At 34.7% G+C, this 144179-nt stretch overlaps 3 protein-coding genes and 3 long non-coding RNA genes across 9 annotated transcripts in view; 4 read left to right on the forward strand and 2 right to left on the reverse strand.

Annotated features, from left to right (window-relative positions):
• The window catches only part of LOC127840813 (uncharacterized), a 5063-nt gene extending 678 nt beyond the window's left edge, over positions 1 to 4385 (reverse strand). The window contains exons 1-3 of the long non-coding RNA XR_008030559.1: positions 4287 to 4385; positions 2130 to 2600; positions 1 to 6 (exon numbers count right to left, since the gene is read on the reverse strand). The exon at positions 1 to 6 is cut by the window's left edge and continues 678 nt beyond it. This is a non-coding gene — a long non-coding RNA (uncharacterized LOC127840813). The remainder of the gene's footprint in view (positions 7 to 2129; positions 2601 to 4286) is intronic.
• Positions 1 to 23174, reverse strand: part of LOC127840808 (uncharacterized) — a 251389-nt gene extending 228215 nt beyond the window's left edge. The window contains exons 1-11 of the mRNA XM_052369227.1: positions 23039 to 23174; positions 20054 to 20383; positions 19728 to 19781; positions 14500 to 14802; positions 14057 to 14374; positions 13484 to 13606; positions 12415 to 12624; positions 12094 to 12118; positions 11608 to 11702; positions 10120 to 10179; positions 9564 to 9594 (exon numbers count right to left, since the gene is read on the reverse strand). Coding sequence (XP_052225187.1) covers positions 9564 to 9594; positions 10120 to 10179; positions 11608 to 11702; positions 12094 to 12118; positions 12415 to 12624; positions 13484 to 13606; positions 14057 to 14374; positions 14500 to 14802; positions 19728 to 19781; positions 20054 to 20383; positions 23039 to 23093 — 1604 coding nt within the window. The 5' untranslated portion in view covers positions 23094 to 23174. The remainder of the gene's footprint in view (positions 1 to 9563; positions 9595 to 10119; positions 10180 to 11607; positions 11703 to 12093; positions 12119 to 12414; positions 12625 to 13483; positions 13607 to 14056; positions 14375 to 14499; positions 14803 to 19727; positions 19782 to 20053; positions 20384 to 23038) is intronic.
• Positions 23175 to 44541: 21367 nt separating this feature from the next.
• On the forward strand, positions 44542 to 110904 carry LOC127841630 (uncharacterized). Of its 4 annotated transcripts, none has more exons than XM_052370609.1 (11): positions 44542 to 44911; positions 45354 to 45681; positions 73968 to 74022; positions 80130 to 80471; positions 89927 to 90031; positions 93538 to 93642; positions 97810 to 97962; positions 101619 to 101696; positions 102917 to 102940; positions 107337 to 107377; positions 109672 to 110904. In XM_052370609.1, the coding sequence occupies exons 2-10, from the start codon at positions 45550 to 45552 to the stop codon at positions 107357 to 107359; spliced, it is 1017 nt and encodes a 338-aa protein (XP_052226569.1). In that variant the 5' UTR covers positions 44542 to 44911; positions 45354 to 45549; the 3' UTR covers positions 107360 to 107377; positions 109672 to 110904. The 4 variants fall into 4 exon arrangements, with proteins under 4 accessions (XP_052226569.1, XP_052226570.1, XP_052226572.1 ...); XM_052370610.1 differs by having other exon boundaries at positions 44542 to 44696; XM_052370612.1 differs by lacking the exon at positions 80130 to 80471.
• Positions 83847 to 87093, forward strand: LOC127841631 (uncharacterized). The gene is made up of 3 exons (XR_008031187.1): positions 83847 to 84149; positions 85201 to 85301; positions 85674 to 87093. It is a non-coding gene; the product is annotated as an uncharacterized LOC127841631 (long non-coding RNA).
• A 15264-nt stretch (positions 110905 to 126168) lies between the features above and the next one.
• On the forward strand, positions 126169 to 129511 carry LOC127842959 (uncharacterized). The gene is made up of 4 exons (XR_008032008.1): positions 126169 to 126530; positions 127243 to 127355; positions 127658 to 127751; positions 128127 to 129511. It is a non-coding gene; the product is annotated as an uncharacterized LOC127842959 (long non-coding RNA).
• An 11011-nt stretch (positions 129512 to 140522) lies between these two features.
• The window catches only part of LOC127843070 (uncharacterized), a 10547-nt gene continuing 6890 nt past the window's right edge, over positions 140523 to 144179 (forward strand). Inside the window, exons 1-4 of the mRNA XM_052372875.1 lie at positions 140523 to 141125; positions 141964 to 142020; positions 142940 to 143563; positions 143995 to 144045. Of these exons, the coding sequence (XP_052228835.1) occupies positions 141113 to 141125; positions 141964 to 142020; positions 142940 to 143563; positions 143995 to 144045 (745 nt within the window). The 5' untranslated portion in view covers positions 140523 to 141112. The remainder of the gene's footprint in view (positions 141126 to 141963; positions 142021 to 142939; positions 143564 to 143994; positions 144046 to 144179) is intronic.

A 144179-nucleotide genomic window follows, 5' to 3' on the forward strand; every position in this document is an offset into this window, starting at 1 on the left:
CTTCAGCTACAAACAAGGATAGTCGATAAGTAGTGCAATCGTAAACCTGTTAAATATTTATTTGTGCTGAAATTATATACTTAAAGAACATGAAAACAAGGTAAATTCAAAAATCAAATTTATTTCTTTTTAGCGTGTCGTTATTTTTTGTCTGTTACGAAACACCAAGAGAGATTCCCGATTTATCAAACTTGTCCGTTGATTTCAACATGATACAAAGAATCCTGAAAAAATGTGTATATTAGGTTAGTTCGCGATTATATATAATAATTTGAAGATGTCCGTCATGTTACGCGGAATGACAAATCAAATCAACTTTTGTGGTAAAAACTTATCAGATTACACACAAAGATCTTCACACTTAGACCATATCTATCTATATAGGACTTTCTAGGCCTTATCAGCAATGATTTTGAATAAGTGACAGTGGTATATGAACATCAAACGTTAATTAATAAAGTAAATATAAGATTCATATAAATTACTTTGTCTTGCCAATTTATTTCTAATTCATTCATAGGGAATAAATGTGTGTTCCAATTTACAAATCCATTTCATGTGACTTACAAATTAATGCATATGTAAACCGAAAAACTGACACTTTGTCGCCGTAAAATTATTGTATGTATACACAAGTCAAAAGTATTTAATCAAAAACACCTCGAATGTGGTTTGAAGTGACACCTACACAAATCCTATAAACGCTTTTATCCTTATGAAAACAAATATTTGACTAAGCGGTTAACAAATTAATACAATTGTTTTACGTTATAATTATTATTTCAAAGGTATAATACGTTGAAAGGAACTGATGAATGTTGTTTAAGATCACATTTATAGTTATTGACATAGTAATTACACTAAAGTGAGATCTGGTTAAAATCGATGAAATGTATTTCTTGAACAGTTTAATATCAATTAACATTCAAATAGAGTATTGGCGCGTGTTATAAATAAAGTATCGATGCGTGTTATCAATTTATTATAAAAACGTTTAACATATATATTAACAAACTTTATTTACCACTGAAACAAAAAAAATGAAATAGAGCGAAAATGGCAAGAGATTTGAACATTTTGGTTTTTCGTACAAATTCTTTGCTCACTCATTAAACATGCGTGGCTCTCATATTACTTTTATATTCCATGTTTACAATAACAACAGTGACCTATTTTATGAACGCTTAACACATTTATTAAAAGCCGTAGTACAGTGCTCCCCACACGGCCTATGCACTTTATCCCCTTCCAATGGCCTTTAGGTCCCTTGGATGATAGACTTTGGTTCAAATATTTTTGATCAAATCATATAACGTGTTTTTTGAGTTCGGAGGGGTAAAGCGATAGTGTCCGAGGAAAAACCTTTACGATACTGCTACCACTTTCCCGCCGACCTACAACATTTCTGATCGGACAGCCGTGTAGAAAGTCAACACATTTTCATGGCTTTCTAGCTGAAAAACATTACGATAAACAATTTGACCGTCGAATTGTGTAATACCTAGATATCACCATCTTACTGATAAGCTTTACCAACTTACGAATCTGCTCACTAGATGTCTGATTAATATGCATAAATACTGGGTTATTCAGAATGTAGATAAGCGTGTCTATGAAATTGTTCATTTCATCATCGGTCATACTCAAGGTAGGGATATGCCTTAACCCTCTGCAAGGATCCCTGACCTAAAAAACGACATAATAGTTGATAACGTTTTGTTGCACCATGCTTATTGCATAATACGGTGGTGCAGACGTATATCGTATGCTTGGGAATCTGTTAGTACCACTAGGAACAGCAGAGAGAAATTTCATGCAAATGTATAATACCGGAACAAAGAATTATTTATGTTAAAATCGAAAGATCTTCTGATTAATTTTATTTTGGTCGTTAAGAAATAAAATTAGTTTCGATTAAACCGAGTATATATATATACAAGATTATAACGATTTAAATATTATACGGAAATAAGTCATTGTGTGGTTAAGTTCTTTAAAAAAAATGACCTCCGTATTTACATGCAGCAAAAATAATGTATGTGCCTTCGTGCATGTATTACTACGCTGCGATAAATCTACTTTGAAATGACGTTGAAATCTCACGCAGTTTATAATAAAATTTATTAAACCATTAAAATCCGTTTCAGCAGCTGAGGTTGCGTTAGTATAACCATCTGTCGGCATAAAACACTTTGCAATCGTCCATGCAAAGGTACACCATTTTTAGAGTCCGTGCTTTTCCAGTACGATCCCCGAAAACGATGTGTATCAATTATAATCACAGAGACCATGTGTAGGGCATGGTCGACGTTGCAGGCTTGGTCCATTGTGGAATGAACATATTTTGTGGTGTAAATGACACAGTTTTTAAGTGGGACATGGAAGAAGATTATGAGTTTGACATTGATTGCAGGTTGTGCTTGATGCTAGCCTCTTTGAATACTGAATACTTTGCGGTATGTCCTTCTGAAAAGCATCCATCTCTGATTCCACCACCTTCTTAGAATGATGCGAACACTATTTTGTGCTAAGGAGCATTTCATCTAATTGCCATATCCGTTGTTAGCTAATAAATCTTTAAAATCTGCCATTTTGTTTGTCTGTAATAAAAATAGGTAAACAATAGCATATAAATTAGTGCCTATTGCAAATTAATTATCTCCTACAAACTTTGTATTTTACTATTATCTCTGAAACGAATGTGTATTCAACTAAAATAGTAATCATTTTAAGATACTACAAACAAATTTTATTAACCAGGTTTTCCGAAGGACAAAACTGGTTATTAGATTGGTGAATGTCGGCGGGAGGGCGGGCGGAACAAGCTTGTCCGGACCATAAATACGTCGTTCATTGTGAGATTTTAAAATCTTTTTTCCAATTCGTTCACCATCATTGGACGGTGTGAGATGCGAAAGAATTACGTCGATTTATGCAACGTCAATGTCACTCTTTGAGTTCAAAGGTAAAAAATGGTCAAAAATGATCTTGTCCGGGCCGTTACTATGTCATTCATTGTGAGATTTTAAAATTACTCGGTACATATGTTCACAATAATTTGTCGGTGTGCCATGCGAAAGAATTACTTCAATATCTCCAAGGTCAAGGTCGCCACGACTTAAAATAGATGGTATTTGACACAAGGGGGTAACCAGAAACAATCAGTATCAATGCACATGTTGAATTGTCTCCCTTTTTCAGACTTTAAAAAAAATTGAAATCAAGGTCGCCACGACTTAAATAGATTGAATTTGACACAAGGGGGGGAGATAGGAACAATTAGTAACAATGCACATTTTGAATTGTTTCCCTTTATCAGACTTTTTTTTTCAAATTGAAAACTTGTTGACAATTGTGTCCCTTGTTTTAATGTTTGGCATTCACTCCGTTCATACAGACCACTATAATTGAATGAAATAAATACGTTAATAAAACAATGATAAACACTTTAGCACTCTACATGTTCACAGAGTCCAAAAATGAACACACATTCGACTTTATACTGGCACAGCTACAAGAATCATCACGGACCAATGAAATCATGTTTTGACCATGAGGATATGTAACTTATTTATTTTGTGAACATCATGCAAAATAAAGCAGTGTTGCACACACATTTAGAACGCACGTCAACTGCAAAAAAATTAAGGCCACTTTGTAAGTGCTTCAGATATAATCAAGGACAATATATAGATTGATCGGTGTTTAAGTCGTTATTTTGGTGTTTTGCGTTCAATATCACAAATGCAGCTTCGTGTAATTTGTGTTGGGTTTGCCTTTTTTGGACATTTGAGTGCGTTCCAAACAGTGCCGGGCGAAATTAACCTAAAATGTTCTGAATATTTAACAGCCAATTGAACAGTGTTTGTTTTTAAAGATAATCCATATTATTTATTTATAAACTATAATCTTCAATTACATACACTACGGTACAAACAATATTTCTGCTGTTTTCCATATTAAATAGATTAAAAAAGTCATGTGGAGCAGAGCCCTTAAAATACATTTTATTTAAAGATACGGCGATGATGTTGATAATTGTAATTTTGTTAAAAGTCTTCTTTTTCTAATCAGTCTGAGCTATAATTACATCTGAACAGGTGCGTTTTGCAATTATACATTATATATCATAATAATATATCTTTAAAAGAGTTAGCGTGTCAACATTTGGTTTATTTCTAAGTCTAATCGATATATTTACGTCTTGCATGCATTTAATGTTCGCACACAATATTAAACATGTTATCCTTTAATATAATTCGATTTAATATTAGTAAGTCACGTACCTAAGAGATGACACACACGGACATCCGATTGTATAACAAATGCTCGTCTACCATCAAATGACACTTGGTAAGCTGCACAATCTACGGTTTCAAAACTTGCTTGCATATTTGTGATATCGTTTTCACAATCTGCCGGGTAAACTTTATCGCACAGGTGTGATTAAGTATTAAGGTAGACAATATTTCTGGGTTAAGCCTACTTTAGGGTGCGTTAAATGCAGTTAATTTAACAAAAAGTGTTTTTAAATTCAGTATATTTTGTTTTTTAAATTATTTCCAATTTTGAACAACAAAATGAATTTCATCTTTATCGTAACAAATGCGAAATTCCTAGACATAGTTAATTATAACGTCAACATTGACCAGAACTATGTTTGAGGACTTTTAGTGGGGTTTAAGAAACGAGGTGCATTTCTGTTTCTTAAATGACGGAAAACGTATCAATAAAATGTGATGCTTGCGTAAGAGTTGAGAATTAAATCATGTACTTCTGACGGTGAAAATGGGATTAATGGTATGCAGAATTTGTGTCAAGAAATGATGTAATGATACGTTCTTTTGTTGCTTATACCCATGTATTGCGCCAACCTACTATATTGCACAATACTTGCGTATCTAAAGAATGGCTTTTCTAGTATTCTAAAGAAGTACAGGTTTGCATTGGTACACTTTACCAGGCCACGTAATCCATTTCATGGAAAAAATAAAATCTTACCATTGATCTCTTGCTTTTATTTATCAAACGGGATAACAATCCGTAAAGGCACATACTTTGTGTACAATTGTATTATTTAAAAAAACAGTTCGACTTCAGAACGGTAAAGGATAAATAGTTTAATTAAATAGGAATAGTTATGCATTTTTATTTTGAATATGAAAGTATATAATAATATAACAAAATTTAATAATACATCTTTTAGATACGGCAAGCCTTTCGACTGATTATGAATGAAGCTAGCTACAGACAATAATCAACACTCCGAGTATGTTTTAACATGTATTTTAATACATGTAAGTATTAGAGAGATCAAAATGTTACATTGTACGCCCAAGAAAAATACGAATGAATCACCATCACTTCTTTTGTAATGACGGAAGAGAAGTGAACATGCATTTAATAAATCGTTACAAGGCGATTACAACAGTTAAACGAATGGTTTGCGGAGTTTCATGTTGTAGAATCTTTTGTTCAGTAGTGCAGATGTAAAAATGTATCTTGGCATCAATAAAATGATCAGATGCTATCAAACGTTCATATCCTTCAAATACTTTTTTAACAACATATGTTACGTTAAAGACGCCAGATTCTTGAGTTATATAATAAAAAAATAACTATAAATGTTACACATGGCATACATATACGGATGTATTAATGTTGCATTAATGATAAATTTAATAAATAACTCATGGTAAATAAATAACTACTATGCTTCTGTTGAAAATAAACGGAGGCCATACATTTTCAGGTTGTTGATCAGGTCAAATTTTACAATTAAAACGCTATTATTTCTATTATTCAAAAAATGTCCGAGACAACTTGGCGAAAACCCAGAGCAAACTGATCAGGTTATCTTTCACTGGTATTATCTACTTGATAATCTCTAACGTATCTCTTTGTATCTAACGTCCAGTTGTGTGTTTATTTTCTGCTTTTTTTCAAATGCATATTGCAAATAGTTAATTATACATAATGCATTAACCGTTTGGTGATCAATATCCATTGCAATTGAACAATAAAACAATTATAACATTTGAAAGTTAAGGAATAATACATTAAAACAAAGCGAGGCACATATGCCTTGCTCACAATTCGTTGACAGAATGAAATTGAGATTTTCATACGCTATTTGCGAAGTTACGCATTTGCCCCAAATGAACTTAACCTTCAAGAACATATGAATTGTGTGCGATGTATTTTCCAAATTAACCTGAAGTATATCACATTATCGTCTTTGTTATGCAATAACAGGTACAATAACCACGGGTGGACAATTTATTCGATAGTTATGTATAAAAAGTGTTAAAACATACCAGAACCATTGCATTAACTTTTCTACATACAATAAGGGTTCTGCATATACTTAACAAACGTAATACCTCTGGCCGTTTAATAATTTATATCCATAAACAAGTAAATGGACAGATATCAAAGTTTTGTTTTTCTATTTCAATAATTTGAACTGAATTCGATCCAAATAGATTCTCTAAAGTTCGTTTCAATGCCCTCTCTGTATACATTATACAAAGCTACTCCGTCGGTCTCATGTAGTGGTCTGTCAGTAGGTCACCTGAATGTGATTGAAATACTTTAAGAACGTCATCAATCTATTAAAAATTAATACACACATAACAAACAACCTTACCCCAACCCCTCCTCCCAAGGAGGAGAAAAGCTACAGACAACATTTAAGCACGTTTACAAAGGGCAATTACCATGCAATTATGGTAGATACAATTATGTTTCTTGTTCATTGCACCGACCTTCAAATACAATATGCACCTACGAAGTTTAATGTTGATACCTCAGAAGTTTTCTATGCCCTGAACAAGGAACTCAAGGGCCGCACGAACGGCGACTCAAACAATGTTATTCCAACGTATACCCTTTTATATGGTATTGTGATGGAATATAATAACTATGTGATTTGTATGTAGTCATCATCACAGTTTTTAGCGATGGCCAGTTCCAGCATTGCGATCGAACTGAGATGTTCCGATGAAACGGTGTCAATCATATCAATATCAGCCATTACCTTCACATGAAATAACTTTATTTTGTTCTTAAAACGTACTGTTTATCAAAACTTTAGAATGAAATCAGAACAGATTATATTGTTGTCATGTTTTGTGTCTAGAGTTTAAATGACAAAACGTTATATGTCCTAAGATTTTTTCATAGTATAAATGTATATTCATGTTCATACAACTTGCGCTTAATCTGTTTCCGAAAAAAGAGATAGTAAGCATGTGTGAACAATGTCAAAGTAATTGCCATGTAATCTTGAATAACGTTTTAAGTTTTTAATACCTCTTCGCTTTAAGTTAGATCGGTTCATACACTACATGAACGATACGGAAATAAAAGAAAATAATGTATTGTCACAAATGTCAGACAAAAATGTTGATAAACCGTAATATGACCTCTTAAGTCATAAACATAGAATGGTAATTCGCCGCCTGAATAGTTAAGAAAAACGATTATAAATCCTTTATTATTCGCAACGTACTATTTCAATAGAGAAAGTTTTATTTCATATGACGCAAACCTTAATTCATTCAGCACATTGATTTCAAAATTACTGATTTAATTTGCTATTTTAATCTGCATTTAAAGAGTAACATGCATTCGTTTGAGAGTTGAATTCTATTAATTAAACGAGAGATTAAATATATTAACTTAAAATCCAGAAATAAACATAGAAACAAACAAACTATTATGTATGCATTTTTTCATAATCTATTATGGTGCTATTGCAGCCATCACAGAATGTCGATTGCAGTGGTATGCCACAACTTCATTTGCATGTCCATACAAGTTCTATTATATCTGCGGTAGATAAATCAAAATTTATGCATGATACTTTTAAAAAAGATAATGAAATAAAAATCTTTTATTAATTATGTTCGAATAATGTAAAATACGATAAAGCAAATATCAATAACCAGTAGTTAAATTTGCATTAAGTATTCATTGTCAATGATTTAAACAAAGAAATAATATGAATATATATTAACAGAACACATATTTTATTCACTTAAGCATTTTACAGCTCTTTGTGATTAATATTATAATACATTCATACATGCGTTAAAAAGGTATTAAGGATAATAATGCATAATGCGTGAGGGTATTGTATGTTTATATACACAGTGAATTGAGAATGTAAACCATATGCTAACAAAAATCAGTGGAAAAAGGGCACACAAAATCACATTTATTGAATAATAGACTGCACTTGTAAGCAAAAATCAGCGTTAACAGGCAAATACACAGTACATTCATTTCATATAAACGGTTCATAAATTACAATAATAAGCGTTAATTTAAAGAAAGATACAATTATCTCTTTTATTAAAAAAATGTTATACAGTAAATTGCTAAGTTCATAAGGGTCCATTTATTTAAACGTTTCAAACATGTATGCATACTTGGTCTTATTGAGAAGTGTTTCGACATGTATTTGGATTTTTCTTCTAAATAAAATGGACATTTAAGTATAAAGTTATATTCGTCTTTTAAATCGTTCAGACAACATGAAATACAAATTTTTAAAATTTCTGATAATGTTATAATGTCTACCAGTTTCCATTAACAAATTATGTGACGATATACGTATTTTAGCAATCATGTTTCTATGAATTTAATGTCCATGACATCTAAATGCACAGATATTTCAAAAAGAGGTTTTAGTTTTTTATATAATAGTAATGAAGTTGATGAATCAACATTAACTCTCAACTCAGATACATACTGATCACTGTGTCTAGTCTATAAGGAATAAATGAAGCTCTCAATAATACCTGCCTCAGGAAACCACCATACATAAGATAAAACAGTTTACGAAACGAATTAAGAGAATACGTGGAATACAGTGTAGACTGCGCGATGATGGTAAGCATCATCATACTTATGGTAACATCATTGTAAAACAATATAACGGGTATCCACTAACGTTGAATCATAAGAATAAAAGTACAATTTACACAACATTTGTTAAGTCTTTCGTTTTCGCGAACTTCTCAAGACGAAAAGAACCGTTTCCTGAAACAGTACGATTTTAACACACTTTTTATACAAATACCTTCAACGGAGTTAATTAGGGTAGCATGACCACTTAATCGATAATTCAACACATTGTGATTTGCAATATATCCAATATTTAAATAATAATATACTCGTAAAAAATAGCATACCCATGTTCTATATAGCGCCACGTATGTTATATGTGTGCGCTTCTCGATGCATTCGCAACATCATCATATGTACTGGCTAGGACACTGCTAACAAAATAGGTAACATCAGTTTGCTAAGATCAATAAGAGCAAAACTTTTCAATAATGCATAAGGTTGACTTAAAAAAAAAGTTTTCAAACACATGTGGTATTCCTTATGTTTGGAAAGATCCGCAGTTCTAAATAATAACAGTCGCATTTTCTATCATAGTTATGTCTAATTAATCCCGTCCATAATGTTTGATATCCCAAAACACAATTATCTGCATTGCCAGCTCGTGATGTATTATTTAACTTAATAGTTAGAAGTTAACTACAAATTACCTTTCCGATGGAATAGGTTCGATGTCAATCACTGAAAAAAATATTTTTGATGTAGTTCATGTTATTTGTTTTCTCTTTTCTTTCTACAAATGTATTAATTATGTGTGCCATAACAACAAATTTGATGTTGCCTCCGCCTTTAGGTCGAGGGTTCTGGTAGCCATACCCACGAAGATATCTTACAAAAAATACAAAAACTGGTTATTCCAAGGTTACGTACTCGATATTGTCTTTTAATGCTAAATACGTATAGGCAATTGACCAATACAGAGCGTTTACCTAATTATGAAACCAATCAATTTCAAACTTATAACATACACAGTTATATGTACTTAAAACAAGCGCTTGACGTACGACAACATTGTTGAATTACATAATGTGAGTGACTGTTAACTGTTAATACTGTTAACAATAATATAATACTATCATAACACACTTGAATATAATATATTCAAGTGTGTTATGATAGTATTATATTATTGTTAACATTATATTTTATGAAGGTGATCGAACAAGAATAGTCCCTTTAATGAAAATCTTGACTTAATTATCTGACCTGTTAGATACTGTAAACATTTGTCGGAGATAGTAGAATCTGTGATTGAACTACCGCTATCTGTAAAAAAAGATGAGATATAATTAAATTTTCAGAATCATCATGTCAAAAACCCGTTAATAGTACCACTACTACTACTTAAACAACAGCAATAAGTAAATGTCCATGTAAACAAAAACTACTATTACTACTTCTATTACTTCTTCTTCTCCTACAACTTCTACTACTGCTGCTACTACTACTACTACTACTACTACTACTTCTACTACTACTACTACTACTACTACTACTACTACTACTACTACTACTACTACTACTACTACTACTACTACTACTACTACTATACTACTACTACGACTACTACTACTACTACTACAACTACTACTTCTACTACTACTACTACTACTTCTACTACTACTACTACTACTACTACTACTACTACTACTACTACTACTACTACTACTACTACTACTACTTCTACTACTACTACTACTACTACTACTACCACTACTATTACTACTACTACTACTACTACTACTACTACTACTACTACTACTTCTACTACTACTACTACTACTACTACTACTACTACTACTACTACTACTACTACTACTACTACTACTACAACTACTACTACTACTACTACTACTACTGCAACTACTACTACTACTACTACTACTACTACAACAACTACTGCTACTACTACTACTACTACTACTACTACTACTACTACTACTACTACTACTACTACTACTACTACTACTACTACTACTACTACTACTACTACAACTACTACTACTACTACTACTTCTACTACTACTACTACTACTACTACTATTACTACTACTACTTACTACTGCTATAACGTCTACTACCACTAGTAGTACTCCTATAACTATTGCAACTTCTACTACTACTACTACTACTTCAACACCAACAACAACAACCACCACATCCACAACCACCACCCACCAACCATCCACCCACCCTTTCACTCAAACTCACCCAAAAAACCACCCACCCAAACCCATCCATCGAATCACCCACCCAACCATCCATCCATCGAACCAACCCACCCACCCAACCTTCAAAAAAACACCCACCCAATGCCCACCCACCCACAAACACCCAACCCACCAGCACCAGCACCGCCACCACCACCACAACCACCACCACCAACACTACTACTTCTTCCACTACTACTGCTACTACTACTACTTCTACTTCTTAAAATACAACTGTTGCAACTTCTATTGCTACTGCCGCTGCTTTCTATGTGTGCTGCACCTGCTACTCCTGCTTCTTATGCTAATAATACAAACACTTTTAATATAACTATTACTTCTGATGCATATAAAATGTTGCTGACGCTTCTACTTAAACAACCAAAAATAAAGCTGTACACTTGTGAGATTAATAATTTGATATAAATGTAGGTTTACATTTATAACGTATGGCAGTTTTTTTTATGAAGCTCAACATATATACCAGAAATGTATTCTGCAGCGTCGCCAATTGAATGGTACTGCTCCATAGCCGGTTTCCCAGTGCGATTCAGGAACTCGTAATTGATTTGATGTCCCCTATGCATTTACCATCACGTGAATAGTAAAACCAGTGGAAGTACTTGTGTATTATATGCATAATCAGAATATATAATCTAGTTACTCAAAGAACTATTGGCGTATACACCGACATGTGTTCAAATTAATACATTGTAACCATTATAATGAATTCGTGCTACTAAAATAAATACTAGAATGTTCATGTATTTACCTTTGAAAAACAAAACACACAACTACGAAGATAAAATTTCCATTTAAAATGTTCTGTAGTTGTTTACATGTGTTTGATCTTTAAACAATTTAACATAATCATTATAAAAGGAGATTGACGTAAAGCGATTATTAAACCGCAATTAAGCGTCAACATAGAGTTGCTCAACAATCCAACCCAAATAATTGAATTACATACGTTTGTGCTTGCAAACCTATTTCATCTGAAAAACAACACACATAATAACATGCGTTAAAATACAAATGTAACGTACTTCTACTTTATAGGAAGACAGACAAATATAAATGATTACTTAAAACATTATTGAAAATGCGTCACTATAAACAAAACAACAATGTGACTGAGAACATGAAGAAAACGAAACGACACGCTTGATTTCAATTAGCTCTACGATATGTTTTCATGTTTCCATAAGATATGGAAGTAATTCCATGTTGATGTCGTAAATAATATTTATTAGATAAAGTGTTCTAAATCATCTGTGTACTTGTTACATACCATGTTGATTTGTTCCATCAAAAGTCAGAAAAGGTAGTGAATCAGTATGCGAATCTTGCGTGCCTTTTGGGCTAATGCATGAAATTGTTCTGTTGCTATCAATGAAGTCGTAGTGGTCTTCGTCTTGTAGTGGAATTATTTGGCGTGTATTTTCTTCCGCTCGCATTATATTCAAAGATATTGGTTCTTGCCTACTTAAGTTGTCTATCACTGCAAGTAAATTTTATATTGATGCTTTGTTTGCTGGATTTTTGTTAAATATTTACAGTTATTGGTATCTAATTGCACAAAAGGGGTACCTGTGAAAACAACACCAGTTAACGTTTTCTGAAGTTCTAAAAGTACATCTGCTCAACGATTTATAAGATAATTTCGTTTTTTGAGTACACGCAATTCTGCTTTGAGAATGTAAATATGGTGCATATAGACTTGCATATACACCAAATGCATTTATTGTACATATGCAATGAATTTCCACCTTCAACCGTGCGTTAGGATTCAGTCGATAAATTGTTTTATCATACCACCGCATTGATATCTGCTTGATATAACGTTGCCTGATATATTTTTATATCATGGTCAACAGGAAGTTCTTATATCAGTCCTGTGTGGAGGATGGTAATATTACTCGGATTCAACTATAAAGTAATGAGTCTTAGTAAAATCGAATCAGAATCAATAAAACAAACAATTTGATACCAAGATGTAATATATATTAAACACAAAATGCAACACAAACAGCAAAAAAAAAATTACAAATATTAAGCGCGCGTGCTCATAACGTCATTATTAACACGTCAAACGACAAAAGTCATTTTCTTTCCCGCTTAAAGTGCAGTTTTATAGTGATTTTTTTACTATTTCTTTAAAATCGGAGACGTAGATGTATGATAAACAAAAAACAAACAGGTTACTGCCTGATATTTTTGTAATATATCAGGCTCGGTACGAATAAAATAACGGCTCGGCAAGCTTCGACGTTATATTATTATAAGCCTTGCCTGATATATTTCAAAAAGATTAGGCAGTAACCTGTTATTCTCTATATATCATGCACATTGGTTCTTACCTGCTCGCTCCCGACCACGCATTGACCTGTTCATACACAGTCGCAGCAGTATGCCAAGGCATATTAGAAAAATCGAACAGGCGATAGGCGCAACAATAATGTCTATTCCCGTCACGTTTGAAACTAATACATACATAAACGGTTAAAGACTATAATAAATATGTAATAAATATACAATATATATCGACACATTTGAACTTTATAAATAAATATATATATATATATATATATATATATATTGCTTAAAACCTTATACATGGTATACACTTAATTAAGACCCCTACAGCAATATACGTGAAAAACGAACAAATGGCTTCATATTCGCCTTTCGAAAGATAAAACATCTCCGTACTCCTTAATTCTTTATTTATCGATTTTATCATTCTTTAATATGTTTTTAATTAAATGCGTGTATTTTTCGATTTTAACATGAACGTTTACAATAAGAAGGTCCTTATTATATTGCATCAAACACTTAGCTGTGACATGTTTAATAGCATTTATCATTAGAAAATGATGTAAAAAGTCAATAGTCAATTAACCTATACACACGAACACTAACGCCATACTTACACGACAATGTCTTGAACATTACGATTGGTGCGATTGCGTAATTGGCGGACGGTAACTGTGCGATCAGTTGAACTTCATACTGCGTATGAGGACGCAGGTTGTTCAGTTGGAGATCCAGAATTAATGTCGTCTGCGTAACCGTCTTGTTGAGCTCTTTGATAATATTGGTCCATTCTGTTTCTCCCTTAGTCTTGTAAACTACATAGCAAGTGCTGTTGTCCACTAAGTGCATCAACGTATTGTCATGGAGAGTCCATTGTAAGCGAACTGCTGTTTCAGTGGGTGTTACCGAAGACCATTGCATTATATTACCAATATCTAAAAGAAATAATGTGTATAGTAAATACATTATTAATATTATAAAGAAGTATGTTTTCCTATATTTGATATCCCTTTTATACCATATGCATATGTTTTTATACAATTTATGACAGTTTAAATACCTTCTAACGTTTTAATAATTAAATGTATTGTTCTATAATCTTTTCCATAACGGTTGGAAGATACGCAAGTATATTGCCCAGAATGCTGGCTGCCAAGTGAAGTATTGTAACGCAGATGAGTGCTATTGACGGTGTATAACGTCGTGTTGTGTTCGTCTTCTGCAGAATGTTTTATCAATGCAAGCGTTGGTTTGGGTTTTCCATCGCCAACGCAATTAATACTTCCATTGCCACTTTCTATGAGTGTCACCTTAAATTCCTCTTGCATTTCGTTTATGTAAAAACTTGTGACTGTCGCCGGATCTACGAACAACATTTAACCCTATAATTATATCATTAAACATGCAAAGCATAGTTAGATATTTTTGACACGAGCAAAAATCTTCAAAACACAAAAAACGAATCCATGGTTAAAACCAATGTGAGTTTGCCCGATGTGTTTAGCCCAGCACGATCATATTGTAACGCGGAACATTCATATTTAATTTAAATTATTTGTATCTTAGGTTGTCGAAAAAGCAATATGTATATCAATCAAGAACTATATTATTTCGACCGGGAACCATCTTGATGTGCCGGGCACAACTCTACAGTATCTTCCCAAAACGAACACATTTTGGACATACCTTTTGTTTCAGACAGACACTGGTTACGAAATATGTCGACTGACATATCTGCTGTATATTAATTCTTTGATAATTATCCCAAACTGATACCAACAAACACTAGAGATGTTCAGTAATAGTGAAAAACCAAGCGTGTATGAAATGCCCGTGTGAGTAATTATATACTGGTTAGGCAAATAAAATAAAATGCCAAAATGTTCAAGTTGTCTAACAATAGATATTTTGTATCGAGTTTACTTTCGACTCTTTCTGTTTTTAAAGTGATGTATCGGGTATTTAATCGTATTAGGTACAAAGGTACATGGGTAAACATTCGTTTATATTTGTGTTGCTGTTGTTTTACATAATAATATTATGATTTATTCTAACAGTGTCTCATTTAAAGTGAAACAGAAAATGATATTTATACAAATTCGCTCCGCAGCGATTCATTACGCACATGCTTAACAAATAATACTGTAAAACCATTAAATTTCGTGTGGTACGAATTTTCGTGGATTTCGTTGTTCTACTGAACCACGAATTCAAGTACCAACGATTATTTATACATTCTTTTAGCCGAAATCGGTCATTTCCGAACGTCATTTCCGACATTTTGTTTTGTTTTCGGTTATCCGAGATATTTGTTTTTTGTAATAATTACTTCACTTCAGTAGGTCACATAACACAATTTCTTGATTAATTAAAATATTTCCGAATTGAAAATGTTTTCTTCCACTGAATCGTTAGCGACCTGTGTCAATAATGCTTTAGTCATAGACTGAGCCTTTGCAAGGTCGGGCAATCCTGCTATAGTAGGGGAACGTGTCTGAACTGTTTCCGTTTTCAACCAATTTGAAAGATATATTGTTTGATTGAGATATGCTAGTTAATACAATATGTTGTTTTCTTGATAAGTGTCTGGGTAATAATACTTTTTTACGTGACGTCGTCAAATTAACAGTTTGCAGATTTATCACATATGTTAATTAGTGCAAATTAAAGTTAAAAGAGATATAACGGTTTTTACACGTGTATTTTGGGGACCTAATTACTTAATTGTTACTACTAAGAGACCGATTGCGATGAGATTTTCACATATTGTCAAAACAACATTGATGGCAATTGATATGACGCCGCCTGTCAATCAAGTTCTTAACTAAGAACTGATCTACCAATCAGCGATCGATTAATCGGGCGCGTTAGTTAGCAACGAACTGTCCGCCATTTTCTAGACAAGCTATGTATAGGTTCACTTTTACTTTAGCGAGTTTTTTTTGTTTTCCGCTTAAAAAAAGTAGATTAAAAATGGTTAAACGGTGTCGATGGGGATTATGTTACTCGGAAAACGGATATCGTGAAAGATCAGTTGGTGACATTTAATTTATATCGTTTCCAAAGCCGAAAAGAGATCTTGAGAAGTGTAAGAGATGTATAAATGCATGCGGTCGTCACCACGAACAACTGAACGTCAACAATGTCAAAGACAATTATAATATATTATTTATCGGATATACTAGCAGATTTAAATAGTTTATGTTATCGATCTGATTATCACATAATATTTCACGTCTTTTAAAAATAGTTTTATCAGTTACTAGGTCATTAATATACAGAAGCGAGGTTCATCTGCATTACTTAAAGAGAAATAAAACCCAGCATGAAGACTAATTTGTGCTGTGTTTTATTACTCTGATAGTAATGCACTTTATTGCCATTATACATGTTATTAGAAGGTGACACGTAATATATTATATTAATAACGGTATCTACACATGTGCAGACATGTGATGTCACCAATGAACGCTTTTAATCACGTTTACGTTTCGTTTCGTTTTTCCACCTTTGAGATCGAATGCCTAGTTCTCATTTTTTCAACGAGTTTCTTTTGATTGTTCGAAAAAAAAAGCGGAAATGAAATAAGGCAAAAACGGTATGAATAGGTTTATGTATCCATAAGTTAGATTAATTAAATATATACCATTTCAAACGCGGAAATGTGGTCTTGACAAGAGCAGGTGGAAGCTTCAATGTGTAGAATTACCGAGATCACACTTATGGAGCATTTATTTATTTAAAAACCTGGAAATGCTATGTTAGAAATAACTACGCATTATTAAGTATGAATTATATCACGTGTGCTTGTAGAATAATAGAGAAGATTGGTACCAACTTTGCGTAACTTAACGAAATCCCCGTTATAAATCGAGTTTTGTGTGTGTCAGAAACAAGTGAAAACGATTATATTTTTCTATTTTAATAGAATCGAATCGATAAATGCCACTTAATAAGATTTATTATTACTGATATAACCAATAAATGCCGAACTTGGGAGAAGTCGGTACCTGCGCAAGCGTCTGATACAGGTAGCTTTACTGATTTCCCCTTCATACAGCGCTACTTTATATATGACAATGACCAAACTTATTATGCTGTCTTGCACTTTCAATTATAGTGATTGATAAATGTCCCATAAGCAATGTTTAATATTATTAATATCACTTTTATACGTAACAACGTGTGGGATTTTGGTACACTCGGTGTCAGAAAGCGTGTAAAACTTCACCGAAATCCCAGTTAAAAGCGCTATTTCGTGTCAAATACACGAGTGGAAATGTTTCGTAAATAACATGGGTAAATGCCGTTGAAGAAGTGTTAATTTATTGCTAATACCAACATCACACGTAATAACAGGTTCGATTTCGGTCAGCGCGCAAGCGTTTGAGAGCGTTATTCGTGTACCGAAAAACCCGTTATAATTAGCTGATGTTCTCTATAAACGTATATTTTTTGCATTCGCAGAATAACTAAATGACACAAACCCCTTATACAACCGCATATGGTGTCAAAAAGTCCATAAACATAATCCGGAATATCGCGTTAATCTACATGCAGTATATAGGCAATGAAGCCATTTTGGTGTTAGCTTGTCTAGGTTTGCTACCCGCTGAGCCACGTGATTAAGTGGGCGGAGCGATCATAGATAAGGCGTCATGTCAATTAGCGAGCAGGGACCCACATGTGCGCCGCTTTATCGATCTTTTCGACAATCATTGGCATTCGGCAACGCTTTCATGCTTCAGTGCACATTAACCCCAAGTCTTGCTGTCAACACAGATTAGCAGATTATGCTTCGTTATTACTCTGGTTGTTTTGATGAAAGTTTAATTATTATGACGGTCAGTATTCCCCAAAAAATTGAAATCCACGAAATTACGTGTCAACGAATTTGTTGATTTTTATTAAACCACGAAATTTCATACCGACGAATTTCTATACGTTTACAGTACGTCGCTTATCCGTGTTACCTAGAGCGCAGAACATAATTCCGTGCAATTTAAGAGCATATGTTAAAATGGCGCAATATACATTTACAAGGTATCAATTGCTTAAGAAATGCATATTATCCTAAATAATACAATATAAGAAAACTCTGGGTTTCGCATGCCTACCAAGGTTTACCCGACTACCCCATGACGGACTTTTGTTTCGGTCACTATGTGATGAAACGTTGTTTTTAATCCATCTTTGATGAGAGCAAATAAAATCATTCAATATGATTATATGATCTACCGTGTTAAATCGGATTCTTCATGCATACTAACTGTAACGGCAGCCATTTTGATCTTAGAGGAACAATTAATGATCACTAAAATGTGTGTTTTCTACTTGATTTTTTATAATGTTTCATCCTTATTAAAATTAAATTGATGCAAATGTTTGTTTTTTTTTGTCTTGGTCTACGTTTGTTTGGAATTATTCAGAAATATTTCGAGTGGCGTTCCTGTTAAAGTTCACAAAAATAATCGACATTACGACGCATAATTAATTTATGTTTGTTTGATTGTAGCTCTGCTATTTTGTTACAATTGAGCGTCGTTTGTTTTTGTTTTGTTTTTAAAAACAAACAACCTTAAGACAATATTGTGCGATGGATAGAATATACTGTTAGTGCCGGTGCGTACTTCGATTCATCCGACCCGTCTCAGAAAGACTATATTCTCTATTGTAAGTTCTAAGAACACGCCTCTCGAATGCAATATATATCAAGGTACGAATGGATTACTCCGTTGTTCCATAGCCATCACAATGCAACTAGCACTGTATTTTTACATAAGCAATCTAAGTAAAAAGAATATCAAAAATTAAGATATGATTATATCTGTGTTTCTCCGATTGCTAAGATCACGTAATACATGCTTTTCGTAAATATACTTATTTCTAAAGAATGTTTGGGGTTAGGCTAAAACATATCTAGGCTTACTCTTTCACTAAAACCGTATTTATGCAACAAAGTATAGATCATATATAACACAAGCATACACGCAACGTAAGTCTGAGCTATCATTGTGTTTAATATCCATGTGAGAGTTATTTATAATTGATCTTTTCACATACCAGTTTACATTATTCTTAATGTTCGTTTGCATAAAACCCTAACAGTTTAACATAACTATATGTAGTAAAGCTGTATACACGGATCCTTAATTCGGTCAAATTCGATTTTCGAAAAAAATCATATATGAAAACCACAAATACTATACATTTTATTACTTACATGTATACAGTTGAAATTATATTATTAAAAGAAAATACCCAATTTAAAAAAAAGCTTTGGCTCACGTGTTTTAGTTGTTGTCCCGTGGTCATTTGCTTGCATCAACGACGTACGGAGTTCTTTGAAAAAAAAACGAAAAGCCAAATCTTAGCAAGAATATTACTGCTAATAGTATGTGTTGCATAGTAACATTTATTTCGTAACATGTACATTTGTTTGATACTTCATTCGTCGATTGTTTAGCAGTGGTAGTAGCAATAAACTTTGTTGTAATAAGATTTGTTTAGAAACAGTAGCATTGGTCGTTTTAGTAATCGTAAAAGTAGGAGTATTATTAATAGGAAAAGCAGCACCAACATTGATTGCAGCTGCTAAGAATAAATCTGTTTACCTGTATAAATTATAGGGATAACATTGCTATTTTGTTTTCGTCCTTGGTAAGGAACTACACACATCCACTCCTCAACATTATCACTGTCCAACGTCTGTGTAATATTGCATCGCGCCAAAGTCGAGTTTATGCAGCCACACGTCATGCCATTTGGAAAAGTCGATGGTATAAACGTGCAGTCATTTGATATAAATACGATATCTTTGAAAGTCTCCAACTGATTCTTTCTGAATATGGCAAAGTCGGTGGGCTCAAAGAGCCAGGAACACAACAGCTCATGTCGTATTGGATCTGTCCCTAATAACGTTTTCTCTAACGTAACGTTTGATGCTTTAATAAAATGATCAAACCGATTACATATTTGCAATATACAACATATGGATAACAAAAAGGCCCATATTCTCACGGAAACACATTTTGACACAAAAAGCAATTAATACGAAAATGAATATGTACAAAATCAGAATAATGCGAGTTTAACTTGCATGTACGATGTGTTTGCCCTGAACGAAACTCCTACCTCTTGCAACTTATCTATTTTCCGAAAAGGCGAACACAAATTCAAATAGGTTAGTATAAAACAAGAAAACACTGGTGCTTGCTCTATGCCTTAACTATGGCTTCATTGTGTTTTAATCAATAGGATTCATGCTCCACAAGACAATTTTAGAAAACATGGAAATACTTTTAATCAAATAGGGTTTAAAGTTATTGTTGAAAGTGCAAATAGTTGAAATATTTTTTATGAAATACTAACCATGCATTTAATTGTGTGTTGTCCATATTTGAATTGCTTTCACAACTAAGAATAATTCTGAATACAAACTCTTTAGCAGTTGCCAAAAATGATCGCGATATTTGTATGTGTGTATATGTCTATGATGTAAACTTGTATAATCTACATTAAAAAAATAATGTACTTAAAACAAATCAACGACTCTAAAAAATTCTCCTGGAAGTCGTAAAAAGGTAGAAACGCATCACGCAGAAAAACATATACATAAATCGATAAATGACAAAACATCAATAAAGGACACCGGCTTTGTTGTTTCTGACGTTAATTTAAACACTGACTGACGCTTTAACCCTCGGTCTGATGACAATAAATATCGATCAATCAATTTTTGTTTCAAGAGACAAGAAAGCCTTTGATGTATTAAAGTAAAATGAGCTCACATGAATCTACTAATGATGGCTCAGCACATTTGAAAGCTTGCGCAGCTTATAAAAAATACATTGAAACAGTATTTCGGACTTTCTCCCTTTTATACATTTCACAATCCTTTTAGAATAATGACACACGTGGTATTGAGGAATCATTTCGATCTCTTGAAGACTATTTGTCATCACTCAGACACACCGTCTTTATATGTGGGTAACAGTAGTGTGTAACAGCTCTACTACGTACTTAAGTTACTAGACTCAAGAACATGAAGTCAAATTTGTTAATTACTGTTCCAATAGCCAGTAACAAATTTGGAAATGAAAGAATTTCATTATTAAAGGTATTGTGGTATTGGGGCCGAAAGAAACCCCACATGTCCGGGGTCCATTAACCGAATCCACATGCTTCCGGGAACGGGCATTGAACCCAAGTCGCCTAGATGACAAGCGCGTATACCAACAGCTGTTCTATCGGGACAGCGGATAAAACGCATCACAACATTTTCAAAATATAAAGGCTTCTTTAAACAAGTGCATTTCTAAAAACAATCAGGTCATGCCTTAAACCACATTAATACTCTGGCGTTTGCTTATCTAACCATTGGTATCAAGGAAACTTCAGCATACGTTCGTGCTGCATTATTAAACTCTGTTTTGAGATCATGAAGCATATAAGCACGGTGCGGCGACTTGAAGTTGATGTAAGGCATATTTATCAATCAGGACTGAACAATTGCGCTGAACGGAAGATACAGTGATGTTTGCTTCAGACAATCACAAAGGATCGTTGAAACACATAAATAGCTTCCTTATCAATATAACACAATGCACGTGCATAACAAAATTGAGGGCGAGAGACATACTAGCAGAACAATGACCGACAGAACGTATTCTATCATTTTTTATTTGTAATAAACGTCATTTGAAGCATAGCTACAACAGCACAGAAAGTTCGACAGAAACACAACACACAAGTCACTGGTTGTATGTATCCGATTTCGATAATTTAAGCTTTTCGATAAAATTCCCGCATTCTGGGATGCTCAAACCTAACCCTAAACTTTGAATGTCTCGTGTGTTATATAAGCGGATGTGTTCCAGATATTAATACAGACGTTATTCTACATATAGACAGTATGGATGGAAAAGGACAGTACTTTGACCTTAACAGACGTCTTTTTTTCAGCAAATGTTTGTGAGTCTGAATATCCTCGGGTTTATGTCCGATAAGAAGACAACAAGCACAATCGAGTCCCGATACTGCTGGCATAACGCCATCGATGCACGCGCCTTGTGACATTTGGCAAGAAAACAGATAACCACAAGTACGGGCGTGATTACAATCAGATGATCGAACGAGTTACGTATGTTACAAGGGAACAACCCTTCTGGAGATTGCAAATAAGAAATGACAAAAAAAGTCAAATGAATAAACGACAAAAATGTTAAAACAATAATATTTACAAGTATCAGAATACATTTTTTACTCTGCCTTGGACGCAGTAACATTCGTTTCTTCATTTATGTTGATAAAATAAAGTACACAATACGCAGTTAAAAAATAGTGATTCAAATAGTTAACTTAAAGGACGCAGCGCAACCAGTAAATCCATTTACCCATGCACATGTAACTTGGAAATTTATTTGTATGTATATTGTAGTAATCGATTGCTTTCAATTTGTTATGTATTAAATTATAACCAGAATTGATCCTTATATCATAAACAGATACTCATATACTAATAAACTTATTAATTGAAGACAGCTATATCTGATTATAAGTTAGGGAACTGTTATACATATACTAAATAAAACACCTACCGCCTAGACATAAAGCCTGAATACACAGCAATACACTGTATGTTAAACAATCCATGGCATGGCATGCAACCACTGACTTTCTTTATACTAATATAAGTATAAATTAGATATTTATACTAATATAAGTATAAATTAGATATCAACGCTGACAAATAATGATTTAATACACGTAACAAGACTCATTTTATTCCTTTTTAAATACAGCGTAAGGAAATTAAAATTGAACAATCGGATAATATCACCGCAACTTCCGTCGTTTGTGCGAGGAACGCACTTTATGCTCGTAATTAATTAATTAACACATCAGGATAAAATGATTTTTTAAGGGAATAAATATTTCCACATCTTTCGTTGTTTGACATTAAAACAATAGCACATTACAAATATTAAATTGATTGTTTTGTAGATTAAACATGTTTTCAAATTTCCCCATCTATTTGAAAACAAGTTAATACGAGGAATGCAACATATTGAATGGAGAAACCCCATAACATTGTGACACATAGCAACATATTTTGAACAGTTGCACCCATATCGTTTATACTCACATGAGAAACTAAATGGTTTAATATCAGGTAACGTGTTTCATTCCTTACCCGATTTAATCCAAATACGAGATTACTTTATGATCGCTATCGAACTATGTAGGGTGTCCCCGTATATGATGGTATAACTGAACATTGTATATAGAGGGGTATATCACGTTACAAACAAGATGGCGAAATTTATAAGCGGGTAACAAAATTACAGCATCCGCTAAGAAAATTCGCAGCGAGTAAAGTCGAGATAAAGAGTGACTGTATTGCTGATATGGCTGGAAAGTGATCGGCATTGAAACAATCAATGCAGTAAAGTAAGTAAGTAAGTAAATATTGTATTAAAGTGACATGTGAAAACATATATAGAAATACCAACAGACAATTACAAAAAGGCATGCACCCGGCCCAAACGGGCCTATAAGTCACATAATACATGATAAAAAAATAAGTAAGCGATTCAATGGTCAGTAACAGTATATCAAGAATTATTGACATGTTTATATCACAAATTCAGACGTCAATCAAAATAGTCTTCATTGTAATTAGGCGAAATATCTGTGCTAAATTGTCATTAAGTAAAGTAAATGAGTATATTCCTGCTTAATCACATTCCATGATATTTCATATAGAGCCAATAATAGCGGCATGTAAGTTCTGAATTCAATCAAGTTATATTTGTATACATAATTTGACTTAAATCAAAACTCATACTTCAAAGTATATGTAGTGATCAAAATAATCAACCTTGTACGAAAATTCAAACTACAAGAATGAAACATGAAAACAATCTAATATTTATTGTAATATTCAAATAAAAGTGTATTCTTAATAGAGCCGAATGATCACGATTTACACTTCAAGAAAATAAACAATATCACGGTTTTAAGTATGAGACCGATGAATTCAGAACATACAACAGTAACAAAACGTCACTTGTATACTATACTAATGTGTTATACATATACTTTACATGAATGAAGTGTAACAGCAGCATGCAAGTAACGTTCAACGTATCTTATCAATGATTTAATTAACAATTATCGCATCGACATTGCTTACGATATGATTTTATAAATAGAGTCATCATTCACAACAAAAATGGCTTATATTAACGGATAAACATTATAATTGCTTCATATATGGAATAAATTGCCCATACGTTTCAAATATGAGGCTACTAAATACTTTGCTAATCTCCTGGTGTGATATTTTGCAAGGCTTACACATTAATCACAGTCTCTCATGTTCATGCATTCATCACTTGTAATAATTTCACTAAGATAACATAGTCTTTTATCTTGACTCAACTCAAATACAAAGTGCATTTCATCTTCAACTGAAGCAGTGTTACATAGTTAACAGAGTCTCTGTTCTGGCGCCTCACCAACATACCGCCCGGTTTCTATGCGGAGTGGCAGAATACCACATCTAAGCTTTGCGAGAAGAGACCGCTCATTTCGCTTTAAATTAAGATTAAGATACGATTTATTTTCAAAGTCAGTCTTAAATTGGATGTATGTTCGTAATTTGGAAACATGGGTTACTTGTAAACGCCAATCAGTATTATGTAGTTCATTGATGGATTGTTTGGCTACTTCTAGATTGATTGGCTGGCGCGTGAACCTGTCCGTTAACTTGTGATTGACGCGGACACTAGCAGTCGAATGTTGGTAAATGTTTTTAATTGACGTATATACTTTGCCACCAATGCCGTTTAGTAGCAGTTTGTAAAGAAGCTTGGCAATGTCGATTAAGTCGAAGCATTTACGCAAGTCAATGAACGCCTTAAATACCATCGTATTTTTACCTATGATGCCGTTAAGTTAAAAAACGTGGTCTTCGCATGAACGATTACGCCGGAACGTCGTTCTTTTCGTCTTCAAGGATTTTTCGTTCTCGTCCATATGCCGTGTCAAACGTTTATTAATGAATCCGGTATAAAGATTGCTCTCACAGGGTAGCAGACTTACTCCTCGGTAGTACAAAGGAATCCGCGGATCAGATAAAGGGTCCTTAAGGATAGATAGGACAAATAAGTGACTTTCGCCAAATCGATGGTATGATGCCAGTGTCAAAAATAAGTTGAAACAGTTCTTTCAGCGTAGCGATGATGCGTATCGGGGTTTCGTAATTCATGTTTGGGTAATGTTCTGTTCATTTCGTCGGTTATTGTTTCACATAGGTTGCTTTATGTATGATATCCATATCGTTTTGTGTTTCTCGGTAAGTTTCAATTCTTGAGATACGGTCAATAATTGCCAATCTCGCGTTAACGCTATCCATGAAATTATCTGGAACGGTTCTCACTTTGTACCGTTGTCGTCTGACCTCCTGACTAGCAGACGACTGATGACCATCATTGTTTGTATTCACTGTGTGGAATTCTGTTATAATTGCTTAGTGATCAGGTAATCGTGATCTTTCGCCCAGTAGCCCTTGTTATCCGCAATTTATACAATATCTTGCATTGGTATAACTTTAAATGAAATGCACTTTGTGAATTGGTCGTTTGGAACACAGATGTAATCTACTTCCGCTCTACCTCGCCGGGAAATTGATGTCCAGTTATTATTATGATATCTACCATTTAAAACACAAAATTTAGCATCGTTTAAAAATTCAAGTATATGCTGGTTTATCGACTTATCCAGCACGTCCCTAGGTGGGATACTTTCGAAATCACCGATTATATCCGACCCTATTAGAGCATTGAAATCTGCTGCTAGGAATATTCCGTCACTTTCTCGATTTATGTAAATTTGCGAGAGCGAGTGAACGTAAACATTTTGGGCATCACGACCACGGGTTGACTTTTCTGGTGGAAAATAACATGCAAATACATTGAAATCGTAATCTGTACTTTTATGAACAAATGTAACGCCCAGTATTCCATCCAGTGATTTGTCCACGATAGAAATTTCATATTCTTTATACAGCCATGATTTCACTAACAGACCTACACCGCCCGACGGTTTTGGTGCATTAACATGTATATATTGTATATTTTAACCAATCCACGTGTAACCTGGTAAGTTTAATCCAATGTTTCCGCCTAGATGCGTTTCACATATTGATAAAATATCACTATTCAGATTATTCACTAGATGAATGCGTAAATCAGTATTGCATGGCGTCCAGCCAAATACTTCGTACGTTATGATGGGCAAGACTTAAAGATTTGGGTCGGGGTGCATCCTAGAGACCAGCGTCCTGTACCTGGCCTATATCAATCTGTATTGGCTCCTGGGTTGCCTGTTGTTGTACGCATTGTTTAATGCGTCCACTGGCGTCAACGCGCAATGAATGCCCATGAGGAAGATTTCAAGATACGTTCTATTCTAGATTTACTGCTGCGAACCTGTACATGTTTATACTGTTGTATGAATCTTAATTGGGGTTTGTTTCTTAGAAACAACACTTTTTTCAATTGAACCTATACTGAATTTCAAAATCGGTGGTCTGTCATTAAATCTTGCAGGTAAACGGATAGCATCTGTAGCGGTAACCTGTGACTTGACCTCCGCTCCTAGCGAATTTACAAGTTCCTGTGCTGTTTGGATCAAATTTTCATTGACATGGATTCCGCTAGCTGTCAAGGTGCGATTTGGGTCATGTAAAGGATTACCATGATTAGCGGTGGATTGGTCAGGTAATTCGTAATCTTGTAGGGTTGATCTTTGTTGCTCCAGGGTGTCCAATCAAGACTGCATGAGCTGAATTGTTGTCAATTCCCCATTGACCCGGCGGGTTTCTTCTGAAATGCTCTCGGTCAATTCTAATTTTAGTTTGTACTTTAGAGTATATATTTGTAATTAACTCTGATTTCAAATAGTCCACTTTAGCCTCAAATAAAGCTTGCATAGAGTCCTGGCCTTCTTTTGTCTTATTCACAGTGCTAACAATAAATGATAAATGTTCCTTTTCTGTCATGACAGGTGGTTGCTGAGAAATTTTACCTGGAGATATAGAATGAACTCCCGCCATATTTGTACCGTTGGCGTCTTCCGTTGGCTACTTGTTACCGAGTGGTTGCACTGTTGATGCAATACTATCGAAAACTGTATATCCTCACACTCACTACATTCCGAATCACTGTCAATGTAACTCTCAAGGTAACTCTCATATAGAACACTATGAACTTCACCAAGAATGTCGCTTGTCAATGGTCCGCAATATTTGAATTGTTTCGATGACATGTTCTCACTATCGGATTCGCAGCTCTTTTTACGTTTTTGTCGGCATGGTCGTCGCCATATTGTTTGTCACGTGATTACCCCCTCTGGTATATGTCCTCAAAATTGAATATAAATGTATGGTAAAACAGAGAATTGTTTCATGATCGTGACCGCACGATAATGGTTTAACTTTTACATAGCTTCTTCCTGTAAAACAAGCCACTGCCGCGCTTTCGTCATTAAATACAATCCCAAGAGAAAGTAGACAATTTGCAATTGTATGTATTTCCTGTGATTTTGCTTTGGTGTATCAAATTATACCAAAAGTTTAATTATTGATCATGGTTTTATTGCATCACACATAACGTATTACATTTTCTTATAAACTAATCTAAACTGCTCTTTTAAAATTACAGGGATTTAACAGATTAATTAATTTAATAAACACAATTTAGAAATATTTTTTTTAACTCCGTTTCATTGTTGAAAGATTAATTAAGCGATCGCCCTGATTCTTTCAGTGATTTTGCAGGTTTGCTATCCATCCATATAACCGAATTATACTTTAACCCGACCTTTTCAATAGTTATTTAGAGTAAATATAACTAACGGTTTTGTGAGAAAAAATGATTTGTCCTTGGAAAAGAAGGTGTGATTTTCTCGTATTGTACAGCACAAGGTGCCTGTACCACATGACTTTTTCGGCTATGTGTGGGACAATCGGATGTCAACAAACCATCGCTTCAGGTAACGTTTTTGATAATTTCTTCATTAATTCAAATCCATTTTCAAAAAACAAAGACGAGAGCCTGGTCATTGTCAAAATACACAACTGTGTTAAGTTTGCGCAAAATTAATTAAGTATTTTTTCCAAAAAGTGCAACCGCGTGTTTGAAAACACACAAAGTGAAATGCTATGTGTGGTATATTTGTTATTCAATCAACAAAAACGTTCATTATAATATTATTTAAGGTTTAAAAATATAGGGCAGACATTGTAATTCTTCATAGAGAAGCTACATCCATTGTATGTTTGCGCATATACATCTGATTCAGAGTCTGTGTATAAAAATGCAATAATGCTATGTGTGGGACACGTTTTTGAAATGCTATGTGTGGTATGCAAGAATTTTCCCGTCAGTTCTGCATTTAATCTGAACACAGTTTTGTAAGAATCTAAAACATATACTTCAGTCTGTACTGAAAATATATCAAATTAACCAAATGTTACTTGATGGAATACTGAAGTAATTGTGTAATGTTTAAACAATTTAAGTTTAATTGAACATAAATTTTAAATAGAATACACTGCGTAATTGTTATCCAACCAATGGTCTTTTTTAACAAACACGTTATGTTGAACTATAATTTTTTTTTAATTATTGTCTTGAAAAAAATATCATGATTGATATTTCTGCCTGATTATTAAATTCGGTCCTTTTTTTATAAATGTATGACAAAGAAAGTAAAAGCTCTTGCTTTAAAATGGGTTTTACTTCTGTTGTTTTTTCAGACTTGACAAGGATTAGTCGAAGGATTTGTAACGCTTTAAGGCGCTAAGCTGTGTTAGAATTAGATGAACACCATCAAACCACACGGAAGGTGTTATGCGGCAAGTTAATTATCAAAACCACAGTGACAGAGACGGACCCAGCTTCATTCTGTGATGGTTACGGAAAGCTTTTTCAACTAACTATGCAAACATACCATTTAATATGTATTTTGGCATAATTAAAACAAAGTGTATGTATTGATATTTGTGTATATTTATGTGCTTTGTATCTATGTTATTAATGAAATTGAGTAGATGAATATACAATCTGAGTATATATGTTAATAAAACAAATGTTTCATAACAAATAACAATATAAATCCAATGATAATTGTTTGTGGTCTATTAAGTTCATTTAGTTTCTAATATCATCTCCATATGAATATCTTAAGTATATCAAAACAAACACTTCATTAATAATAACATTGCTTTAAAACCAGCATGCACATGTTACAATAGAAATTAAAGCACCAAGTCCATAAAGAAGTACATCGGTATTCGCAAAGTAACAAATCTTGCTATACAAACATATAAATGATCTAATTAACACGTAACAAAAGATCATCGCAAAAAAGTATTGGCTTTGGGGGTTTATTATACCAACAAACATATTTAATTGTATTAATACTTCATGAACTCAATTTCAAATGAAATCTGATTAACTGAAAATAGTGTAAGATGTTTAATGAAAATACTCATTCGACCTGGTCATGAAAGGGGCTGCAAGATCTTGTAACCACCGCACCAAGTAATAAACAATACATGTTGTTCAATTTGTTGAATTGTCAAATGTGTATTTAATATTTACTTTGATAGTTTACTTTCACTGCAATAATTTTACCATCTGGTAACAAAACAAAGTCTTTTAAACTTTTGAACATTTACTATATATGACAACTTTTCATTGATCAAGATACCAGTACGTCTCTTGAAGGTGCTGCCAAAATACTTTAATCTCCCTGAAAAGAACAAAATACACATGAAATAAATTGTAAAACTTATAAAAAAATTAATTGTCATGCGTGATATATAAGATAGTTCAATAGGTTTTAGATATGAATACATGATTTTACAGAAAAATAAGTTATTGATCCTTTTGTCTATTTGTTTAAATAATACTGTATTATCTCGTTATGCTTATTTAAGAACTTTCGTTACGGTCTTATTTGTTCACACATTCCTGATAAAAAGCACACAATCATAAGTTCAATAACACTTTTTGTAATTTTGTTACAATTATATTCACATGACACCTTGCACAAACAATCCTTACGATTTTGTGTATTAAACAAGTGCCTTAGTTTGAAGTAACAATTCACTGAAAATTTAACATTTTGTAACAATCAATTTTATAGAAACTCACAAGAAAAGGTTTGCCGCAACATAAATGTTTTCCTTCTCGTGCGTGGGTGGCTATGTGTTTGGAGATTCCCGACTGTGTTTTGACCTCTGTACCACACTGTTCCCAAACAAATGGCATTCTACAAGTAAAACATATGAATATAAATAATCGACAATCATGATAATTTTGAGTAACATGAACGTCGTGATTATCATATTGTAAGCACGCAAAACAGTACCAACAATTTTTTATTGGCCAACTTTTGTTATTTAGACAGACTTAAAATATTATTGATGTTTATGTCAATCTTTCGATTCTCTAGTTTAGTTTGTATACCACACATAGCATTTCAAAAACGTGTCCCACACATAGCATTATTGCATTTTTAAGCACACACTCCGAATCAGAAGTATTTGTGCAAACATACAATGTATGTAGCTTCTTTATGAAGAATTACAATGTCCGCCCTATTTGTTTAAACCTTCGACAATATTATAATGAACGTTTTTGTTGATTGAATAAAAAATATACCACACATAGCATTTCAATTCGTGTCTTTTCAAACGCGCGGTTGCACTTTTTGGGGAAAAAAAACTAAATTAATTTTGCGAAAACTTAATACAGTTGTGTATTTTGACAATGACCGGGCTCTCGTCTTTGTTTTTTTTTAAAATGGTTTTGATTTAATGAAGAAATAATCAAAAACGTTACCTGAAGCGATGGTTTGTTGACATCCGATTGTCCCACATAGCCGAAAAAGTCACGTGGTACAGGCACCTTGACAGCAACTGCGCGTGTATATACAAACATAAGTTTGACCAATTACCCACATAAAGCTACGGTTTTTATTGGAAATATTAGCGATACTACAAATAATAATAATAATAATAAATGCGATTATGACTCGCTATACGTTAAAAGTCGTATTTATTCAGAGGCGTATTTAGATGGGGGCTAGGGGGCTAAAGCCCCTCCCCCCCCCCCAGCTGGCTGGCTAGATACGATTTAAACAAAAATGAGCCCCTTACTACGGCGGCATAAAGGGGACATAGGAAATATTTTATTTTACTATTTCTATGACTTCATAGTTACGACGTGCGCATGTCACAGAGACTGCCAGATAAAATATTGCCTATGCCCCCTTTACGCCACCGTACCTTACAGTTTCAATCAACTTGTGTATTTCCTGTCATATGCCTCTATTTAAGCCATAAAAAGCTGTCGATTGTGTGATTGGCATGCGTACAGACGATATAACCTTCGCCAGCTAAACTGCACGCTTCATTGACTGTTAATTAAGTGATAAACTGCGCTATTTGATTGGCTAAAGGAGATACATTCAACTAATGAATGTCATCGGTACATTTAGCTATAGGTAAGGTAGCTAGTCAAAACGGCCCCAGGTAAAAACGTCCCCTAGTCAAAACGAGTCAAAAAAGCCCCACTTTGGTCAAAACGTCCCCAAAGTCAGTTTTAAAGTCGGTAAATACGGCCCCAATGTGAAACAAAGAACTCGGTTCGATATTGTATTTATTTGACGATATACATGTTACATAATCAAACATAATAATTGAAGAGAAAGAGATATATGAGTAAAAATATGAGTTAATTCTGTGCTAATCAGAATGAGTTAATTATCTGTGTATCGATTAGTTTCCAATAGTTTACAATAGCTAAAGTTTATTTTAAAAAACGCAAATCTAAATCGATATCTGTATTGATATAAATACATAAACAACATATTATAACACATCATATCCATGTTTCACTAGAATGTCTTCTGGTCTCTTGAGGCGTAGAACTCCACGTAAACAACAATCTCCCTCGCCGTCTAGAAAAAGGAATCCTCGCCAACACGTTCCCAGCAGGAAACCACCAAGTCGCCAGCCCGACACATCCCGACAGCCTCCGGCATTCAAGCCCTCGACTACAATCCAATGGCCGTGGGATATTCCTAGTAACACACACGGCCCGGGTACTGCCAACTAGAAACCCGGCGGAAGACATTATGAACCGCATCTGAAAAACAATTGCATGAAATTAGGAAGTTTAAATGTGAGTGGACTGAAGAAAAGACTTCATATACCCGAATGTGTAGAACTTATAAACACTTATGATATTTTTTGTGTCTGTGAAACGCATGCTGACTTAACAGATATCCTTGATGTACGAAATTTCTTTTTTTTTTTTGTACAAGCACCGTTCACAAGCATATAAAAGAAAGTCTGGAGGCATTGGGGTTTATATCAGAGACTGTTTGTCCCCTTTTGTAACATTACTCCAGAATTCCACAGATTATGTCCTTTGGTTGAAAATTGATAAGCAAATCCTTGGTCCGGAACAAGATATAATCATTTGAGCTATGTACATAACCCCTTAAAACTCACGCTTCTTTAACACTGACAAATTGAGCATTCTAGAGGATGAAGTAATCACATATTGCAATAACTGCAAGTATGTTTTCCTAGCTGGTGATGCGAATAGCAGGGTAGGCACACTTAGAGACTACACCTTACCCGACCATCATACTAATGAACTTTTTGGAATTGACCCTGAACTGCAAAACGATCTTTACAAACACACTCTTCCAAAAAATATGTCAATCCTTTGACCAGAAACTCCATGGACAAACACACCAATTCACATGGCTTCTTACTACTTGACATTTGTAAAATTAATAACATTTTTATATTAAATGGCAGATTGTTTAAGGACAAAACCACCGGCGCCTATACAGTTAGAGAAAAATCAGTAATTGATTATATGCAGAGACAATTCAGTAATTGATTATGTGCTAGCAACAGCTGAAAGTTTTAGCTTTATAAATAACTTTGAAATTATAAAGACTGACCCACTGTACTCTGATGGACATAATGCTTTATCTTGGGAAATTGAACTTACTCTGCCCCATGTGAAAAAATCAGACAAACCAAAAACACCAAATTACCCCCCTTGGCAACCTCACCAATCAGCCCAATTCATTAGCAACATTGACTTGTCAAGGCTTGATGAAATATATTCTAGCCTTAACACCTTACCCCAGTCACAGCAAACCCTAGATTATATAACACATTAATTACAGAGAATTTTTCACAAAGCTGCCACAGATACATTAGTATCATGAGGCTAAAGCAAGATACAATAACTCGAAAAGCCATGATACTAAACTGCAAATCAAAATGCTAGTAAAAACTATAAAAGAACAATTAATTTCTACATGGAAAGAGAAAAACAGTATTCCAGTGTTAAACTAAGGGTGATGAATGAAAAAAGCCCCAAACGATACTGTAAATTCCTTAGAAGTCTTAAAACCAAAGCTAAAGAAACAAACTATCAATCTACTGGGCTATTTTTTGAACATTTTAAAGAGATCAATACTTCCTCTATTTATGATGATCGTTTCAACTATGAATCTGAAAGCATCCCTGATACAAATGATTTCCTAAATGCAGAAGTAACTGAAAGCGAAATACTCAAATGTATAACAAAATTACAAAATTCTAAAGCACCTAGCCCATCTGACCAAATACTTAATGAATACATTAAGTCTACAAAAGATATAATGCTTCCGTTTTATTGTAAACTATTTAACTGTGTGTTACAATCAGGGATTATCCATCTGACATGGCTTGAGGGATTTATAATACCCATTTTCAAAAACAAACGCAGCCCCAATGTACCGAGTAACTATAGACCTATAACAATCCTTGGCTGTTTGGGGAAACTTTTTACTTCAGTCTTAACCCAAAGGCTGAACTCCTTTTTAGAACTAAATAATATACTAGACGAAAACCAGGCTGGCCTCCGCAAGGGCTACTCCTGTGCAGACCATATTTTTACTTTACATGCTCTAATTGATATCCTAAAAAACGCAAACAAATAGTATTCTGCACATTTATAGATTTCTCGCAGGCGTTCGAAAAAGTGTGGAGAACTGGACTTTGGCATAAATTACTTGACACACATATCAATGGTAACTTTATTAGGGTCATTCAAAATATTTATAATAACATAAAATCATGTATCTCCTGTAACAGTTCATACTCTGAGTTCTTTTTATCAGAAATTGGGGTCAGACAAGGCGAAAATCTATCGCCAGTGCTTTTTCGTTATTCTATAATGACATACATTCATACCTGCAATCAAATGGATCCAATGGGATTGGACTTGGTGATCCCAATACTGCAGTATCATGGCTTTGGCTCCTGATCCTTCTGTACGCAGACGATACGGTCATTGTATCCAATACAGCTGAAGATCTACAAAAGAGTCTCGATACGTTTAATAATTGTTGTAAAAACTGGCACCTTGATGTCAATTTAAACAAAACAATAATAGTTGTCTTTGGCGCAAGACAAACAAGGAATTTCCAATTTAAATGTGGCAACAATAGCACAGAAATTACAAATACACATCATTATCTAGGAATAACTTTTTCTAGTAATGGCTCTTTCTTGAATGCACGTAAACATGTTAAAGAACAAGCAGCAAAAGCCATGCACCTTCTTTGGACCCATACAAACAATGCAAATCTACCCATTGACCTAACAATTAAACTCTTTGACCACACTGTTCTGCCTATACTCACTTACGGCTCTGAAGTCTTTGGTTATGACAATTTAGAAATATTAGAAAAAGTACACAAAGACTTCATGAGAAAAAATACAAAATGACGTATGTCAACACCAATAAATTTTTTATATGGTGAATTAGGTCGCTAACGACTCAGCATTAACATAAAAACCAGAATGATATCCTTCTGGAGTAGAATTGTTTCAGGCAAAGAAAGCAAAATGTCCTTCCTGATTTATAAACACATGCTATCAACGCCTAATCAATATTTTAAATGGTTAAATAAAATCAAAGAAATCCTTACTTCCGCTGGAAGGCCTGACATATGGGATAACCAAGCACACATAACACACAATAATATCCACTTACTCATCAAGCAAACGTGTATAGACCAATTCAAAAAAACCTGGCACGCTGAATTACAAATAAGTAATAAATGGCGAATTTACAGTAGATTTAAAAGAAACCACGTACTTAAGCAATACCTTACCAAAATAGACACTGAAGCATCCTCGTACATTTATCGATTCCGCACCGCCAACCATTCCCTCCCTGTAGAAACTGGCCGTTATGACGGCATCCCTTTTGATGAATGTCTATGCCACCTATGCAATGCAAACCAGCTATGTACAGACAAACATTACTTAATGACATGTCCCTACTTTGATAATGAACGCCAACAATATATAGCACGATGATAGGGCGATTACCACAACTATACCGCTCACCGTCAAAATGTTATACTTCTGACAAGAGCACCGTATCCTTCTGACGAAAAGAAATATGGCTAACGAAGCAATATCAGGTAAGTGGGTGACAAAATGTTTTATTATAAGACACTGCAAAATGATTGCCACTTGCGAAGCACTCCATCGAATTTCTGAACCAATATGTCGTCTATTTAATAATTTACCAGTCGTGAAATATTTAGCATGACTTTGAAATAGTGTTTACAAAAAGTCGTGTCGCGCTCGACACCATTCGTACTTGTGAGAAAAATGTAATAATCAGATGATAGTCGATGTGTTAGACCACAGGGATCTTTAAGAAAAAAACCTACATACTATATAACAGTATACAAGGGATAAAACTGTCAAATTTTCTGCACAACACCATGGTCTGAACAAAAGCAAAAAAATCTCTTCAAAAAGCATTAATTACACAAAATAAACGGTATACCAAAGGCAGAGACATTCATCTTTCAGAAAATAATACGCTTGGCAATAAACTACGATCATTCATTAAATTAAAACGATACCTTTCATGCAAAAAAAAGCTCAAAAATCCTAACTGCGACACAAGTGTGCACAACTGAAAACTGATAATTCTAGTTGTAATTTCCATATTCCTTTAAAACTAACCCCTTTTGAACGTGCATATTCATGTGCTAGTTTCTGTTTATAGTTTAATATAACATAATTACAATTAACTGTGATATTTTGCTCGAAATTCGTATAAAATCACTTCGAGTCACAATAACAATAGTCTACTTTCATTTTAGATATTACACTTCATGTATTTCAAACATGCAATTTGATTGGTTAATTCGCCACTGCATGAAACAGCTAACCAATCACGTTGCGTGTTACATTACTTAACAACTTGCATGTACACATGCTTGAAGATTGTAGATAATGTAAAAAAATAAGATTTACGGTGTTTTACACATATGCAGTTACATGCCATCATAAAAGTTGTCTACTTTGATTCATAAATTATATATTGATTATAAAACACGGTAAATTTTGCTTAAATGCTCAGTATTATTAAATTATGGAACAAAATATGTCAAAGTGGTTGTGCACACTTTTGTCCGAGTTCGAAAATTTTACAGTTTATAATGAAACTTTTGTTTTAAAGAAAACTATTTACGCATTAACTGCTCTAAAGATAGTTATATTCTGAAAGATAAATGTCTTGGCTATTGTTATATTGTTTATTTGGCGCAACTATTGCTGTTGGAAGCAATTATTTTGCTTTTGTTCAGATCATGGTGTTGTGCTGGAAATTGTGCAGTTGTATCCTTTGTATATATATTTGTAGTATGTAGAGAATTTTTATTAAATGTCCCTGTGTGTCAGACCTGATGTGACCAGACTTAAATCATTGTACATATAAAAAGAACATGCCATACGAACCTGTTTGTTTAAATTTCTGTTAAATGCCTATTTTGTTTGGTGAAAACATGCATCACTTACATAAATATCGATGCAACGCGCAACAATGATTATAAACACCGTTGTCGCGTGAGAATTGCAAGACCGTGAGAAAGTTAAGATTTACAGGAAAACAACAGGTTCTGCGCATGCGCAGTACGATGTAAACATGCTCGTGAGGAATGCAAGCCCGTATCCTTGTATTATATCAACGATTTTTACCCTATTTTAATGATTATTGCAAATGGCAAATGATTTAGATCTAGATGCTGAAAGTCTACTAAAAAAAAAACGAACAATATTGTCATGATTTTTTCTCGTTAGTTTTCTTATTGCGTGAACACAAAAAAAATATTGTTATTGTTATATAAGCAGATTGATTCGGCCCCAAGCAATTTCGGTTATTTAGTTGGGGATATAATCTGGGTCGTTTATTATTAAAGCGTCGTTTTACTTGGTGTTCCAAGATGTTCACATGCAGGCGTGCTGTTTATTTTGCAAATCTTCAGACAGAATTTGTTCAAAGAATGTGTCAACATTCTGAAAACACGAATTACACAAATCTACCCAAATCTTCCCAAATTGATCCAAATCTACATAAATCTTTGTAAAAATAATTATTTACATCATGTGTGTGTGATGGGCACTGTTTTTTGTGTAATGCTTCATCTTTACGCGTGACAATATTGTATTTCCAAATAAAATTACTTTTAATAAATATAGGTTACCCACCACTTACAAATTGATTTCTGTTCTGGCCACTAGGACCCAATATCCGATACCCAATATACTTTGGTCATAAATGTTGTCGTTGTAGTATATGTTACTGTCCTGAAGATTTGTTTCACATTTTAAAGTTGACTTGTTTGTTGCCATACTTAACATTTTCCACAATAAACTCGAACTGTCTGCCTACATGTATTCAACCACCCAAATCTACCAAAATCTGACAATATCTTCCCGTCATTGACCCAAATGTACACAAAATGTATACAAATAAATATTTTACATCACGTTTGTGAGATGGGCACTATTGTTTTTTTAATTCTTCATCTTTACTCGACTCGATATGTAATTTTCCACATGCAGGTGGTTAGCGTGTTTCTATGATACCTTGTTGCATATATATTAATTTTTTTTTTTTTTTTTCAGAAAAGTTAATTGTTCGTTATAGTTTGATTATTTATCATTCAAAATGATGTTTTCACTCATTAATATCATAGCCACACGCTATCCACCTGTGAAATTCCCCAATAAACATCAGATATAGGTTACACACCACTTCGCTAATTGATTTATGTTCTGGCTACCCAATAAACTGTGGTCATACATGTAATCGCTGTAGTATAAGTTATTGTCCTTTAGATCAAACGTGTTTTACATTTTTATGTTTATTTGTTTGTTGCCGTTTTCAGCAGTTTTAACAATCAACTCGAACTGCTTGCCCATTCAGCTATCTAAATCTACCCAAATCTTACGAAATCTACCCAAAATTGACCTAAATCTACACAAAGCTTAAAAAATCATGTTTGTGTGACGGGCACTTTTATTTATAAATGCTTCATTTTAACTCGTGACAATATGTAATTTCCTAATAAGAAATTACTTGAATAAATATGGGTTACACACCACGTACAAGTTGATTTATTTTCTGACTATTCTGCTATTGAATAAATTGTGGTCATGCATGCTATCGTTGTAGTATATGTTATTGTCCTTTAGATCAAACTTGATTTACACTTTTTATGTTTATTTGTTTGTTGCCATACTATCCAATTTCAAAACTCAACTCCAACTGCCTGCCTATTAAACTACCTAAATCTACCCAAATCCTCCAAAATCGCCCAAAATATACATTTATTGTACACACGTCTTGTAAAAGTAATTAGTTTACATCATGTTTGTGTGATGGGCACTGTTGTTTTTTTAATGCTTCATCTAACACAATTGATTCTCCCTCTGCTTTTCAAGGCATGTGTCACTACTTATGACATGTACCATGAGGGCTTGGGACCTTCTAGCTTTTATATAAGCAAAACACAAAAGAATTAATCACTGTGTAATGCTCAATAAAGGCTAGGCAGCATTAAGATGTTTTTTTTTCATTGTTACTTTCACAGTTGATATTTATAGTCCAAAGCACAGAACCGGATGATTAAGCTTCTTGTTGTACTGTCTCCGGAACTCCCCTGCCTGCTCAGCCAACAGCTTCCTCTTCCTGTAGTGCTTTGTAGAGTACGGCAAGTAAGGTTCTGCTCGGACTGAAATCGACGAAGTCAGTGCCAGGTCAGGGGCGGGAGCAGTCACAAATCGTACTAATGGTGCCGGTGCAATGGGCACCGGCACTTCTGGCTTGAACTTATCTGATGGAATAATTCGTCTATTACAGGTGCGGTATGACAGCTTCTTGTTGTACTGTCTCCAGAACTCCACTGCCTGCTCAGCCTCCAGCTTCCTCTTCCTGTAGTGCCTTTTAGAGTACGACAAGTAAGGTTCTGCTGGGACTGAAATCGACGAAATCAGTGCCAGGTCAGGGGCGGGATCAGTCACAAATCGTACTAATGGTGTCGGTGCAACGGGCACCAGCACTTCTTGCTTGGACTTCTGTTGGAAGAATTCGTCTATTACAGCTGCGGTATGGCAACTTCTTGTTGTACTGTACCCGGAACTCCCCTGCCTGCTCAGCCTCCAGCTTCCTCTTCCTGTAGTGTTTTGTAGAGTACCACAGGTTAGGTTCTGCTGGGACTGAAATCGACGAAGTCAGTGCCAGGTCAGGGCGGGAGCAGTCGCAATGCAATGGGCACAGGTAATTTTGGCTTGAAATTTTCGTCCGTCCGTACCTTCTTTCGTTCCTCCGTCGGTCTGTTCGTTCTTCCGTTCGTTCCTTCGTTATGCCGTTTGTACGTTCGTGCGGACGTTTGTTCGTCGGTCCGTTCGTTCGTCCCTTCGTCCGTACGTTTGTTCATTCGCCCGTCCGTTGGTCCATATTTTTCGTTCGTCAGCCCGGTCCTTCGTTTGTTCGTCCGTTCGATCGTCCGTTACTTCGCGCGTCCGTCCGTTCGTTCCTTCGTTCTGCCGTTCGTTCGTCTGTCCTTCGTCTCTTCGTCCGTCCGTTCGTTCGCCCGTCAGTCGGTCGGAACGGTCATGCGTCCGCTTCTTCGTCCGCACGTTCCTCCGTTCGTTCGTCCGTTCTTTCGTTCGTCCGTTCCTCCGTGCGTCCGTTCGTTCCTTCGTTATGCCGTTTATTCGTCCGTCCGTTCCTTCGACGCTTTCATTCTTTCGTCTGTCGGCCCGTACGTGCGTCCGTTCGTTCTTTCCTTTGTCCGTCCATCCGTTCGTTCGTTCATCCGTCCGTCCGTTCCTTCGTTCGTTCCTTCGTGCGTTCGACCGTTCGTTCCTTCGTTATACCGTTTGTTCGTCCGTCCGTTCGTTTGTCCTTCCTCAATCAGTTCCTTTGTTCGTTCGTTCGTTCGTCTGTCGGTCTTAACGTTCTTCCGTTCCTTTGTTCGTCCGTCCGTTCCTTCGTCCGTCCGTTCGTTCCTTCGTGCGTCCGTTCCTCCGCCCGTTCCTTCGTTCGTCCCTCATTCGTCCGTTCGTCCCTTCTACCATTCGTCCGTCTGTCCGTTTGTTCGTCCGTCCTTCCGTCCGTTCGTCAATTCGTCAGTACGTTCGTAGGTACGCCCGTTCCTTCTTTCGTTCGTTAGTTCGTTCGTTTGTTCAGTCGTTTTTACGTCCGCTCCTTCGTACCTACGTTCGTGCCTACTTATGTCCGTTCGTTCGTCCCTTCTTTCGTTCGTCCGTTCGTTCCTTCATTCGTCCATTCGTTTCTTCGTTCGTTCGTGCGTTCCTTCTTTTGTCTGTTCGTCGGTCCCTTCATCCGTCCGCTCGTTCGTCCGTCAGTCAATTCGTCCGTCCTTTCAACCGACACTCAATGAAAAATATCTTGAACATTATTTAAATTTGATTGTGGTCGTTCGTTCTGCAGTCGGACGTTTTCGCTGACCGGATTCTTGCATGAATTGTGCCGTGGAGTTCTTAATTTCAGAGTTCCATTACGGGATAAAGTAAAGCCTGTGCTAATTGGTTTAAGATACGATCGCCTCAGAAACCTGTTGAAAATTGCGTTTTTTTCATCTGGGTTTTTATTTCTCCAAGCAGCTTCGTTCATTAAGTGTTTTCTCTATTCACCAAATAATAAGTAATTTCCGGATCCATAAAGTGCCCTGCATAAGTCGTTCATGTGAGCTTTTATAATGTTCGAAATACACTCGATTGCACTTTGGATTGATAAGATTTTGTGTTGAGTTTCTTGTTTAAGTCGGTTGTTGATGGATTCGGCATTGTTATTTGTCCATAGTTGTGATATTTGTTTTTGTTTTACGTCATCTGCTCGCTGGCTAAATTGAACGTCGTCGGCACTTAATACTAATCCTCTTGAAGGATGGAAAATGTAATTATTCACTTGTTTTGTGTTGGTTCACTCATGCCCTCCTTTTGCATCCGATGTATTATTTAAATGTCCTTTAAATGTTTTGTACATAGAAGCACAGTCGACTTCAGGAATCTTTTCTGAAGTGCGTTTCTCATAGCTGTTTCGTCGTCCGTTCCAAACGTAAAGTTGTCAGTACCTAATTCATTTCGAATATGATCAAAGAAGGTTTGATATGCGTGTTCCTGTCCATTAAATTGTAAACATAAAGGGCCCATTGTGATTGGAAATTGGTTGTTTTTTCTTCTTGTGACTGACTGATTTTTAAAAGACAACACTGTAACATAAAACCTGCCGATGTTAAATGTCCTGTCGATTCCGATAACACTTCCGCTGTTTCCTTCACATTTTTGCTTAAGATCTAAAATTTGATTTTCATGATATAGAATTATAACAGAGTCTTTATTTTTGGTCAAATAATTTTCTTGTACGAAGTCATTGTTATTTAAATCTGATATAACACTTAAAACTTGGTCGGCTACATTTTCTGATCTTTTAGGGATGTTTTCAACGACGACAGCAGAACTCATCAAATTATTCAATCGTTTCGCGTTGCAACACTTTATAACTTTCAAGCTTTTAAATCTTCAAAAGATGTAATATATGCATATATTGGCAATTTGAGAGCATGGTTAATGTTCAGTATTACTGTTTCCTTACAAATATCATAACTAAAACGAAAATTTTCGAATCTGAAATAAGTTTTTGTTTTATTTTGTCAATTTACCAAAACGTGAAAAGGCCCTGTTAAGTATAAATTACATGTAGCTGCTTTGTGGAACACTTTTTTTATTATCCATTAATTACAAATGTGATGCATATGACAATTTCCATACCCAACTGCGAAACTGTTGATAAGGTCCAGTAATCTGCTCCAACAAAAATGCATAACCTTTTAACTGAATTAAAGGCACGGTATACTGATTACAGGGTAAAACATAAGTGGGTGTCCATTAGTAGATTTTTTTCAGACGATACGATTTAAATAAGGTAGTCTGGCCTGGCCGAATATTTGCAAAACTATTTCAGTTGAAATCGCTTTTTCGGCTTAAGCTTTTTATATTACATCTTAATTGATAATCAAACATGTAATTTTAAGTTATAAATACTTAAAGGTAGTTTTTCTTGAATGCTATGAGCTTTTATGAGTACAAACGTACATCCCAGGACCCGGAGGGTCAATAGCTGGGAGTTGGATTATTGCAACTACGGTATAGTATACTATACTTAAAGGCACCGTCAACCTCAAACGACGAAAAAAAGAAAAGTTCTAAAATACTGTATTTTTAAGAATTATTACTTAGAGCAAATTTTCATCTTTATTGAAGGGCATTTACAAATATAATGCTACATTTTTAAATGTTTAAATAGAAAATGGGATGCAATTATATTATCGTTTAAACTAAATACAAAAAAATGGAAAAAAATCAAGAGAGAGCATTAAGATTTATTTATGACGATTATGTTTCAACTTATGACGATTTATTGAATAAGTCAAAATTGCATTCATTAAAAATTAGGAGACTAAGATCAATTATTTTGGAAACATTTAAAATAGTCAATAATCAAACTCCCATTTATCTTAATGACCTTGTAAATCTTAAATCTAATTCCTATTCTTTTAGATACACCAGAACTGCTGAAATCCCCCAAGTAAGAACATCAAGTTACGGCATCAACTCTTTCCGTTTCGGGGCTGCCAAACTGTGGAACTCTCAACCCCAACATTTCAGGGACCAATTACATTTCAACCAGTTCTCCAGTTTGGTTAGCTCATGGGAAGGTGAGAGCTGCCGCTGCTCCTATTGCGTGTATCAAACATAGTTGCTAAATTTGGCTTTTCTGTTGTTGCTTGCATGCTCTATGTTTTCATGCATACTAGTTGTGATATATGTGTGTTCATGCAACGATACTGATTATTAAATATGTTAGTTGCTTAAAAAAATCTTTTTATTTGGCTTTTTGTCGCTAGCTCGTTTAAGGTGCTACATTTTTTAGATTTTGTTGCTTGCTTGCTTTTGTGTTGCATGCACACTGTGATATACGCTTTTCATTTTACTCACGCAACGAACCTGATTTTAATATAAATATGTAAGTTAAATCATTATTAAGTAAAATATACTTTCATTAAATATGTAAGTGCTTTAATTTTGACTTTTTGTTGCTTGCTTGTTTAAGTTGCTAAAATTTTGGCTGCTTGTTGCTTGCTTGTTTCCTATGTTTCATGCACACTGTGATATATGCTTTTTTATATATAAGCTTAATCATAACTATTGTAAATCCTTTAAGTAAATAATTATGTTTTTATTTATTTTTTTATGTGTTTATATCTTTTATATAGCTGCTAAGTTATTATATAGTTGCTAAGTTATTTATAGTTGCTAAGTTATTATCATGTGCTTTGTTAGTAAACCTAAACCATATAGCTACCTTTGATATTATAACAAGAAATATGAAATTTATTTATTTATTTATGCCTTGTACATAACCATATTACCATTTGTATGTGTCGGTCAATAGCTATACATAGCTAATGTTATACTGTTATTTATTGTTAACCGACTTGAAATAAAAGTTTGTATCTTGTTTCTTGTATCTTGTTTCAACTTCCATTTGCAGCCTGATGAGTGTAACCCTTTTGTGGTACGGTTAATGCTTTGATTTGATAACGCAGTTTCCTGTTGGTCACGCTTAAATTCACTCTCTCGAATTGCACAATTTTAGTAACCGCACAAGTCAGAAGAGCAGTACTTGGTGTCTTAAGGTGTCTTCTTCTTCCATGTGATGTACTAATCTCACTCTGGAGCATACTCGTACATTTGTTATATACAAGGTGATCGTGAGAGTGCAGTTAAAAGAATAAAACATTTAATATTTATAATATGTATGCCTCATTCTCATACTTTCGTGTCTTCTCATTGGATTCGTGCTCATTTTAATACGTCATTATCGCTGTCACCAAATACTGCACGTGCCCGGTTTCTATGCATGTTGATCGAGCTTTTACAACTGTTGTGTATTTTGCCGTGGAAAATGCGATTTAAACAGGTAATGTCCCACAACACGTAAATAAAATGCTAAAATTAACGTTTAACTAATTATTTAATCAGGTATGAATGCCTTATAGGTCACTTTCACCTTAGTAAAAATGAGTTTCCAAACTCTGTTTACATGTGTCAGCCATTTTGTTATGTATTTGTACCAAAGTTAACGCTCTATTGATTTCGGAGCGCTTTGAGGGTCCCGACGGGGTATTGTAACTCACTGAAGAATAACTCATGGTGCGCAAATAAATTAAATATCAATTAGCGCATTGTAGAATCTGACAGTTCCCAATATAAATTTACCATGTTTATTGATCCATCACAGATTGAAATAATCATTCTGATTCTTGACATTTTTATACATTCACAAATAAACATATGATCAAAAAGTTATCTGATCGAAAAACAATTATTTGTCGTCTAGTTGAGCACATATTTGTTTTCAGCCGAACCCTACCAGTCAGGAAAGCTCAATGTTTGAATTGGAAGCCGGCCAGTCCTTCCCTGAATGACTCTGGGGTCTGTAGAACTGTGAGGTGCTTTGGTAGCTGGTTCCACAATCGAGCTCCAGAGATAAAGAAAGAGTGGCGGTAGGTGTCTGTTCTGCAGTAGGGAATCCAGTAACGGACCACTGCACCATCCATGTCTTCGAGACCACGTCCTCTTGTAGATGTGATGGATCGCCGGAGAGGATCGGTGGCTGGAATGTCGAGAAGACCATATGTGATCCGATACATCATCAGGAGTTTAGAGTGCTGGCGACGGAGTTCTAGGGTAGGTAGCCCAAGGTCTGCAATCATCTGGCTAGTCACTCGTCTGTAGATCTGCCATAGTCATTAGCACTTTTCTATGGAATTCCATAGAAAATATTATGGAATTCTACGGAAATCGATGGAAATCCATGGAATTTGATGGAATTCCATCCACTTGCCAATTTTCCATCTGAAGCTGTTATGGAATTCCACGGAATCTCGACTAAAATTCCATGCATTTCCACGGAATGTATGGAAAACACCATGGAAAGTTGGACTTAGCCATTTTTTTTCAACGGAAATCATTATGGAAAATAACTTATACATTTTCTTGGATGGAAATCAATGGAAAATAACTTAGAAAATTTTCGCTGGTTGTCTGAAATGTATTTGTAGTTTAATACATGTATGAATTTATTTGCATCATGTATTTTGTATTTAAAAGAAAATGCAATAAAGACAATTATAAATTTGTTCTAGAAATTGGAACACTTCTGGAACTGTTCCATATTTGTGTTCTAAAACGTATGTTCTGGAATTGTTCCAAAACAGTTTTTTTAGAATAAATCCAGAACATTTGTGGAAAATGGCTTAGGACTGAAACTGTTCCAATAATTTCAAGAACCTTTTTAGAACATTTCAAGGACAAAATATGGTCAAGAAATTTCTAAAAATGTTTTAAAATGCTGCTGTTGCTGTTGTTGTTGCTGCTGTTATTGTTGCTGTTGTTGATGGTGGTGTTGTTGTTGGTGGTGTTGTTGATGCTGTAGTAATTAAAGTAGTAGTTCTGCAGAAGTAGGAGTAGTTGTTACTTTCAAAGCAATTTCTACAAGTTTAAATTCCTTAACCCTGTCCAAGTGGTATACACACTGTTTTTTCTCAATATCAAACTCAGCCAGTCCAGGTTGTCAAATAACAATCTATCTGATAACCCCAGCGTGTGCTTTGCATCAGATGTTGGGTATGTTTGCTGCAAATCTATTGGTTATAAGATATAACAGCCTTTTCTAATTGGCTGAATTCAAATACAGAAAGTTTACCTGTTAGATTGAAACATGAAACATGGTGGACAATGTACTGGTTTAACTTGTTAAAATAAAGTTAAAGAAATTTAACAAACAGAAGAGTTCATGAGTTTTTCCATTAAAAACACTTTCTTAAAATACTTATGTATTTATATCATTTGGAAAGTGACATGAAATATTGCTAAAGAGTGATGCATACATTGTTTGAGCAGTCTGTCTAGGAATAGAACAACAACTGAAGGTTTGTGATTTTTATTATTTCTAAATATTCCTTTAAATTTAATCTTCTTATGACATTATTGTAGACCTTTTTATGTGATATTTGAGGTTTTAGTATGGCAAATATAGTTTAAAAGCAGCTGTCACCCAAATTTTCACCAAATTTTCACTTAGTGGAGTTTGCAGGTTGAAAAAGGAAGTACATGTAATAAGACCTATGTGGAGAAATTAATAACGTAAAATGTAGTATCAGAATTTTATCATGCAAGGTTATGGAACTGAGGCTAAGGAAGTTTTATACTGTGCATGGTGAGCACTCAATGCTCATTAATGGTGTTAATGTTTATTATTATCCCTCGCCATAGGCGGAGGGATATTGTTTTGGCGTTGTCTGTCCGTCCTTCCATCCTTCCGTCTGTCCGTCTTTCCATCCGTCCATAGCTATATCCTGGAAGTGCTTTGGCGGATTTCATTGAAACCTGGTTCGAGTATATATATTGATAAGAGGATGATGCACACCAAATGGAATTGTTCACCATCTGTTAAAAACGGGGTTATGGCCCTTTGTATCTTTAAAAAATGCTTGTTTGAGTGTCAAATATAATACTTATGTGTCCAGAAGCATATTGGCGGGGAATATCAATTCAACGTATTTGCTTGTAAATAAAAAATTAAACCAATGGAATTGGTTTTTGGGTATCTGAGTGTGCATTTTCATACCAATAGAATTACACATCATTCTAATTATAGCAATAATAAATTTGTACTAATCATACCAACAAATTAAGTTATGCTTAGTGCTTTGCGATGTATTCACTTCGTTTTTAGTTCTCTTTCTAAAGGCCATTTAACAACTTAATATTTAAAACAATTCATGAATTACGTTCCCTATACATTTTCATTATGTGCTTTAATTACCATTGACCAGTTGATGGAAGATACTGCAGAGTTTGGCAGGGAAATAATCCAACAGCAAAGCGGCTCTTTAAGCTCATTTACCTAGAGGACTTACAGGGCCACAAATTCATGGTAAATATTGTCATGCCCTGGGCTAGATAAGTTATTTAATGTTAACCACCTGAAAGTATTTTGTCTTTTTGGAATTCAATATATCGGTCTACAGTAAGTCAGTTACACTTTTCTGGATCCTGGGATAACTTTAAAAAGTTTTAAGTATTTTTTCATGAAACTTGAAACATGAACAGATGACAATAAGGACATTTTGCACGTCATTTCATGTTGTTTATAATGCAAGAATTTTGGTTGCTATGTCAACAAATATATTTAACAAACTTAAAATAGTGAAGTTTAACAGGTAGGGGACCATTATTGCTTTGCAATCTCTTGTTATAGTTTGAATGTAAATAACTCTTTGCTTTAGACATTTTTATGATTTTTTATTCTGTAGAGCACATGTACCTCATACCAAAAAGGACCCAGAGGCAGTGACTGGTGATCAATATTCTCAGAAGAAGAGGAAAATGGAAGTGGAAGACTTGGACAAACATTTTTAAAAACTAGCCTCTGTGTTAAGCCTGGCAGTCTGTGGCTGGTGACATGTTTTATTTTGGTTACTTCTTGTATAAAAAAGACCAGTTATTTATTTTGTGAATTGTATTTTGTGTTTGTTTTTTGTCTTAATTTATTTGTTTTTTTTTTAATTTAGGAATTTGGATAATTGAATAAAGTCCGTGTTTAATAGTACTGAGCATAGTATAATAAATAAAAAAATTACAACAGTTGTTAATTTGTTATGTATTATTATTAACTATGCCCAGTACTTGAATACTGGCTGTCTGCATGGGAATTTGTTTTCTAGAAAGTTGGTTTCAGACTTAAATATTTGAAGTTAACCTTCGGAACTTTTCTAGAATTGTACTGGAACACATCAACTAGAACTGAACTTCTGTTATCATACTGAAAGTGTTCTAGAATTAATAAGGAACAGTTGTTGAACGTTAAAACTTATGAGAAAAAACTCTATAACAATTGTGCGTGATGTGTGTGTGCTTGTAATTGTGTGTGTTTATGAACATATGTGAGAAAGGAAGTATACTTGTCATAAGAGAAATGTAAAATTCTACTTCTATGTTTTATATTGTGCCTTTTATAAGTTTTTCTTTTCTCACCTGTATATGCGGGCATGTTTATGGATGTGTTTTTGAATGTGTGCATGCATGCCTGTGGTTAAGAGAGTTGGTACTTTATGAAAATGTAAAACCACTCATTTTTGAATATGTACTGTGACTGCATGTGTGTGGTTAATGATTGATGCCAGATCTTGTTCTTGTTTAACTTCTATGATGAAACCTTTAGTTACATTCACATTTGTTTTTCAAAATCGATAAAATGCCTTTGATCTATAATCTGTTTTTTTCTATTTTATTTCAGCTTTTTATTAAATTCCATAGCTTTTCACGGAATTCCATATAATTCTATGGAATTCCACGGCATTCTATGGAATTCCACGGCGTTCTATGGAATTCCACGGCGTTCTATGGAATTCCACGGCATTCTATGGAATTCCACGGCATTCTATGGAATTCCACGGCATTCTATGGATTTCCACGGCATTATATGGAATGCCACGGAATTCTATGGAATTCCACGGCATTTTATGGAATTCCATCCCATATCAAGTCCCTCTTCTGTTTTTTTTTCACTTTTCCATTGATTGCATGGAATCGGATGGAAAGTTAGTGCCAATACTCCACGGAATTCCATCTAACGATTTCCATAGAATTCCATATGATTCCACGGCAGATCTACAGACGGGCGCTGCTTGTAGTCCTGTAGTTGCCTGTGATGAATCGCGCTGCTCTTCGCTGTACAGCCTCTAACTCTTAAATACATGCCTGTGTGTGAGGGTCCCAAGCTGCTGATGCGTAGTCGAGGACAGGTCTACAGGGGGTTTTTTTACTAAGAAAGTGACGCCGATATTCGGCGTCTTCCCCTACCAGAATTTTTCCCCTAAAAATACCATTTCCCCTCCAAAAATATAATTTTTCACCAAAATATAATATTTTACCCTCAAAGAAATGTTTTTTTTTCTTTTGGGAAGTCGACACTTATCGAATTTGTACTATGTACAACGATCTCGCTCTCTCTCTCTCTCTCTCCCGACGAACACTCAAATCTGGGAATCCCAGTGATTCTATATATAGCTCTAAAAGGTCCAGTGCCGATCAGGGGACAAAAATATTTATAAATTGCACTCGTCCTGCAGGACAAGTGCATTAAAATTTTCACTCGTCCTGCAAACACATGCACTTGTCCTTCAAATATGTGTGAAAGAAAGATTGCAAAGGACTGATATGACAAACAATGTTTCCTATATCACTGCTAAAATGCTGCTTACTTAGTTATTCATGCCAGCTGATCACAGAAGAAATGTTAACTTACTTTATTTATGAGGAACACAAAATAAATAAATAAAGACAAATTTGTTTTTTCCTTTTTCTAATGCTTGCGTGCTTTACATTTCGGATGGTTGAACATCGCTCCTGCCCCCTTTAAAGAGCGCTCGTATGTCAGACATTTTTTAGATGAAATTCAGACTGGTTTAAAACCGTACTTCGCAGTAAAATAATTCTTTAAAAAAAAAAAAACTTACAGTGAATGAAGTCAGATGGTTCCCTGTCAACATTGACACGCAAAGTTTACACCAAAAAGCCAATATTTACTCGGGACACAGTCTCGCATAACAACGCGCACCTGCTGTATGAAATTTACAATTACGATTTCCGGTTCATTCGCGATCTACTTTCGGAATAGATATGCTTTAAGAAATGATTTTATTTAATGAAAAAGAGTCTTACTGGTCAGAAAATACATATTTTAACATCAGTTTTTTTTTCACTCGTCCTGTAGGACGAGAGCTTTAGGGAAATTCACTCGTCCTTTCAAAATTTCACTCGTCAATACGAGCGGACGAGTGGAATTTTTGTCCCCTGCCGATTTTATATCGAAAAATGCTATTTTATAAATATGTATATTCTAAAACAAGTGGTATCATCAAGAGAAATAGCAAAAATATTAAAATACTAAAAACGATGATCTTGTTTTCCGTAAACCGCCCGGGTATTTCCGCCACCTATTTTGGCTGTGACGTCACTTGCACTCAACGCTCATGACACGGAAACTTGTCCATTGTTATTACGGATCGAAGCGTGAACACCTCGCGCTTAATGTCAACATTGACACTCAATATCGTGCTATGTTAATACAGTTCCATTTATACAAGTTTTATAAAAAACGTGTGCTTTTTCTGTGTGTGTGTTTTGCACGACAATCGTTATTCTACTGTTAGTGTTGTTTTTTTTTCGGGTGCAAAAATCGTGCGGAAAGGGAAACAAGGGTCTATTCGGTTTTGACAAGGATGATGTTACTCGTAAGAAATGGATTAATAATATATTATACGCATGTATGTATTAACGGCTTAGTTACAAAAATAAATTACAACCCTGCTCTTATTATTAAGAACAAATAGGTTTATAAGTGGAACAGCGAAATACAAAATGACAAATACATTTTATTTGATAAATAAACAAACAAAGCTACAGCTAAATAACAACAAAGTATCAAACATAACATTCTTGTTCTGATATTGAACTCAACTGAATTACTGTCTATTACACATATTATAAAAAGCCATTTTAAAATGGAATTGGAATGGTATTACTTAAAATAGTAATATTATTTACTAACATCATCCATTATGTTATATTGAAATATTCAGATAAAAATGTAAATTGAGGAGGGTTTGTGTAAATTGTAATTATTAGTACAATTTATTGATTTCATAAACAATAACAGCTTGACATTCTCTGTAATGGGTATCCGAACAATCGCTCCCACAGACAATCGATCTAACGCTAAGTTTGACAGGGCGGACGTTCGCTCTTATATAATTTGACACCACGGCCATTGTTTCATACAATTAGATGCAAAACCTTAAAACATAGTATACGCCGATCAAAGGTTAACACCTATAATTAGCCTGTTCTGTTCTTTGTTCTGTTCGGTTAACACCTATAATTAGCCGAAAATTAAATTTACTTTGTGCGTATTATCATAAATACAAGTTGAGCAATTTTTCAGCTTCTCCAACTTCTCAAACGGTTTATGTAAACAATGTAAACAATGTAACGATCTAGAAGGTAACTTTCATTTTTTACTCGAATGTACAGTTTTTAATAGCCTCAGACAACAATATATACATAGACAATGATTGATTTCTAAGTTTCTTATGTTTCAAGAATTCCCATGGCTACCAGTCAAATTGACCCCAGTTACCATTGTTGTGTATTAGTCCATACAGAGTGTCATGGAGTTTATGGCTATTTGGCTGATGACATGTGACTTATCTGTGGATATATCACAGCTGATTATTGCAGACACCGCATGATTTTAGATAAGAGATTAGCATAACCCCAATTATATCAACAAACAATCATAAAATGTATTACTATCAGACGAGTGGTTAGCTAACCAAGGGGTGCAGCTCCATGTCATATAAAAGTCCCACTCTGCCCACTTGGGCCTACACCATGCTATTATTTTGATTATCATGTGATTCTAACGGAAGTTGTATTTATCAATGAATTAATATAATTGTTCACACTTAAACTCTTTTATTATAACTGGAAACAATGTTTTAAATTAAAATTCATGTCATTAGAAATACTAACATTCCTTCCCATTCAGAACCGGTGCAAGTATCCGCTCTTATTTGTTTATTATTAACCAGTGCTTTGTGTAACCAAGTCATATTCAACAAGCTTGTACTGTAAAATAACAATCAAAAAATTATTTTTCCCCCGACACTAGCATGAAACACAGTTATATGTATTTCTAATCCGTGTTCCCAACACGATGGTTATCTTGAGCATTGACAAAATAAACTTCGCTGTCCGAGTCAGAATCATAAAAAATCTGACAAACTGTCGCTTAATTCTGACTCATGCATGCTAGGTTGAACGGAAAACTCATCATAATCTCTATTTTCCATTTTCCATCAATTTTTCTAACTAAAGTTTCGAGAGATAATACATCCGTTCGAGAGATAATTCGTCCGAAGCTTTATAGTGCCGGTTCGTTATTGAGTGCATGTGACGTCACTCCCGGTTTGAATGAAAATGTCGAGAACATCGGAATGTGTGAAAAATCGCGACTTTGTTCTATTCGGTCTCGCTTATAACACCGTATTTGAAATGAAGTGAGGTTCGAAATAGTTTAGATATGCCTTAAATTCGATTAATAAAGGTGTTTTACGGGATTTTTAAATCGCGGCACGTGAACTTTAAATAAAGTCATGGAAACCGGGCAACTAATCGTATTAATCATGTGACTATTTTACTGGATTCCTGTCTTGCGCGAGAAGGGTGTTTTGTCAATTAATTACCGGAAACCAGTCAAATTTTTATCCGGGTTATGTGAAAGCCAAGATATAAACGTTAAAACAGAAAAAGTCTCACAATTGGCGTTCATACACGAACAAAATAAAACGTTCGGACTCAGAAAATATTAATTGAGTTGACGCATTTTTTAAGAATGAATCATCAAAAACCGTTGAAACCCAGCAGGATTCGGAGGTACATGTAATCAACATCGATTAATACTGTCGGATTATTGTGAAAGTGAAAGTAGACAATCGGCAGCTGCCGCACCTTTCCCTTCCAATACTGTAGCTGATCTAGATCGTCAACCCATTCATCATGAAATTGAAATCATAATATTGACATCGTTCCCCGGCCCCAGTTGAAAACATGTCCCATTACTAGATCTACACCTGCAACTTTATTTAGGACTTTGACTTTAATATCATACTTGTTCATGTGTTTAAGAACAAAAAGGCCAGAGACATGCCTCTTTCTTAAAAAAAACCCTGAAGTCTGTAGGTGAGTTATAGACATTGAAATGAACAGTTTTTATTTTTTCCCCAAATATGTCTCTTTCGCGCTCGATTTTCCCCTTTTACCCAGCGTCCAGCGTCTTCCCCTCTTTCTAAAAAAACCCCTGGTCTGACTAGTGACTTATAGCACTGCAACTTTATGTCTTTGGGGCAGCTTGAGAGGTTTCTGCGGAGGAAGGCGAGAGAGTTATTGGCAGACTTAGTGCGGCTGTTCACGTGTGGTTTCCAGGAAAGATCACTGGCAAGTGTCACGCCTAAGTACTTTCCTGTCTTGACTAAGGCCAGCTGGTGCCCGTGGATGCTGTAGTCTGCTTGAGTCGGGGTTCGCTTTCTTGTGATTCTCAGTACCTCACATTTGTCTGGGTTGAAGGACATCTTCCAAGTTGTTTCCCATTCCTGGAGGGCATTGAGGTCATTCTGCAGTATCTGTGCATCCTCTGGAGACTTAATCTTTCTGTACAGAAGACTGTCATCCGCGAATAGCCTTGTTGTGGATTGAACTTTGGAGGGCATGTCGTTGATGTACACCAGGAAGAGCAAGGGTCCTAACACCGAGCCTTGAGGGACACCTGAAGTTACTGGTGCTGGTTTTGACTGTACACCCTCGACCTGTACCTGTTGACTTCGGTTTGAGAGGAAGCTTTTAATCCAGGTGAGAACGTTTCCACTGATGCCGTAGTGCTTCAGTTTCACAGCAAGGTGTTCATGCGGAACCTTGTCGAACGCCTTGCTGAAGTCAAGTAAGATGGCGTCTATCTTCTCACCGTAGTCAAGAGCTGACGAGAGGTCCTGTAGGGTCAGGAGTAGTTGCGTCTCACATGACCGGCGCTTCCTGAACCCATGCTGTGCGTCTGACAGAATGTTCAGGTCTTCCATATGCTGCATTATCTGGCTGTGCATGATGTGCTCCATGATTTTGCAGCAGACAGAGGTTAGGGAGATAGGCCTGTAGTTAAGGTCTTAAGGTTACATGGTATCCACTTCACCACTGCAATCTATTGTCTAAAAATTGTGTTGGTTCCGAGAACTGAGAAAATCACTTGAGTTAACATTTACATTCGGAAGTGTGTTTCGGATTAAAAACGCAATAACATTGACTTACAGGAATGGGTTTCGGATTACAAATTTAATTATTCCCATTTGAGATTTCAGGACCCAGAAGGTCCCTGGGTCAAATCCCACTCAGACCACGGAATTTTCCTGAGCAAAAAATTAATCCCACGCTTGCTCCTCCCAACCCAGCAATTTTCCTTGTCCAATTGGGAAAAGTACCCGTACCGGTCCAATTGGGAAAAATTGAGTCGTGAAAACCTCAAAATTGGGAAAAATCGAGTCGTGAAATCCTTAAATTGGGAAAATTGCGTCGTGAAGTTTGGGTCTTGAATACATCATACAGTTCAAACTTAATTGAACATACCCATTAAAATAATCATTTGCAGGCATGCCTTAATGACCATTACTGAAAGTAATAAAGTTGATATAAATAACAAAATATTATATAGACGACACAAAATCAATTACTAGTTGTTTTAATCTCTTATAAAGCAATGTCTCTCTCTTTCATTTTTTTGAAAATTTCAACAATCTTTGATGTTTGATCATTACTCAGTTGCTGGCATCATTAGAGCTGTCAATGTGTCCTGTGATAGACGGTTCCGATTGGTCGTGCAAAGATTGTTCATAGACTGAACAACCTTTCCACAGAGGCAGTGCTGGAGGGCATTTCAAACTACGATAAGGTTTCAAACCGACGTCAAACTGCCTGACAAAAGAACCGCAAACAGTAACGACTCTATTGATTGAACGCGCTGAATAATAAAACCCGATATTAATCGAGCGCGTGGTTGCACACAACTATACGATTTTCTTTGTTCGCTCGCCGAAAGTTAGGTTTTGTTATGAAACTTTCGATCGTTTTGAGAAAAAATTCGGACGCCGATTGGGATTTTTCAGATGCCGATTGGGAATTTGGGAATTTTCGCTCGATTGGGAAAGTACCGTTTACCGGTACTTTATAAAGAAGGAGGAAAATCGCTGCAACCCAGGAGTATAAATGTGTACCTGTGAGGGAAAAAAGCCAATGTGCGGTGGTTGCAAACTACGCCTAATATAAACGGACCACTTATATCCCAGTGATCAGGGGGTAATGTCAAAGTCAATGGAATATGAGTCTAATCAGACTATAAACAAATGCATTTGCATTTGTTTTAATTAGCACATAAGGGATATACAGTACAGCCAAAGCGGAACAAACGTATTTCGCGATCAGCGGTTGCAAGGCGAAACGAGTCGATGCCGCGTCAGTCGTTGAAGCCGCGTCAGTATGCGGCGGCAAGTTGCATTTCGCAGCGAAACTTCGCATCTGTCCGCCGAGGCATGCCGCGATCCGCGACATGATGCCGAGTCGATACGCATCATGAAATCTTTTTAATATTATTAGTTACATGTAGTTAACAAATTTTGAAAGAACAATTATAATAATAATTAAAATCATAATAAATTTATTGTGCGCCGATTGTATTAGCATGTACATGTAAGCATAGTTAATGTGTCTGGCCAATTAAGTTTGTTTCTCGCCCGTAGTGTACAGTACACTCCACGCGTTTTCCCCCAAAAACGCGCTCCCTCCGCGTTTTTTTTCCTGCTAGCGATCGAGTGTTCACGCGGCGTTGAGAGAGCAAGGTGAACTCGATAAAACGCTTGGCGTTTCGCCGCGTTCGCTAATTCCCGCGGCGTGTATTACTTTAGCCTAGTCGGTAAATGCAGACAATTTCTGTTCTTATCAGTGACTGCCGTGCAACGCCGCGTTAGCAGTGTGCTACTGGGCATGCCAAAAAATAAAAACATTGTTATAATAAATTATTTAAATACTGTAGTACATGTATAAAAAAGATAATTGTTTAGAAAATTAATACGTATAAAAATTATGTTTTTTAATTCACAGGTACGTCTACAATATGAATGAATATAAGACATTTGACAAATTAATATTTAAATCATAACACATATAAGACAAGAATAAATGTTCCGTAAAATTTTCAAATGAGAATCAGGGATTTCAAGAGACGCAGAATCCTGCGTTTTGACGCGAGCAAATTAAAAATGACTCATTTTTGACGCAACCCATTTTTCTGCTGTGCGTCATTTTGATGCGTCGAAAATTTGACCCGTGCTTCAGTCAGTTTACATCACGAGTTCCATGGTAATAAATCCCGCTGTGCTCCTAATTGAAATTAATGTTTCAGTATTTGAAACTCGGTCTATAATCGCGGGAATACCCGGGGCGTTGTTTATCTTATCTCATCTCTTCCAATACACATCAGTGCTTTCCACAGGATTTTTGTCAGGCGCCCCGGGGCTGCTAGGGGTGGTTTGGGAGGGGTGTCCCCTCCCGACGTTGATTTTTTTTTAAATTTAACGTGTCAATTCACGTTCTGTGGTGCGTTATAACTCAAAGAAAAACAGTGTCAAAAGACGTCATTTGGTGCGCTATGACTCTTAAAAAAAAAATCCCCCAGTCATTTAAAAATATATTTTTATATTGTTTAATTGTTTTAAAACTTTCCCGCACAGATAGTAAAATCCGGACTCAAACGATTCCCCATTACATCCGTTTCAACCCAACTCTATTACTGTATACTAACTACCTTTCAAGTTTCTTTTTATTACCCGATAATCCCGTTTATTCCGTTTTTATCAATCTCTTTCTGGTAAATATTTACGATAAAAGCTCTCAATTATTTCTTTAACACAAACCTTGTCATTTTTTAAGTGACTATTTATAGATTTGATGAAATATTGCCTCTGAATATGGGTCAATTCCCTGACCTGTTGTGTGCTTGTTAAAACGCTCAATACACGCACGTTTGTATGCAAATGACGCGATGTTGTACATGCTGCATGATTTTCGCGCTCTTTTTAATTGAGAAAAAGATTCGACACAAAATAAAATTGCAACTTGAAGCAAAAATATTAAACGTTGCGGTAACATTTACATTCGGAAGTGTGTTTCGGATTAAAAACGCGTTAACATCGACTTACGGGAATGGGTTTCGGATTACAAATTTAATTATTCCCATTTGAGATTTCAACAAATATTAACCGTTGCGTTATAAATTTAACGATAATTTGTTTAAACACTTTACGAGTCGAATAAATGTTTTGACGGAATTATGCATGATATTCACGTTGTCCACGAGGATCACGGCCGGTTGCCATCATCAGTCTTCTAACTATCGATTATCGAAAGAAACATTTACAAGTGTGCGTAAATAATTCAACGAAAATTTGTTTAAGCGCATTACGAGTCGAATAAATGTCAGAAAAACGAGGTGAATCAGTTCTATAAATGAACATGATGAAATATACATTTACTGGAATTAAATTGTTATCACATAATTGTAACCGGGAGTCATTTGCACAACTTACTCGCTATAATAATTAATTGTTTACCACTTGCAATTAATTTCTCGTATTAATTATGAGTCATAGGTAACACTTGTTTACAGTAAAAAGGTGTGATGATGATGCCCGAAACCGTCTTTAATGTTCTGTACTGTACTAATAACCGGTTTTATATTACGTAAATGGTACAACTTCTTGCTAATCAAGCTGCGATAAACTCTTATTTCATGCCCAACGTCAATCAAAAATAATGGTCGATAGCTAACCCCGCCCTAAGCATTCGCGTAACCGATTTGACGATGAACTTCACAGTTTGACGACTGGAAAGTTACCATATACATCCTTGTCAGCATTTAAATGACTGTGTAATGTGGCTAGAATAATAGATACGCGCGTCATGCTATTCTCTTATCAGTGGATTATCCATTACCCCATGTGGTGTTTATGGCGATAACTTGTGAAAGTAGGTACCGAGTGCTCTTTTAAAACAGGGAATATTGATACACTGATAGAGAAACCTTGATTTTTTTTGGACAATCTCCACTTTCTTTTACTGAAAAATACACTGATCGGAAAATTTCAAGCGCCCTGGGGACTCTGATTTCGAAATTAAATGGCCTGGGGAAAACCCTGCACATGTCACCGTTTAAATAGTGCGTACCCACTAACTGGGTAATTAGCTGCAGTGATTACGTGATAATTGATTGGCCATCCGATAATTGCAGGTTTTTTGCAGACTTTTCAGACGGCACGGTTAAAGAAAGTCGGCAAAATTAATTAAAGTAAAAACCAAATTGATCAAAGGTCTATTAATTACGTAGATCCAATAGTAGATCTAAGTCCAGCGAGTTTTATCAGTTGTTTATCTACCGATAATTACGAGTAACACCCATCTTATATAAACTGGAATCGCAGATCATTTTTTATACTAACAAGTAATAATACAACACATAAACATTGAGAAAACACATTTTCTCAATATGATATAAATTATCCGAGTAGAATTAAATTGCTGCGTCATGACCTTCGACATTGTAAATGGCGGACTTAACATTCAACCCGCGTTCAATTCAAAGCTGGCGATTCAAATTGCAAGTAATGGCGATTCAATAATGGAGAAAGCATTAACTGGTTTTAACAAACATTTGATAAGGTTTGTTAAACCCGATAACAACAAGAAAAATTTGGATTATAAAAGTAAAACTACTACAGGTAAGGCATTCCAAAGTGTACATATTTCGGACATGTATAGTATTCGGATAAACAGTAATAGATATACTAGATGTTCCATGCATTTAGGTTGTGTTTTGTTAGAAAAGCTATCATAGGGATGATGATAATATAATGACGATAAATATGTGATGAAAAGGTGCTACCGGTACATTTAAATGTGTTAAAAGACTTAAATGTGTTATAACTAAAAGGAAGTATATTTAATGTACCAATTCATTAAAATATGTTGTGTTATGTATCATGATATTGTTATTTAATAAAGCAGTATAACTTTTTAAGATATTGTGTTACTTTTATTCTGAATAATAATTAGTAATCCGAAACACACTACGATTTTTATGTCCCCCACTATAGTACATGTAGTGGGGGACATATTGTTTTTGCCCTGTCTGTTGGTTGGTTGGTCTGTTGGTTGGTCTGTTGGTTTACGCCAACTTTAACATTTTGCAATAACTTTTGCTATATTGAAGATAGCAACTTCATATTTGGCATGCATGTGTATCTCATGAAGCTGCACATTTTGGGTGGTGAAAGGTCAAGGTCATCCTTCAAGGTCAGAGGTCAAATATATGTGGCAAAAATCGCTCATTTTATGATTACTTTTGCAATATTGAAGATAGCAACTTCATATTTTGGCATGCATGTGTATCTCATGGAGCTGCACATTTTGAGTAGTGAAAGGTCAAGGTCATCCTTCAAGGTCAGAGGTCAAATATATGTGGCCCAAATCGCTTATTAACCAGGTTTTCCGAAGGAAAAAACTGGTTATTAGATTGGCGAATGCGGGCCGGCTGGCTGGCTGGCTGGCGGGCGGGCGGAACAAGCTTGTCCGGGCCATAACTATGTCGTTCATTGTCAGATTTTAAAATCATTTGGCACATTTGTTCACCATCATTGGACGGTGTGTCGCGCGAAATAAATATGTCGATATCTCCAAGGTCAAGGTCACACTTTGAGTTCAAAGGTCAAAAATGGCCATAAATGAGCTTGTACTGGCCATAACTATGTCATTCATTGTGAGATTTTAAAATCATTTGGCACATTTGTTCACCATCATGGGACGGTGTGTCGCACGAAAGAATCACGTCAATATCTCCAATGTCAAGGTCGCCACGACTAAAAATAGATTTTTTTTTAAAACCAAACTTACAAAGGGGGTTAATTTTGTTTGTTCATTTCAAAAGTTCAGTTTGAGTTTTCTCCCTTTATCAGATTTTTTTTCACAATGAAAACCTGGTTTTGTGACAATTTTGTCCCTTGTTTTATGAATACTTTTGCAATATTGAAGATAGCAACTTCATATTTGGCATGCATGTGTATCTCATGGAGCTGCACATTTTGATTGGTGAAAGGTCAAGGTCATCCTTCAAGGTCAGAGGTCAAATATATGTGGCCCAAATTGCTTATTTTATGAATACTTTTGCAATATTGAAGATAGCAACTTGATATTTGGCATGCATGTGTATCTCATGGAGCTGCACATTTTGAGTGGTGAAAGGTCAAGGTCATCCTTCAAGGTCAAATATATGGGTCAAAATTGCTCATGTAATGCAGGGTTTTTTATCTGATTTTGGGGAAAGGGCCTGGCCTTTTTTGAGGGGAAAAAAATCGCGCAAAATGCCGGATTTTGGGGGAAAAAATGACACGAAATGCCGGATTTTGGGGAAAATAAGGAAAGTCTTAAATAATCAATTCAACATATTTTGCTGTTTTTAAAACAAAATCAAGGCAACAGATAATTTAATTATGCAATATGTTACATTTTCTACACTGGATCAGGTTAACTTATGTATTTAAGGCCACGACTTTTTTTTTTATTGGTTTACAAAAATTATTTTGAAAATGGTCCATCGGGCGGTCGAAAAAAAAAAAAAAAAAACATCATTGGAAAAAAAAGTTAATACTAATAACATCAGAACAAAGACAACATATCTTTTATAACCTTAACACAGAGACAAAAAATCAAATTATGCAATAAAACACATCTATATCTTCAAATGAAATGAGTCCTAAAAGCACCTTTTGTAACATCAGGCAATTTTAAACACTCCATTACATGACATGCGTTCTTCTCCCATTAAAACGAAAAACTGCGCTTCATTTCCATAATTCAATGCGCACCATTACGCAATGCGATGCCCGTTGCATAAATCTTATATAAGATAAACTACTCATACACAAATTACCTGGTATGTGTTTGCTCTTACTCGACTTATGAGATCGTGCATGAAAAAAAATCGAGGTAGATCGATCCATGCGTCGTCGCGGTAATGTTTGTCAAAGTTGTTGTTGTCATGAAAACTCGTTGATTTACAAAGCAAAACGTCTTATTTGAACTGACGCGAATTAATTTAATCATATTTGTCAACTTCGCTTTTGCTTTATTTTGATAATTTAATCCAAAGTTTAATGTTAGCAAGTGTTTTTTTTTACTGGAATTGTAAACAAGGAGTCAGTTAAAGTCTTCCGAAAATGTGCAGCCTGTGTGAATTGACAGTTTGACGTCATCAAAGGAAAGCCGCTTTCTGTCGGAAGCAATAAAGCGACAAATTTCGCGCCGAAAAAATTGGCTTCCTTTGTCTAGCAATCAACATGCCGAACCAATCGTGTGTTTGTTTCTTAATTGCAATCCTCCAATTTAATAAAAGCACGTGCATAGCACCGCCTTCGAATCTTTTGCAGAGAACGGAGGCGGAGTTTAACTGTTAATTGAGCAAGTGTTTTACGCAAGTTGAGTTCCGATTTGCCGAAATTACTCGGCCCTAAGCATTGAAACGACAAATACATTTATCAATGATTTTCCGAGATATACCGATTTGTTCCGATTTCCAAACTTTGTGTACAGTTCCTATAAACTATGGCGGACGTGTTTACAAAATTCCTAAACACATATATCGTAAATAATGGCAGTGTTTTATTGGATTATTTATACTAATTATCAAATACTTTTTTATCTACTATAATATCGGGTTTGTTTAATATAATTAACATGTTCAACAATATAGTTGCGTCACAGACTCGGAAATAAATTTTGATGGGGTCGACATGTTACTGACGCTGATTTTCTTATTGTCTGTAATTTTTACCCGAAATAAATTTTGAGAAGTGCCCATAAAAGGACTGGTACATAATGTGTCACATTGAAAAATATCCCGATCTCTGCAATATATGTGAACCAATCGGTGATTGTACGTACTTGATTTTATTCGCAACCGTACTCAAACCAGATCGATTTTTTTCTCGTTTCGCTCGTTTTGCAGTGCGGTCGGGAATAAAATATTTAAAAAAAAGACGATTTTCCGATTTTATTTTTTTTCCCATTTTCCAAAAATTAGGGTCGGCGGTTTTGTAAACCAAGAAATATAAAAGTCGTGGCCTAAAGTTAAAAAAAAAAAAAAAAAATTTTTTTTTTTTTTTAGGGGAAAAAATGAAGTCTGGGGAAAAATTTACCTGCTGAGGGGAAAAAAAAAATCTGAGGGGAAAGGGCCGATTTTCGGCGGGTCCCAAAGAAGGAAAAAAAGCCCTGTAATGTCACTTCTGCAATATTGAAGGTAGCAATTTTATATTTGAAATGCGTGTGTATCTCAAGGAGCTTCACATTTTGAGTGGTGAAGGGTCAAGGTCAAGGCCATCCTTCAAAGTCAAACGTCATATAGGGGGACATTGTGTTTCACAAACACATCTTGTTAATGTTAACACGACGTTTACAAATGCTTCCAATATACAGTCATCATGTATATTTCCCGACAAAAGCGCGCGAAAATTATGCTGCAATGTACAAGGTATACTCCTGCAAAGCGTGCGTGTATGAATTTTTTTATACAAACTTTATAGCGCAGAGAACATTGAATTTTGTTGATTTCGGTTAAAAGTTTCTTTGGTATTTTTTTACAAAATTATATCACGAATAAGTTGATATTACCTCCAAAATAATTTCAAATCATACACGCCGAATCTTTATCGTTACGGTATTTTAGTAGAGTAATTATTTTAACAGTAATTGTACTGTAAACTGATTAAAGAAGACATCTGGGCGGAACTGGATTTTAAGTGTTTGACGTTATGAAAACACGCAAAGCTTGTCTACTGACCTATTGTGTAGACTGCTGTCTGCAGTGTTTTGACAAAAGGGATTAACATGTGTGAATGTCACTCTGCCGATTTGGTCCATAATTACTGGTAAACATTGTTTTGAATGTCGACGCAACAAGAATACAACTGTGAATATTAAATGCAACTATCAACTCAAAAGTTACCACCTTCTTTTAGCAATCAATGGAATAACCTAACTTCAAAGAGAAAATAAATGCATCAGGGAGCAGAGAATTGACTTTGTTCTGACAATTAAAACCATTCCTTATGCATTCGTTGAACGTGTTTACTTGAGTAAGTTATGCCTTTAGACAGGAAGCGGCTTTCTTTGATTACGTCAAACTGTCAATTCACACAGATTTGCGAGATTTTTAGGGTCCTTGGTCATTTGTTTACATGTTCAGTATAGAAAATCACCTGCTAACATAAAAACTTTGGATTAAATTATCAAAATAAAAACAATGTTGCAAACTGTGTTTATATTAATTGGTAAGTATTAGTTAAAAGACGACGTTTTGTTTGTCGTAAATCAACTAGTTTTCTATACAACAACAACTACTTCTACAACCACGTTGAGATCGATCTATCTTGGTTGTTTTTTTTTTATTGTTAATATACTACATGTACATGTATGTACTTGTAATAAATGTAATTTTATTTGAAAATCAGGAAGTCAAACAAAATTAAATTGATCGTTATCTCGTAAAACGCGGAGTTTCCCCCGCGTTGCCAACGCCGAGGGCCGCCGCGTCGGCTTATCAGTTTGCCGATCGTTAACCGCCGCGTCCAAAATTATGCAAATGCTGCGTCTGGCGGGAATTTCTTAATCTCCCTCCAGGTCAATCACCGTGGAGTATGGAGGGAAATTGGAGGAAACGCGTGGAGTGTACTGTATGTATTTCACACAAAAACAAGGTCACGTAATTATGTTTTCGCACATACAAGTGGTCAAGGCTCCAGCATATGGTGGATTTATAAATAAATTGCATGTTGGTTTTGCTATTATATTTAAGCTGAAAAAATTAGCAGTTTGAAGCCACATCAATAATCAAGACGGTGACGATGTATTTGTTGTTTTGTTAATTATCAGCTTATCATAACTATAGTTTGAATATGCGTATATAAACACGTTTTATTTTGTTCATATTATACAGTTAATATCGCTACTAATTACCCGATATTCCTGTATATTCCAGTTTTAAAGCAAATGCTGGTAAATATTTACGGTACACAAACACTTGATGTTTCCTTAAGTATCAAATACATTTTGGCATTTGTTACTATTTATAGCGATGATGAAATAATGTCTTATAGGGGCGGTTTTTTCCCCACTGAACACGCAATTTACGCCTGACGTGATGTTCATGTATTTAAACAACACAAAATACACCCAAACTTTCCAAACGACGTTCTACATGTGTGCATAATTTTCGCACGCTTTTTATGAAACAAAGGATATTTTAGCACTGTTTATTTGACGCTAGAATTTGCCAAAGGTCGCGTTAGCATTAAAATTTGGAAGTGTGTTTCGGATTACAAATGATAATTTGATAATCGAACAAAACATTAATAGTTGCGCGGAATTAATTCTACGCTACACATACATGTATGTACATGTAGGTGGATATCTTTTCACTCGATCCGCCGCGTACGTATGGGGAGAATTTACTCCGCGAAAGTATGCGAGGTTAATACAGACTCGGCGTCGTTGCACGGATCAATGTTGAGTGCCACGGCGATATGCTGCTTGAACACACGATTTGGCCGCAGTGTACTAATAATCTGGCCATGGCGTAGCCGCAGATTATGTTTGTGCCGCGTTGGCTGTACTGTATTCATGATCTTTTTGTGTGTATTTATGCCAGAAATAGTTTATGTGGCTCATATTACCAGTTTAAGTGCCGCCTGGATTTCAGGCGGTGAGTTTACATGAAAAAAGCCTTTTCCAGTTGCAAACTGGAGGGTCAATAGCTGGGAGTTGGATTATTGCAACTTATTCAAGATCAAAGCCATTTTTCAAAATCTAGAAATTTTGTTATTATATTTCATTTTGTATTTAAAGGATTCTTTATAAAAAATGTACAGAGTATTTACTTCAAAACTCCTCTTATCAAAACCATGTTATAACTTAAATTAACCAGATGAACTCTTCTTACATAATAGTTGTCTTCTACCAAGTTTGTGCAAATCATGCCAATTTGGTCAAATTGGCCCTGATCAGTGTTTTGTATTGTGTTCAATGTGTTTTTCTGTTATTATCCCCACGCTTTTCAGAGAAAAAGTGTGGATTATGTGGTTATTGACGCCGTCCGTCCGTCCTGGCCACTATCTCCTCCTACACTATTAGCACTAGAACCTTGAAACTTACACACATGGTAGCTATGAGCATATGCAGGCCTTTTCTGCCCTATGCCACGGGTCCGAAATAAGGCCCCATTCCCAATGCAAATCTGGTTGTTTTTTTCCCAATTAAAAAAAATTCCCACTTCCAAAAATAAAAATAAAAATAATTTATTTTTTATTTTTTTTTGTTAACCTTTAAATATATAAGTTGACCTGATCCAATGTAGAAAATAGAAAAAATTATCTGTTGTCTTGAATTTGTTTTAAAAACATTAAAATATGTTAAATTGATTATTTAAGACTTTTCTTATTTTCCCCAAAATCCGGCGTTTCGCAGGATTTTTTTTCACCTCAAAAAAGGCCAGGCCCTTTCTCCAAAATCAGATGAATAAAACCTGCACTTATCACACATGTTCATTATATTTTGTATAATTTTAATAATATGTTATCAAAATAGTCGTTATTTACCAGTTAACAGCTTCTTTGAAATATAAGAAACACTATTTACATGCGATTATTATTCCCAATTGAGCCAGTTTTGCGATTACTTTTTTTCACAAAATGGGTTTTGTTACAACGCGAAAATTCTAGTGTGCCGTTTTCCATGAAAACGATGACGGCGACAAAATTTAGATCGGACCGGTCAAAAGTTTTGGGGGTTGCGGTGGGGCCGGGTCAGAGATTTTCCTGAGTCCCTTCAGATATTGCTTTCATATTTGGTATGCATGTGTATCTGGACAACACCTTTCCATGTGCATAGTTTTGTTTACCCCTGCAGTGTTTTTTTTCAGTGTTGGGGGAAGGCTAAAATAAAGTAAACACGCAGATGCAGGTCAGGAAAATTGTAGTAAATTCGTAACAAAAGACGTATTTAAATGAGGTATTGATTAAAATTGAATAACACTTCCGAGAGGGGAATTTTAAAAATATTTGGAGGAAAAATATATACTCTAAAGATGGGGGAATGGGGCTGAATAACGCCGAATATTTCATCCAAAAAAAACACTGCCCTGTGACCTTGAACATGAGGTCAGCGTTCAGGTTTCCAAATCTGCGACCAGGATTCGAAAAAAGCTCATCACTACTGTGTCCCTTCAGATATTACTTTCATATTTGGTATGCATGTGTATCTGGACAACACCTTTCCATGGGCATACAATTTTTGACCCATGTGACCTTGAACTTGAAGTCAGCGTTCAGGTTTCGATATCTGCGACCGTGATTCGAAAAAGGCTCATACCGACTGTGTTCCTTCAGATATTGTTTTCACATGTGGTACGCATGTGTATCTGGAAAATATCTTTCCATGCACATGAAATTTTTGAACTTTGGGTCCGCATTCAGGTTTTTAAATCTGCGACAGCGTGATCAAAAAAGCTCATAACATCTGTGTCCCTTCAGATATTGCTTTCATATTTGATACATATGTATATCAGATTCTATACAAGACCTTTTCGTGCGCATAAAATGTTTGACCCCTGTGACCTTGACCTTGAACTTAGGGTCCGCATTTAGATTTTGAAATCTTCTGTAAACGTATAGAAATTTGTCTGTATGAAATTTCGTGGTTTAATAAAAAACATTTAATTCGTTGACACGTAATTTCGTGGATTGCAAATTAAAAATAACAACTCAGTCTCCGCCAAACTAGTCAAATTTTTACAGGACAGTTAGGTCCTGTAAACTGGGAAAAAATACAGGACCTCCTCTTTTTTTACAGGACCTACCAACTACATAAATATATTTATAAAATAACACGAAAAGCGGCCATACATGGTACTTGTTTAGTTTGATGAAACATATTCTGAAAACTATTTAAACACATTTATCATTATAATTGCACTATGTACAAAAAGATTTAAGGGGCATTTAATTTTCATTTTTTCCACTTTTCTTTCTGTTTTTCCGAAGAATCAGGTGGTGCCTGTCGTTTTCCACCGGGAGTCGCTCCCTCGTAATATCGTAGAAACATCTTTCAAACAGTTTTCAAACTAGGCGGTAGCGTTTGTTGATTCTTGTTGCTAAGTCTCAGTGCGCATGTCAGAGAGGAATCTGGTCAATACGGCCTAAACCGACGACGGCCTAGATAATTGATCACCTGTCTTTTTCACGCAGGGACATTGACAGTCAAGATCATAACATTGCGAATGAAGATGATCACAATTATTAATACACTGTAACTCCAATATAACGCGCTTCATTATAATGCTGAATCCAATATAACGCGGACGGTACTTGGATCCCATTTTTTCTCCATCCTTCCATTTGATTTCTGATTCAAATCCGTAATATGCAACTTCATGTATTTTCAGACAATTCAAAGATGGCGGCAATCACATGTTGATTGCTTTATTCAACCGTCCGTTGAACCGATTATAATCGCCTCGAGGTTGAACAACAACGACAGCTAATTGGTGTTAATCTGTTGTGTAATGTCAATAAAGGTGTGAAAAACTCGCGTGTCAGTGTTTATTACATGTATTCCTCATCAGAGCGGTTCAGTGCGATAATTTCCATAAGTTAAGTGCAAGCGGGATAGTTATACAATTAAAGTAATTCAAAACGAATGAAACATTCTTACTTTGATATGGTTGCAGTTTGACTATATTAAATGTCAGCGGCTGTGAAATATACTGCATACTGTATAAAACAACTTTTTCTGTCATTTCATTATCATTCTATTATTATGTCATTTAATCTTTCAGTCCGTGTATAAGAAATTAAATAATGATGACGATTTATTTACATGCGAAAGCAGTGTACCGGTAATTGTTAACAGAGTTTCACTTTCATTTTCGCGCGGTATCAGAAAGTACACGGGAAACATGTTTTTTGCATGCGTATGACGCCATAAAACAATTTTTGTACATGAGTCGTATTGCATTCAATCTAAATTTAAAGTCGCTCGTCCAATGAAAGCTCTGCCCCATAATGCACTGTACTCTTAACACTTCTGAAAATGGCATATATGCGTATGGTTGTGTTTACGAATTTCTTAAACATATATCGTCATTAATGTTCAAGATTATTATTTTTTAAGTGATGTTGCAATTTATTGGATTATCGGATAAATGTGCACATGAGAAAAGCGGTATGTATATTGTTATCAATACGATTCTGTTTATATGCATGTATTTGCGTCAACACAGCATGGCAATATACATGACCTATATTATAGGCTATTCTATACCTGTTTTTTTTATAGCGCCCTGCAGTAAATGAGCTCAAAACCTATAACGCGGATCCGTTATAACGCTGTTTCGCGGCTTGGACCCCATTGACCGCGCTATATTGGAGTTACAGTGTAACTATCTCGATTACGTCCATACAAATTGATATTTGCATCATTTAATAATCAGATTTATAATTATCTTAATCAACATCTAGGCCGTCATGGATTAAGACCGTCCTGAGGAGCATTCGTCATATGGTAACGACGCAAAAATATGGACCAATCAGGTGCATAGCAAAATTCCGTAGAGTGGAGCGTTGGAACGGAAAGGCGCGATCGCTATTTTTATACCGAAGAAAACTTTCAGAGCCGTAAAAACAAAAACAATCAATAATTTCGTTTTTTTTTTTACCGGACAATCGGTCCTGTAAATTAGACCGACAGGCCGGACCATACAATTTTTTACAGGACATGTCCGTCGGTCCGACCATGTTTGGTGGAGACTGACAACTTATCGTTGAAACGTAATTTCGTGGATTTCAAATTTTCGGGAAAGACTGACCGTCATAATAATTAAACTGTTATTAAAAAACCAGAGTTATAACGAGACATAATCTGCTTATCTGTTTTTTCGGCAAGACTTGAGGTTAATGTGCACTGAAGCATTAAAGTGTTGCTGATAATTGTCAATAAAAGCGATAAAGCGGCGCACTGGTGGGGCCCCGCTCGCTAATTGCCATCAATGGTGTTTTGACAATATTTGCAATTCTCAGCGCAATTGGTCCCCTAGTAGTAACAATTGAGTAATAAGGTCCCCAAAATACATGTGTGAAAAACGTTAAGTCTTTTTTAACTTAAATTGGCACTAATTGACATATGTGAGAAATCTGCAAATTGTTAACGATGATGAATAAAAAAAAGAAAAACTCATAGATATAGTGTAATGTGACCAACTGAAGTGAAGTAAATATTACAAAAACAAATATCTCGGATAACCGACAACAAAAGAAAATGTCGGAAATGGCATTAGGAATGTATAAATAATCGTTGGTACTTGAATTCGTGGTTCAGCGGACCAACGAAATCCACGAAAATTCGTACCACACGCAATTTAATGGTTTTACAGTATTACGTGGTAATCTCTGCCGTCTTTCTGTCCGTCCTGGCCACTATCTCCTCCTTCACTATTAGCACTAGAACCTTGAAACTTACACACATGATAGCTCTGAGCATATGTGAGACAGTGCACTACATGCAGCGATTTTCCTTGTCAAATTGGGAAAAGTACCCGTACCGATCCAATTGGGAAAAATTGAGTCGTGAAAACCTCAAAATTCGGAAAAATCGAGTCGTGAAATCCTTAAATTGGGAAAATCTCGTGAAGTTTGGATAATTATTATATATTATAAATAACACAATATTATAAAGAACACACAAAATCAATTACTAGTTGTTTTAATCTCTTAAAAAGCAATGTTTCTTTCATTTTTTTGAAAATTTCAATAATCTTTGATGTTTGATCATCACTCAGTTGCTGGCATCCCTCTCTGCACAGCATCATTAGTGCTGTGAAAGACGGTTTCGATTGGTCGTGCAAAGATTGTTTGAAATCTTGAAACCGAACTGCGTCAGTAAACGGGATCCACTTGCCTGATGACTTTTTTTTTAGTTTTTTTGCATAATATTTGCTATTATGACTCATTTCAAACAACGATAAGGTTACAAACCGACGTAAAACAGTATGCTGGCTGCCTGACAAAAGAACCGGAAACAGTAACGACTCAATTGATTGAACGCGCTGAATAATAAAACCCGAAATTAATCGAGCGCGTGGTTACACACAACTATACGAGTTTCTTTGTTCGCTTGCCGAAAGTTGGGTTTTGTTACGAAACTTTCGATCGTTTTGAGAAAAAGTTCGGACGCCGATTGGGATTTTTTCAGATGCCGATTGGGAATTTGGGAATTTTCGCTCGATTGGGAAAGTACCGTTTACCGGTACTTTATAAAGAAGGAGGAAAATCGCTGATATGTATTTGGAATTTTGATCTGACCCCTGGCTCAAAAGTTATGGGGGTTGGGGTGGGGCCCGGTCAGAGATTTTCACTCATTTTTGAAGGTTATTTTACATGAACTTCTTCATTTCTACAGCGATTTACTTCAAATTGATACTGAACATCTCCTATGACAATACGGTCAATCTCAACTATGCATGGCCCCATTACCAACCCTGGGGCACCCGTGGGTCAAACAATAATATGCAGCGTGGGGATATGCGTCGGCCTCTGCCGCGCCATTTCTAGTTCACTTCTGTTTCCAATATCAAAATTGAAATTTTTTCGCAAATGACTGCCTTGAATTCCCAGTGAAGTACAAAACTTTCCCAAATTTTATAAAAACTCAGATTTTTCTCCCAATCCAAATGGTTCCTATTTCAAAAATGGTCAAAACAAACTTGCTGGAAATTACTTGTATTCTTATACATGTAATTATGTTTATTGTGAAACTTCAGAACTCTTTTCATCTGAAACCAAAAGGCAACCATGCCTGTGTATGTTATTAAGTGACATATAGTTTTTCCTCTGTCAATATTGTTCAAATCATGTACCTGGGATCAGAATTGGCATCAACCATGGGACAAATATTTTCCTTATATACTTGTGTATAACAGTCAGTGGGCCCTTCAAAAAAATCATTTCTTAGAATTCTGGTATTTTTTATGTTTGATTGTATGTTGGTTCTTTATCAAGTTTGTCAAAATTATGTCCTTGGGGTCAAAGCTATGGGCTCTGCCTTGGGGTTACTTGTTTTCCTTCTGGCCTTGTATATATAGTGAAAGCTTAAAAATTGTCTCCTGAACTATGAAGCTGCATGATAGACTAGACATATGATGTAAACCCCTTACATATTTAAGTGAAGTAATTAAAGGTCTAATACATGTAGCTTTTCAGTATTCATTAAATATTGTACATTTAGATATTAATTACTCAGTATTTTTTAAAAATTATGGACAATCAGACTAGATCTGGGCTGAATTATTAAAAATGTTCTTGGTAAATTTTGATTTTTTTAGTGAAAATTAAAATAAATGAAGTTTCTGATTGCAAGGGTTGAACTATTCCTTTGTGTTTTCAAAGCTCACAAAGAGTTGTGCTGCAAAATGTGAAAAAAATATAATTTGTTAAAGTAAGGCATGCTAAATCTTCAGGGGCGTCAGAAGCAAGTTGACAGTGGGGCGGCGGAGGGGGTGGGTGTGGGAGGGGGTATCCCCCACCCGTTGGTGGGGGTCCTCCTCCCCTGGATTTTTTTTCAAATTTTAGCATCAAATTCTTGTGCGTTTTTATGCCTGATACCTGACCTTATACACATCTATTGCAGGCATATTCTGAATGAAAAAGTGATCTCTGTATGTCGCAGTTTGTACTTTGTAGCAGGCGACACAACAATAGGGATCATGTGGGTTGATAAAACGTTTTTCAGGATTTTTTTTTCCGAAATTCCGTTTTGGAAATTTGAATTTCGTTGGTCGGTTTGGAGTAGACACTAGTAGACACAAAAAAAGTGGTAAAAAACATTAAATAAGTTTTTTAGAATTATTGATTTACATTAAGTTATTACAATTAATTCAGGTAACTTGAGGTATCTTTATTTTTGTGATAATTAAGGACTATTGGATATCTGCACATTTGTTTCATGTCATACTTTACTTTATATTAATAAAAAGAAGCCAAGGCTTAGATCATACCGACAATTGAAGATTCCCAGGTTTAATTGATGAAGAATAAAGGGATTATCGTTATAAAATAGACCGATCAATTAACAACCTAAATAACACGTACACTGCCGGGGGCGAGTGATGACAATCAACAATGCACGGATCATAACCACGAAAGCGTGATAACCTTGCTTCTTGGTTAAGATATTTTCAAATATATGGGTATTGAAATGAAAAAAAAAATGAAAAAAGGTCTTTGCCAAAAATTCCTTTTTGCTGAAAATATTGGGGGGCTGCGGCCGCCGCCCTTGTCGCCCCAGCTCTGATGCCTCTGAGCTGGATTATGTTTGTATATGTTAAGCGGAACAGAGCCAATATCTTTTGTTGAACAAGGCTCCAACTGTGGCTGAACTGCACAGTACCCTGCCCCCTTGGATCCCCACTGTCGGGGCCCTCAATCCATTTTAGGGGAAGCGGGTCGCTACCCATAGCAGGGGGAATTTTCACGGCGTTTCCCTTTTTGGGGGATTTTTTTTCTTACTATCTAATTATTACATTTGAACATGCTTGCACTATATTCATTGCTTATTTCATAATTTAGTATGTTTGACAAGATTAAATTAAAATTGAATTGAGATATAATAATCATGAGACATCTATCTATAAAAAAATAAAATATAATAATTTTGTTTTGTTTTTAGGGGGAATGTTTCCCCCCAAAAGGGGAAAAAAGTATACTTTTCAGGGGGGGGGGATGCGATTTGACGTGGATTTGACAGATTGAGGGCCCTGACTGTGCTCCCTTTTTGATCAGATCAGATGCTTACACATACAATTTTATGCGAAGTTTTATTAAATTTGTTACATTTTTAATGTGAAACTAGTTTTTTATGAATTATAGAATAAATTTTTCAAATGAAAATACATGTTCTATGAAATATATACATATGTAACACAAGCTATTTTAAATATGCCATATGGATATTATGAACATGCTAGCTTAAGTGCTATTTGACAAATGAGAATCCTGCCCTTTTGAAATCATAGCTAGAGCACTCTGAAATAATATGTATAAATGCCTTAATTGTTAATCATTGTTGAACATTTTTTGTCTAATTGATTCTTCATTCTTTCATATATTTTTCCAGACAAAAACAACTTTTTATTTAATTTTCTTAAAATATTTTTTCAGATGTCCGCAGTTGCTGCATCAGTTTTTGTTTTGATATTTAACCTAATATCAAGTGGTAAATACTTTGATTTATTGAGTTTTGATTATATTTTATTATCAGGTTATAGAATAGCAGCTTTGGTGCATATTGCAATTGATTAGTGTATCTCTTATCTTATCATTGTTTATTTGTAATAAATACCATGTTTTAACTATATCATTCAAAGAAAAGTAGGAGCTTTGCTTCTCCACCATTTGTACTTGGTGAGAACAATTTTCCATATAGCTGTTTCTACTACAGGTATTCAATTGAAACTTAACACATATTATGATCAGGTCCATTGTGTGAGGTGACTGATGAAGTTTAATTACTATGATGCTTTTGTTTCCTTCTTTGACAGTGCAGTGGATGCAAATTTTACAATTGAGATAACAATGGATATCATTTAAATGTTTCTTTTAACACACTTTCTATTTGATTGTCTTCTTTTCATGTACTAACACCATACATTCTGGTTAAGGTAATATGATTTTGAACAGAAAGTTTTGCAGTATTTTTAGCTCGACTATTATATATGAAATATATATAGTGGAGCTATCCTACTCACCCGGCGGCGGCGTTAGCGTGATTGTGAGCTAGAGCATGAGCGTGCAAATGTTAAAGTTTGCGTACTACCCCAAATATTTCCTATGTCCTTTGACATATTGCTTTTATATTTTGCATACTTCTTTACCAACATGACCCCAACCTATAAACAAGAGCAGTCAACTGTATCAAGCATTTTGACAGAATTATGGCCCCTATAATACTTAGAATATGCATATTATTGATAAATCTATGTTAAAGTTGTGTACTACACCAAATATTTCCTATGTCCTTTGACATATTGCTTCCATATTTTGCATACGTTTTTACCAACATGATCCCAATCTATCAATAAGAGCAGACAACTGTATCAAGCATTTTGACAGAATTATTGCCGCTTTTATACTTAGAATATGCATATTATTGATAAATCTGTGTTAAAGTTTGCGTACTACCCCAAATATTTCCTATATCCTTTGACATATTGATTTCATATTTTGCATACTTCTTAACCAACATGATCCCAATCTATAAACAAGAGAAGACAACTGTATCAAGCATTTTGACAGAATTATGGTCCCTTTTATACTTAGATAATTGAACATTTGGTTAAGTTTTGTGTTTTGGTCCATTTTACTCCTGAAGTATCATAGCTATTGCGTTCAGACTTGGAAAACTCGCTAACTATTGTAAGGGGACTGTACAGGGCAAGTTGCATAACTCTGGTTGGCTTTTTAACGGAATTATGGCCCTTTTTTGTCTTAGTAACTTTGAATATTTTGTTAAATTTTGTGTTTACATCCACTTTACTTCTGAAGTATCAAGGCTATTGCTTTCAAACTTCAAATACTTTCATACTCTCATGATGGTACTGTACCTGGCAAGTTTAATTTGACCTTGACCTTTGAATGACCTTGACTGTCAAGGTCAAATTAATTAATTTTACTTACATTACAATAACTTCTTTATTTATGATCACATTTGATTCATACTTAAAACAAAACAACACTTACCTGACATACCACAATGGACTCCACCCAAACCATCCCCCACGCCCCTCCCCCAGACCACCCCGACCCCCCCCCCCCCCCCAAAAAAAAAATAAAATAGTTTCTCTTATTTTTGAAGGATAATCTATTAAATGATCACCCACCCACATTATACCCCCCTCTCCATGATGGCTTACTAGTGCTGCAACAACATGCCCAAAACTGTATTGCAATATATTGTCGGTTCAAAAACCCTTATTGCAATATATTGCTAACTTGTACCAGAATTATAACTCGCCAGCATATCTTCAAAACCAACTTAATTACATTAACATAAACTTTGTATTGTATGTTTAGGTTCTAGTTATATTCTATTGGCAATTCTAGCCTTTTTAACAAAATGCTTTATAAACACAATTAACTCTTTTTTGGCTTTACATAGCATTTTGTTATGAAAGATTAGTATATGCCCAAGCAACACTTTAATCTTGGAATTGTCTATAAAATCAAACTCAGCATTGTTTTGTCTGCCATTTTGAAAACTTATAAAAGTAGACATGAAGAATAATAACCCGAAAGAGAATTGTGGATGTTTAAAAGCCGGTCTTGTAACTTATCAGAATGCTGTTACGTAAAAAACTTTTTGGATCATTATTACTTCTGTTTATAATATATCAATTTACATTTTATTATGTAATTAATTGTTTTTATTTCATATTTCCATAAGCTTCAGGGCTCTCGGAAACGCTTAATTATGAGTATTTGTACGCATAAATTTGAAAAAGGACGCATGTTCCAAACCAATCGAGTCCCTGGTACGCACGCTTTTTTGCAATAAAAATGTATAAAATATCGAAAATTGCGTCATATCGAGCAGCTGAAATGTACCAAAATTGTCCACCATTCAAATCCGGACTGGTTTTCAATTTGGTTTCATTGTCAGCGTAAGCATTTAAACAAAAAGTCTGCACCATAGTAAGTGACCATGCGTGGCCTTTTTTGTTCCGGAAGCGCCCATGCTAGCTGGGCCAATCAATATCAAGCTCGTTTACACCTGGGATAACTTTGTTGAATGAAATATTAGAATGGGCGGAGCTAACGGTTCATAATCCGAGTTAGATGCAATATACACTGAAAGCACGCGCTGTAACTAAACAAAACATAACGATACATTTTTATGTCCCCCACTATAGTAGTGGGGGACATATTGTTTTTGCCCTGTCTGTTGGTCTGTTGGTCTGTCTGTTGGTCTGTCTGTTTGCGCCAACTTTAACATTTTGCAATAACTTTTGCTATATTGAAGATAGCAACTTCATATTTGGCATGCATGTGTATCTCATGAAGCTGCACATTTTGAGTGGTGAAAGGTCAAGGTCATCCTTCAAGGTCAGAGGTCAAATATATGTAGCCAAAATCACTCATTTTATGAATACTTTTGCAATATTGAAAATAGCAACTTGATATTTGGCATGCATGTGTATCTCATGGAGCTGCACATTTTGAGTGGTGAAAGGTCAAGTTCAAGGTCATCCTTCAAGGTCAGAGGTCAAATATATGTGGCCCAAATCGCTTATTTTATAAATACTTTTGCAATATTGAAGATAGCATCTTGATATTTTGCATGCATGTGCATCTCATGGAGCTGCACATTTTGAGTGGTGAAAGGTCAAGGTCAAGGTCATCCTTTAAGGTCAGAGGTCAAATATATGTGGCCCAAATCGCTTATTTTATGAATACTTTTGCAATATTGAAGATAGCAACTTGATATCTGGCATGCATGTGTATCTCATGGAGCTGCACATTTTGAGTGGTGAAATGTCAAGGTCAAGGTCATCCTTCACAAGGTCAAGGTCATCCTACAAGGTCAAACATCATATAGGGGGACATTGTGTTTCACAAACACATCTAGTTCACCAGAGTAATAATCCGGTAATATAATTATGAATGAAAGTCATGGATCTGATCGACAGAACAGCCGAAAGTTATTTTTATGTGCGGAACTTTACATAAAATAGTACACAAGAAAAACAATATACATTGTATAAATCTTAAGTAAAAACCGTGTAAGAATCGAAATAATTTGTGTACTTTATAGTTTGTTGTTGAATAACCCACGACCGGAAAATTAGATGCGTGGTTGTGCACTCGTGATTTAATCCCTATGCATCTGAACTATCCTCCGTGGGTTATTTGACAACAGACTATAACGAACACGAATTATTTCTTAGTTATTTGGTTTTGTTGTTGTCAGTAGCCAACCTACGCACAGACATTTGTTTGGGTCAGTGCATGTAAGCTATTATCGAGTCGACAACGATTTAAAACATCGATATAGATTTACACAGATTAATAATATTGACGATGAAAAAAAGTCTGATAAAACAGCACACGAAACAACAATGAAATAGCAAATGATTAAACCAGTTGAGAAAACTCTTTATGTTCTGTTAAAAAAATGCTTACGGGAATTTTACTTGTACATTTATTATACCACCTTCATGAATGGCAAAATCAATGGTATATATTTTAACGTAATTTGTCAAAATTACGGATATACATTTTCGGATACTTTTTCCCCATTTATATCCAGACCGATTAATGTTGCGGGAAAATATGATCCCTGGGGTTAATGGCATTTGATAAAAATGTGTCAGTTAATAGTATCCTGACCAATGATTAAAACTAGACATTCAAGTAAGGACTAGTGTAATGTGGGTTTTTAATCATGAAACCAATAAGAAAATTATGTATATTTTGCTGAAAATTTGAAGATGTGTGCAAAATACAACTGGACTCCTACTTTTTCCTTTTGGACTCCTACTTTTTCCTTTTGGACTCTTTCCTTTTGGACTCCTACTTTTTCCTTTTGGACTCCTACTTTTTCCAAGAAAGGAGTCCATGGACTCCTGCTTTAAAATCCTAGTAAGAGCCCTGAGCTTCATCTTAAATTTAACAGTATGACATGTAAAAGCAGATCTTGCGGAGCTCCCATGTTATAACGCTACTCCGTATAATAGACTTTTTAGACTGCTATTTTTACGTAACAATTTATTTTTACTAAACATGGATTTTTTTATTACCTTGATATCATTATTTCGGATGGCTTTTCTGGACAAAATGTGGATGAATTTTTGTAGAATTTTTGAATCTGTACATGTATATTGAAAATTGTATTGCAATACAATATGCAGATTGTGTATTACGATATATACCGATATACTGGTATATTGTTGCAGCACTATGGCTTACGTTATACGGTCAAGACTCAAATAGTCGAGTCTGTCCTCTGACAGCTCTTGTTTTTATGCCCCCCTTCGAAGAAGAGGGGGTATATTGCTTTGCACATGTCGGTGGGTCGGTCGGTCGGTCTGTCGGTCCGTCCACCAGGTGGTTTCCGGATGATAACTCAAGAACGCTTGGGGCTAGGATCATGAACTTCATAGGTACATTGATCATGACTCACAGATGACCCCTATTGATTTTGAGGTCACTAGGTCAAAGGTCAAGGTCACGGTGACCCGAAATAGTAAAATGGTTTCCGGATGATAACTCAAGAACGCATACGCCTAGGATCATGAAACTTCAAGGGTAGATTGATCATGACTCGCAGATGACCCCTATTGATTTTGAGGTCACTAGGTCAAAGGCCAAGGTCACGGTGACCCGAAATAGTAAAATGGTTTCCGGATGATAACTCAAGAAAGCATACTCCTAGGATCATGAAACTTCATGGGTAGATTGATCATGACTCGCAGATGACCCCTATGGATTTTGAGGTCACAAGGTCAAAGGTCAAGGTCACGGTGACCCAAAATATGAAAAATGATTTTCGGATGATAACTCAAGAACGCTTTTGCCTAGGATCATGACACTTCATAGGTACATTGATCGTGACTCGCAGATGACCCCTATTGATTTTCAGGTCACTAGGTCAAAGGTCAAGGTCACAGTGACAAAAAACGTATTCACACAATGGCTGCCACTACAACCGACAGCCCATATGGGGGCATGCATGTTTTACAAACAGCCCTCGTTACAGTGTTTGGTTTTATATTTTAACATTTGGTATGTATTGGAATGGATGGAAATATTGTTCTAAAATTGTGTGTGTGGGTAACATATATGCAGACCTTGCAAGCATGCAAATGTTATTGCACACGGTTTAATCATTTGTTTAAAACATAATATGTTATTTCTTGGTTTGGTGACATTTCGTGTTCAAACGTTTTGATATTTATCATTTGCTTCAGATATAATAATTGCACTACTTCTACAGATATGCAGTTTCAAAAATCTGTTGTGGTCCTTATTTTATGTGACTGACAGAAAATGTACGTTATTCCATCAAAACAAACTAACGTTAATACGATCATGTAGTTGAGCTCATTGTCTTGGGACTGCTCTTGTTGAATATATTATACTTACAGTATTTGATGTCTCTGTTATTGCTAGTATTCAGTGTGGCACTTGTAGCCATTATGACCCTCTTGTAAATTGTTTCACAATAGTACCAATAAGGTATACAGTGAACAAAAAACTTAACCATCTACTTGTAAGCTACTAACTTGTATGCACTCATTTGTAATAGCAATTCTTATCTTTTTTCAGGCTTTGCTGATAAACAATTGAATCAGTGTGACAATTTAAAACTTAAAATGAACAAGACTATGCATGGAGATTTAACAGCAATAAAATGTTATTTTTATAATGAGACTGGAATGTTAAATTTCTTTCAAATAAGTGTCAGCAACAAACCGACTCCTATTGGTTCAGTTATCAAAAATAAGCCTTATCTTGAGCAGAACAATGTCTTTTATGAACTAATTCTTCTTAATGAGTCTGTGGGGTTAGGAGCAATATTGGCATCACCGTACAGACATTTAAAAGGAGAGTTTATGTGTGAATTGAAAGTTGGTGACTGCGTGAAGACAGAGTATGTTGTTATTAAAGGTGAGTTTTGTTTGCACTTCAGATTGATTTAATAACTTTATTATGTAAAATCTTACAAATCTTAGCTCTTATATAAAGATAGTCCACTCTCTTGACCGTAGTTACATTAATCCCACAACTAGGCTGACTGATTGTAGATAAATCTGCAAAAAGCTGCACTTGAAACGTGATGATTGAAGGTTTAGATATTAGGTTGGGCCACATAAAAATTATAAAATGTATCATGATTTAAAAAAAAAATTACAGCCTTATCTCCCTACCTCTTATTTCTACAGATATTATTTCTTTGAGATAAGTTGGGTAGTTGTCAGTTGCTTGCACAGTGCACTTAAAACTGTTAAATCAGCTTACTCATGAAGATTATGAGTTACAGAGTTGGTTTAATGACCACTGTCAATAATGACTGTGATATGACTGGAATACTTACAAAAAACAGCAAAACACCCAAATCAACACATTTAAAGAACATCTACATGTATTCTCAACATGCTCATGTTTAGTCTGACAGAAAGATGTAGGATTAAAATCAGGTGCAGGTGTCTGCTTAAAAAGGACAAGGTGGAATATGGGACTAGTCCTGTGATATTTTCCAATAATTTACTAAATCCATGAAATGTATTAGTCTTGCAAATTGTTCTTAGGATGTTCAAGCTTGTTGAAAAGTCCAGGAGGACAGCAGGCAGGGGTTTTTCAGCACTGTTTGCGCCTCCGGAAAACGGAGGCACTCCCAATGCAAACGGACCCGATCCCAAACCGAAATTATAAACAAATTCCCAATTTCCAAAAAAAAAAAAAAAAAATTTTTTTTTTTTTTTTTTTTTTTTTTAAGAATGAAGTGTCTTATAACTTGTGTGACTAACCAGTGTTTGTTTTGGTCAAAAATATCTGCTATAAGGTTTTGACTGTTCAGTTCTTATCTCAGAGTGTAACTGTAACTGAAAAACAAAACTGCAGTACTTGAATAAACGTTGAACATGCCCAATATTGCATCTGTTTATATAAAGAAGACAAAATAACAAATAAAAACAAATTTATTTGTTAAACCACTGAATTATTTAAGCATAATAAATTCACAATTTTTTCCCAAATGAGCCGTTTCATCGAAGCAAAAATTCCCAAAATGACCAATTTTGTCGATAAAAAATTCCCAATTTGGTCAGATTCCTTTTCCCAAAATAGGCAGAAAAAACCCTGGCAGGGGGCTATCAAAAGCCAGCAAGGAGCAGCACTGTGCTATTTTGCTCTAAATCTTTTTAATCTTTTGGTAATTTTTGTCTGTTGTTCGTAGTGTGTTGTCAACATTTGCCTTGTGAACACTAGAAGAGTAGAGGACACATTTTTCCGAAACCTGCAGGTTTTTTCTGCTATTTGAAGAAAGCCGTAAAATGGACTCAATCTCAATGATAACGGACCCGATCCCAAACTGAAATTGTACTTTTTTATCCCATAAAAAGATATATTCAGCCTGTGTCTTCAAGTTTTTATCAATCATTGATGGACACATGCATTTCAAGAATCCCTAATAATTTTACAACATAAATCTATTGTTACATGGATTGTTATTTGTCCCATCACAGAGAATTGTAATTTATGTTCTCTTTTTGCTGCCATCTTGAAATAGTGCTGTTTAGAACGTGTGCATAGCTATGTTTATGTTTATGTTGAACTACATTTGCTAACCAATAGTTAAGTCTGCTGTTAATTTGCGACAACTCCGGGCTCATGGGGAATGTCTGTCATTTACTCATGGGCATCTGGGTTTTTAAGTAAACAAAAATTGCAAATTTGGAATTAAAAACAGTGAAGCAAAACATTGTTCAATTGTGAAATTGACCTTTTTGACAGTTTTGAGTTGCAATTGTCTGTTGTTCACAGTTTAAACAGGTGTTTTGGTAAAATACATGTATCTCTTCAGTTTTGGATTTGTTTATTGTCCGTGTCAACATTATGAAATATTAGTTCAAGGCAACTCTAAAAGAATGAAAAAGTGAAAAAAAGCCCTGCATAATTGGTGTGAATGTGAAAGACATGAATTTTATGGTGACTGTAAAGAAAGAAAGGGCGTCCGGATTTTGTCTGGTACATGTATTAGCTTTCAGGCGAGTACCCGTCTGTAAATCTGCCATAGTCATTAGCACTTTTTATGGAATTCCATAGAAAATATTATGGAATTCTACGGAAATCGATGGAAATCCATGGAATTTGATGGAATTCCATCCACTTGCCAATTTTCCATCTGAAGCTGTTATGGAATTCCACGGAATCTCGACTAAAATTCCATGCATTTCCACGGAATGTATGGAAAACACCATGGAAAGTTGGACTTAGCCATTTTTTTCAACGGAAATCGTTATGGAAAATAACTTAAACATTTTCTTGGATGGAAATCAATGGAAAATAACTTAGAAAATTTTCGCTGGTTGTCTGAAATGTATATGTAGTTTAATACATGTATGAATTTATTTGCATCAAGTATTTTGTATTTAAAAGAAAATGCAATAAAGATAATTATAAATTTGTTCTAGAAATAAGAACAGTTCTGGAACTGTTCCATATATGTGTTCTAAAACGTATGTTCTGGAATAGTTCCAAAACAGTTTTTTTATAATAAATCCAGCACATTTGTGGAAAATGGCTTAGGACTGAAACTGTTCCAATATTTTCAAGAACCTTTTTAGAACATTTCAAGGACAAAATATGGTCAAAAATTTCTAAAAATGTTTTAAAATGTAGTTCTAGAACACATCTAGAACGCTTTAAGAACCAGTAAGTTCTACACAAGTTCTAATGGGGAATAAGAACACATAAAGAACACCTTACACTTACAAATAGCCAAATAGACTTCATAGTAGCAACAGCAGCAGCAGCAGTAGTAGTAGTAGTTGTAGTAGCTGTATTAGTAGTAGTAGTTGTTGTTGTTGTAGTAGGTGTTGTTGTTGTAGTAATTGATTTAGTATCAGTAGTGTTTGTGGTGGTAGTAGTAGTAGTAGAAGTAGTAGCATTAACAGTTTCTGTAGCAATAGTAGTAGCAATAGAAGTAGCAGTAGTAGCAGTTGTTGCTGTAGTAGCAGTTGTTGCTGCTGCTGCTGTTGTTGTTGCTGCTGTTGTTGTTGCTGCTGTTGCTGCTGTTGCTGCTGTTATTGTTGCTGTTGTTGTTGGTGGTGGTGTTGTTGATGCTGTAGTAATTAAAGTAGTAGTTCTGCAGAAGTAGGAGTAGTTGTTACTTTCAAAGCAATTTCTACAAGTTTAAATTCCTTAACCCTGTCCAAGTGGTATACACACTGTTTTTTCTCATTATCAAACTCAGCCAGTCCAGGTTGTCAAATAACAATCTATCTGATAAGCCAAGCATGTGTTGTACATCAGATGTTGGGTATGTTTGCTGCAAATCTATTGGTTATAAGATATAACAGCCTTGTCTAATTGGCTGAATTCAAATACAGAAAGTTTACCTGTTAGATTGAAACATGAAACATGGTGGACAATGTACTGGTTTAACTTGTTAAAATAAAGTTAAAGAAATTTAACAAACAAAAGAGTTCATTAGTTTTTCCATTAAAAACACTTTCTTAAAATACTTATGTATTTATATCATTTGGAAAGTGACATGAAATATTGCTAAAGAGTGATGCATACAGTGTTTGAGCAGTCTGTCTAGGAATAGAACAACAACTAAAGGTTTGTGATTTTTATTATTTCTAAATATTCCTTTAAATTTAATCTTCTTATGACATTATTGTAGACCTTTTTATGTGATATTTGAGGTTTTAGTATGGCAAATATTAGTTTAAAAGCAGCTGTCACCCAAATTTTCACTTAGTGGAGTTTGCAGGTTGAAAAAGGAAGTAATAAGACCTATGTAGAGAAATTAATAACGTTGAATGTAGTATCGGAATTTTATCATGCAAGGTTATGGAACTGCAGGCTAGGGAAGTTTTGTACTGTGCATGTTGAGCACTCAATGCTCATTAAAGGTGTTAATGTTTATTATTATCCCCCGCCATAGGCGGAGGGATATTGTTTTGGTGTTGTCTGTATTTCCTTCCATCCTTCCGTCTGTCCGTCTTTCCATCCGTCCGTAGCCATATCTTGGAAGTGCTTTGGCAGATTTCACTGAAACTTGGTATGAGTATGTATATGGATAAGAGGATGATGCATGCCAAATGGCATTGTACACCATTAGTTAATAACAGAGTTATGGCCCTTTGTATCTAGAAAAAATGCTTTTTTGTGTGTCCAAGGCCATATCCTGGAAGTGCTTTGGCGGATTTCATTGAAACCTGGTTCGAGTATATATATGGATAAGAGGATGATGCAGGCCAAATGGAATTGTACACCATCTGTTAAAAACGGGGTTATGGCCCTTTGTATCTTTAAAAAATGCTTGTTTGAGTGTCAAATATCATACTTATGTGTCCAGAAGCATGTTGGCGAGGGATATCAATTCAACGTATTTGCTTGTAAATAAAAAATTAAACCAATGGAATTGGTTTTTAGGTATCTGAGTGTGCATTTTCATACCAATAGAATTACACATCATTCTAATTATAGCAATAATAAATTTGTACTAATCATACCAACAAATTAAGTTATGCTTAGTGCTTTGCGATGTATTCACTTCGTTTTTAGTTCTCTTTCTAAAGACCATTTAACAACTTAATATTTAAAACAATTCATGAATTAAGTTCCCTATACATTTTCATTATGTGCTTTAATTACCATTGACCAGTTGATGGAAGATACTGCAGAGTTTGGCAGGGAAATAATCCAACAGCAAAGCGGCTCTTTAAGCGCATTTACCTAGAGGACTTACAGGGCCACAAATTCATGGTAAATATTGTCATGCCCTGGGCTAGATAAGTTATTTAATGTTAACCACCTGAAAGTATTTTGTCTTTTTGGAATTCAATATATTGGTCCAAGTCAGTAACACTTTTCTGGATCCTGGGATAACTTTAAAAGTTATAAGTATTTTTTCATGAAACTTGAAACATGAACAGATGACAATAAGGACATTTTGCACGTCATTTCATGTTGTGTATAATGCAAGAATTCTGGTTGCTATGGCAACAAATATATTTAACAAACTTAAAATAGTGAAGTTTAACAGGTAGGGGACCATATTGCTTTGCAATTTCTTGTTATAGTTTGAATGTAAATAACTCTTTGCTTTAGACATTTTTATGTTTTTTTATTCTGTAGAGCACATGTGAGCAGTATACAATGTACCTCATATCAAAAAGACCCGGAGGCAGTGACTGGTGTTCAATATTCTCAGAAGAAAAGGAAAATGGCAGTGGAAGACTTGGACAAACATTTTTAAAAACTAGCCTCTGTGTTAAGCCTGGCAGTCTGTGGCTGGTGACATGTTTTATTTTGGTTACTTCCTGTATAAAAAGGACCAGTTATTTATTTTGTGAATTGTATTTTGTGTTTGTTTTTTGTCTTAATTTATTTGTGTTTTTTTTAATTTAGGAATTTGAAACTTGGATAATTGAATAAAGTCCGTGTTCAACAGTACTGAGCATAGTATAATAAATAACAAATTTACAACAGTTGTTAATTTGTTATGTATTATTATTAACTATGCTCAGTACTTGAATACTGGCTGTCTGCATGGGAATTTGTTTTCTAGAAAGTTGGTTTCAGACTTAAATATTTGAAGTTAACCTTCAGAACTTTTCTAGAATTGTACTGGAACACATCAACTAGAACTGAACTTCTGTTATCATACTGAAAGTGTTCTAGAATTAATAAGGAACAGTTGTTGAACGTTAAAAATTATGAGAAAAAACTCTAGAACAATTGTGCGTGATGTGTGTGTGCATGTAATTGTGTGTGTTTATGAACATATGTGAGAAAGGAGGTATACTTGTCATAAGAGAAATGTAAAATTCTACTTCTATGTTTTATATTGTGCCTTTTATAAGTTTTTCTTTTCTCACCTGTATATGCATGCATGTTTATGGATGTGTTTTTGAATGTGTGCATGCATGCATGTGGTTAAGAGAGTTGGTACTTTATGAAAATGTAAAACCACTCATTTTTGAATATGTACTGTGACTGCATGTGTGTGGTTAATGATTGATGCCAGATCTTGTTCTTGTTTAACTTCTATGATGAAACCTTTAGTTACATTCACATTTGTTTTTCAAAATCAATAAAATGCCTTTGATCTATAATCTGTTTTTTTTTCTATTTTATTCCAGCTTTTTATTAAATTCCATAGCTTTTCACGGAATTCCACGGCATTCTATGGAATTCCACGGCATTCTATGGAATTCCACGGCATTCTATGGAATTCCACTGCATTCTATGGAATTCCACGGCGTTCTATGGAATTCCACGGCGTTCTATGGAATTCCACGGCATTCTATGGAATTCCACGGCATTCTATGGAATTCCACGGCATTATATGGAATGCCACGGAATTCTATGGAATTCCACGGCATTTTATGGAATTCCATCCCATATCAAGTCCCCCTTCTGTTTTTTTTTCACTTTTCCATTGATTGCATGGAATCGGATGGAAAGTTAGTGCCAATACTCCACGGAATTCCATCTAACGATTTCCATAGAATTCCATATGATTCCACGGCAGATCTACAGACGGGTAACTTAACCCTTTCAGTGCGGGAACCGAATTTTAAAGGCCTTTGCAAACAGTTTGGATCCAGATGAGACGCCACAAAACGTGGCGTCTCATCAGGATCCAAACTGTTTGCTATTCTGATAGTATTCTTTGAAAAAAATCGAACAAAATGCTAATTTTTGAAATTCAGCAGATGAAATTTTAGCAGACAACAAATTTCCCAGCATGCAAAGGGTTAACAGATTGTTTCACCTCTGGCTATACCACTAGCCTATTTGTTGGCTTGTCCATTCTTTAGGCCTAAATTAAAATTAGGTTTGTTTGCCCTTTACCGACCGACCCACTTTTTACCCCCCTGACTCAAAAATTTTTATTGCGATTTCTGAAAACATTTTTTTTTTTTTTCTTTTTTTTTTCGCCAATCATATTAGAGCTGACTGCAATATCTATTTGTGCGCGTATTTATATCCCTGGCCATTCTTATCGCCCCTGACCGATCTAGGTCGCTCTGATGGTTGGAATTTCATATGCTCCAGAATGCGCAGGAATGCAAGCGTCTATAACCGGCATCGCGGTCGGCGGTGTTCCGTAAAAATGGAGTCTCGCTGATTGACATCATACTTAACTATTGGTTCGCGAAAGTAGTCGGACATATACGAGTTACGTTTGTTGCACACATGTTGTTTACGTGATCCAAGATGGCAGACAATAAAAAGAAATAATGATGCTCAGTGAAATGGACAAAGAACTATCGAATTAACGGCTGACGTCATATAATTAGTATGGATTAATGAAAATCGCGTGTCATTCTACGATGGAGTGTATGTTTTAGATACAAATAAAACGATTTTTTTGGAAATGTTTGTACTGAATGTCACAGAACACAGGTACTTGAAAAAAAAATTTGGTCCTTATATATATACTCTTATTATATATATATATAAGCACCAACATTTTTTTTTCAAGTACCTGTGTCACAGAATAAGTGCCTGAAAATTGGAATGCAGTCTACTCGGGATGAAAAATACATCTAACAGTTACAGGATTATTGTTCAAAAACGCAAAAATTGACAAACATGATTCGGTATATGTAAGTGGATCTGTGTTTAATCAGATTCATGTGCATATTCTGCTTTATTACCGGTATGTTTGCCACTCTATACAGTTTACTGTAACGGCATGTTGGTGAAATGGATATTTAAAGGTAAACTAATTTAATATATTAATTACTCTTAGCTAAATACATCGCCAACACTCGAGTATATATGTTTAAAGCGTAAATATACCCAGTCACTGAAACTAACAGGCTTAATTTATTTCCCCTTATCAAGTTTTCATGCTTATGTTTGCCCTTTTGTGAATTTACTTTGCCATGCCGAGACTAATGGCTCTATGCACTCTCCAGTCAAACACTTAAAATTGAGGCCTGTGAAAATTTCAACTGTCCTGTGAATTTTTTCTCCTGGTAGGCCGGTCTGGCCTGTAAATTGTGACGGTCTTTCTTCATGTCTGAATTATTCCATTAAAGGCTTTTGGCTGTCTTTCTACACTCCTTCAATGCTTTTTGTATGCTAAAGGGAAAGGTTTAAGTTAAAAATAAAAGCAGTCTGGCAGTTAAAATAATTACAAATGTATTTGAGCAATTAACATCATTTATTGAATACATATTTGATGTAATAACACACAAGCATGCATTTGATATTAATATATGCAAGAAAACAGCAAACAAGATGTGGTTAAGCTACATAGGGCTTCATACACTGCAACAGTGCTTTAATAACAGTGTTTGAAATATTCATAGACTATTAGTGTATTACAAATATAATTTCTCAAATAAAATAAAATAATTTTCCTACCTACCTACCCACCTGTAAAATCTAGGGTCGGTAAAGGGCAAACCAACAATATTTTAAATGTGGCCTTATTTCTACTACTTTAGCCGAGTTGAAATTTATCTGAAATCTTTGGGATCATCACAGGGGGAAGTGTTTATTCTAGATGTGCAAGAGTTGGGAGGAAATTCCACTTCACATTGAAAAATAGGGGTTTTTTCAGAAGCAGAGGGCTATTATCAAATACAATTGTTATACATTTTAGATTTAATCTTAAATTGTGTTACATTAAACATTTTTACGCACCGTCAGGTCAGGAAAATACTAAAGGTAACTGCTGAAAAATAAACATAGTATTGCACTTATTCACTAAATAATTTATATGTTCATATGATATTTCATTGCATTTACTTATTTGTATGTCAAACATTATATATATAATATTATATTAAAAACTTAATTCCTTAGTTAATGTTTACCTGTAAGTTTGTTACCTGCCAGTATCAAAGGACAATCCTCGTCTTTGATAGGTTTTTTCTTATTTTCTGCAGTGAATATGTACGAGTCGTATCCCCTGATTTTCTAAAGGAAGGAGAAATTTTCTTGCGTTATGTCAAAGAAGAGGATTGTTCTTCGAGTATATTTGACAAAACACCAGAAATCAATTGGAATTAACTCTCTTGATATGCGGGTTTATAAAAGCAGAATTGAGCAGTTTAAAGATTATTAAAAAGATATAGAGTTTGTGCATTATCTCGCACAAATGCTCAATATATGCTAAATTGTTATCAAAAATGCGCAAATGGTGCAATCATTTAGTGTAGAATAGACACTGAGGGTTCTCTAATCAAGGCCCATAGCTCTGACAAGCAATTTTTATAATAATTTCCCTTTTTATGCCCCAATAAAGTGGGATCATTAAGAAATGCACTTGTTTGTCTGTCAATGTGTGCATTGTGAAGTTTGGATGCTAAACCTCCCTTTAACTGCTGGGTATGACCATCTTGCATTTGTTATTGTGTGTGTTGCAGACCTGGCTGATGGTGACCGTGGTTGCACAGATCCTGAGATCCAATGTGATACTGATGGTGCAGTTTGCTCTTCTAACATGTGTGTTTGTCCAGACTGCAAGAAAGGTCAGTGTATACCAAGTGCATCCATTATATTATATTTATTAAAACACATGTCATTAGCTCGGCTGTTTTCGGAGAAAACCCGAGGTAATGTCATAGCCAGCTCGTTGTCCGCCGTCCGCCATAGGCGTCTTGTTAAAACCTTAACATTGGCTCTAAAATCAAAGTGCTTCCACCTCCATTTTTGAAACTTCATATGTAGATGCACCTTGATGAGTTCTACACGCCACACCCATTTTCGGGTCACTAGATCAAAGGTCAAGGTCACTGTGACCTCTTATATAAAACTCAAACAAAGGCTCTAAAATCAAAGTGCTTCCACCTTCAACTTTGAAACTTCATATGTAGATGCACCTTGATGAGTTCTACATGCCACACTCATTTTTGGGTCACTAGGTCAAAGGTCAAGGTCACTGTGATCTCTTAATATAAAACTTTTAACATAAACCTCTACATTCGCTCTAAAATCAAAGTGATTCCACCTACAACTTTGAAACTTCATATGTACATGCACCTTGATGAGTTCTACAAGCCACACCCATTTAGGGTCACTAGGTCAAAGGTCAAGGTCGCTGTGACCTCTAATATTAAACTTTAACATAGCCTCTTAAATAAAAGTGCTTCCACCTACAACTTTTAAACTTCATATGTACATTCACCTTCCTCATTTCTACACACCACACCCATTTTGGGTCACTAGGTCAAAGGTCAAGGCCACTGTGACCTCTTAAAAAAAAAAAATCTAACAAGCTTTCGCAGCCGAGCGTGGCACCCGTTATGCGGTGCTCTTGTTTTGATGGTATCATTACAAAGTGTTTTTATTGTTAAAATAGGGGAAACCATATTAAATACTTTTTAGCTTGACTATTATATATGAAATATATATAGCAGTGGAGCTATCCTACTCACCCCGGCGTCGGTGTTTCCGTAAGCGTGCAAATGTTAAAGTTTTCGTACTACCCCAATTATTTTCATTGTCCCTTGACAAATTGCTTTCATATTTTACACACTTGTTTACCAACATGACCCCAACCTATAAACAAGAGCAGACAACTCTATCAAGCATTTTTTATAATTATGGCCCCTTTTCCACTTAGAATATGCAGCAAATGTTAAAGTTTGCGTACTACCCCGAATATTTTCAATGTCCCTTGACATATTGCTTTCATATTTTGCATACTTGTTTATCATCATGACCACAACGTATAAACAAGAGCAGACAACTGTATCAAGCATTTTGTAAGAATTATTGCCCCTTTTATACTTAGAATATGCATATTATTGATAAATCTGTGTTAAAGTTTGCGTACTACCCCAAATATTTCCTGTTTCCCTTGACATATTGCTTTCATATTTTGCATACTTGTTTACCAACATGACCCCCAACCTATAAACAAGAGCAGACAACTGTTTCAAGCATTTTGACAGAATTATTAAAAACTAATTTGATTTTGATGTAACGGTATATTACATGAAATCACCATTATTAGTACTATTCAATAGGAATACACAACTTAGCAAAACTCTTTATAACCAATTCTTTTTTTTTTTCTTTTTTGATTTAAATAAGAAAACTTTATTTAACTCGTCAATAGGTATGTGTAGGTCGAGGCCATCCTAATTCATACCTTACAAACATTATGTGTTAGTAGCAATTAAATACAGTCTGTGTTAGTATACAACTAAATGATTTGCACGTTTATAAACAGCTGATGCAAGTTTATATTTAGCAATGTACAATGTATGCATGTATTCATAGATACATAGTAGATGAAAAACTTTGTGAAAGCACAGAAAATACAAGTAGCAACTATACTTTCTATATAACACAGGGATCTTTATACTTAATATGGAGATTTGTACTACACATATCATTGTTTTCTTGTAAATGGTAAAACAGTGTAGATTTGAACAAAAAAAAATAAAAAAAACAAACAGTGTATAGTTGAAATCATTCATTTCAGTGCACATCAATGTAAAGCAAGTACATTTTAAGTTATGGGTTCATTGATTAATAATCTTACCACTGACCAATTTGGAAATTCCGATCCTTGGCAAATGGTGTGCTTTTGAATTTCCCATGCTAGTTTAAAACTCTTTTTTAGTCCTGGTACTGTTGGGATTTTACTATGTTTTTTACAGATAAAAACATACCTTTTCATTTCAAGAAATAAAATATTAATGGGGGTCATTTTTTCAGAACAAATCCCAAGTAGAACATCTTGACAAGAAATGTATGGCAAATTGATGTTGTTTAGATTCATCAAATGTTTTATATAGTTGATAATGGGTTGAATGTGTTCACATTCCCAGAAAAGATGAGTTAAGGTTTCCTCATGTTTTTTACAAAAAGAACATAGATTGTCGTTAACAATTTTCATTTTATATAACAGAGATTTTGTACCCAAAATTCTGTGTACAATTCTAGTTTGAAGCCAATGTATACATGCATCTCTGGAGTTTTCAAAAGCAAAGTTATGTACAAACTTCCAGTCAATGTTATTAAATATTTCATTCCACTTATTTTGACATGTAGGTTTTTCTTTATTAAATGTATATGTGCTACTAGTATATATTGATTTATTTGGTTTTGCTTTAAAAACAATAACATTCAGATAGAAGAGATAAATTCTCCAGTGGTGTTTGGCTTGTTAACAGTAGCAAAACTTGATTTTTTAATAAAATCTGATACAGTTCTTTAAACTCCTTCATAGAATAGAAAATTTAGCACTTTTCCAGTGTAATTCTCAATATCATTCTTGGTCTTAAACCCTCCAGAGGTACATAATATGTCTCTAACAAGTCTAATTCCTCTTTCATACATGTTCGTATCATAAATGCAATTCATACCAATTTTAAAGTTGTCATTGTAAAATAATGGCATATTTAATACATCATCAAATGTACAAATCTTAAATTTGTTAACATATATTCTATAATAATTAAGAACATCTTTCCAAAATGTGTTAGTTAATCTTTTAACAATTTTTTGCACAAATGCATTACCCATATTTAACATTTTTTTAACATCAAATAGTGAATAGACTAATACAAAGCATTTACCTGTATATAGTGCAAGTTTCTTTATCCATGTTAGCTTCATACTTTTTTCAAATGAGTATATATCTATCATATTTAGCCCTCCCTCTTCATAAGGTTGTATAAGAACATTGTGTTTGATTTTTAAAGGACCATCCCAAATGAAGTTGTAAAAACAATTTATAACCAATTCTGACCGTCAATGTTTAATGACATAAATATTATAAAATTTAGTGCTTTTTGTGTGTTAAACTTAAAAATTGTACATACAGTCAAATAATGTGATAAATCTGTAAACAAAAATAAGTATAATTTCATATTGATTTAAAAGTGATTCTACACAACTTGAAATTGAACCAGTTTAATGAAAAAGACTCATCTTGGTACTCTTTATCAGCTGTTTTTTGCTTAACGCATGCAAAACAGTTAATATGTTATGAAAAGTATGTAATTGAATGTGTGTTTTTTAGGCCCTGACAATCAAGAAAGTGGCGATCCATGGCAAGGCTTTGGGATAGGCATTGTGGTCATCCTTGTGGTCATAGTGGCCGTAGGATTGTTCAACATCTGCAAAAGTAAGTGATGTATTACTTATTCAATTGTTTAAGCTCCACTACCTGCCAGTAAGAACCACTTTGTCCTTACTAGTAAATCTTTGGACCAACTTTGGAACAATCTATCTCAAGACATTTTGACATGTGTTACAGTACTTTTGTTCAAAACTAGACAAATCATAGTTTGATAAGCGTTTGGGCATATCAGAAGTGTGAGGTACGAGTAAACTCAATTAACTAATGGCATTTATAACAATTTAAAATTGAGACCGGAGTGGAGATATTGCAATTGAATAAGTTTAAAGGAATCAACTAACAGTAAGAGCTATTGAAATTCCAAAAAAGACAAAAGACAAAATGTAGAAAAGGCTGTTAAAAAATTGTTAATCTGAAAGCCATGTTTAAAATGAGTATACACAATCTTGGTATTATTTTCAAAACTGATTAAACGTTTATAAATAATTAAGTGTAATAAATGTTCAGAAAAAGTGGTACCAGAAAATAAACAATTTGAAAGTTTTAGTTGATTGCAAATAAAAAAAATTACAGCTGAAAACTCACTTATTTACAAGAACATGTATATTGTTGGTCATCACATGCATATTTGGTCATCACAAATTTAATTAAACAATTTTTTTTTGATTTATGGGACGATATAATGATTATTAATTACCTCTATATAAAATTCTGTGTTCATTTTCATATGTTGTAAGGAAGTTTCATGAAGATTGTGCAATAAATATGACCTAGAGTGTTCACAAGGTTTTTCCATATCCATGTAAGGAAAACTTAGTAAAGCAAGTTGGGGTTTTTTTCGGGGTGGGGGTCTTTTTGTATCTATGCATTGATGTGGCATTAGAGGGGGAGGCTTTTCTTCAGTACTTGTGACAGAATCTAGTTTTTATGCCCCTGGTAGGGTGGCATATAGCAGTTTAACTGTCAGTCTGTCTGTCTGTCTGTCTGTCTGTCTGTCTGTCTGTCTGTCTGTCAGTCTATGCGTCCTTCCGAAAACTAAAACGCTGGTCATAACTTTTGCAATATTGAAAATAGCAACTTGATATTTGGCATGCATGTGTATCTCCTGGAGCTGCTTATTGCCCCCTACCAATGAAACCGGAGGGGACTTATGGTTTGGGCTCTGTCTCGTCTGTCAGTCTGTCCGTCACACTTTTCTGGATCCTGTGATAACTTTAAAAGTTCTTCATATTTTTTCATGAAACTTGAAACATGTATAGATGGCAATATGGAGATTATGTATGTTATTTCATTTTGTTCCTACGTCAAGAATTCTGGTTGCTATGGCAACAAATATATAAATAAAATGTAAAAAAATGTTTACTGACAATGGTGGAGTTTCACCGGTAGGGGAAAAAATTGCTTGGCAATCTCTTGTTTTGAGTGGTGAAAGGTCAAGGTCATCCTTCAAGGTCAAAGGTCAACAAAGTAAATCCAAGGGAAGTAATAAGCTTTAAAGGGAGATTTTTCTATGTTATATCATTTGGCAGGTACAGATCATTTTCAAAAGGAAAGTAATAATTTTTAAAGGGAAAATATTTTTAAAAAAATCAAAGCGGCGCAGTAGAGGGCATTGTGTTTCTGACATACACATCTTTTTTTATTCCCCTCCATAGGCGGAGGGATATTGTTTTGGCGTTGTCCGTCCGTCTTGCCGTCCGTCCAGCACTTTTGTGTCCGGAGCCATATGTTGGAAGTGCTTTGGCAGATTTCATTGAAACTTGGTATGAGTATATATATGGATAAGAAGATGATGCACGCCAAATGGCATTGTACACCATCTGTTAATAACGGAGTTATGGCCCTTTGTATCTTAAAAAAGTGCTTTTTTAGCCGAGTGTCAAATACTTTTGTGTCCAGAAGCATATTGGCGGGGGATGTCAATTCAACCATTTGCTTGTTTTCTGCAAACTTCGAGCATTCAAGTTAAGAGCAAGTGTCACATTATACTTAATATAAGTTTACTTTTTTACTCATAATTAAACAAACAATAAACTTTCAGTAAATGCAATCCTTATGTTATAGAATTGTTCTTGGAAGGAGCTCTCATATTGTGTCAAATAATTTTATCTGATATATTTATAAAATTGGAATGCATGTGATGATTTGGTCCCGAACCTCATTTTGACATTGAAAGTCTAATCCAAACTAGTAAAAAAAAAAATTAATGACTTACCAGCTACAGAATATTATAGTAAAATAAGCTGGTTTCAATGCTAGGATCAAGTTCATGACAGTGCGATTGATCACAATTATAAATAACATTTACGATTACAACCTCACAAATTTATATTTGTATGATTAAATAATACGATTTATGAATATATTGTTAAGAAACTATGCCTTCAAGGGTTTAAATCAGCATTCAGTAGATAATCACGCAGACATGGGGAAAGACTTCAACATTTACATGACAGACAGGTCTGCAAAGAGCACTTATTAAATGACAGTTGTAAATTTCACACGCCTCAAATACGAGTGTTTTACCTAGGAGCACATAGAGGCATGGCAAAGTAATTTCAAAAAGGACATTTTAACAAATGGTTCATTCAAGAAAGGTCAAAAAAAGGCAAAAAAAACAAATTTGGGGAAATAAATAGATCATGGTTGTTTCAGTTTGGGGAAAATATTTACACCTATAAACATACGGGTACATACTTGAGTGTTATTGATGTATTTAACCAAGATCAATTAATTATTATATTTTATATGTTACCTTTCAATATCTTCCATTTCAGTCACATGCCATAACAGTAAAGTGTACAGTGACAAACATTATAAAGCGGAATATGCACATGAATCTGATTAAACACAGATCTGCAAACATATAAATTAAACCAAGCTTGTCTTTTCTCTTTTTTTGAACGATAGTTTTGTTAGATGTATTTTTCTTCGCGAGTAGACTCCAATTTACAAACGCTCATTCGATGACATTTAATACAAAAATTTATAAGAAAAATATGTATCCAAAACGTATTCTCAATCATTAAAAGACACAAGCTTTTCATCAATCCATCCTTATTGTATGAATTCCGTCGTTAATTGGGTTGTTATTATTTGTAATTTTTGCTGAGCAAAGTAATTTCTTGTTTATTGTCTGCCATATTGAAATCACGTTTTGCAAAATGTGTGAAACGTAACGTAAAATAGTGTGTAATCAGGTGCCCTAGTAAATTGCATCAGGAGAAAGAGTGTTGGTATGGAAAAGCACGTGTATAAAGACAATGTCGCTTTTTTACAATGCATACAATTTTCATAGTCATAAACAAACATCGACAAACAAATGAATGCGTTGTCAATTTTTTTACCACAAAATTAGTTCTGTAAATTAGACTGACAGGCCGGCCCTTTAAAAATTTTATAGGATGTCCGTCAGTCCAGCCATGTTCGGCGGAAACTGCATTGACCTGCACTAGTCCTTGGTTAACCCAAAATGATGTTTTTCCTCTATCATCAAAACCTGCTTTCTAAAAAGCTGTGATACTTGCTCAGATGTTATTCATGAACCATCTCAATACAGCCATGTCACTTGACCTTAGTTTGACCTACTTACGGACTAAACCTTTATCAAAATGTCAAAATTCTTCAGTTAGCAAAACAAATGTCCAATCTGAACACAAAAAATCAAATAGGTGTCTACTGATTATTATATTTCAATTTAGTTCAGTTACATCTACAAAAAAAGGTTATAACTGCAATTTATATGATTTTGTTCTTAAAATTGGAGTAATTACAATTTCAATTATTAGTAACAGTTTTTATAAATTAGTTTTCCTAAATCAAATGATTTTTCACACGAAAAAAATCCCAATCCCAAAATTTTTTTTTCTTCAAAAAATTGCCGGAAAAAGGCCTGACTTCTATTTATTAAACTGGACTAATGAATTATAATGACAAGGCATGTGAGTTTGGTTGGTGGTCATCACACCTGACTTAAGGGAATTCCTCTGGGTACTCTGGTTAACCCCACAGTAAAAGACCACACAAAAGTTTAATATCTTCCATTAAAAATTTAAATAGCTGGACATTCAATTATGATCCAGAATTTGTCCCAAATTTGTTTAGTCTAATTATTTATTATGAGCTCTTAAGAATTGCCATTAGTAATGACTGTAGTTTGAATACACAGACATGTTTCAACTGGTGAAAAGGAAATTACCCATGTAATTGCAGTGAAGAAGCAGATAAAGGCACTTGAGAAGGCAGCAAAAGACCATGCAAGGATTGTGACTTCAACGAATCTGACTCAAGGGCCTAGGGCGGCTATCCAAGAGTCAAGCTCTGGTCTTGGGACAATGACTACCTTGCAGAACACAAAGAAAGATGGTATGTATATAAAATATTCAATGTAATTATTATTTGATGCAAGGTATTTATTGAATTATTCTCACTAGCACTATACAATCCAAGAAAAACTGAAAAACTTTTTTTATGAACATTAACACATTTTTTTCCTTTCAAAATCTGGTCCGGTAATTGGCAGTATATCCAATAGAAAAAAGTATATATTTTTCCCAGATGGGAGCTAAAACTTCCCAATGGAAGGTATCCAAAAAAAAAAATATTTTTTTTTAGATCTCAATATTTTTTTTTATCTCCCATCCATATAAGTTCAACCTTAGTAAAAAATATAATACTGAAAACAATTGTTTTCCTAATTTTGAAGCATTTTTTAGCAAAACAACAACATCATTAATTTCCCAATTTCAGTCAAAACGCCGCAAATTTTCCCAATTCAAAGGGACCCGGCCCCATTCCCAAAATGGGGAAAAAAAACACTGTAACATGTAAATTGACTCTTAAACAATTTCATCAGATGTCTTACGCTCTTTTCATCTGCATTTGTGTATTTCATCTGAAATTAAAATATTAATTAATAAATTATGAAGAAAATGTAACTTTGGGGAATTTTTGTACAATACCAAGAACTGCATAACGAGTAATTTAATTTATTCAAGTGTTCTCTTCCATAGCATATACATGTAAATTAATTAATTTTATTTTACAATCCAATCCTCCCTAAGGAAATTATTTGAGTGTCACAAGTTTCAGCTCTGTTCCAGTTCCTACCTTCATTCTACTTTCCTTACTGTACAATGATTACTTTCATGATTCTAGTCATAATCAACAATCAGGGATCATATTTTCCCGCAACATCAATCGGTCCGGATATAAATGGGGAAAAGTATCCAAAAATGTATATCCGAAATCATGACAAATTACGTTAAAATATATACCATTGATTTTGCCATTCATGAAAGGTGGTATAATACATGTACAAGTAAAATTTCCTTAGGCATTTTTTTAAACGGAACGTGTTTTCTCAACTGGTTTTATCATTTTGTATTTCATTGTTGTTTCGTGTGCTGTTTTATAATAAATCAGACTATTTTCATCGTTGTCAATATTATTAATCTGTGTAAGTCTATACCGATGTTTTTAATTGTTGTCGACTCGATAATAGCTTACAAACATGCACTGAACCAAACAAATGTCTGTGCGTAGGTTGGCTACTGACAACAACCAAATATTTAATAAATAATTTGTTGTCAAATAACCCACGGCCGATAGTTTAGATGCGTAGGGATTTAATCACGAGAGCGAAGCATTTGAAACCACGCATCTAATTTTCCGGTCGTGAGTTATTCAACAACAAAGTATAAAGTACACGAATTATTCCGATTTTAAATCGGTTTTACTAAAGATTTATTCAATGTATATTATTTTTCTTGTGTACTATTTTATGTGAAGTTCCGCCCATAAAAATAACTTTCGGCTGTTCTGTCGATCAGATCCGCGACTTTCATTCATATTAATTACCGGATTATTACGCTGGTGGAAAATGTATCGGCATGTTTTGTTTAGTTACAGCGCGTGCATTCAGACGCTTCTTTTCGGATGCGTTTTTAATCCGCTGTTCACAAGCTTTTGATTCCTGGTCTGACACGCAATACACCGGTCTTGACCGGTTTAGAGACTTCAGCGAATGGTTATCACACCTAATCGAGATAAGAATGTCATTAGGATGTGTTAGCATGTACACTGTGTAATCAATTTCATGACATGGGAATTTTAATAGCAAACAGAATCGGACCGACTGTTTGGGATTTTCAATCGGTCTTTCATGACCCCAATCGGTCTAGGACCGACAAAACCGAAAAAAATATGATCCCTGTCAACAATGGCAAATCAGTAAACCATTTCAAGAACAACATATTTTTCGACACCTCATAATCACACTCTACTGTATGCTTCAACTGCATGTGTGGTAGGGGCCTTATGTTTACTCTTGGTCTTTAAACAAGTTTGTAAAGTTGCCCCATTCCCCTCAAGAAAGAGTATATATTTTCCCCCAATTTTGTAGAAAAAATCCCCTCCAGAAGTTAAATAAAAAAAAAATTTTTTTTTTTTTTTTTTAAAGAACTGTCTAATGATAAAATATACCTCTAATTTGTTTCATAAAACAACTTACAAAGTTAAATTAGTTTTTCTCAAATCAGTGGACTTTTCACATGAATAGCATTTTTATACCAAATGGCCAGGAAAAGGCCCGCTGTATCTTTATTGTGTCAAAATTTGTTGATAAAAACATTCCAATTTGGTCCATTTGATTGATAAAAAATGCTCAAATTTTCCATTTTATTGATTTTAAAAATCCCAATTCGACTCAAAATGGCGAGGGAAACTGAGACTGTGCATGACGGCTGATCTGTCTGAAACTAATGTTGAAAAACTCATTGATATATATTTAAGAAAAAGGACAAAGACATTCAGCTGTGAATATTACATTCATACATACATGTGTATTCATATAATAAATATCATAACATATAAAAGAGTGAAGTTTTAATTTTCCCCTTTTCCTAAAAAACAACGCGTTTAGCCATTTACCCCATTGGACGGGCCCCGCCACCATTCCTCTATAGGTGAAAAAAAACACTGTAAACATTACTTTACCCACAAACAAACTATGACTACTTTCTACTTACCAAGTGTTTAGGGCAATAAATATTGTCTACGTTCTATAAATAGATGGCAATGTCACTGCATTCTTAAAGACCAGTGTGTACACAACAGTATTTAGGATGAATAATATGATTATGTATTATGCAGATTTTACAAAACTGATGACATTTTACAAAACTCTTTAGTTAAAACAGCTTTGGCGTGAAAACACAGCCATCATGATTTTTATGCCCCCGGTAGGGTGGCATATAGCATTTGAACTGTCTGTCCGTCAGTTAGTCTGTCCATCCGTCTGTCCGAAAACTTTAACATTGGCCATAATTTTTGCAATATTGAAGATAGCAACTTGATATTTGGCATGCATGTATATCTCATGTAGCTGCAAATTTTGAGTAGTGAAAGGTCAAAGTCATCCTTCAAGGTCAAGGGTCAAACAAACAAATCCAAGGGAAGTAACAAGCATTAAAGGGAGATAATTTCTATTTATCATTTGGCAGGTACAGATCATTTTCACAAGGGAAGTAATATAAATAATTACTTCCCTTGTGAAAATGATCTGTACCTGCCAAATGATATAATCCAAAGGGACATAGTCAAAAACAAAATGAAATTTATATCAAAGCCGCGCAGCAGGGGGCATTGTGTTTCTAACAAACACATCTCTTTTTTTATTTTATTTTATTTTATTTTATTTTTTTTTTATTTTTTTTTTTTTTTTATTTATTTTATGAAAAAGAAAAAAACAAACACATCTCTTGTTATACATGAATCTGGCCTACGATCTCTCAATTTTCAAACTGAATTTTGGATGCCTTATTTTGCACATTGACAAAATAATGAATTGATGGATATCGAATTCAATGAACAGCTGATTATCTAATACAAAGAAGTTCTGCAGAAACCATAATACAAAATGTATTTATAATAATAATGATAATAGTATTAATAAATATCATTTTCATAATAATAATAATAATTTGCGTTATAAAATAATTACCACCATGAATCTCTTTCAGATGTTGTTCTAGAGCTTGATGCAAGTAAAGAGACTGACATGGCAGATGAGTCATTTTGCCTCATGGCATCAAACACAGGTACAGCTACAAACTTCCCAATAATTAGCATGATCTGGGGCTCTTTCACAGGTCTCACAATTACGATTGGAGCATTAAACTGTGGTTTAAAATCCTATTTATAAATAACATAACTATGCTTTGTTATTGCATCCACTTTAATAATAATAATTAATTTGTGTGAAACTATTATGTGGATTATTTCACTAGTAACATTTATAATTCGTAATGATCAGAAATATATTTTCAAATAAATCGACAGGTTTTAAAATTAAGCAATTAATACTTATTGCCATTCAAAACAAGGGCTGTTTGTAAAACATGCATGCCCCCCATACGGGCTCTCCGTTGTAGTGGCAGCCATTGTGTGAATACGATTTTTGTCACTGTGACCTTGACCTTTGACCTAGTGACCTGAAAATCAATAGGGGTCATCTGCGGGTCACGATTAATGTACCTATAAAGTGTCATGATCCTAGGCAAAAGCGTTCTTGAGTTATCATCCGAAAATCATTTTACTATTTCAGGTGACCGTGACCTTGACCTTGTGACCTCAAAATCAATAGGGGTCATCTGCAAGTCATGATCAATCTACCTATGAAGTTTCATGATCCTAGGCGTAAACGTTCTTGAGTTATCATCCGAAAACCATTTTACTATTTCGGGTCACCGTGACCTTGACCTTTGACCTAGTGACCTCAAAATCAATAGGGGTCATCTGCGAGTCATGATCAATCTACCCATGAAGTTTCATGATCCTAGGCGTATGCGTTCTTGAGTTATCATCCGGAAACCATTTTACTATTTCTGGTCACCGTGACCTTGACCTTTGACCTAGTGACCTCAAAATCAATAGGGGTCATCTGCAAGTCATGATCACTCTACCCATGAAGTTTCATGATCCTAGGCGTATGCGTTCTTGAGTTATCATTCAAAAACCATTTTACTATTTCTGGTCACCGTGACCTTGACCTTTGACCTAGTGACCTCAAAATCAATAGGGGTCATCTGCGAGTCATGATCAATGTACTTATGAAGTTTCATGATCCTAGGCCCAAGGGTTCTCGAGTTATCGTCTGACAACCACCTGGTGGACGGACAGACCGACAGACCGACCGACAGACCGACCGACAGACCGACATGAGCAAAGCAATATACCCCCTCTTCTTCGAAGGGGGGCATAAAAATAAACTATTACAACTCCACTGCCATTTTGTAATACTCATGATTTCTATTTCCAGATGCTGTGTCATTAAAAACAGGGGGTAAATATGTTTTATTGTTATATTCTTTTATGCTGTTTGTTTCAATGTATTAAAATAAGAGACCATGTGATTGGCTCTTTTTAGCTCACCTGTCACGAAGTGTCATGGTGAGCTTATGTGACCGTGTGATGTCCGGCGTCTGTTGTGCATGTGTGCGTGCAAGTGTCCGTCAACAATTTGTTTGTGTAGACAGTAGAGGTCACAGTTTTCATCCAATCTTTATGAAATTGGTCAGAATGTTAATCTTGATGAAATCTGGGTTGGGATTGTATTTGGGTCATCTGGGGTCAAAAACTAGGTCAAATAATAGAAAAAACCCTGTGTAGACAAAAGGTCTCAGTTTTCATCCAATCTTTATGAAATTTGGTCAGAATGTTTATCTTGATGAAATCTGGGTTGTGATTGTATTTGGGTCATCTGGGGTCAAAAACTAGGTCACTAGGTCAAATAATAGAAAAACCTTGTGTAGACATTGAGGTCACAGTTTTCATCAGATCTTTATGAAATTTGGTCAGAATGTTTATCTTGATGAAACCTGGGTTGGGATTGTATTTGGGTCATCTGGGGTCAAAATCTAAATCACTAGGTCAAATTATAGAAAAATCTTGTGTAGACAATAGAGGTCACAGTTTTCATCCAATCTTTATGACATTTGGTCAGAATGTTTATCTTGATGTAATCCGGGTTGGGATTGTATTTAGGTCATCTGGGGTCAAAATTTAGGTCACTAGGTCAAATAATAGAAAAACCTTGTGTAGACAATAGAGGTCACAGTTTTCATCAGATGTTTATGAAATTTGGTCAGAATGTTTATCTTAATAAAATCTGATTTTGGATTGTTTATGGGTCATCTGGGGTCAAAAATTAGGTCATCGGCCAATTCTAGTAAAACTTTGTGTAGATGAAAGAGGTTACAGTTTTCATCATGTCTTAATGAAATTTTGTCATAATGTATTAATTAATGAAATCTGGCTTGGGATTGTATATGGGTCTGATAGAATTTAAGTTGATGTAGCAAGGTTAGTCAGGTGAGCGATTCAGGGCCATCATGGCCCTCTTTTTTATTTCTCTTCCGGAGGGGACTATATGATTAACCAGCATCCGTCATGTCTACTGTCCATTCATCCATACTTCTGTCGGTCAGTCAATAGATCCTCAAAATTTGTTCTTCCTATTTCTCCAAAAGTTATGAAGAGACTTGTATGAAACTTCTTAAGGGCAGTGTATAGATTATGCAAGCCCGTTCTTTTTTTTTAACCACAGGTTAGATGGCTGTTCATAAAATAAAACAAAACTAAAGATTGCAATTTCTAAAAAAGTACATCTAGGATTTCTTGAATATAAGATGCCAAAATGTATAAGAGCACATATAAAATCAAATCACAATTTAAAAAAACTTTTAAAAAAACAAAAAAAAACACTTCTAAATTGAAATAGGGCAGACCAAAGTATATTTTTTCTTTTTTTGTTTACTTAAACCAAAAATATGTTTTTAGGGAAATCGTCATTATGAAAAGCTGTTACTCTGTACAAATTAGCACTTAAGTGATGTTGACGGTGAATATATGTGTTTATAGGCAATTAAAAGATATTTTATTTAATAAGAATATTTTGGCACTTAAAAGAACTTGTTATGTTTTTCAGTTTTATGGTTAACACCTTTAAATAACCAATACCGGTAAACACAATTAAGCTGCCATCTTGTTGACGTTTGAATTTTAAACAAATACTATCTTCACTAGTTAAATAAATAAAGCCCAAGTAACAAGTAGGTCTGAATCAGTTTAAGGCTCATTTATCACATCTGATCTTATTCATTTTAAAGTTATGTTTTCTTTTTTTTTTTATTCAACAAAAGTAATATAATAAATCACTAAACATGATTAATTTAAGTACCATATTTAAATTTGTTGTGTGGAAAATCTTTATAACAGCAGTAGATTGCCAATAATGAATATTTTTGTTGGCAAATGTTTTCCTCTATCCGTCTGTCTGTTTCTCTACCAAAACTGATTTACCTAGAAAAGTATTTGTTGTAAAACTGGAAAATGTCATTTTTCAATAAGAACTACAGATTTTTGGATCAAACTTGGTTTATAAAGATTTTCAAAACCTTGAAGTTTTTTTTACAGAGGTCACTCTTACAAAAAAATCAACTAAACTTCATATTTTAATCACTCAACTACTACATAAGATTAGATCATACCACTTACTGTTATACGAATTTGGCTATATATGTGCATTTTGGCTGTTTGTCAATCAATTCATCTTTACACCCAAACATTTGTTGTTCTGCAGATATTTAATGTCAAGTAACTGGTACTAAAAAGAATGACATAAAGTAATGTAATTTATTGAAAGATACCAGGAATAATCCTGAATTTTACACAAATATATTTTTCTGAGAGTCCAATCCTCTGGCGAATGTTAACAACAAATATAGATATTTCTGTGCTTAATGGATGTATGATTTCATTATGAAACTTAACCTGTGAGCAGATTAAAATTTTTAGGTTGATAGATCTTAACACCCCTTTTAAAGCCTTGTTTATTCAGTGGTTTGAATGTCTTGAGATAAACCAAGAGTATTTGTATTTTTATTACCCCCAAAAAGGCGAAGGGATATAGAAATGGTAGGCATCATGCCATCCATGCATCTGTCCGTCACAATTTCTCTGGATCCTCAAAAAGTTCCTAAGCTATGTTGATAGAAGGCATATTTGGAATATGCACATTATTTCAGGTTTTTTGTCTGATAAAGTTTGTCTTCTTTATCCTGGACACCTTAAAAATACTTGAGCAATATTGGTGAAACTTTGTTTGTGAATAGATTGGAAGTAAACATTTGATTTAGTTGTTTTGGTCAGGCCAAAATTTTGATTGCTATGGTAAATAATTTAAAAAAAGTACTTAAAATTTGTTAATGAAACTCAGTGTGTGCATTTGGTTACAGAAAATATTTAAAATTAAAATATGGATCCTACCATAACTGGGAAAAAGTTCTTAAGCTTGGTTAATGAAAGCCCATGTGTGGATTCACGGCTATACATGTAGATTGAGGGCTGTGTGGGTAATACCATAATTACTCTAAAAGTTTTCCGACACTAAAAAATTATATTTTTTTTTCGAGTTCGAAAATTTAGATACGAAAAATATTCAAAAATTACGAGTGTCCAAAAATTTAGAGACATACATGTTATGTTGTTTGCCAATTATTATAATGAAATAAAACCAAATATAAATGTGCAATAATTTTATTGTGTTGTACTCGCCTTTCCCTGCTTTAAATAAAGTACAACTTCACTTATTTGCAATCTCTTACCTGAAAGGGTATGTAAAAAACATCATAAAAAACAACCATACTGCTTCCTGAATACGATATCATTTCAAATGCTGTTGGGTGAAACCATTGTTTATTTTACAGGTCTACATGGTAATATATCTAATAATGCAATTGTAATGGTCCATGGCCCTCATTGTTTTATTACGTTAATCCGGTTGTAAAACTTCATGATCGAATGGTCTCAGATAAGCGAAAACAGGGCAGAAATCTAGTAAACTAGCGCTGTAAAATATACTGTTTGAAAATTTGGAGTCATTAATTTGGGACGAAAATCCGTATGTCCGAAATTATAGAATCAGGAAAAATAATTATTTTGGCTAAAATAGAGGGTATCCAAAAACTTTGAGTGTCTAAAAACTCAGAGTAATTACGGTAAGCATGTTATTTCACATTGTTCATCAGACAAATAAAATTGTTGCTGGGGCTACAGAAATAAGTGAAAACTTATAACTGAATTGTGCTTATATAAGCTAGATTGATGAAGGGCACTGCTATTTTGTCTGTGACAAAGCATTTTTTCTTGAAAATGCATTATCAATTTCTTATTTTATCCTATGGACAACGCTGCCCCATTGATGGGGGGATACACTATATGTGACAGATAATTGTCATTTACTGTATTTATCACATCCAGGAATGTTAGAGAACTAAGCTTTAACAATGTTCATGTGCAGAAGTATTTTTAGTATTTTATTAGGGGCACTTTTGCACCATTTTCAATTATACAATGTAGATATGACTTTCAACATTGCCTCTTGTCAGAGGGTTTGATAATAAAATTGATTTTATATTAGTATAACAAACGAATATACTGTTTTAAATTCCAAACCTGTACATATTCAACAGATAAAGCTAGTTATACTGAAAAGTGAACATGTCTTCTCATGCATTTACTGGTAAAACTATTAATTTTTAAAAAGAAAAAAAATTGACCTAAATACAGCTGAAACTACAAGTTGGACAAAAGTACTAAAACCAGTGATTAGTTATCTACTAGATATTGTTTGATCCTGACAAAAAGCAGTTTCTTCAATTTTTACTTCAATATTTCAGGGGAACCAGATTTGGCTGTGTGACGTGAAGGAGTATATGAGGTAAATTTCAAATGCACTTCTTTTCATCCAGCAAAAAAAGATAGCTTGTTCCCACTTTACAAAAAACGTACCACAAAAAACACCATGAGCATGTTTTGTGTGTCCCTCATCTCTACACCTCGAAGATCAATTTCACACTAAGAAGTCAAAGTTGCAATTTGGCTACTGAATTTAGAGATTTTGATATATAAGAAATTCCACCCCCCTTATATATATAGCGTTTCATTGGTCTGTCAGACTGTGGATATGTTGGGCCGTCCATGGCCAATTTGTTATGCTTTAACCTTCAACAATTGCTATAGTGTTTTTTTCACGGGCCCTATTTGTGTGGCGCTGCGCCATGCAGCCTTTCTTAAGCACCACTCTGCCCCTTTGAAAGGTAAAAAGCTGCCACACACCCTTATTGATCAATAATAAGCCGACAAGTATCAGAGTATGGCCCCATGGCAGCCAAGATTCGCGCGGTTGTGAATTAGTCATGCGTGAATAACCCCGTGTCAATTTCAATCGATAATTTCAGTGGCTAGATATATCAAGCACACTAATGGGTCTGTTATTTGTACTCCTCCACAATAAAATCATGAACAATTAATTCGAAGACTTTTGATGAAAACCTTGAAGTAACCTAGAAGTCAAATTTATAGTTCCAATCTTCATAAAAGTTGGTCATAACATTTATCTTAAAGATACCACAGCTGAATTTGACAATTATTCCTGTTTGACCACCAGGAAGCCTGGCAATTTTGCTTATATGGCTATAGTAAAACCTTGTTAACAGCGACTGGAATAACCAGTTTTGACTTAATATGTCTAGTTCAGGTGACTGCTGTATTGCTTGCAAGCCTTGTTCAAGTGTCTACAACATTATTGTTAGAACTTGTACATATTACAACATTCAGAATTGGGGATAGTGTATTCATGACTATTTTGACTAACTCAGCTGATTTAAAAAAAAAATCCTGGTTTATATTTACATATAAATGTGAATATAACAGATAGTTATCATTTAAAGTATGGCTAAGAGTATATAATATCAGGTGACTAAACACTTAAACATTTTCTATCAAAGTGGAAAAATATTCATGCACACTGTCTTCTTTTTCTGTTACCGCATACATTTAACTGGTCATGATTGATGTTGTTGATAATCCACCCAACATAGCTCATTTTGGCGAATACAACTTTCAATGAAATTATAGTTTGCGGATGATATCACATAAAAAACGTCACATGTCCATTGCTTAAGAGATATTTTTTGGTACATAATGGAACAACTCATTTTTATACTCCCACAAACAAAGTTTAGGGGGTATATAGGAGTGAGTTTGTCTGTCGGTCGATGTGTCGGTCCGTATTAAGTGTCCGCTCTCTAATTCAAGTTGTTGTCATCCGATCTTCACCAAACTTGGTCAGATGTTGAATCTAGATGATGTCTAGGTCAAGTTCGAATATGGGTCATGCCGGGTCAAAAACTAGGTCACGGGGTCACTTAGTGCGTTTCAAACATTGAGCATGGTGTACACTCTCTAATTCAAGTAGTTTTTATCCTAGCTTCACCAAACTTGGTCAGAAGTTGTATCTAGATGATGTCTAGGCCACTTTGAACATGGGTCATGGCAGGTCAAAAACTAGGTCACAGGTCACTGAGTGCGTTTTAAACATTGGGCATGGTGTCCGCCGGACACCATGCCCAATACTGTCCGCTCTCTAATTCAAGTAGTTTTCATCCGATCTTCACCACACTTGGTCAGGAGTTGTATCCAGATGATGTGTAGGTCAATTTTGAACATGGGCCATGCCGGGTCAAAAACTAGGTCACGGGGTCACTTAGTGCGTTTTAAACATTGAGCATGGTGTCCGCTGTTTTTTGTGAAGACAACATGCAAAATATTCTGTGTCAATGCGGCATGTGAAGTATATGTCACATCAGTGACAAAGCTCTAGTTTTGGCTGTTTTAGTTTGTAATGGATATCATGGATATGTGATAAGATCATATGTATGAGTAAATGTGTCACTCTTGGAACAATGCGAGTTACTAGTATCTATATATGCACTCCCATGTATTGTTATGTACCTTATATTCATATTTTCCACTTCTAGAAACCCCATTCTCATCAATCACAATGTTTATAGAGATTCAACTCATTTATCCCTGAAACTGATTGACCAATTTTGATGACATTTTTTATAACAAAAGATTGCTCCTGTTTTTCAAGTCATTTGATACTTGTATTTAAGTTTAATTTACAGTTTAACACATAAAAGTCTGAAGTTTATTTTTTTTCTTTTACAGGAGCAGGAAGATCTGGAGCTGTAGACAAAACCGAGCCATATCACATACATAAGGAAATTAAGCAACACTTTGACTCAAGGCAACTTTCACCATTTTGTACAATTGTGTTTGCTTCTTGTATTGATACCTTTGTCTCAGCTTTAAATGTATTTTTTTATGCTCAATACCTCATTTAAATTGTGTGTGTTCATCTCATCAGTTTTCTTGGGTAGAGTTTGGGTATTATGCAATGAAATGTGACTTGGTACATAATTATTGTTGTCAATTTTGTTTGTCATGTTATGATTATGTGCTTGGAAAATCATGATAACAATTGCGTTTGTATAACATTACATGTATTGTTGTCAAATTTGTGTTTCATGTACATGATTATTGTCATTTTCTTGTATCATACTTTTACCATACTTTGTATGTAATTTTAGTAAGAAATATGCATAACATAATGATATGTATTAGTCTAGTGTTGTGTGTGCCTTAAAGAAATGTCTTCCAACTGTGCCAGCATAACAAAGTTATCATACTTAAAAAGAAATGAACGCGCTTTATTTGCACAATTCAGAACCGGAATTCTGCCACTTAGGGTTGAGACCGGAAGGTATGTGGGCGAAGCCCCCGAGCAAAGACGGTGTAGGTTGTATCATAGTGGACTGGTCGAAGATGAAACTTATTTTCTTGTTGAATGTGCTCTTTATGAAAACACAAGATCAGTTATATTTGGGAATATTTTGACCTATGAAGAATATACTACATGTCAATCAAATAAAGATAAATTAATTGTGTTGGTTAAAGTGTGCGAAATTTGTTGTTAATGCATTTTATATCAGAAGCAGTATGTTATATTTGTAAAAATATCTGTTGTATGCAGTTGTGTCATTTTAAACTTTAAATTAATATAATATTGTAAATGAACTTTTAAGTATCATCTACGTATTACATATTTTTCAGAAATATGCCTTCTTAATTGGATAATTTTAGTACTACTGAAATTATTCTTATATTGATCTAACTTGGATAAACCTGAATTCATTATTTCTAATTTATTCATTGAACTCAGCATGTTGCTCAAATATTTTATTGTCCATTTGTATAATAATGATCACGTTATATGTTACACTACCGTTAAGGTGACTTTAAGGCCTTTTAGGCCGGGTGTTCTTTTATGCATTGTATATATGTCTGTCAACACCTTGTACGTAAACACATGTAACTATAATAAAAGATTATCTTATCTTATCTTACTTGGTTTCAAACACTGTCTCATATAGTTTTCACATAATGTCAACCATTTGAAGGTCGATAATTAGCACACACAAAACAACAGCTGTGTATTCATTAGGGAATAAATAACTAAGTTAAACAGTTTGTCAATAAATTTGATTTGATAATCCCTGTAGTTAGATTGGTCAGGGCAGGTGGCAGCATCAAGAGGTTCTCTGGAGATCTGGCATGGGGTTTATTTTTTAACAAATTACATCTAGGTCAGTGTTACTCAAAAACAGAAAAACTGTTTGCATCTGGATAACTTAAGTTACAATCAAAGTATTGCGCTGACAGTTTGTGTATATGAATTGAACATGCAGACCTAGCTTGAGATTGCATAATTATATAAATATAACTTAAATTTTGGAAACCTGGTTTTGTGGCAATGCCATGTTGCTTGTTTTTACTTTACATGATTTTTGTATGTAAAATGAATTTAGCAAATTTAGCGACAACTTGTCCAATAGACACGTATCTAGTTATTACTTATTCCTCATTCAATAATATCTTTATTATTTTCAACCTGGTTTCAATACATTTTCATGTTAATGTTTCGATCAGTGGGATGCTTTCACAAGAAAAAGGGGTAGAATACTGAATAATTTTACTTTGATAGCTTAAAATTTAAACATATATTTTACAAATTAATATATATTTAATTTGTGTTTGTAATGTGCAAATAATTAAAGTCAGAGTAGGTTTCATCTGGCTGGAATTCTTTGAACTTTATCACATATTGAGATCCTTTAGTGACATATTTAGATGACTTCAAATGGAGTTTTTAAACTGTTCTTTATGATTTGTGGACTTTATGGAAACATTGTGAAATGAGGGTGTTATAATTACAATAACTATGGTTTTGTAGAGAAGAGGTTTATTTATGATTTCGCTTTTTGTTTATTTTCATGAAATTTAAACAACCAAGTTTACACATACCATGTTTGTTTACTCATTTTTGTTGTTATTTATTTATAGTTAAGTTTTCATCATTATTAAGTTCGAATGAAATGAACATTCCTTTTAATTTTAAAGGTACATTATTTTAAACAGATATTTTATTTCTACAAATGGTATACATAACATGCCAATGAATTTGTTGATCAACATAGCATAGACATTTTAGGTACCATTTATACATATAAATTTTATATCTTCATACAGATGAAAAAAAAGACGGAAGTTTCATTGGAGCAGAACCAATGGAAACTTCAGAGTTGATTTATGATGGGGAATTGAATATAACAAATGCATGTACAAAAACGTTTTTAAAAAATCAGTTTTGTGAAGCTTTTGTTCAGAAAGGCAATGAAAGTTTAAGTTTCCATGCACTTGAAAGTGCACATGGCATTATGAAATCATGGTTGTATGCTGATTCTTTACAGTTGTTTACATTGATTTGTTATATCAATCATTTTGATGAAGAATCATGTATATAATTCCATTCAGTTAAAAGCTTTAATTTGACATCAGTATTGCCTCCATAATCATTGAACATTAGTTACAATAAATTGTATGTCAGTAGTATTTAAATTTATGTTTTCACATACAAATATTTGTTAATATGTTTCCATAACGCACATATCCATACTTGTTAATATAGTGTTAACCATGAAAGATCCTTAAAGGTCAAAATCATATAGCATCTGAATGATAAAGTGCTTATTCGAGCTCTGTATTCTGTCAAGGTCCAGGTCACATGTATAGTAAAAAGGTAAAAGGTAGTAAAGTAAAAGGCGAACACATGATTGTTAGCTCATCTATTTTTTGAAAAAAAAAAATAGCTATTGTCTTCACCTTGGTGTCGGCGTCCGGTTAAGTTTTGCGTTTGCCCGTCTGTAGATCTGCCGTGGAATCATATGGAATTCTATGGAAATCGTTAGATGGAATTCCGTGGAGTATTGGCACTAACTTTCCATCCGATTCCATGCAATCAATGGAAAAGTGAAAAAAACAACAGAAGAGGGACTTGATATGGGATGGAATTCCATAAAATGCCGTGGAATTCCATAGAATTCCATGGCATTCCATATAATGCCATGGAATTCCATAGAATGCCGTGGAATTCCATAGAATGCCGTGGAATTCCATAGAATGCCGTGGAATTACATAGAACGCCGTGGAATTCCATAGAACGCCGTGGAATTCCATAGAATGCCGTGGAATTCCAAAGAATTATATGGAATTCCGTGAAAAGCTATGGAATTTAATAAAAAGCTGGAATAAAATAGAAAAAAACAGATAATAGATTAAAGGCATTTTATTGATTTTGAAAAACAAATGTGAATGTAACTAAAGGTTTAAACAAAGAAGTTAAACAAGAACAAGATCTGGCATCAATCATTGACCACACACATGCAGTCACAGTACATATTCAAAAATGAGTGGTTTTACATTTTCATAAAGTACCAACTCTCTTAACCACAGGCATGCATGCACACATTTTAAAACACATCCATAAACATGCACGCATATACAGGTGAGAAAAGAAAAACTTAGAAAAGGCACAATATAAAACATAGAAGTAGAATTTTACATTTCTCTTATGACAAGTATACTTCCTTTCTCACATATGTTCATAAACACACAAAATTACATGCACACACACATCACGCACAATTGTTCTAGAGTTTTTTCTCATAAATTTTAACGTTCAACAACTGTTCCTTATTAATTCTAGAACACTTTCAGTATGATAACAGAAGTTCAGTTCTAGTTGATGTGTTCCAGTACAATCCTAGAAAAGTTCCGAAGGTTAACTTCAAATATTTAAGTCTGAAACCAACTTTCTAGAAAACAAATTCCCATGCAGACAGCCAGTATTCAAGTACTGAGCATAGTTAATTATAATACATAACAAATTAACAACTGTTGTAAATTTGTTATTTATTATACTATGCTCAGTACTGTTGAACACGGACTTTATTCAATTATCCAAGTTTCAAATTCCTAAATAAAAAAAACAAATAAATTAAGTCAAGTATTATATTTGACACTTAAACAAGCATTTTTTAAAGATACAAAGGGCCATAACCCCGTTTTTAACCATGTTTTTCGAAGGAAAAAACTGGTTATTAGATTGGCGAATGCGGGCGGGCTGGCTGGCTGGCTGGCTGGCTGGCTGGCGGGCGGGCGGAACAAGCTTGTCCGGGCCATAACTATGTCGTTCATTGTCAGATTTTAAAATCATTTGGCATATTTGTTCACCATCATTGGACGGTGTGTCGCGCGAAATAATTACGTCGATATCTCCAAGGTCAAGGTCACACTTTGCGTTCAAAGGTCAAAAATGGCCATAAATGAGCTTGTCCTGGCCATAACTATGTCATTCATTGTGAGATTTTAAAATCATTTGGCACATTTGTTCACCATCATGGGACGGTGTGTGGCACGAAAGAATCACGTCAATATCTCCAATGTCAAGGTCGCCACGACTAAAAATAGATTTTTTTTAAAAACAAACTTACAAAGGGGGATAATTTTGTTTGTTCATTTCAAAAGTTCAGTTTGAGTTTTCTCCCTTTATCAGATTTTTTTTCACAATGAAAACCTGGTTTTGTGACAATTTTGTCCCTTGTTAACAGATGGTGTACAATGCCATTTGGCGTGCATCATCCTCTTATCCATATATATACTCAAACCAGGTTTCAATGAAATCCGCCAAAGCACTTCCAGGATATGGCCTTGGACACACAAAAAAGCATATTTTCAAGATACAAAGGGCCATAACTCTGTTATTAACTAATGGTGTACAATGCCATTTGGCATGCATCATCCTCTTATCCATTTACATACTCATACCAAGTTTCAGTGAAATCTGCCAAAGCACTTTCAAGATTTGGCTACGGACGGATGGAAAGACGGACAGACGGAAGGATGGAAGGACGCCAAAACAATATCCCTCCGCCTATGGCGGGGGATAATAATAAACATTAACACCATTAATGAGCATTGAGTGCTCAACATGCACAGTACAAAACTTCCTTAGCCTCAGTTCCATAACCTTGCATGATAAAATTCCGATACTACATTCAACGTTATTAATTTCTCCACATAGGTCTTATTACTTCCCTTTTCAACCTGCAAACTCCACTAAGTGAAAATTTGGGTGACAGCTGCTTTGTAACTAATATTTGCCATAATAAAACCTCAAATATCACATAAAAAGGTCTACAATAATGTCATAAGAAGATTAAATTTAAAGGAATTTTTAGAAATAATAAAAATCACAAACCTTCAGTTGTTGTTCTATTCCTAGACAGACTGCTCAAACACTGTATGCATCACTCTTTAACAATATTTCATGTCACTTTTCAAATGATATAAATACATAAGTATTTTAAGAAAGTGTTTTTAATGGAAAAACTAATGAACTCTTCTGTTTGTTAAATTTCTTTAACTTTATTTTAACAAGTTAAACCAGTACATTGTCCACCATGTTTTATGTTTCAATCTAACAGGTAAACTTTCTGTATTTGAATTCAGCCAATTAGAAAAGGCTGTTATATCTTATAACCAATAGATTTGCAGCAAACATACCCAACATCTGATGCACAGCACACGCTGGGCTTATCAGATAGATTGTTATTTGACAACCTGGACTGGCTGAGTTTGATATTGAGAAAAAACAGTGTGTATACCACTTGGACAGGGTTTAGGAATTTAAACTTGTAGAAATTGCTTTGAAAGTAACAACTACTCCTACTTCTGCAGAACTACTACTTTAATTACTACAGCATCAACAACACCACCACCAACAACAACAGCAACAATAACAGCAGCAACAACAGCAACAACAGCAGCAGCAACAACTGCTACTACTGCAACAACTGCTACTACTGCTACTTCTATTGCTACTACTATTGCTACAGAAACTGTTAATGCTACTACTTTTACTACTACTACTACCACCACAACCTCTACTGATATAAAAAACACTACTGCTACTACATCAATTACTACAACAACAACACCTACTACAACAACAACTACTACTACTAATACAGCTACTACATCTACAACTACTACTGCTGCTGCTGCTGTCGCTACTATGAAGTCTATTTGGCTATTTACAAGTGTAAGGTGTTCTATATGTGTTTTTATTCCCCATTAGAACTTTTGTAGAACTTACTGGTTCTTAAAGCGTTCTAGATGTGTTCTAGAACTACATTTTAAAACATTTTTAGAAATTTCTTGACCATATTTTGTCCTTGAAATGTTCTAAAAAGGTTCTTGAAATTATTGGAACAGTTTCAGTCCTAAGCCATTTTCCACAAATGTTCTGGAATAATTCTAAAAAAACTGTTTTGGAACAATTCCAGAACATACGTTTTAGAACACAAATATGGAACAGTTCCAGAACTGTTCCAATTTCTAGAACAAATTTATAATTATCTTTATTGCATTTTCTATTAAATACAAAATACATGATGCAAATAAATTCATACATGTATTAAACTACAAATACATTTCAGACAACCAGCGAAAATTATTTTCCATTGATTTCCATCCAAGAAAATGTATAAGTTATTTTCCATAACGGTTTCCGTTGAAAAAAATGGCCAAGTCCAACTTTCCATGGTGTTTTCCATACATTCCGTGGAAATGCATGGAATTTTAGTCGAGATTCCGTGGAATTCCATAACAGCTTCAGATGGAAAATGGGCAAGTGGATGGAATTCCATCAAATTCCATGGATTTCCATCGATTTCTGTAGGATTCCATTATATTTTCTATGGAATTCCATAGAAAAGTGCTAATGACTATGGCAGATCTACAGACGGGCAGGTCCACTTTTCTCATAAAGTATCAATGCTATTGCATTCAAACTTGGTACACTTACTAACTATCATGAGGGGACTGGGCAGGCAAAGTTAGATTACTCTGGCGTGCATTTTGACAGAATTATGTGCCCTTTTTATACTAAGAAAATTGAAAATTTTGGTTACGTTTCGTGTTTAGGTCCATTTTATTCCTTAAGTATCAAAGCTATTGCTTTCATACTTTCAACACTTACTAACTATCATAAGAAGACTGTGCAGGCAAAGTTATGTAACTCTGACTGGCATTTTGACAAAATTATGTGCCTTTTTTATACTTAGAATATTGAAAATTTTGGTTAAGTTTTGTGTTTATTTATTTTATTATGCCCCCCTTCGAAGAAGAGGGGGTATATTGCTTTGCACATGACTTAGAAACTTTGAATATATGGTTAAATTTTGTGATTAGATCCACTTTACTTCTAAAGTATCAAGGCTATTGCTTTCAAACTTCAAATACTTTCATGCTATCATGAGGGTACTGTACCTGACAAGTTGAATTTTACCTTGACCTTTGAATGACCCCGACTCTCAAGGTCAAATTATTAAATTTTGCTTAAATTGCTATAACTTCTTTATTTATGATTAGATTTGATTGATACTTTGACAAAACAACTCTTACCTGACATACCACCCAAACCATCCCCCAAACATCCCTTCACCCCGAATTCCCCCCCCCCCCCCAAAAAAAAAAGGTTGTTGTTTTTTTCTTAAAGATCATCTTATAAATGACCACCACACCCTAACACTATACCCCCGCCCCCCCCCAAAAAAAAAATATTTTTTTTTAAACAGTTAAAAAACACAAATATTTTTTTTGTATTATTTTGTTTTTAGCTCGACTATTTTATATAAAATATATATAGTGGAGCTATCCTACTCACCCCGGCATCTGCGTTAGCGTCTGCGTTAGCGTGCAAATGTTAAAGTTTTCGTACTACCCCAAATATTTTCTTTGTTCCTTGACATATTGCTTTCATATTTTGCATACTTGTTTACCAACATGACCCCAAACTATAAACAAGAGCAGACATCTCTATCAAGCATTTTGTCATAATTATGACCCCTTTTCACTTAGAATATGCAGCAAATGTTATAAATTGCGTACTACCCCAACTATTTTCAATGTCCCTTGACATATTGCTTTCATATTTAGCATACTTGTTAACTATCATGACCCCAACCTATAAACAAGAGCAGACAACTCTATCAAGCATTTTGTCATATTTATGGCCCCTTTTTCACTTAGAATATGCAGCAAATGTTATAGTTTGCGTACTACCCCAACTATTTTCAATGTCCCTTGACATATTGCTTTCATATTTTGCATACTTCTTAACCATCATGACCCCAACCTATAAACAAGAGCAGACAACTCTATCAAGCATTTTGGCAGAATTTTGGCCCCTGTTATACTTAGAATATGCATATTATTGATAAATCTGTTAAAGTTTGCGTACTACCCAAATTATATTTCCTATATCCTTTGACATATTGTTTTCATATTTTGCATACTTGGTAACCATGATGACCCCAACCTATAAACACGAGCATACAACTCTATCAAGCACTTTGTCATAATTATGGCCCCTTTTCCACTTAGAATATGCAGCAAATGTTAAAGTTTGCGTACTACCCCAACTATTTTCAATGTCCCTTGACATATTGCTTTCATATTTTGCATACTTCTTAACTATCATGACCCCAACCTATAAACAAGAGCAGACAACTCTATCAAGCATTTCGACATGGCCCCTGTTATACTAAGAATATGCATATTATTGATAAATCGATGTTAAAGTTTGCGTACTACCCCAAATTATATTTCCTTTGACATATTGCTTTTATATTTTGCATACTTGTTAACCAACATGACCCCAACCTATAAACAAGAGCAGACAACTCTATCAAACATTTTGTTATAATTATGGCCCCTTTTCCACTTACAATATGCAGCAAATGTTAAAGTTTGCGTACTACCCCAACTATTTTTAGCTCGACTATTACATGTTTATGATGTACCATGACGCCAAGTCTACAAGACCGACTAGGTAGAACGAGAAATGTACTTCGACGTACAATTTTTACATACCCTTGAGTGTTTGCCAATCAGTTTGTACTTCGACGTACACATCTTCTGAAGAGCCAATCAAAACACTTGTCTATTGAGCCACTTTGCCTTCAGATTTATTAAAAATAAATGTTTAAAATCTCTTTTTTTAATTAAGGACAAAATGAATAAATATATCAGAATGGCAAAAAAAAAACACATAGAAGTTTCAAGTATTTAATGCATTGAAATAGATCATATACAAATTTGAAGAAGATTCAATTGTTACCTTTTTAAAATTAAAATTATTCAGCATATTGTGAGTATTTATTCATGCGGGGCGGAGTATTACGACCGTCCAGCGCATTACTGTGTAGGAAATTCCCAACGGTAACCAAACAGTTACCAAACATTAACGGGATAAATAATGTATAATAACCTCCCCGTGGGTCGTATTTTGTAATAACCATAACTTGCATAAGTCAGAGGTTACTTCCGCCACGCCAGGTCAATAAATACGTACAATATCTATGAGTAAGCGGTCTATAGTCGCATAATTTGGTATAAATAATAATCATAATAATGTTCAATGTCAAATATCTCTAAAAGCAACAGATGTGAGGTGTCTGCTGATTGGCTAACACTCAAGGGTCGGTGAAAATTGTACGTCGAAGTACATTTCTCGTTCTACCTAGTAGGTCTTGTAGACTTTCGACGTCATGGTACGTCATACATGTATAGACACTAAGTACTGGTCCTACCCCGGAAACAGTTGGTTTCATCAAATGTCTCAATCAACTTGACAGCTTGCTAAAGCAGTTGCATTTAGCATACAGTACACTGATTTAACATAATCAAAATCATGTGATGTGTCAAATCAATTTTGATTGACAAATTTGACAGGATTTTTTATTAATCCAATAAGTCTTACACTGTCAAATAACACACACTACGTATTGAAAGCCATACCTGGAGCTTTCGTCTGTATACCACTGACTTCATCAGGAGAATGATTTCTACTGTTGGGAATCGTTAACACCTCTAATTGTCTTCTTAATTATTATCAATGTATAATTATGTGCAACAGCATAACAACATACTTGTTTCGCAATTAAAATATTTAATAAATACAGGTATCTGGCAGGTTTCTAATTTTCTTTCGCAAACTATTGTTGAATAGTTTAAATTTTGTCGCCACTGAAAAACTAGCCATTTTGTAGCAATTCTTAAATCACAGTCTAAACTGCATACACTTAGTTCTATAGTTACAATTTGACTGCAAATATATGAATGCATCATGTTATATCATCCATATTTTTTATTATTTAAACATTCAAATAACACAGTACATATATAAAAAGGTATGTGGTATTGTGTGGAGATACAAAACACTTCACAGCATTTATTTGCACATAAAATCAAAGTTACAAAATTAGTAATACTAAAACACTGTCTTTAACCTACAGAACACGAATATTTACGTATATGAAATTACAAAGTGGTGTTATTTTATTACCTTTTACAAAATTAACAATGCTGGTTTTGTGCTAGCCATAAAACATGTATCATGGATTAACATGTAACAACCAATTTATTAAATACCAGGGCTATAGATAAAAAGCGTATGTGCGTTACTACGCAATTAAAATAACCATAAACGTAATTAAATTCAAAATCAAGCGTACAAAAACGCAAATATAAATTTAATAACGTAATTCCCGTAAAAACATTGCTTCACGAAACGCAATTCTTACAAACACCGGACGTATTTTTTAAACTGGTTATTTCCCGTAAAAAATGTACCGAATAGTATATATGCAGTCCTATAAAGAAAAGAAGGCGGTATTTCCAGCGGTTATCAATCTTTGAGTTAAATTACTGTAATTATTCCTAGACCCTTCCGATTTCTACTTTCATTTTCTTAATACTAGTATATCAAAATGGCCACTCGTGGCCGTAGAAAGAGTATCCTCACACAAACAAACACTTTAGACAGGTATTTACACCAGAATATTGGGGAAACCGAAAGCTTCTGTGCTGCTTTACTGAACGATCTGTTGCAAGATGTGATCATTTCTCCCGAGATTTTATTCGCCCATTATTATTGTAAATTTTGAACGAGGTTGTTTAACTAAAAAAACACGTGTAAGTGAACAAACTTTAATAGAGTGGCAAAACAAACACCCGTGGCAGGTGATGGATATGGAAAGTGGAGTTATGAAATGTACATTATGCACAAACATGAAAAGTAAATTACAACTAACTAATGTTGCTACAAATGTTGATTTATTTTTCACATGCACACAATAATATAGTAATATTAGTAGATTTTTTTTATTAGCTCATCTATTTTTTGAAAAAAATATGAGCTATTGTCATCACCTTGGCGTCGGCGTTGTCGTCGGCGTCCGGTTAAGTTTTGCGTTTAGGTCCAATTTTCTCAGAAAGTTTCAATGCTATTGCATTCAAACTTGGTACACTTACTTACTATCATGAGGGGACTGGGCAGGCAAAGTTAGATAACTCTGGCGTGCATTTTGACAGAATTATGTGCCCTTTTTATTCTTAGAAAATTGAAAATTTTGGTTAAGTTTTGTGTTTAGGTCCATTTTATTCCTTAAGTATCAAAGCTATTGCTTTCATACTTGCAACACCTACTAACTATCATAAGGAGACTGTGCAGGCAAAGTTATGTAACTCTGACTGGCATTTTGACAGAATTATGTGCCCTTTTTATACTTAAAAAATTGAAAATTTGGTTAAGTTTTGTGTTTAGGTCCACTTTATTCCTACAGTATCAAAGCTATTGCTTTCATACTTGCAACACTTATTAACTATCATAAGGGGACTGTGCAGGCAAAGTTATGTAACTCTGACTGGCATTTGGACGGAATTATGAGCCCTTTATGCTTAGAAAATTGAAAATTTGGTTAAGTTTTGTGTTTTGGTCCACTTTACCTTTAAAGCATCATAGATATTGCTTTCATACTTGAAACACTCGCAAACTATCATAAGGGTACAGTAAAAGAACAAGTTGCATAACTCTGGTTGTCATTTTTACGGAATTATGGCCCTTTTTTGACTTAGTAACTTTGAATATATGGTTAAATTTTGTGTTTCGATCCACTTTACTTCTAAAGTATCAAGGCTATTGCTTTCAAACTTCAAATACTTTCATGCTATGTTACTGTACCTGGCAAGTTGAATTTTACCTTGACCTTTGAATGACCTTGATTCTTGAGGTCAAATTATTAAATTTTGCTAAAATTGCCATAACTTCTTTATTTATGATTAGATTTGATTGATACTTTGACAAAACTACTCTTACCTGACATACCACAATAGGCTCCACCCATACCATCCCCCGTGCCCTCCCCCCACGAATCCTCTCCCCCCCCCCCCTTTTTTTAAGATCATCTCACACTTTACCCCACCCCACCCCACCCCCAATTTTTTTTTGAAACAGTTAAAAAACACAAATATTTATTTTTATTATTTTATTTTTGAAAAACCGTCCAACCATCGCACCCAAGAATCCCCTCCCCCCCCCCTCCACCCCCGATTTTTTTTTTGCATTTTTTTTGCATTTTTGGAAGATAATGTAATAAATGTCCACACCCCACACTATAAACCCCTCTTCATTCCACCCCTCCCTTCTTTGTGATTGAAATTGAGAGTCCCTTCACCTTTAAAAAGAAAATAGATTAGCGGTCTGCACCCGCAAGGCGGTGCTCGTGTATTATATATGTTATTTCCTAAATTACCCAATTGAGTTAAAAAAACGGGGGTGAAAAACCCAATAAAGCTCAAAAGTAGGGGGTAAAAAATTGTGCTAAAACTCTATTGAATTTACAAAAACCCTATTGTCGAAACAGGGGGTGAAAAACCCAATTACCCAAAAATTATCTATAGCCCTGAATTACACAATATAAAGGAAATCATATTAATTGCATTATGAATTTACTAAACAAGCTATTTGCTACTGTTTAGAATTACACTATCTTACTAAAATGATCACAACAGGTACTTAGTGCTTTTACTTACTTGTGGTAAGTTTTGTATAAATAGTTTGACATTTATTGGCAGACACTTGTCGATATACAGACTAAATTTGCATGGGAACTTTAATATTTTTTCTGCATAATTGCCTTCAAATTGTAAATTTAACAACCCTTTGACATTGTTTGCACATCTGATCTTATGATAACATAGCTGATTTTTGTTTATAGATAGACAGATATAGACTTTTTAAAGTTCTATAAAAGTTCACACATGTTCCATCCAAGTAAACGTACAGAACCAATAAAGATCACAACAGATAATAATTGTGTGTATAGCTTGGAAACTTTGATAGTTCAGGAATCCCTCTTTTGTTGATATCTGTAAACCAAAACTGTCAGTTTTGCTGGATAGAATGGCTTGTGTGATGCCCAGCTCTTGCCTTGGCAGAACAGCTTCTAAAGACGGAAAACCAACAAATATCTAAACATCTGATCAATAATGCAGACAATTTATAAATGTGCTGTTTTTTGTTGATTTCGAATCTGGAAGATTTTTTACGTAAAATTGTGGTACAAAAATCCAAAGGTATCGGATTTTGTGGTTTTAGGCCTAAACTTATTATAGTGATATGTAACCTTTCGGGATATCGGTAAAGTGCGAGCAGACGAGGTGTAAATACGTTAAAAATTAAAGCTAAAAGACTAAAAAGTAAGATCGGAATATCTTTAAATTTTGTGAATAAATGTGTTTCTTGTGGATAACAACGACAACTTACCAGAATATTGCTCATGATCACACGTACAACATCTTTCTGAGAACGCATGGAAAATGCGTCACGAATTCTGACAAATAAACAGTAGGGTGTCGTAATTGAAATACCGCGATAATACTGGAAGAATAGAGATGCCAACTATAATGCTTAAAACAAATAATTTTTTAACAAGCGTTTGTGATTTGTCAGGATAATAATAACAATAAGATATCGAAAAGATCAAAGCAAATAAATTCCACAGAAATCTGAGATTCGGCAATATATTTAAGACGGGTTAAGTTCACGTAAATTGTGTTTGGTAAAGACTGTCACTATATGTAGTGAACCAGTCTTCGGCTTATACCCACTGAAGATGAGTATTCAGGGGAGATAATTGAGTAATGACTTAAATCTGGAACGATTGCGAAGAAAAACAAATAATGCGAGAATATTTAGTGCGATTATAGTGCTACATAATTATGATGTCATAGATATAATTTTTCCTGAGGTATGTATTTACATGTGATTTAGCATATGTCAAAGTGTTTTTATTTGTTCAAGGTCATAAATAGCATCGAGAAAATATTTGTCGCGTGGCAATTTTTTTTTAGACGCATCCAAATGTGGTATTCTTATGTAATTTTATGTCCAAATTTCCATAAGTATGAACGGTCAACGCCCGCTTCGCGGGCTTTTGCCCGTATTATAAATTGTAGTATGCGTGTGTGTTTGTTATTCAAAGTGTGTTTATAGGTCTGAGTTTTCATGACTACAGTATGTGCCTTTTCAGGGCAAAATATTAAAGTTTGAGCCAAAGTAGGTCAAATTTACCCCGGCTGCCCGGGTGTTGGTCAAAGAAAGGAAGTTTGATCCAAATAGACCACTGTAAACTGAAAAATAGGCACTGCATGGTTGTTTTATAATATATCAGGACATGCTTAAAATAAAATAAGTGTATTCGTTATATTACACACCGATCAGACAGTAGCCTGTTTTTCTGTTTATTATACCCCTGCGTCTTCATCTAAATAGACATATTAAAACTTGATCGATATGACGCTGTTTTTGTAGCGGAAATGAATATGATTATTGACGTTGAACGACATTATTATGACGTAATGGACACGTGCACTCCATGTTTGTAAAATGTGTTGTTAGGCGGACACCATATCCAGTTCGCCACGGCGACCTGCATGTGAAAATTGATTCATTTCAGATTTGTACCCACCACCCTAAGTCAATGAGATGAATGGCATTTCGGATGCGTATCTTTGTTCCTGGAATTTGTCATCGTTTTGTAATTTTCAAATTTCACTCCAGCCATCGAGGAATGCCGCAGAACACAGCTGGAATACAAATAATCCAGTAGCCAAAAGAACCTACAGTCCTACAAATGTTAAGAGCGCAGTTCAATGAGATGTGCACATTACTTCTGGCTTCAGCTCTGCCAGATCATTCAGCTATCGGTCGATACTGAAAATATTAGTGGCATGCATGATGGCATCAATAAAACATTGGGCCCCAACATGTAAATAAAAGCTCCACTGGCGAGACCATCCGGGACAAGAACAAGCAGATTGAACGTTGATCGGAACACTACTCTTAATTATACTTCAAGCAAAACCAAGTCACAGATGATGCTCTTGTTGCAATTTCAACTCTCTCCCTCATGATGGAACGGGACGAAAAACAAAATGTAACAGAAATAAAGAAGGCAGCCGTGAGTTTGTCCTCAGGGAAAGCTTCAGGGAAAATTGGCAAACCACCAGAAGTCCTCAACTGCTGCACCAATATGGTCCTCGAACATCTGCACAACCTTCTCTATCAGTACTGGAAAGAAGGATCGGTACCTCAGGACATGATAGATGCAAACATTATTAACCTGAACAAGAACAGTGACGACATAAACGATGAAACAAACAAAGGGATATCCTTTCTGATTGTTGTGGATGAAGTCTTCGCACGTGTCGACCTGAGCAGAATACAGACGCTTGATGATAGAATGTACCCTTACAGTGCGGGTAAAAACAGACTTGCATGTAGTTATAATATGGTATTACATAATGGGTTAACTTATTCGAATTATCGAGTTACACTTCAAGATAATACATGTTTCTTTTTACATTGATGTGTATTTACACAGTCGTTTCAGACGAAACTGCATTTTAACGATTACGACATTATTATTGCGATGTGTAATCTCAAATATGTGTATATTACTGTATTTTGTCTCTCTTGGGGCAAATGTCACATCTTCTACTTGATTAATGACCTTATAATTGCATAGTCGCATTGTAAGTATGCCTAATTCAGTATAAACGGTTCCATTTAAGTATGTGCCCGTATGTATTATGTAATACGTGAAAATACCTACGTTATTCTTCAACCATCATTTTTTTAACAATTATAATAATTCATTATATGATGAAATAAGGAAAAGATTAATGTTAAGGTATTTGTATAATAGAAGTAGGAACATATGGGAAGAGCAGTGCTGTCATGTGCAAAAATCGACATAGTCATTACCGTAATTGCGAAGACAAAGTTTTTCTTATCAGTAAAGGGTTCTCGAAACAAAACATGTGACGTCGTCAGCGAAAATCAGTCTTGTGTACGCTGACGTTTATGTCGGGAAATCGCGAGATAAAAATCTTCTACGAAAATGCGCTGGATATTTCGTCTTTTTCATACAATTTCTCGGCTCATAATTTATGACATGCTTTGAAAATTTCCACAATATAGCATGAATATGTCATTTAAACACTGGCACAATTGGTGGTTTGTAATCCGCTTATTTAATTCAAATTATTCCCCTTGAAAGACACTGTTTCGTTTGAGCAGTTCACAGGTAGCGCAACCTGTCTCGTAGTGTTCATTTTCAATGGCTATTAAACGCTGTAAATCAAAATGACATCGTGTACTAATGGATGTCTTCAATCGAAGAAAGTTCGGAAATGATATTTCCACATGCTTAAAATAGGTAAGTGAAATATATATGTGTATTTTGGCTTTGTGATTAATTTTCGCGACTCGCAAGTTTGACCCGGAAGTAAACTGTACGATAGCAGATGAATTGTTTACATGAAATGGTGGAAGATTTAAATTTGAAATATCATGTCTCAATTTATTAACACCAACACTATTCCATGTGAAATTTCAAAAGACCAGGACACTTCTTTTTTAAATTTAAATGATTTATCGAATGTAAATGAACTTTATTTTTAAACTTCTCACCCCGCTACTCAAGATTTGTTTGATGTGGTAGATGATTATGAAAGCACAGGAGTTTGAAATTCTATCAATATAGCTAATCTAATGGCTTAATAAAAGATATATACCCCTATATAGTATAAGACTAGTCTTTATACTATATAGGAGTATAATTTTTTTTTATTTAGCCATTAGATTAGCTATATTGATAGAATTTCAAACCCCTGTGATGAAAGTGACCTTGAGTCAAACCATGATGAGTCTGATATTGATATTGATATAGAAGCTGTCAAAAAAACATCAGATACTGCGTTTATTGAAAAGTCTGAACTTCATGTGGCAGAAGCTGATAAACAAAACAAATTTAAGGTTGACTTTTTAAAAATGTTAAAGCACAAATTTAATTGAATAACCATTTAATTAATAATTATTATAAAAAAAGTGTTATGTAGATAAATAACCAATAATTTGATATTCTACAGGTTGGGAAGTTACGGTCTTGGCGAACAGCATTCTCACTTTCAGTGTGACAACTGTTGCGGCCTAAATAAAAACAACATAGTCATCTGGTACCTTCTGTGGAGAGTTCTTGTAGGTAATAACAAGCTCTTAGTTATTGTGTTTCTGATAGCTTTTTTTAATGTTGAGAAATTAATTTAGCTAAACCTGTTGTTAAAAATATTTGTTTGCAGTAATGCAATTGCAAAATGGTAAAGCATGTTGATATGTAGTAAATATGTTAACAAAAAAATTACTCTGGTATAAATCCCAAAAGGAAAATTCTCTTAAAATAATATATTAAAATGAGTCAACATTTTTGAGTCAGTCAATTACTACAAAATACATATTCTAAATTGTAGCCTGACCTTTTTTAATGATTATTTTTTAACATTTCAGGTTTACACTGAATCATCACACTAAGCTTTATGTTGATAAGACATACAAAGTTTACACCAGATTGGCACTTTGGCATCTGGAAGTCAAAGTGGAGGTAAATTCCTTATCACAGTATGGTGTATGTGACCTGCATGATCCTTCTTGATAAACCTTGTTTGCATTTCCATAGGTCTATCCAGTTGTATAGTTCTGCCATGTAATAAAATATAAAAATAATAAAACATAAATCAATTAAAAATAGTGTGTAGGTACTTTATGTCTCGTAACAGGAAAATAAATAATCATTTTAATAGTTTCAGCTGTTTTATTGGTATGAAATTCTTGATATGGCAAACAAAATCCCATGCAAAATCATCCTTCAAACTTTGTAGTTTTCTTTTACAACAACAACAACAACAAAATAATAATTTGATAATAGGAAAACTATATTTTGCAATTGTTTCTTAATTAAATGGTAATCTTGATACAGAAACTTCAATGCAGAAATGTTGTCTGATGTCGCTGCGTCTGTGGGGTTATCGTCAAGGACGGGCCACAACATCCCCCAGCTTGTGGGGGACTCTTCCAATCCTGTTGTTATCTAAGACAGGAAGGATTACCTTACGACATTGTTTCACCACATAAAGAATGTCACCAAATTTCATCAATTTCCATTTGTCAGCGGAGCATCCCGGTGTTGTGGAATGCAGGGAATTCAGTGACTCACCAGTAGTCAGAATCACTCTCAGGAAGGTCTCGAAAGTGAATGTTAATGTGAGCTGTGACAACCTGCTATAAGAAATGTTTGCGAAAGGGCTTGATCTGGACCATCAGTGGTATTTATTTGAAAACATTCGTGAATTCTGTCGCATAGATGAACCAAAAACTTGACATGTCCAAAACGCGCTACTGGTGAGCAACAAAAAACAGACTGTGCCCCCCAAAAAAGAAGATGCATTAAGATGCGCATCTGATCTTCTCTGATGGTGCCACAACAATTACATACATCATGTATCAGTGTTTATTTTGGCCAAGGTATTTGGTGATATATTTTCCCACAAACAATGCAAAAATCCTCTATTCCTAGGAAAGCTAAAACATTTATACGATTGCTAAATGTGTCAGTTGATACAGGTTTTGAAATGTTCAATGCAAACTTTTGTTGTTTTAATTGCACAAGCTTGTTTTCAAGTTTTTTATATCTCATATTTACAAAACAAAAATCATTTTTTCCATGTAGATCTAACCATGCAGTTGTTTTCACCTTATGGACACAGACTGCCTATCAGAAAAACTGGAAAAAAATCAGTGTGAATATTGTATTTATTTATGTTTTACAATGAAAATCCTATATTTTTGTTTGTTTGCTACATTGTTTCCATAGTAACAAAAACAAACAAGTTATTGTTTATTTTGTCTATTTTTGTCTATCAGAAATAATGATAAATAATGATTATTTCATTTACTGAAACATTTAGTATCCAAGTGTACTTTCAACCAACACTTTTCAATGCTGTTTTTCCATTTTTTAGTGTTTGAGGTTACATTATACTTAAATACACATGTAACTGAATAAAAAAAGGAAATTGTTCATGGAACACACACATTATTGATTGTTATCGTTTAACTGGTTACAAAACAGTGAAATTAATGTTGTGTTTGCCTTTAAACAAACACTTGATTGAAAATACAATTCATAGATTTATAAAAGGCGTGATTGTGTGCTCTGGTGATTATTAACATGTAGATTGGTTACCATAGCAACACAAATGGTACATTTTAAATGTCCATAATGCTGTTGTCAGTTTATTGCACTATAAATATGTATTTGACTAAAGGAAAGATTATTGTTTTAATAAAACAATGTGCTGGTTGTTTGAAAATTTTTGTTGTTTTTTTGTATTAAATGATAACTTTTAGTGACGGTAAAATGTAGGGTTGGTCACTTTGGAAGGTCATAAAATTAGTTTTGAATGTGATAAATAAAAAATCTATATCATTTTTGTGAACTACAATGTTCAGAGAATCCAAAATTGCCAAAAAGTCAAAATGTGATTTTTTGAACACAAGACTGATTTTCCCAGCTTTGGTCACACATTTGAACAATAGCTAAGCTAAAAGATTTTTTAATAATAGGACAAAGCAGGTGAAATGTACAAAGTTTCTCGAAAACACACTATTTGTGAAACACGCTTAAATGGTTTAATTTGTAATGTGTTATGTCGATAAATTAAAAAATAAGAATCTTTTTGTATTAGCAATTTTTGCTTCAATATTCTAATCGGTTATAAATAAACGTATACCTTTTGTGTCGGGTTGCTCTATCCAAACGATATTGTGTCGCTTTTGTGGGAATCTGAACTCAGTCGAGACCCTGTCGACCATTAGTAGGAACATATAAGACATTTTAATTCTAAGATATCATATCCATCGTTGAATAACATAATCTGATGAGAACGCCAATAAAAACAAAAACGATGGGAATATTAGATTTAATGAGACTTGTTTTGATTTGGGGAATTTTAATTATAATTAAACTATGCTACCAGTAATTTACCTCTTAGTATGGTGAAATTATAAGGTATTGGAAATAAATTGCCAGCAAGAACCCAAGAAACAGAATAATGTATCTCAAAATGGTGGCCGCCGTTAAATTACCATTCCGAATATACGCATTACAACCAAATAAGTGAAATAATATTACTGAGTTGTACGTTGATAGTTTCGTTAATAAGCTTTGTCATAAGAAAAGTTTATTATTTTCTTGTTTCCAATGTTTGGATCAAAGTAAAGGGCAAAAAAAAACAACCAAGTTTACCATAAATTATTTTTTTATCAATGCCACGATTTTACAAGTAATATCGCGTTTGCATGTTAAAAAGCAACTTATGGTATTTTGTTGTGTCCTGTTTAATGTGCTCTTGTTGGTAACCTGGCATCCAATATTTTTCGTAGGCTTGTGTTGCCTCATTTCTTGCATGAGATACATGTACACTTGGCAAGCAGTTTAATGGCTATATTTAATGCACACATATAGATGTAACAAGTAAAGTAAAAATAATACATAGGGATATTACGCTTAAATCAAAATCTTTGATGGAGTTTGATTGTTTATGCACTTTATAAATCTGATTTAACGACTGTTCTGAAATTTGAGTAGAACCCGGAAGTGTACCCATTACGGGATGAGGTAAGAGAGTTTGAATCGTTCGCTACTATTATATGCATATGTCATAGAGTAAATTTACGAAATCCTTATTTCTTTACAATATCTCATCATACGAAATCAATATCTATCTATTTTAATATTAACCTGAATTCTTTTCAAACAGTTACTACAGTTCAGCTAACAACCTAACCAGTTTTATCACTAAGCCTATTACACGCATGATTGGTTCGCGGCGTTGGTCAAGTGGAAAGCGCAAGTAACCGCGCATTTGCCACTTGACCGCCAGAACATAAACACCTTATATATCTTTGATATATTGTTCTGCGTCATTATTACAGGTTAGTGATAAATCAATTTATAAACTTTAAACTTTGTATTGTTAATAATCTCTGTTTTAATTAAATGCAACGTAAGGTATTGATTGTATTTATTGTATTTATTGTATTTATTGTATGTATTGTATGTATTGTATTAACTGTATTTATTGTATTCATTGTATTACAATATTGCCATGTTGTCATAAATGCTATTACTGTTATTGTTGTAAAATAATGGTGATTAATGTAGGCATTTGCCACTTGACCGCCAGAACATAAACACCTTATATATCTTTGATATATTGTTCTGCGTCATTATTACAGCCCTTCACACGAACCCTTTACACAAATTTGCCGAGAGCTACGTCGACAATGGCGCCCAACGTTCGGGAGTGAAGGCCGCTGTTACACACAGGCGACGACATCTTGTCGCCATTTACACAGCTTTGTAAACAAACCAGTTCACACATATGCCAGCTGGACGGAATCCTCGGGATACCCTAGCTTCATCGTATAACTACGTCATCACAGACAGACGCGTCTGATTGGATATTATATCCACACATGCACGGGAAACCGTGTTGTTGATAAACATTGTCACGTGTACACATCGTTAACCAGGGCCCAAACTGAACTTTCCACTCGCGAGTGTATTAAACTTTTTCATCAAAAGGATCCTTCGCAGCATCGTTGATCGCCGTTGGATGTGACAGTGACTTTGATGTGCTTCCAACTTAGCTGGAAGTGTGAACACTAACTGTTTCCGGTCGTGAGTTTTAACATTGTTTTATTGTTTTGTTTTATCATGTGTTAAGATATGTGGACGGATAATTGGATGAACTGGTAAGAATTTTGTTTATTTCATTTGCACTCAGCTTTAAAATAACTCTATTTTTGATTAAATTGTATTGGATTTAATTAAAAAAATTTAGTATATTAGCAAACAAAATTCTCACTAGCTCTATAAATGAAATATACATTTTAGTTTTATCAGGTATTGAATGTAATTACTTATATAAATTGCAAAACTCTGTTCAAACTGTGAAATTTAAATAGCTGGATATATAGATAGAGAGAGAGAGAGATAAGTGTATTAGTCATTTTAAGTGTTATATATTTTTATTATATATAAATCTAGTATAATCACAACTAATAAAGTCGTGTTGCACGATAATAACCACTCATAAACTAATTATTAACCCCTGTCAAACTTCTAGTTCTTATTGGTCCGTGTTTTTATGTCTATTGATCACTGAATATTGAACACAACTATGCTCAAGAAATCCTTGCAAGGTTACGCGCGATTTTAATCGGAAAGCGTTCGCAAGTAAATTGAAATACTGAGCAGTATTTCAAAAGTAAACAATCGGTGCGTGCGACATTTTAACAAAATGTAAACGTGCGATACCAATCGTCGTTCGTTCCGAGTATAGAGCGGATTATCGAGTGCGCTGCACACATGCATTTATTGATGGGTAGTTGTTATAGCATAGTCGGTGTAGTTTAGAATTAGAAGTATAGCGGTAATTAGTTAAATTCTAGTAGTAAGGAGGATTAGTCCTCGGGAAAGTGAAAGTCGTTTAGTTTTGTCACAAATTTGTCTTTCTAAAGAGGTTGAGTAGGCGAGATAATTATAGTTGTTTAATATCGGGACTGGTTAAAAGAACATCAATGGGTATTATAGGAGTAGGTCGCATGGAGTGATTGTGCATTTGAACGTCTTGCGGCAGTTGTTTCCCTTGACTCAATTGATTAATTGTGGTTATGCCCCTTACATATTATCCTATATAAATATTGTGTATTTAATTGAGCACAGAATTAAAATAAAGTGTTATATTGAAAGTGTTTGTTCATTGTGTGATTATTTATTTGCTTGTATATTATAATCATTTAATTATATTAGTTTTAACATTATAAATATTACAAATATTTGCTTTTTATACATATTTTGTATTGAGAATGGCACAGGCAATAAGTAAAAGAGAGTTACGCTGCATCAGGAGAGAGCGTATACGGGAAGAAATTTTGAAAGAGGAGCAAGAATTAAAGGAAAGGAGAATAAAAGAGAGGATTGAGAGAGAATTACGGAGTGAATTATCAGATGAACAGGACAGCATAGTTTCAAATATGAACACGATCGATGATTATTTACAAGAAGAGTCAATCAATGGCGTTGAACATATATTAATGAATGAAAAGTCAACAGATTGTTTTGAAACACAATTAAATGGTAACACGCCAGATTCTCTACGTTACTTGGATGAGCACATGAGAAAACTTGATGTAACATTGCGTGAATTGAAGTACGAAGACCGTAAACGTGAAGATAAAACTTATGTCTCAAGTGCAGACCACATTCACACAAGAATTAGGGACAATTCTTCAATTGTGGCGGATAGAAATTCAGGAATAGAAGAACGTCTTAGCAACAGAGTAGTCGACACAAGATTGAGTAGAAATGAAACAGGGAGTGCACATAAATATGAATTAAAAGAGGATATAAGGAGAGTACAAAATGAATATGCAGAAATCAGAAGCCAATCTGAGAAGTATGAAATAAAGAATTGTCAGTTGATGAAAAGTCGAGAAGATGAGGAAAGGAGCCACAGAATGATGCTTGAACAGAGGCTTGTTTTAGAAAATGAATTTGAACGAAAACGTCAGGCTGAGAAAGAGTTACTACGAAACATAGAACAGCTTGAGTTACAGGAAAGGGCATTGCTTCAGCAGCGGAGTAGAAATGAACTACTGGATAGAGAAATAGCTGTAAGAAGAATGAAAGATGATGATATGAATAGAAGATTAGAGGTGTTGAAACAGAAAGAACGCGTTCTTAAAGATAAAGTACAACAGAAGAATGATAATTATATGATAAGGGAAGTGACAACAAATGATCAAATTAAGTTGAGTACAAGAATTCCAACATTGCCGAGCTTTGATGGCAAGAACTTTGAAGAGTGGAAGCTTGAAGCTGTTTGTATGATGAGGACGGGACTGTATTCGGATTACGCAGTGTCACAAGCTATAAGGAACTCATTGAAAGGTGATACTCGTAGGATACTATTAACAATCAAACCATCTGAGTCAGCAGAGGAGCTTATCGCTAAAATGACTGAGAATTTTGGAGAAGTAAAGTCTGGTGAAAGAATAGTACAAGATTTTTACTCGGCAAAACAAAATGAAACAGAATCATGTTCTGCATGGGGAATAAGACTAGAAGCTCTTTTTCAACAGGCAGTTAACAAAGGGGAAATAGAGGAACGTAAGAGAGATAATAAGTTAAAGGAAAGATTTTGGAGAGGATTGAACTCTGAACAACTGAAATCAGCAACGAGAGTTTCATACGAATCGAATGATAGTTTTGAAAAGTTAAAAAGAAAAACGAGACTAGAAGAGGAAGAAAATAATCCAGTAAATGCAACAGGAAACACACTTGTTAATCAGCAATCAACGGATGATAGATTGAAAGTTCTGGATGAGATGCTAGAAAGGCTTAAAACCATTGAAGCTGAAATGAGTAATATGAAGAAGCGTAATCTGGAAGGGAAGAGAGAATATGAATCATACGAAGCGACAAAGTCGAGTGACCAGGATAGGAGACAGAATAGACACACCAATAGAGGGCGTTATTATAGAGGAGGCTATAGAAGAGGTGCATATCCAAATAGAGAACAGAATCGATATAATAACCCAGAAAATGAATCAACAGCAGAAAACAAACAGAGTCATTTAAACGGGAAAGCGCTTTCACGGCAGGGCACGATGGAAGCGAAGCAGAAGTAAAAAGCCCTACGAGAGTAGCAAGTAACCTTAGAGAAAGGCTGATAGGCGCTTCAAACGAAGGAGTAGTAATCATTGAAGGCAAAGAGACGAAAGCTTTAATTGATACGGGATCAATGGTCACTACTTTGTCTGAAAGCTACTACAATACAATGGATCCAAAACCAGAACTTCTACCATTGACCGATTTTAAAATCCAGTTGACGGGAGCCAATGGAACGGCAATTATATACACAGGCTATATAGAAGTAGCTGTAAAATTACCGTGTTCATCGCGGCAGTCTCAAATGCTAGTTTTAATAGTAAAGGACACTGAATTTAATTCTAAAGTGCCAGCCATTGTTGGAACAAATCTGTTGCGAGAGTACAGGCAAGAATTTGAAATGCAGAGTGAGGAGTTTCCTAAGTCATGGAAAATAGCGTTTGATGCCATGCTATCACCAATAGTAGGTCAGGTAAAGGCTACGAAGACCGTCATTCTTCATCCATTGGAGACTAAGACCATCACTGGTTTTGTAAGGAAGTCAGATTTGATTGAAGCAGCTGTTACAGAAACCGGTGACCTGCCTACAGCTTTCAGCGTTTGTCCGAGAGTAGTGAGCCTAAAGAATCCAGGGAAAACAGCAAGAGTACCTGTGAGAGTTTGTAATTTATCGGCCAAGACAATCAGGATCGAAAGTAAAAGTGTTCTTTGTAACCTTGAAGAGGTGAATGTATTACGGTCCGTTCCGCTTTGCGAGAAAAGTGACGCTGAAAATGAAGAGGTGAACGTTTACAACATTCAAAACAACGAACCACATCGTGACTTCGGGGTTGATATTGAGGATTCGGAGTTAACAGAGGAGCAGAAAAGTAAAGTGTTGAACCTATTCAAGAAATGGGAAACAATTTTTCCAAAGTCGAAAATTGACATAGGACATACAGCCGAAGTTAAACATAAAATTGATTTTACAGATGAAACTCCATTCAAGGAACCATACCGACGGGTACCACCTCATCTGTTCAACGAAGTAAAGGAACATCTTCAGGAAATGATCGAAATCGGCGCCATCAAAGAATCGAAAAGCCCCTGGTCTTCGAATATTGTTGTTGTGAGAAAGAAGGACGGATCCCTAAGATGCTGCATAGACTTTAGAAAATTAAACTCTAGAACTAAGAAAGATGCATATGCTATTCCAAAAGTTGAGGATACTCTACACATGCTTGCTGGCTCGAAATATTTTTCAAAGATTGATTTAAAATCTGGATATTGGCAAATTGAATTGGAAGACGAGGATAAGGAGAAAACAGCGTTCCAAGTTCCAGGAGTTGGTTTCTTTCAATGTACCAGAATGCCTTTTGGACTCTGTAATGCCCCGGCAACGTTTCAGAGATTAATGGAACGTTGCATGGGTGATCTGAACCTGAAAGATTGCTTAATCTACCTAGACGATATCGTTGTTTTTTCTTCGGATATAGACTCCCATCTAGATCGACTTGATTCCGTGTTTTCTCGTCTTGCACAATACAATCTTAAAGTTAACCCTAAAAAGTGTGAATTTTTCAAGACCAAAACAACTTATCTGGGTCATGTGGTGTCAGCAGAAGGAATCCAGGCTGATCCACAAAAGGTTGAAGCCGTCCAAAACTGGCCTGTCCCTAAAAGTTTAAAAGATGTCAGAAAATTTCTAGGCTTTGCTGGCTACTACCGGAGGTTTATCAAAGGATTTTCAAATGTTGCCAGACCACTGAACGATTTGTTGCTGGGAACTTCAACTAAGAAGACAGTAAAGAAAACTCCCAAACCCAAGTTCAGATGGGAAGCCAGCCAACAAAACGCGTTTGATGCTTTGAAACAGAAACTGTCAAATCCACCAATCCTTGCGTATGCTGACTACACCTTGCCATTTATGTTGAACACTGACGCCAGTGGTACAGGACTCGGAGCTGTGCTGTATCAGAAGCAAGACGGAAAGGACCGAGTAGTGGCTTACGCCAGCAGAAGCCTTACCAAGGCCGAGCGGAATTATCCGGCTCACAAGCTCGAGTTCCTCGCTGTCAAGTGGGCCGTGTGTGAAAAATTCCACGACTACTTGTACGGCGGGAAATTCGAGGTTGTTACGGATAATAACCCTCTCACCTATGTGACGACATCAGCGAAGCTCGATGCAACGGGACAACGATGGATCGCGGCTCTGGCAGCTTACGACTTCAGCATTCGTTATCGGAAGGGGAAGAACAACAACGATGCGGATGGACTAAGTCGCATTTTACCATCGGTCATGGACGCCATATGTACATCTGCCGAGGTCAACATTCCGATTTACCAAACCTTGGTTTCGCCAGGAAATGAGCCACCTTTGAATGATCGAACTGAAGATATACCGGAAGATCTTCTTCAATCATATAGTCTTTCTAACAAGGACTGGATCAAGGCTCAATCGGATGATCCACAGCTGAAAGAACTTGTCTGTCACATTCTCAGTGGCAATAGACCTTCTTCGAAGGATAGTTGCAAACATTATGCTAGAGAGTGGGACAAATTGGTTGTACAAAACGGTGTTCTATATCGCAGGGCGAAGGTCAATGATGTTGACCGAACACAGATTGTTGTGCCCGAACATCTCAGGGACGATATGTTTAGATGTCTCCATGATGACCTCGGACACCAGGGTAGGGATCGTACCACTAGCCTGTTGAAGGAGCGATTTTACTGGCCTGGTTTAGATGCGTTTGTTGCCGAAAAGGTGAAACAATGTGGTCGCTGCACTCGTAGAAAACGCCACCCAGAGCGCGCTGAACTTCAGCCTATTGAGTCGACAGCACCGTTAGAGATCGTGTGCATTGATTATTTGTCGTTAGAGCGTTCAAAAGGCGGTTTTGAAAACGTGCTGGTCATTACTGATCATTTTAGCCGGTATGCACAGGCGTATCCGACACGCAATCAGACGGCTAAAACAACAGCTAAAGTGTTGTTTGATCAGTTTATTGTTCACTATGGTTTTCCTGCTAGGTTGCATTCTGACCAAGGCGCCAATTTTACATCTGCTCTAATCAATGAATTGTGTCAGATTTCAGGTATGGACAAAAGCAGAACCACACCCTATCATCCAATGGGCAACGGCGAAACAGAGAGGTTCAACCAGACTCTACTAGGCATGTTAGGTACCTTGGAAGAGCATCAAAAGGCTGATTGGAAGTCATATATTCCAACATTGGTGCATGCCTATAATTCAACTCATCACAAAAGTACGGGGTTTTCTCCGCACTTTTTGATGTTTGGCAGGCATCCACGTTTGGCTATAGATGCATTTCTAGGGCTTCCTACAGAGGACATTGCCGACAAACAACATACGGAGTATGTTGCAAAGCTCCGAAAACGACTCAGCGAGTCTTATGATAGGGCGCGCCAGAATGCTAGGTCCTCGGGGCTGTTGAACAAGAAGCACTATGACAAATCAGCTAGATCTACTCGACTTCAACCTGGCGACATTGTCCTCGTGCGTAATGTTGCTCTCCGGGGAAAGCAGAAGTTGGCCGATCGCTGGGAACACCAGCCATACGTGATTGTAGCACAGCCCAACCCAGACACACCTGTTTATGAGGTTAAACGGGAAGGAGCAAGATTCACGAAGACTAAGAGGCTGCACCGGAATCTGTTACTCCCGTTTATGACAGTAACCGATGGGTTGTTTGAGCCATCAACACCGTGTCATAAAGAACAACAGGCGCCATCAACATTAGAAGCGTCCGGATCAGACACTGATGTCGAAGAAGGGAAGGTTGCCAGACCACAGCGGAAACGGAAGAAGCCGCTTTGGATGACGACAGGCGACTTTGTGGCATAACTTTTTACTGTGATTTTTAATGTGATTTTAAACATTATTGGGATTTATGCACTTGCCATTATTGTTCTTATGACTGTTGTTATTTATGGATGCCAGTCAATCGTTTTATTTCACGCTCTCAGCTGCGAATTACTCTATTTCTATATATAAGTTGTGTAATTATTACTTTAGAGCTGTATTCATCAAATTCATGTATAATGATTTTTAAATTGTACAGAGATATTCACAGTATTTACGCATATATAGTCAAACAAATATATGGGTGCTGCATGAGTAGGTGGTGATTGTTACTAATATTGTTCAGACTGTATTGGTAGCAATAATGCATGCCTTTGTAGTCGTTAGATTATTCAAATAGTATACTTCTGATAGATGTTGCAGTTAAACTGTTATGCAGTCCGCAATGTCCAATGTTCGTGAGCGTTCGTGATATCTAGGATATTACCGCGAAACATATTTTCTTAACCGTGCATTCCGTAGCCGTATTGATGCACACAACGTTATGTTATTATTCATGTATGATTATTATTTAAAATAAATAAATAATATTTTAGCGTTGAAGTATTGAGGTATATGCGTTGCGTTTAAGTATAAGTCAGGAGACTTATTTTATGGGCAGGGGAAGTATGTCATAGAGTAAATTTACGAAATCCTTATTTCTTTACAATATCTCATCATACGAAATCAATATCTATCTATTTTAATATTAACCTGAATTCTTTTCAAACAGTTACTACAGTTCAGCTAACAACCTAACCAGTTTTATCACTAAGCCTATTACACGCATGATTGGTTCGCGGCGTTGGTCAAGTGGAAAGCGCAAGTAACCGCGCATTTGCCACTTGACCGCCAGAACATAAACACCTTATATATCTTTGATATATTGTTCTGCGTCATTATTACAGGTTAGTGATAAATCAATTTATAAACTTTAAACTTTGTATTGTTAATAATCTCTGTTTTAATTAAATGCAACGTAAGGTATTGATTGTATTTATTGTATTTATTGTATTTATTGTATTTATTGTATGTATTGTATGTATTGTATTAACTGTATTTATTGTATTCATTGTATTACAATATTGCCATGTTGTCATAAATGCTATTACTGTTATTGTTGTAAAATAATGGTGATTAATGTAGGCATTTGCCACTTGACCGCCAGAACATAAACACCTTATATATCTTTGATATATTGTTCTGCGTCATTATTACAGCCCTTCACACGAACCCTTTACACAAATTTGCCGAGAGCTACGTCGACACATACTGATGGCAAAGCTAATATATGCATACTGATGGCACAGTCTTATTTTTAAAATTCAATCAAACTCCAAACAAACAACATCATAATGTTCTAACTTGTTATACACGTGAAAGAGTTTCGAAATTTGGGACTGGAAGCATCTTGCAATAAAATATTTGCTTTGCTTAACATTAATTTGAAGACTCATTCAAATATATTTTACAAATTGTATTTTCCATGAAAAATGCATACAGGTTGACGATTTTAAGATAAAATGTTGAGCTCGAGTTCAACGATCACATGTCGTACATTTCTTAAGATCTATATCTATTTAAAATGAAAAGATAAACCTTATCTACAAACTACGTTTCGGTATAGATCGCATTTAAAGTAAAGATACTCAAATGAACATTACTTGACAAGTTGCCAAAGCCTTGCCTGATTCGTAATCAATTATACACAACTCTTTTGTTGACATTTAGTCGAGTACACATGTATATTTACTTATTGATTCGACGTTTAACGCTAGGTGGAGTTTGTCGATTCGATTTCTTTTCTGTTTTCATATTTTATTTTACAGATATACAGAACATAAACGGCTAAGGAATTTATACGTTTAATAAGTATAATGTAATGTTTATCATATTTTGTTCCTAACTCGGTCAGGTGTAGCTTTATTAAAGTGAAATAATTGGTAAAATGGATATTCGTTTCGAAATACGCGCTTGGAGACAAAAAGAAACTATAAAGAAGATTATTAATAAAAATGATAAATACAAACATTCATTTCATTTGGAATTCGTGTGGTTCTGGCTTCTGAAGCTACGTTACGTCATATATCAAAACTGGAATGACATATTAAGTAAATAATATTTGAACGATTGAGATTTAAAGGAAGAAAATGTCAGTTTTGTGAATATCAACGCTATAATGCTTTATACATTTAGTCGACATTATATTTATCAATTTGACTCATTATTATAAAAAAAAAAAGAAAAAAGAAAGCATAGGAAAAAAAGCATTTTTCTCGAACTTTTAATTTTAGACGTTGCAAGTTTGTGTGTTGTTAACCAAAATTAAGATTCACCGCGCAAACGCGAAGAGACAACCGGAAATGGATAACACACATCCGTTAAAATGGAGGACAACTGTGGGTTATTTGGCATATCAATTTTTATTTTATATTAAGAATCGATATTTGTTGAATAAACATGACTTCGATATCAATGCAAAATATATAAAAACTCATCTGTCCAATTAAACATAAGAATTGCAGTTTCATTTGCAAATATGGCAATAATCCAGTTACAAATACTTGACTTTTTGTTTTGTAAAGTTTCACATGATGTTAACGTTATTTACTGATTTATTTATGTATGTTTGTATTGATTTATTTATATTTATTTATTCATTTTTAATTCGTTTGTTGATACTTTCGTTCGTTCGTCCGCTCGATTTTTCTTTCGTTCGTCCGTTCCTTCTGTAATTCACTTATTCATTTATTTTAATTTAAATGTTTGTTCGTTCGTTCGTTCGTTGACTTTATTTATTTATTCATTAATTTATTTATTCATTTATTTATTTTGTTTTCGCATGCTTCCCTTTAATGAGATTGTTCAAAAACGTATTGATGTATTATAAGTGTCGGATGTTATCACCTGTGATACTTTAGTTGGAAGACCAATGTTCCCAAAATTGGCCTTTTGACGTTTTTATTACTAAACATATTTTTAATGTTGAATTATATACTGACATGCTGAAATGTAAACTAATTTAAAAATACTTGCACGAGTGACGATGTATTACATGTTGCACTTTAATGTTGAGATACAAGAAATAGAATTGATTAATCTTTGCCATTTGTATGTAATGGTCATATGAATTATATTTGTATTTATGCATGATACATTTTATGTATTGTATACACGGATCAAATACTTATAATGGCATAATATATTACAACTAGATTTGTTTGTATTTTATGATAGCCGAGGAGGATCCTGTTTCAAGTCCTGGTTTACATGAGGATGACAGTATTTCCTACGGTGAGTACAAGACATTCATAAATCTTCTTGTTATGAAAGGTATTAAGTAACGGTGAACATTTTTCATTTTCTACATAAGTTGCATATATAATATTCAATTTCAAGATAAATAAATTTGAAAAAAAACTATTCATCCATTCAGAATGCAGCGCATAAGGGAACATGCAAAGAAATCGTCATTTTATGAAAGTACAATTCTAATAATACAATTATTCAAACATACACGTTTGAAGACTTGTTCATATGTTTATACAATAACTAAATAACATAGTATTAAAATAAAGTTATTGTTTGTTGTATTTTTTAAAACTGGAAATGTGATGAACAAATATGTATTATGTTGTCCAATCATTCCTCTCGATGTGCTGTTGTCGTCAATATCTTAAGAAGAGTATCATGTGTAGGACGTTGCGAATTGTAACCTTATGACCAGAATGACTTCTTCCGATATGTATCGTCCACTTAATTTTGCAGTAATGTTTGTTGTCAAGTTGTTATTGTTCAGTACCGTCATCGGAGCATCATTTTATAAATTAAAAACTCTCCACTGTAGGAAACGAACTATGAATTTTCTCAAAGGCAAAATGGGATTAGATCACGTAAACGGAATCTCCTTACATCCTGTGCATTCATTGTCATAAATACAAATAATTCATCAAACTTAGGTTAAGTAAAATTAGAAAGAAATTAAGTGTACCATATTTAGCTGGTATTTGTATACATACATATTCTTTACACTTGAATAATGGATAATTCTGCTTTGCAAACATTACCAAGTCGTATTATGTTAACATATGTTTTACTGACTCAAAAATATTGATAAAAAATATCGATGTACGAATTTAAAATGATACAATACTGTTATTCGAATATGAATTGTAACGAGGGTATAACTATGTTGATTCGTGTCTTTTTTCAGAATCAGTCAACAGTGTGTCTTATGGGAACAATGAAGATGAAGTAGTCAATGAGGAGTTAGATAACGCCACACTCGATTCGCCCACTAGGTATCTTATGAGGGAAAGTCATGATTTCGAATGTATTCAAAACGAAAGTATCGAACGCTTATCAGAGTCATCACAAATAAATGATTCCGTACCGGAAGACTTTCATCACGTTGAAAGCTTTTCTGGCAGTTCTTTCGAATTGGTTGAAATTGAAGAGTCTCGCCATGTGTTTCCAGTACAAAATAGCATTCTTGATGAGATTCTCTCTTCCCAAATAAGTGTAAATGTCGCACATTGCATAGAGGAGTTGGGAGCATCTGCGTTGCAGAATGAATCATCTAATGCTTTCCTTGATTTCGACTCCCTTACAAATGACATTATTGACGACTCTCGCGACGAGACTATATTACAATACAGTGAATCGCAAAATCATCAAACTACCGATGAAACCAGCACTGCTTCTGTGGCCTCAAGTGACACACAAAATAGAGCTGAACATAACACACATTTTTCCATCGGAGCTTTACCTGTATCGTTTTCTTCTAACGATTCTGATAATGTAGCTATTGTTCCATCACAAAATGCGGCCATACAAGGTATAGTATAAAACATGAACTTATTTTAAATGAAAACGAAAACAAAAATTGATTTATTGAAAGATTGCTGTAATTGTAAAGATTCTTTTAAAATTGTAAATGAACTGCTTGTTTGCGCCATGAGGTTATATGGACGCATGTTCTTCAATGTGGGACCGGCTTACCTCTTTTGACCATTTCAATCGAATATGCTACGATAGTGACTTTCTCTTCTATTTTTTTCTCTTTAAGTTCTATATAATTGAGTGAACACATTTTCTCTGTTGATTGACCAGTTTATTTCACTTTGTATTTACACTATGCTAGGTTCGAAACGTAACAAAAACTCTTTCTTAAACTCGTATTCAACATTTAAATACACAACAAAGTCAACCGGAAAGTCTGTTGGTTTTACAGCTTTTGTTTGTTGTTTCTTTTCCGATTTTCTTCAGCAACGAATTCCATAGAAGAGGAGCAAATTACGTACGCTTTTGGAGCAACAGGTAGATTTTTAAAATGGCATTTACATTTATATTTAAAATGTCCCTATCTTAACATATGTAAAAAAGTAGACAGAGACTTTGCTTTATTTGGTTTTAAATCTGGTATGTAAGTTGTATGTGAAGGGTACACTATT

This window comes from Dreissena polymorpha, chromosome 8 (genome assembly GCF_020536995.1).
Source record: "Dreissena polymorpha isolate Duluth1 chromosome 8, UMN_Dpol_1.0, whole genome shotgun sequence".
NCBI lineage: Eukaryota > Metazoa > Mollusca > Bivalvia > Myida > Dreissenidae > Dreissena > Dreissena polymorpha.

Excerpts from the sequence above, each read along its gene's own strand:
- LOC127841630 (XM_052370609.1), top strand. The coding sequence starts at position 45,550 with ATGTCTTCGAGACCACGTCCTCTTGTAGATGTGATGGATCGCCGGAGA. Across the intron at positions 93,643-97,809 it reads ATTGTTCAACATCTGCAAAA|TGAAGAAGCAGATAAAGGCA; the intron begins GTAAGTGATGTA and ends ATGTAATTGCAG. Across the intron at positions 97,963-101,618 it reads GCAGAACACAAAGAAAGATG|ATGTTGTTCTAGAGCTTGAT; the intron begins GTATGTATATAA and ends AATCTCTTTCAG.